The following is a 142,267-nucleotide window of genomic DNA, read 5'->3' as shown; positions in this document are numbered from 1 at the left end:
ACCATCATGCCTTTAAACTGTAAAATAAATCAACAGCAATCAACAAAGAACAATGTCTGATTTCGGGCTCCATTAGCAATTCGTAATTAATTATGCATTTTTATCTAACTTGTATAAAAGACCGTATTATTATTTATTCAAACTTCACATCTATGATAAAAAATAGGGTGAAGGGTCCTTATTTGCTTCGAGGCCGAAAGCTAAATGGTTACTGCGCCTACGGCGGTCCCTAGGTTCCCCCCGTGTGGCCTCCTGCATCAGCGCCTCTGCCACCTAGCGCGTCCTAGTTGGTCAGGGCTGCAGACCGGGCATCTGACATGGCTCAATTTTTCTAAATTGCATTTTGACCCTCCGATTTTCGATTTTTCTTTCGAAAATACTCCAGAACTCAAATTTTCACTACTTTTTTCCAAAATTATTTTTAATTAAATGCTTAACTAATTTTTCACATTTATTATTATTATTATTATTATTTTCATTAAATCAAATTAAAATAAATTCAATTAAATTCAATTCAATTAGTTAATAATTATATTTATAAAAAAATAGTTAACAATAAAAAAAATAAATATTGGGTGTTACAACTCTCCTCCCCTCAAAAGAAATTTGGTGCATTAAATTTGTCTCCTATTCTCAATCGAACAGCTAGGGATATTGGGTTCTAAAGTCTGATTCTACCTCTTAGGTAGCTTCTCTTGGTCTGTGGTTCTGCGATATGACCTTTACAAAGGATATTTCCCAATTGCGGAGTAACTTGATCTTTTGATCCGCAATGTCGACTGGTACTTCCTCGTAGGATAAGTCCTCTTAGAGTGGAAGAGGTTCGTGGGCCAAGATATAAGAGGGATCCGGGTTGTACTTGCGTAGCATGGACACATGAAACACATTGTGGACCTTAAAAAGTTTCGAAGCCAGTGCTAGTCTGTAGGCGGCGGTGCCAATCCTGTCCAAAACTTCAAATGGTCCAATAAATAGGGGGTTTAGTTTCCCTCTCCTGCCGAACCTACTGATTCCCTTGAATGGAGTGACCTTGAGGAACACCCGGTCGCCTTCCTCAAATTATAAATCTCTCCTCCGGATGTCCGCATAACTCTTCTACCTGCTCTGAGTCGTCTGAATGTTGTTCTTGATCTTAACTATTTTAGATGTAGTCTCCTCTACCAACTCTGGACCGAACAGTTTTATATCGTCCAGTTCTTCCTAACAAATCGGCGATCTGCATGGGCGCCCATATAACGCCTCATACGGAGCCATGCCAATACTCGCTTGGTAGCTGTTGTTGTAGGCAAACTCTATCAGAGGTAGATAGTTGTCCAAATGGCCCTCAGAGTCAAGGACACAAGCTCGGAGTATATCTTCAAGTGCATGAATTGTCCTTTCTGACTGTCCATCAGTCTGAGGGTGGAATGCAGTACTGAGGGATAGCTTCGTTCCCATGACTTGTTAAAAGCTACTCCAAAACGGAGAAGTGAACTTAGGGTCCCTATTGGACATCACTATCACTGGGACTCCATGCAAACTGACTATTTTTTGGATATACATTCTTGCTAACTTGTCCAAGGGATCGGTCATCCTGATGGCCAAGAAGTGGGAAGACTTGGTAAGCCGGTCAACAATTACCCAGATGGCATCATGTCCTGAGGGTGCCTTAAGCAATCCTGTCGCGAAGTCCACGGTGATATGTTCGCACTTCCATTATGGGATCAGTAATGGCTAAAGTAACTTCCTTAGGATGCTAGAGTCACATTTGCAAGGAATGAGGATGAGACATTAAGGTTATGTATTGATTACAGGGGACTGAACAAGGTTACGATCAAGAACAAGTACCCCTCCGCAAGATCAATGACTTTTTTGATCAGTTACAGGGCGCCTAAATCTTCTCCAAAATAGACTTGCATTTAGGTTACCATCAGGTAAAAATTAAGGTAGAAAACATTCCTAAAACAGCCTTTCGAACCAGGTACGAACACTATGAGTTCTTAGTAATGTCATTTGGACTAACCAACCACCAATCATCTTTATAGATTTGTTGAACAAGATTTTTAGACAATTTTTGAATCAGTTCATTGTTGTATTTATCGATGATATCCTGCTATATTCAAAAAGCAGAGAACAACACGCTCACCATCTGACTCAGGTTTTACAGGTTCTTCGAGCAAAGAAGTTGTATGTAAAGTTAAGTAAGTGTGGATTCTGCCTCGAGCAAACTACCTTCCTATGGCACATCATATCAAGGGATTGAGTAACAGTAAACCCCAAAAAAAATTGAGGCAATTCTTGGTTGGAACAAATTGACATCGGTCAAGGAGATTCGTAGTTTTATGGGAATAACAGGTTATTACTGCAGGTTTGTAGAATGATTTTCTAGCCTAACTGCTCCTTTGACACGCCTCACAAAAAAGTACGTCAAGTTTGAGTAGAATGAGGGTTGTGAAAGGAGTATTTCAGAACTAAAGAAACAGTTGACCACTACACCTGTGTTGGCCTTGCCGAGTAGAATAAGTGGATACATAGTTTATAGTGATGCCTCCTACCTGGGGTTGGATTGTATTCTGATGCAGCATGATAATGTCATAGTCTATGGGTCCAGACAGTTGAAGAGTCATGAGAAAAACTAGTCCACCCACGATTTAGAATTTATTGTGATTATCCACGCCTTGAAGACTTGGCGCCATTACTTGTGTGGGTAGACTCTTCAGATCTATATCGACCATAAGAGCTTGAAATACATATTCACTCAAAAAGATCTCAACATGCATTAGAGACGATGGATAGAACTGCTCAAGGACTACGATTGCAATATATTGTATCACCCAGACAAGAGTAATGTGGTAGCCGACGCACTCAGCAAAAAAAAGTACAGGTATATTAGCTAACATAATGGTTTCAAAAGAGAGTTACATGTTTGGCCCCTCTAACTGTTCAACCTGAGTTGATTTAGAGAATAAAGGAAGTCCAATATGCCGATTCCACCCTAGCAGCCCTCAGGAAAGATACAGAACAATGAGTGAATTCAGAATTTCGAGTCTTTGCCGATGGGTTGCTCAGATTTCAGGACATGGTTTGTGTTCCATGTAACAGCAAGCTGAAAAGAGATATCATGACATAGGTTCATAACTCAAAGTTTGTCATACATTCTAGAAGTACTAAGATGTATCAAAGTATGTGACCCCAATTTTAGTGGAATAGGATGAAAAGAGAGGTGGTCGACTTTATTTCCAAGTTTTTAGTGTGTCAACAAGTCAAGGCAAAATATCAACACCTAAGCAGGTTACTTCAGTCATTATCGATTTTGGAGTGGAAATGGAAACATATCACAATCAATTTCGTGACAGACTTTCCTAGAGCACACACAAAACATGATGTCATTTAGGTAATTATTGACTAACTCACCAAGTCTTCTTACTTCTTGGCCATCAAGATGACCGACCCATTAGACAAGTTAGCAATAATGTATATCCGGCCGATAATCATGTTACATGGAGTGCTAGTGACAGTAGTTTTCAACAGGGACCCTAAGTTTACTTCTCAATTCTGGTCTAGTTTTTCGTAAGCCATGGGAATGAAACTATCTCTTAGTACCGCATTCCACCCTCAGACTGATGGTTAATTAGAAAGGACGATCTGCACACTAGAGGATATGCCCCGAACTTGTGCTTTTGACTTCGGGAACCATTAAGACTATCATTTACCCTTAATATAGTTCACTTATAATAATAGCTACTAAGAAAGTATTGGCATGGCTCTGTACAAAGCATTATATGGCCGTTAATGCAGATTGCCGATCTGTTCCAAAGAGGTGGGTGATAGGAAATTATTCAGCTCAGATCTTATGGAGGAGACTACAACCAAAATAGTTAAGATCAGGAAAAACATCCATATAGCTCAGAGCAGGCAGAAGAGTTATAGGGACACTCGGATAAGGAATTTAAAATTTGAGAAAGATGATCGAGTGTTCCTTAATGTCACTCCTTTCAAGAGAATCAGCAGGTTTGGTAAAAAGGAAAAACTAAATTCCCGGTTTATTAAGGCATTTGAAATCTTAGACAAAATTAGTACCGTCGCCTATAGACTGGCGCTACCTCCAGAACTAACCAGAGTTCATAATGTGTTTCGTGTGTCCATGTTACGCAAGTATAATTCAGACCCCTCTTACATCTTGGGCCACGAGCCTATTTCAGTTTAGGAGGATCTGTCATATTAGAAGGTATCGGTGGGCATTGTGGACCAAAAGAGTAGAGTAATCCGCAACTAGAAAATTTTCTTCATTAACGTCCTATGACAAAATCACACATAGAGAGAGGCCACATAGGAGCTAGAATCAGACTTTAGAGTCCAGTATCCCCAACTATTTGGTTGAGTGAGAGGGAGAAAAATTGAAGGGACTAAATTTCTTTTAAGATGGAGGAAGTTGTAATAACCGGGCTTGAAATTTAGTACGTGATTAATTTTAAAATTAAAAAATATATAAAAATCTAATTTTAAAATTAATAAAATTTAATTTAATGTGGAATCATGAAAAAAATAGGTTGAGCATGAAAATAAAATAATTTCGGGAAAAAGAGGTAAAAATTTAGGGTTGGATGGTATTTTTAAAAGAAAAATCGAAAATTTGGGATCAGAACATAATTAAAAAAGATTACGCTACGTAGTACCGCCCAGTTAGCAGTCTCAAAAAACTGGAGCGCGCCGCGTGGTAAGGCATGTTGACTCAGTGCCACGCAGGAGGCCACGCTGGCGATCCGCATACCTCGCAATCAGACGGCCCGGAAGCGTTCCTGCGCGCGTGGATAGTCTAGATCCATTCTCCCATCATGAGCGATCGGATGGTCGCGATTAAACTCAATGAACGGTCTAGATTTGTTCTTTTTTTAAATGCGATCGAACGATCGAGATAAAATTACGATGAACAGTCTAGATTCATTTTTTCTTTAAACATGATTGGACGGTCGAGATAAAACACGATGAACGGTCCAGATTTACGAGAGATGGGTATAAATATTTCGCATCATACCGAAGTCAAACCTTAGCCACAACCTCTCGCCAGAGAAGAGGAACCAGTCGTTGAAGGAGGGAGCCGACTGTCACCCGCTGCCGCACCGGAGTCACCTCCGACCGTCAAAAAAGGTAAAAATTCTCTTATTTGCTTGAAATTTGATTCCGAGCACCTCAGTGGTCAAATCAGAGTAAAAGGAACGGTGGGTGAGTTGGAAACCGTGGGTAAAGCCCAGCACTGAGAAATTCCATATCGAACGGATTTTGAGAGATATAGTTCACCCTCATACTGGACGGGGTATCGAAGCGATGGTGTTTTTGACACCCATTAGTGGATGGGGCGTGGGAATGACTGAGTTAATTGTCGAATCTTGATACTAGGCCTACGAGTAGAGAGATATCCCTGTAGACCATAAGGAGTCCTAACAAATAGGTTAAAAAGAAACGATTGATGATCCTATGCATGAAATTGAAATGTCATTTGATTATCTATGTTCATAGACTGATTTTAGAAAAAAAAAAACCATAGTGATAAATATCGAATAAAAAGTTTTAAAGTTAAATGTATTTACTTAAAGTAAAGGCTCCATTAGTTGTTTTCTGATTTTTACCAACCTTCGGTTTTCCGTATCAGTAATCAGTGTGATATTCTTATTGAGCTAGTGTAATTCATTGTTTTATTAACTATTTTATATTAAAAAGATTAAGATCGAGATCACGATCAATAAGAGGGTTGTGAGTAGTTTACTTCCTGCACTTCCTTCAAGTGCTAGTGGATATTAACCCTTAAAATATCTATTTATTTTTTTAATTATCGTTTATCTTTTTATGAACCAATATAAAAAGGGCATTCTTGTACCCCTATTGAGAATTCCAATTTACTGTGAAAGAAATATAAACTCTAACTTTATTGTTCGCTTTCGCATTTAGAAAAATAAACTTATTTTCTTTAAGGTTTCAAGCCTTTATAGTTGGTATCAGAGTCGCGTTCCTTGGAATCATTATTTACAATAAGACTTAATAACACCAAATACAAATTATCGTTCAACCATTTCTTGTGAAATATAGGTACAAAGAACTGATGAGAGGAAGGCCCCACTAAACCGATCAGCCTAGGATGGTTCGTTTTGAGATAATGTTGACCGACTTTTTGAGATGCTGGAAAGACTCATCTCTACCCTACAGGCCCGGAAGGAAATGAGAGAGTTACTTGACCCTCCCTCGCTGCCACAGTTTGAGCCACCTTTGCAGCGAAAAGATCTGGAGCTACCCGGTACAACTATGTTCCTATACTGTTTCATCCAGCATTGCCACTGTAAAATCTTATCTTCCACCATGTCATCCAACAACGACACAGGGCCACCCTGTCCCTCCCTAGCATAATTCAGTCCCTTTTCCATAGGATCCAGTTTCTCCCATGATGAACCTAACTACATTAAAAGGTATAAAAAACTAAACTAATCTAAATTTGTAGATACATTCTCTTTTGAAGAGACCGAGTATTGATTGGCTGAGAAAGAGAAGACCTTCGCAACTCTTAGGGTGGTTCTTAAACAGAATGTCGTACTTGTCAACTACATGTTTGTGGGGGAAATAGGTCGTGGGTGGTAGCTTAAATAGGCCACTCTGCCTGTTCTAGTCACTTAGAAATAGTTCCTGATGACCTTCAATGTAGAGTACCTTCCATAGCGCCTCTAACATTTGAAAGAAATAGAGTTTGCACACCTAATCTAAAGTGGGATGACTATGTTGGAGTATACCCGAAGGTTCCTAGAGTTGGGTCAGTATTTCCTTGAGAGTATAATGGATGAAGGCAGAAAGGTAAGAAAGTTCAAGTGAGGCCTCCATCTTGAGATCAGACAGCATCTGTACGTATTTGAGCTCAACACCTACTAAGCCATTGTGACCAAGGCACAACTAGTGGAAAGGAACCTTCGTATCTCTCCTCTAGTAGTGGGGAATCTCAAACCTCCGGTTTTACACCACAAATCAACACTCATTGCACCAGTTCAGCAGAACAAGAGGCCTAGGCCAATGACTTAGGCTCCTCCTCAGACTCTAGTAACATGACGTGTTAGAATTTGCCAACATTGTGGTAAGGATCATGAGGATAGACCCTACTATCTTCTCAATAATATTTGTTGTATATGTGGGAGTGCCTAATACTACGCGAGAGATTGTTCACAAAATCAGAATCAAACTAGATCTCCTATCTAGGGCAAAGCTTACAACCTCACTCAGCAGGATGTTGAAGCTAACGCGGATGTGATATAGGATACGTACACTATCTGTAATCACTTTATACATGTTTTGATTGATATTTATGTTTCACATTCGTTTGTCTCACATAATTTTGCACAAAATTTGAATGTATTACCTGAGAGACTTGATTTTATGCTGTTTGTGTCCACTCCTGAAAGTAGAACATTACTAAGAAAGATTATATGCAAAGCTTATATCATAGACATAGCATATAGGAGACTGAGTGTGAACATGATAGAGATCGACACAGGGGACTTTGATGTAATTATGGGAATAAACTAGTTAACAGTATATCACGCCACCATAGATTGTTTTTATAAGAAACTTGCATTTAATCCTCCTAACAAAGAGTCATTTACAAGTTAATAAAAGTTTTAAATATTATTCCCTCATAGCAATTTTCTTATTACATAGTATTTTAACTCGGTTGTCTTCTCTACATTAGACAAACCTAAGAAAGAAGTTTATATTTAAGAGATTCTGATAGTCCGAGAATTCCCGGATGTATTTCCTGATGAACTACCTAGACTGCCAATAGACAGAGAAGTTGAGTTCACCACAGATCTTTAACCTAACACCTACCTTATCTCGATTGCCCCTTACCGCATGAGTCGTGTTGAGATGAAAGAGCTGAGAAAATATATCAATGAATTACAAGATAGTGGGTTCATCCAACATAGTGTGTCTCCTTGAGGTGCTAGAGTCATAGTTGTAAAGAAAGGGGATGAAACATTAAGATTATGTATTGACTAGAGGGGATTGAATAGAGCCACGATCAAGAACAAGTACCCCATCTCCAGGATTGATGACTTTTTTGACCAGTTGCAGGGTGCCCATGTCTTCTCAAAAATAGACTTGCGTTTGAGTTACCATCAGGTAAAGATCAGAAAAAATGACATTCTCAATACAACCTTCAGAACCAGGTACGGACACTATGAGTTTTTAGTCATGTCATTGGGACTAACCAATGCATCAACCATTTTTATGGACTTGAAGAACAGAATTTTCAGACAATTCTTGGATCAGTTCGACATTGTGTTTATCGATGATATCATGTTCTATTCAAAAAGTAGAGATGAATATGTTCACCACTTGACTCAGGTTTTACAGGTTCTGAGGGAGAAGAAACTGTATGCAAAATTGAGCAAGTATGAGTTTTAACTCGAGCAGATTACCTTCCTATGACACATCATATCAAGAAATGGAGTATCAATGAACCCCAAAAAAGTTTAGTAAGCACTTAGTTGGAAAAAATTAATCTTGATTAAGGAGATTCGTAGTTTTCTAGGAATGACATATTATTACTGCAGGTTTGTTGAAGGATTTTATAATTTAGTCATTCAATTGACCCAACTTACAAAGAAGAACGTTAAGTTTAAGTGGAACGAGAATTGCAAAAGGAGCTTTATAGAACTCAAGAAGTGGTTGACTATTGCACCCGTGTTTTCTCTACCGAGTGGGACAAGTAGATACACAGTGTATAGTGATGCCTCATACCTGGGCTTGGGTTATGTTCTGATGCAGCATGGGAATGTTATAGCCTATGAGTCTAAACAGTTGAAGAGTCGTGAGAAGAATTACCCCACCCACGACTTATAATTTGCCGCCATTATCCATGCCTTAAAGACCTAACACCACTACTTGTATGGAGAGACTTTTGAGATTTATACTGACCATAAGAGCTTGAAGCATATATTCATTCAGAAAGATCTCAACATACATCAAAGGCATTAGATAAAGCTCATCAACAAGTACGATTATAATATTTTGTATCACTCGGGTAAGGGTAATGTAGTAATCGATGCGTTCAACAGAAAAAGTACAGATATGTTAGCTCACTTAATAATTTCTGAATGCAGGATAATAGGAGTTGTACAACAGATATGGTTTTAGGACTTGAAAAGGTTTACATGTTTGACTCACTTGACTGTCCAACCGAATTGATCTAGAGAATAAAGGAAGCTCAAGTAATCGATTCAACAATAGCAGCTCTCAAGAAGGATGCAGAACAGGGAGTAAATCTAGAATTTTGAGTCTCTACCAATTGGTTGCTCAAATTTCAGGACAAGGTGTGTGTTCCAGATGACAGTGAACTGAAAATGGACATTATGACAGAGCCTCATAACTCAAAGTTCCTCATACATCTTAGAAGTACTAAAATGTATCAAAGTATGCAACCCCAATTTTAGTGGAGCGAGATGAAAAGTTTGATAGCTGATTTTATCTCTAAGTGTCTGGTATGTCAACAGGTTAAGACAGTGCATCACGGCCCAGGCAGGCTACTTCAGTCATTATCGATCCTAAAGTGGAAGTAGAAATATATCACAACGGATTTCGTGAGAAGGTTGCCTAAGTACGCTCAAGACATGATGTCATCTAGATAATTATCGACTGGTTCACCAAGTTCTCTCACTTCTTGGCTATCAAGATGACCGACCCCTTGACTAAGTTAGTAAGAATATATATCCAGAAGATAGTTAGGTTATATGGGGTTCCGTTGACAGTGTTATCCGACAGAGACTCCATATTTACTTCTCAATTTTAGTCTAGTTTTCAATAAGCTATGAGAACGAAACTATCTCTCAGCACCGCATTCCACTCTCAAACAGATGGGCAATTAGAGAGAACGATTCGCACACTAGAGGATATGCTCTGAGCTTGTGTTCTAGACTTCGAAGGCCATTGGGATGATCTCCTACTTTTGATAGAGTTCACCTACAATAATAGTTACCAAACAAGTATCGATATGACCCCGTACAAGGCATTGTATGGGCACCCTTGTAGGTCACCGGTCTATTAGAAAGAGGTGGGTGATAAAAAATTATTTGGCCCAGATATTGTATAAGAGACTATAGCTAAGATAGTTAAAATCAGGAAGAACATCTAAACAGCTCAAAGTAGGCAAAAGAATTATGCGGACACCCGGAGGAGAGATTTAAAATTTGAGAAAGGTGATCGGGTGTTTCTTAAAGTCACTCATTTCAAGAGAATTAGCAGGTTTGGTAAGAGAGAGAAATTAAATCTCCAGTTCATTGGACCGTTTGAAATCTTGGATATGATTAGTACGTCCGCCTATAAACTAGCACTACTTCCAATGCTATTCAGAGTCCATAATGTGTTTCATGTGTTTATGCTATGCAAGTACAACTCATACCCCTCGCATATTCTGTCTCAAGAGTCCTTCTCATTCTAAGAGCATCTATCCTATAAGGAGGTACTAGTAGACATTGTAGACCAGAGAGCAAACTACTCCACAAGAGAGAAATTTTCTTCGTCAAGCTCATATGACAGAATTACACACAAAAAGAGGTCACATAGGAGGTAGAATTGGAGTTCAGAGCTCAACACCCGCAACTGTTTGGCTAAGTAAGAGGGTGACAAATTTGAGAGACTAAATTTTTTCTTAAGAGGGAGAGAGTTGTAATACCCGAGCCCGTGATAAATTTTCTTATTTATAAAATATATATATAAATAATTTAAAATATTATTTTAATTTAGTTTTATTGAATTTTTTAAGAAAAATAAGTTATGGATGAAAGTGAAAGCAATTTTGGGAAAAAATGGTAAAATTTTGAGTTCGGGGGGTATTTTGAAAGAAAAATTAGAAACATGGGATTAAAATACAAAAAGAAGAAATTTGGCTATGTAGGACGACCCAGTCAGCAGCCACGATGAATCAGAGTATGTTGCGTGGCAAAACACGCTGACATCGGTGCCACGTTGGCGATCCACATGCCCAACGATCTGACAGTCTAGGTTTAATCGTACACGTGTGAACAACTCAGATGTATTCCCTCTTTAAGTGGGATCAGACAGACGAGAATAATCGCGATGAACGATCCAGATTCACCCACGTAATCGAGCTAAACAGGCAACGATCGAACATCTCTCTTCACTCTACGTTGATGCAAACGAACAATTCAGGTCAATGCGAGATAGGTATTTAAATATCGTGTCTCAAGGAACCCTAACCCTAGCCGCACCTGCTCTCGCCGGAGAAGAAGAACTAGTCGTTGGAGAAGGAGACCGACCTCTCAGCCGCTGCTGCACCAGAGCCACTGCCAACAACTAAAAAAGATTAGACGTAGGAGAAATCTCAACCGCGAAGGAGAACCAGTAGAACTGCCGCAACTAAATACCCCCCCTCTACCAGTAGGTTCGGTTTCTTTTGATTTTCTTGCCAACCAAGGCCACCTAATGTGTTTTTCTGCAAAGATACGTGTAAAATCGGCCAAATCGATCAAAATTGGTCAAAACTAGCTAGGTCGAGGCAAACCGTAGCCATGGGTGGCAAAGTTGGCACCGAAGAGGCACGACACCGCGGTGCTGGAACCCTAAAATTGGCCGAAAAAGACTTTCAACACCGATTTTAGGTTTTTTGGAATATTTTTAGGTACGTGATGAGTATTTTGATTCCCGCAGAAAAAATTCAAGAAACCCATGACCCGTAGGAGGCATGGTAGATGATACGGCGTTTTAAAATATCAATTCGGGTACGCATCCCTCATTCTACTCTTTGTTACGGTAATTTGAGAATTAATAATCGATAATTGTGAGTTTTGTAAAAAATTAGAAAAATCCTAAAAATATTACAGGTCACTAGTAGAGCTGGAGCCGGTTAGTTCACATTTGTGTTGATTCCCTGTTTATTTTTCTGTATTACCTAAATTTTCTTACTATTATATTGTGCATGTTTAAATTGATTGTCTCTATAGTCTTCTTGATTATCTGGTTTATTTGGTTCCTCTTGTATTGTTTATTTGGTTATTTAGTTACTCAATTATTAATTATGATAAACTATATCACTTGCTTAAATGCCGTTTAAATTTATCAGTAAATATGAAATGAGACGTTAGTATGCTTTAGTAGTTGTTTGGATGATGAGAATCTAAATAAACGAAAGCTTACTACGTATCTTGAGAAAGGGTGGACGAACAGGGTACATAAGGAACCCTACTGTAGACAGTACCTCAGTTGGACGGGGCTTAGAAATTCCATACTGGAAGAATTTTAGGAGATATGGTTTACCCTCATACAGCACAAAGTATTGAAGCGATGGTGTTTTTGGCACCCATTATCGGACGGGATGTGGGGATGATTGGGTTAATTGTCGAATCTTGATACTGGATCTACGAGTAGAGAGATATCCCTATGGACCCCCAGAAGTCCCAGTAAGTAGGTTAAAAAGGAATGATTGCTGATCCTATACATGAAATTGAAATGTCATTTGGCTATTTGTCTTTATATGTTGATTTTGAAAAAAAACCGTAACGGTAAGTATAGAATAAAAAATTTTAAAGTTAAATGTATTTACTTAAAATAAAAATTCTATTAGTTTTTTTTTTTTATTAATCTTCGATTTTCTGTATTAGTAATTACTGTGATATTCTTACTAGACTAGTGTAGATTACCATTTTATTAATTATTTCATATCAAGAAGATTAAGACCCAAATCTCGATCAATAAGAGAGTTGTGAGTAGTTCATCTCCCTAACTATCTTCAAGTGTTAGTGGAGGTTAACCCTTAAAATATCTATTTATTTATTTTTTGATTATTATTTGTCTTTTTATGAACCAATATAGAAGAGACATTCACATATCTTTATTGAGCATCCCAATTTACTGTGTAAGGAATATAAACTCTAACTTTATTGTTCACTTCCGCATTTAAAAATGTAAATTTATTTCCTTTAAGGTTTCGGGTCTTTACAAAATTGTTATGAAAAATCACGAATTTTATCCAATAATTTATATTTTATTGGTCGAAATGAATATCGAATAATTTTGTATGTGGACATGATTGAAATTTTAAATACATTTATGCTAGTCGTAATAATAACTCTCTTAATTTTAAAAAAGTGAAGATAGGATATCTTAGTGATGTTATAAAAAAAAGGGGATAATGAAAAGCAAATACTCCTTAAAATTTAGTTTGGATTGAATAAAACGAAAATATAAATCTCCTTAAAAGTGTAACAATACATATTATATTAAAAAACAAAAGTACTTTCTCATTTCAAAATAGTTAAAGTTAATGCCAGTACAATATATTATGATATACGAATTATCCATATTTTAAAAGGATACATATCTTATATTACCTAGATTAATAAATATCTTTATAGATAATGTATTGTTATTTTATAAATATAGAAGAAATCCATTGAGTTTTAAAAATATTTGACTAAATAAATATCATATTAAAACGTGAAATGAAGAAAATACATAATAGGTTTGCTTCACAAATATTATAGCTTGTAAAAAAGTACGTATTTGAAAATTTGCCGATGAATTTTGCACACTTGCAGTAATTGAATATTTATGCAGTTCAAATAAATGTAGTAGTTAACCAGAAGTTTACTAATTCAAATTTTTTTAAAGAGAACTTTCTGATTCGATAATGATACCTAAACTTTTTGATCTAATCCCCACCGTAAATCGATTATGTCAACACCCTTTTAAATTCGTTGAATATAACACATTAACTTTGTCCGAATTATCTTGTATTCTTCAATTTTTGATAACTTATGTTATTATTATTATTATTATAAAAAAAATAAAAACTATAATGAAGGAAAAAAAGCCCGAAATCCAATTTTTTTGTGCAATTTTCACACATTTAGAAAGCCATTTTCTCCCAACTCTAAATCAAACCTTAAATTAAATTAAATTAAGCCCAAAAAATAAAAAATTTAACCCAAATAAAAGCCCAAGCCGTGCACATTGCGTCTGCCCCCCCGCAACCAAAACGCCACCGTTTCCTTTTTCTTTTTTCTTTTTTTTTTTTGTTTTTAATTTTTATTCTGCTGAACAACAATTGACGGGAGGCAGCTCTGTACACGTAAAGAGGGGAGGCAACGTACGTAGAGGCTAGCGTGACGGTGGCTGGTGAGAACCAGATCCGTAAGTGGAGCAGAGGAGACCAAGAGCAGGGAGAAACAGAGCTTGCGGTGAAAGAGAACAATCGAGGACGATGCTTGACTGGTATGTGGCAGAAGCTCTTGGGCGACATAGAAACAAGGGAGAGATGGAACACATATATATTGGGCTCTAAAATATATTGTAGGTAAGAATTTGAACTCGGCTTAGAGTTAATTGAATATTTAGAATGGATAAAGTTTATGTATTTGATTCATGTGATTGATGGTTGAAGTATGATGAGTTCGCAAATTTGTCATGAGAATGAATGAATGACGAACGGAACCACAGTGTGTGTCATGCTTCTGTTACATGTGGATTGTAGGATAATAAATTGTCCAATTGAGTATTAAGTAGAAGATATACTTCGTTAAATTTTAAATGAGTTAGATCTTTTATACTATCTTTTGTCATTTTTTTAATGTTTATTCTACTTTGGTATGGGATAAAAATCAATGTTCGGGTTGAGTACGTATACAATTTGTTTGTTGAATTATCGGAGTTTGGTTCCCTTGGGTTATTTTGGGTTCTTTGCAGGTTATCTCTTTTCATTTAGTTTTCTTTTTGTATGTTGTTTATCACCTACCATTTCCTTTCCTTTTATGGCATTTTGGCACTTCGTGGAACTACTTGGCTGTTCTGGTTTAACTGTCTGAAATTAATTTAGATGCTTGCATTAAAGCTTTAGCCTCACTTTTATCTTCCCTGCATTGCCTTAAGACTGTACTATATTTGAAATTGCTGGGAGGTACAAATGGGTTAAACGTGTATTATCTACTGATGTTTGTGCTTCATTTTCCCTACGAAGAGTATACTTACTTTGGATGCCTATTTTGATGATTCATGAGATAAAAAACAGCATGTGTCTCAATTAGAGGGTTAATTGTGGTGTGTGCATGTACCAAGTCTTCTGATCATTAATGATATTTTAAAGGTTATTGTCTCTTTGACCATCTTTTCAGTTCACTAAAATTAAAATAGAATTTTTTTAACCAAAACTAATAAGTTTTTGCCGCCGGGTGGTGCCTCACACCTTTCGATCATTTTTGAACCCATTTTCTTCGGACTTGGCCAGTGTGTATTATGGTGTCTAATTCCACCTTAAATGGATTAATGGTGAATTCTTTGGAACTTATTGATTATATATTTGTGGAGTCTTTTGGATCTAATGTCACCCGGGTTGTAACATTGAGAATTCTCATTTTCCTGCAGAGTATTGTCCCGTATCACAGTTGTGACAAGTTCATAACTTTAATTTGCGACATCTGCTGCGGGTTTATATTCCAATAGGCTTTTGGAAATTTTGCTTTTAGTTGTTTGCTCAGAAACCGCCTGAGGAGAAATTTCTCTAAACCAAATTATTTATGGTATTAACCATTTGGTGGTTGAGCTTCCATTTATTTTTCATGCACACCTTTTTTTTTCTTCTTTCTGTTTTTTAATCCATGAGGTTTTTGGCTTTTAGTTGTTTGCTCAGAAACTGCCTGAGGAGAAATTTCTCTAAACCAAATTATTTATGGTATTAACCATTTGGTGATTGTGCTTCCATTTATTTTCCATGCACGCCTTCTTTTTTTCTTCTTTCTGTTTTTTAATCCATGAGGCTTTTTGCTTTTAGTTGTTTGCTCAGAAACTGCCTGAGGAGAAATTTCTCTAAACCAAATTATTTATGGTATTAACCATTTGGTGGTTGAGCTTCCATTTATTTTCCGTGCACACCTTCTTTTTTTATTCTTTCTGTTTTTAATCCATGAGGTTTTTTGCTTTTAGTTGTTTGCTCAGAAACCACCTGAGGAGAAATTTCTCTAAACCAAATTATTTATGGTATTAACCATTTGGTGGTTGAGCTTCCATTTATTTTCCGTGCACACCTTCTTTTTTTTATTCTTTCTGTTTTTAATCCATAAGGTTTTTTGCTTTTAGTTGTTTGCTCAGAAACCACCTGAGGAGAAATTTCTCTAAACCAAATTATTTATGGTATTAACCATATGGTGGTTGAGCTTCCATTCATTTTCCATGCACACCTTTTTTTTCTTCTTTCTGTTTTTTAATCCATGAGGTTTCTTATTTTGTATAAAGTCGGCTCTTATTATTATTATTTTTCTAATAACGGTTTAGTTTCATGTCAAGAAATTTGTTGAAAAATGTTTTGAACTTGTGTTAATTTATTTCAGAACCATAACAAAATGTTCAATTTCAAGTTTATTTCCACGTAATTTCCATTTGAACTTTGAAAAGAAACTGAAAGTAGGAATTGAAGTCCATTGTTGCTTCTTGTTGTGATTGCAGAATCCCGGAAGGAAAATCTTATGGAAGAAGCAGGGTGGTGGTAAGTGGAAGTTGATAAATCTGATATAGCGGGGTCACATAGATGAAGGTTCTCAAAAAACCTTCTATCTCTCTTTGCCCCTCTGGAAAATCTCTGCCTCTCCATATACTCTTCTCATTGTTCTCCTCAAAACCAAACCCTGAACAACAATCGCACAACTTGATCGCTAAAATCAATGATTTGTTGTCTACTTCTCAATGGCAGAAGGACCCATCACTCCTTTGGTTGGCCCCCAAGCTCCAGCCGCACCATGTCTCTCAGATTATCAATACCCATAAGAACACTGAGCCCCTGCTGCGGTTCTTCTACTGGCTCTCTAAGCGGCCTTTCTACAAGCATGATATGGGCTGCTTCATTTCGATGTTGAACAGGCTGATTAGAGATCGTAACTTTGCTCCCGCAGATAATGTTAGGATCCTGATGATCAAATCTTGTAGAAATGAAGAGGAGATTAAAAGGGTAATTGATTTCTTGAATGAGATTAGTGGAAGCAATTTTGGCTTTAGTTTGTACAGTTTTAATTCACTTTTGATTCAATTGGGAAAGTTTGATATGGTTGATTTGGCTCAAACTGTGTATGTCCAGATGTTGAATAGTGGGGTTAAACCTAGTCTATTGACATTTAATACGATGATCAATATTTTTTGTAAGAAAGGGAAAGTTCGCGAAGCTGAACTGATAATGTGTAAGATGTTTCAGTATGATATGTCGCCTGATGTCTTTACCTATACATCTTTGATTCTTGGGCATTGTAGAAATGGAAAATTGGATTCAGCATTTGAGGTTTTCGATAGGATGGTTCAAGAGGGTTGTGATCCGAATTCTGTTACGTATTCAAATTTGATTAATGGGTTATGCAATGCTGGGAGGTTGGACGAGGCCCTTGACATGCTTCAGGAAATGATAGATAAAGGAATTGAACCAACAGTTTATACTTATACTGTTCCAATTACTTCCTTGTGTGAGGATGGACGTGTAAATGAGGCAATTCAGCTTGTCTCTCGCATGAGAAAGAGGGGCTGTACCCCAAATGTCCAGACATTTACGGCGCTAATCACTGGGTTATCTCGTGCTAGGAAGTTTGAAGTAGCAATTGGGTTGTACCACAAAATGGTGAAGGATGGTCTGGTTCCAAACACTATTACATATAACACTCTAATAAATGAATTGTGTGCAGGAGGAAGATATGGAACTGCTTTGAAGATCTTTTATTGGATGGAGGGCCACAACGCCTCTCCAAATGTACGAACGTACAATGAAATTATAAAGGTCCTATGTTCAATGCATAACATTGAAAAAGCAATGATTCTCCTGAATAAAATGCTTAAGGATGGTCCCTCTCCAACCAAGATAACTTATAACACTCTAATTGGTGGATATGTTGAGACGGGCAATCTATGCAATGCTATGAGATTATTAGATATGATGAAAGAGGGTAGATGCATGCCAGATGAATGGACTTATTCTAAACTTATTTCAGGATTTTGCAAGTGGGGCAACCTGGACGCTGCATCTAATCTTTTCTCTGAAATGATAGAACATAATCTAAGCCCGAATGAGGTGACCTATACTGCTATTATTGATGGTTACTGTAAAGATGGTAAAATTGATATTGCCTTGTCATTTTTTGAGAGAATGGAGCAACATGGTTGTTGCCCAAATGTTGAGACTTATAATGCAATTATACATGGTTTGGCCAAAGACAATCGATTTTCTGAAGCAGAGAAAATGTGTAGTGAAATGGCAGAGAAGCAATTGTTGCCTAATGTTATTACTTACACATCTTTGATTGATGGGCTCTGCAGGAACGGTGGAACTGATATTGCTTTCAGGGTTTTCCATGAGATGGAGAAGAGAAAGTGCATGCCGAACATATATACATATAGTTCACTCATTTTTGGCTTGTGTCAAGAGGGCAAGGTTGGTGATGCTGAGAGGTTACTTGAGGAAATGGAGAAGAAGGGATTGGCTCCTGATGAGGTTACATTTACGTCACTTATTGACGGTTTTGTTTTGCTTGGAAGGTTAGATAACGCATTCTTCCTTCTTCGGCGGATGAGTGATGCAGGTTGCAAACCAAACTACAGAACTTACTGTGTATTGTTAAAAGGGTTGCAAAAAAGTTCCCAATTGTTGGTAGAGAAGGTTGCTATTCAAAACGAATCTGTCTACAGTTGTAATTTGGATGAGAGAATTACCAATTTTGAAACTCTGGCTAGTCTCTTATCTAGATTATCAGACATTGGATGTGAACCCACGGTTGACACTTTCAGTATATTAGTTAGTGGCCTGTGTAAAGAAGGAAAGTCTTATGAAGCAGGTCAGTTGGTAGAAAACATGAAAGAGAAAGGATTATGGCCTAATAATGGCATCTATTCCTCTCTCCTATTTGCTTATTGTAAGAACTTAGAAGTTGACCTTGCTCTGGAAGTTTTCAATCTGATGGAGAATGAAGGCATCACTTGTTCCTTATCAGTTTTTAGGGTGCTTATTTCTGCACTTTGTAAGGCAGGTCAGGTAGAGGAAGCTCAGATTTTGTTTCAGAAGATGCTTAAGGAACAATGGAATTATGATGAGATTGTTTGGACGATTTTGATTGATGGGTTACTGAAGGAAGGAAAATCAGATCTATGCATGAGATTTCTTCACATCATGGAATCTAGAAACTGCTCTCCCAGTCTTCATACTTATGTCATTTTGGACAGAGAATTGTCCGAAATAGACAAATCAATAGAAGCAGATAAAATTCATAACAAGCTGACAGTTTTGAGGAATGAACTGACTACAACTCTGCTCTAGGACATAAAGATGGAGGAAAATGCAGCATTGGCCCCATAAAGATGCCTAAATTTGTTTGACGGGCCATGGAGACAGATTTTGGCATAAAGATAACGATAACATTTTGGCGTCTTGGCAATAATAGTAAGTAGATAATCCTTCTCAGACTTTTACTATTTGTTATCTCTTTCTGCTTTCTTCCCCTAGCCCCTTTCCCACACCTTGGCTTAGTCACATATTAAAATTACTTTCAGTTGGCTGAGAGTCTGATGGATTTTTTATTCTGACACTCCGCCAGAGAAAAAGGATCTTACCAACTCTAGTACCAGAATGAGGCAATAATTATCACGTGAGGGAGAAGCTTTGGCTGCTTCTGGAGTTGTATCAGGAACATGTCCCGCCAGTTTCAACTTTACTCACATTTCACTCAGCTTGGAATATACTTCTTTTGTTTGGGAGTTGATCTATCACCCATAATAAAATCGTGAATGACACCTCTATGTTCAATTGAACTGCATCCCTGGTCCTTTTGAACTCCTCTTTTCTTCATCATTTCTCTCACTTCCGAAATTTTGTTCCACTTACCTGTTGCAGCATACATGTTTGAGAGAACAACATAACTTCCAATAGCTCCTTTTTTTTTTTTTGGAAATAACGTCCAATAGCTCATGATGCTGATATAACCCACAGAATGCTGAAAAAATTATCTTGTCATGCTTAGGTGCAATGGATGTTAGTTTATGCAAAGAAACCCAGTTGTCCACAGTTTTCTCATGGTTATATATGATGGGGAATAGTTAAATTTTAAGATTTGCAGTTATTGGAAATATTATTATATATTTTAAATGTGGAAACCATTTGATTGTAGAAAGATTTGTGCTAAAATAAAATGAATTTCCCATTTGATTGTACAAAAATTTGGACTATAATAAAATGAATTTCATAATGGAAAGCAGGCCATACACAGAGATGACTTTTATTGAGTCTCTTTTCTGTCTTGTTAAACTTATGTATCTGGTCCACAGTAATGCAAGCGATGCCTTGGAGAAAGTGTTACAGATCCTGCACTATGAAGGATGCTGTTAATCTTGATATCCAAATCCAAGTTGATAAAGATAATGGGATTGTTTTTATCATGTAAGTTCAATAAGTTGAAATTTTTGTGTGCAAATTACTAAATCAGTCTCTGACGTTTGTCACTTGTGATAATTTAATTTTTAATTTTTTCTCGTTACAGTTTGGTTCCTGAAGTTTTCTGTTTGTTTTAAACATACAGTTTCCTTCCATTTTGTAATGGAAAAAGTTAAAATAGTTAGACTATGTTTGGATGTTTTAAGAAATAACTGAAGAAAATGATTTTAACTAATTAATTAAATTAATGATTAATGAATTAGTAATAATATTAGGCATATTTATCATTGTTATTAATTATTAATTTAATTAATTAGTTAATTTTTTTTGAGAGCATTGAAACATGACATAATTATTTTAGTTTTTTCATTAGAAAATGGAAGGAAACTAGATACTTGAAACAAATAAAACTTGTCAGAGAATAAATTGTAATAAAAAAAATATTAAAGACCAAAATAATAAGTGCCAAACATCCGGGACTAATTTAATAATTTCTCCAAAAATATTTTGGTTTCTTAGTGTCCAACTTTGGTAGTTTAATTCCCTTTGCTTTTTCCAGTGACATGGCAATGGAATGACTCGGCAAGATCTGGTTGACTGTCTTGGAACTATTGCACAAAGTGGCGCTGCTAAGTTTTTGAAGGCAATAAAGGTAAAAGACTTTTCAAGCTGTATTTCAGTCATGGGTTTATTCGTATTCAGATGATGAACTAAATAACTCATTAGTCCACAGGAAAGCAAGGGTGCTGGTGCTGACAGTAATTTAATTGGTCAGTTTGGTGTGGGCTTTCCTTTTTTCTGATAGGTTATTTCCTAGAAACCAAGGTCTAATAAAGTATGTATGGGAAGGAGAAGCTAATGCTTGCTCTTACACTATTTTTTGAGAGGAAACAGACCCAGAGAAGCTCATTCCTATAGGAACGCACCTTACCGTGTATCTTAAGGTGTGCTAGATAATGTTCTTCAAATATCTTAATTTCTATCTGAAAAACTTCTGAGCTCACGCAGGTCTTCTTTGTCTTTAGAAAATGATCTCCTCCTACTTTCAGTGTGATGACAAGGGCTTGGCACATCCAGAGCGGATTTCGAAGCTAGTGAAAATTCGCAGTTTATCTCCTTCCCAATATACAGTGAGCAAGGAAAGGGATATACTAAAGAGGTATGGCCACTAGAGCCAGTTAAATACTGGATTTGAAGTGTCTTTGTAAATTGCTTTTACATTGGCCATGATGCATAATCTTTGCGCACATTGAGATTGATGAGGATCCACCTGAAGCCAAAAAGGATGGTGAAGAGGAGAAAACTGAGGTGACTCATATTTCATTTATTCTGAACCAGACATTAAGCATGTCTTATGTATGAATTGCATGGAATTTTAAGCATAGACAGAGAAAATTTTATTTGGTTGTTTTGTTGATGTTATAACAGAATAAGAAGAAAAAAAAACTGTTGTCAAGAGATACTGGGACTGAGAACTCACTAACGAGACCCAGCCCATTTGGGTAAGTTTGAGGATTCTTGTATTTTTTAGTATTTATTTTACGTAGAAAAAGGTTATTGTGAAAGAATTATTACATGGTTATCTTGTTGTTGCAGCTTCTCAGCCCCAAGGACGTGACAACAGAGGAGTATAATGAATTTTACAAGAAAACCTTCAATGAATATTTGGATCCATTGCTTCACAACAGAGGTACAAAAGCTTCTATACCTTTTCTTACCAGGCAATTATAAAAAAACACAGCCTTATGCTTGTTTCTGTGCAAGCTTTGATAGATATTGATTCTTAAATACAATATACAACTTCTAGGTTCTACACAAGAGCTACTCTTGAGTCCCAATATTTATCTGCTTGTAGATAATGGTGTCTGTTTTTGTTTGGCTTTTTTGGTTAATGTTATTGCAAGGTTAGGTGGAGTTTAGGTGTGTACTTTATGTGCCAGCTATAACTCCTATGCGGAAGGATGATATAATCAATCTGAAGACAAAAAAATATAAGGCTTTATGTGGAAAGGGTTTTCATTTCAGATGATTTCTGATGATCTTGTGTTCGAGCCGCAGTTGTTGCAAACAGTTTCCTCGGTATCTAAGCTTCATACTCGAATGATCTTCCACTCAGTGTTTCATGGAGATTCTTAAGGAAACCCGCATCGTATGTGGAGCCATTTCTTTTTAATGTGAACTTTTGTTTATAATATCTGAGTTCTGTTGATGAATATAATTGCAAATTCCTTTTGTGATGTTTTAGAAGGTTTGTAGTATGAGGAAACGTTTGGTTCGAAAGGCTTTTGACATGATTCCCAGAATGTCCCTAGTGACAACCTTGCTTTCTACATTACTCAAGTGGGTAACGTCTGCCTATAAAACCAAGTTTCGCATGAAATTAATATCTTCATATTTGGTGCCACGCATAAATAGAATTTAGATTTTACTTGTTTCTTCTTGTTTTGTTAACTTAATCTTTACATGTTATAGGATTATGAGAAATTCTTGGAGAACTATGGCAAATATTTGAAATTGGGATGCATTGAAGGTCGTGAGAATCACAAGCATATTGCACCATTGCTTTGATTTTTCCCCTCCAAAATGAAAATATGATAAGCTTGGATGAGTATGTTGAGAACATGAAACCTGAGCAGAAGAATACCTATTACATTGCTGCTGATGGCATTACCAGCACTAGGGACACCCCTTTCTTGGAGAGATTTCTTGAGAAAGTTCTAGAAGTATGTGTTTTTTCTTTTCCTCAAGAAAACTGAGACCTCAATTGAATCGTGTTTTTGGTGTGTTATTCTTGTAGATAGTTTTTATTGTTGCTACTGTTCTTTTCGGTGCTCTATTTGGTTGATCACATTGATGAGGTTACCATCCGGATTTGAAATCTCACAAGGAGAAGAATTTTACCAACATTAGCAAGGAAGATTTAGACTTGTTTTTTTTTCTTAAAACCTTAAAAGTATTGTATAATTTGTAAATCCTGCTCTGGAGGATATTAGTTTTCTCTCTGTTTCATGTTTCTATAATATTGTAAGGAACAACTATCAAGTTTTCATTTAGTGGTTTTTCAGGAATATTGAAGTATCAATTATTGGTTTTCTAGGAATGATGGCATGGACTATTCATCTTCTTGATTGGAATGTTAAAATTTTTTTCAGATGTTGTATTCATTCTTTCTTGTTGATATTTGGTTGTTTGCAAGATATCATTATATGATCCAGTAACCGCAGGTGATAAGAATGAGGAAAAAGAGAAGATGATGAAGCAAGAGTGTGGAAAAACATGTAATTGGATTAAAAGGCATTTGGGTGACAAACTTGCCGGCATCAAACTGTTTGAGCTCATCACCCTGTTTTCTGGTATCCGGAAAGTTTGGTTGGTCTGCCAATGTGCAGAGGTAAAGTGCAGTCTTTCACTTTCTAACCACTTAATCTCTATGTCTCCCCACCAAAATCAAGTGGTGAGGTTAGTAGGGGTATCTGTCCTATCACTTATCTGGCCAAAAGAAATGCACACTTCTTCCTCTGCACATTTTATTGTTAAAGGACTTTCTTATTCTTCTGCCTGGCTTATGTCAAAATTCATTTCTTCCAGGCTAATGACGTCACAAACAATTGGTGATACATCTAGCCTTGAGTTCATGAGAGGAAGAAGGATTCTTGAGATCAATCCTGAAAATCAAATTTTGACTAACGAGAGCTTTTCTATTTATTGTCATTTGATTCTCAAGTCAATTTATTGAACTTTCTCTCCTGATTGCAGGCTGCATGGTGGAACAGCCAAAGATGATAAAGATGCTCTGAGGGCTAGTGATCTTCTATATGATACAGCTTTAGCTTCTAGAGGCTATCCTGTGAGTATTCAGCACATATCTACTTAGTCTTTTAATATCATTAATGGGTTGGGGTAGGGGTAAATTAGCACAAGTATTTGTCAAACCAGGAATTATCATGAATCCAGATTTTTTTAATGTCCAAAATGCAAGAACCTCCTTGTGATTTATCTTTTGGCTTTTGATATTCATTTCAAATTGAGTCACTTTAATCTATGATTATATAATAAGATGTGGTCCTCTTCATTGTTTAACCCTCTGATCTCAGGTGATTATCCCATACTGAGGGAGGCTGCCTTTGCGTTCTCTGCCTTGCTCAGTAGAGAACTAATCAGAATTCTTAATTGAACTTGGACCTTCCAAGGATTATACAGGAGACCGACAACTAAAAGTAGCCATGGATTGTTGGTCATGTTTGAATCTTATGCATTACCCTTTTTATTAGTATTCCTTGTTTTCTATCTCTGTTACAGGCATATATATGATGTCTATACATGATGGTAGTCCTCCAACATACTTGTGTTCTTGCAGCCCGAGAATCCAGCACAACTTGGTGGGAACATCTAAGGAGATAATGGGCATGGCTCTTGCAGGCAAATGGTCTGACTCCTGAAATCCAGCAGCCAGCAGCCCAACCACACAACATGGAGACCATAGAAGCTGAAGTGGTCGAACCAGTTGAAGCTGGCAATCAAAAATAAGTAGCTAGATTACTTCTTTTGCCATTTCATGTGTTATAGGCATAAATTAGTCACCAGAGATCGTAGGAGGCTGTAGTTCATGAATGAATGTAAATTTTGAGTGTAATCTTGAACTGAATCAATATTTGGCTGGCTCTTTCAACCTTGGATTGCGTTGCAGTCAGTAATTTCTAGTATTCAGGACTTCATTGTCTACACATCAGAGCATTGTTTAACAAATTAATGATTTTTTTTCTTTTTAAATATGTACGGTCATTTAAAGGAACAGCAATTGGTAAACAAAATGTTTGTTACCTCATTAATGGATTTCCATAAAAGCACTAAATTTTTGAAACCTCTTAATTAGTCTCTAAAAATGTTTTTCTTCACTTTAGATTATTCAATGTATTCACTTACGAAAGCTTTCGGTTATTATTTTTTTGTTCATAAATATCAATCCTGCACGAGAAAAACTTGACCAAAAGGCCACTAATCGTGTTTTTATTATAATCATTGGGATCTTTTTATATCTTGTCCTATTTTGTTATCCATTTTGTCATCTTTTTCGTCTTTACCAATCTTACAACATACTTCCATAGGTGAGTAAAGTCAAATGATAAGATAAACTACTTGTTTACTCAATGAGACCACAAATTGCTTAACAAAACCAAGCATCGAAATTAGAAGCCGATCTAATTTCACAACCTCAAGATCTACTTTAAAGTATTGATACAGTAAATGATCTCAATGTGCTCATTATTATAAGACATAAGATCCTGTATTCAATATCTATATTTAAAATATATGTTATATTGCTACTTATATAACAAGAATAAAACATTTGTATTTCAACTTGATAGTATAAGAATTCATACTACCGTATTTGATATCTTGAAAGATTCAATTTGAAAATTGATTTAATTTTACAATTACAGAATTCGCCTTAAAGTATTAGTATAATAAATGATCTTGATATGCTCATTGCTATTATAAAAAAGGCGTAAAGTCCTATATTCAACATCTATACTCAAAATAGTTATTATATTGTTCTTTATCTAACAAATATAAAATATATGTTTCTCAATTCAATAGTATGAGAATTCCTACTAATGTATATGATACTTTCAAAGATCTGAGATGGAAAGCTACTAGCAAAAACTAATGGTTTGTAAATCGATGTTCCTTATCAAAGATTCAAGACAAAAAGATTCAATATGGAAGTCTTAAAAGATAATTGACACATAAAAAAGAGACTCGAAGTAAAAAAACTAGTATATCGTAAATGGATCTTCATATCAAAGTTCGTTCAGATGGTAAAATAGAGAGATACAAAGTGTCATCCCAAAAAAAAAAAAAAAAAAAAATCTATCTGAACAAGAAAGTCCAGCCTTAACCCGACCCTTTAACATTCTGTTTGGATAAATTTTAGTGATAATTAATTAATGTATGGTAATAACAATAATTGGATGACAATGATATAGGACGAGAATGATAAATTTTTTTTTATATTTAAATTATTATATGTTAATGACATATTTTTATTTACATGATAGAATAATATAATTATATTTTCAATGAAATTATTAATTTATCTCTATTTATTATATGTAATAATAAATAGTATATAATAATAAAAATAAATTATTTATTAATATAATTATATTTATATTTAATAAAATAAATAATAAATTATGAAAATAAAAATAAAATTAAATATATTATATATAATTATAAAGGAACATAACAGTCACATACACCCCCATTTAGTAGTTTTAAAATTCATTCCAAATTTATCAGATAATACTATTCGGTACTATTAAAAATTAAAATAAATATAATTTTTTCTTACCTATAAAATATTATTCATTAAAATTTTGTGGTTTAACAAGATACTAATAGAGTAGCAGCAAAAGGTCGCCGTTTGAATTGAGCTTCTTTTGCCTGTTTTTACTCTCAGCCGCAGCAGTCGAGAGGAAGAAGGGACTCAAGTTTTGGCTTGCATGAAAACCGAAGAGAAGAGGGTGAGTATCGAAGCCGAAGTCTTCACCGTATCAGCCTTTCCATTTTGATGATGTTGGAATTGAAGCAGAGACAGAGAAGTGGGAAGAGACTGAAGCTGAAAAGGAAGGGGCTTTAATCGAGAATAAATAGGAAGGGGGAAGACGAAAAAAAAAAGGAGAACAGGAAGAAAGAAGGGAAAAAACAGAGGAATTTCCAGTATCCTGGCCGGTCAAGCTTCTGTCTTGGCTTTAGGGGGTAATTTCCAGTAAACCTTAGAGCTCGAGCATATGAGGAATTTATCTCTTTTATGAATGATTTTGAATGGGTTAATTGAAAGGTTTGATTTTGCTGGGGTTTACTTGCGTCTATTGGATATTTGTGATAGTATGGAACTAGTAGGATATGTGTTTGCTCCATGTTCATGTTCTGGTTTAGCATTATTCTGATTATATAGACTGCACCCTTTGAATTGTAATGAAACTAATTCTGTTAACTTACAATTCGTGGCTATAAACTGCATTTAGCTCTTTTTGGAGGTTTGCATATGGATAATTGAATATGACTGGCTGATGACTCTGACCTGACCTTTCCCAGCTTTGTTTGCCTTCGTGTATGCTTTGCTATCTCAGACTGCAAAATCCTATCTGTAAAGACTGTATTAAAATCTAGATCTCTCTTTTTGCTATGCTGTTAATGTGTTGGGATCTTACATAGCTAAGGGTACTTAAATATACGCTGGACGCTCTGAAGAAAGGCTACTAGGCATTTACATTAATTTTTCTGGTTTAAAAGTTTAATCATTATTTGGGTCTCAAATCATCTTATTCACTTGACCCATTTTATTTATCTTGTTTAACTTAGTAGGTAAATAATTCTATTTCTATTTGGGATGATCAGCAGTTCAGTGGTAAGGGTGGGGAAGAGTGATCCTCTTCTTGGGAGATATGCAATCTTTTTTAGATTAGTGGTGGAATTACAGGATTTCTGACAGTCTCTTCAGCATTTTTGATCTGTAACTCCCTCTGCTTTCTCATTTTCATGCTTCTCTCTTTGATTCAAGTAGTAGGCATGATTGTTTTAACATGGCTATGGTTACACAGAAATTCTGTGATTGTCCTGTTATGTTTAGATGCTGCTGAGGATTGGTTCACCCCCCACATGAAAATTCTGAAACATCAATGTACTGAGAAAAGAAAATGTTATCAGTGTTTCTCTCTCTTTTGTTGATTGCATTTTCTGTTTCATATATTTTCTTCATCAAGAGAGGAAATCGTTGATTGACTTGTTCATTTTCCAATTCTAATATCAGTTGGTGTGTGAATCTTTTTAATGTTTTTTTTCAACTTTATCCTTGAGATGATACTTTTTATTTGATTTGATTTGAAACTTATTACTACCGGGTCTTGCAGTCTTTCAAGAATTTGATCCCTCAAGCAATTTCTTCTTTATTTTTTATCTTGGATTCTGGAGAAAACATTCTTGTATGGTTCATTGAGTTGGTTAATTTTGTTCAGTGCAATCTTGATGACTGGCGTGCTCCTGTTGGCAGTCTGACGATACAGTGGTTCATGGTTTGGTTGAAACCCTAAACCAACCTTACTTTCTTTTCTCCCAAAAACCTATGAGGAAGTAAAATGCAGACTCTCAAAAAATACTTAATTTCCAACAAGCTTCACTTGAACTCCGAAAGCTCATTTGGCTTTCTCTCTTCCCCTGCACTGTTATCAAATTCAAGCACAGATTATCTCAAGATCAACTATTTAATCAGATCTTGGAGTTTCTCAACATCGAAGGTAAACTACTCTTCTAATCAGTATTCTTGCAAAAAATCCGCTGAAAATTCAAAATCTGTGATTCAGTTCCTTCAGAAGCTTGGGTTCTCTAATACACAGATGCAATCCGCAGTCCGTGTTGCACCAAGAATCTTACTCTCAGATATTGATAGGACACTTAAGCCAAAGATCCAGTTCTTTCAAGAAGAAGGATTTGTAGGTTCTGATCTTGCTGAGTTCATTTCCAAGAATTCTTCTGTCTTGAGTTTTAGTTTAAATAGGAGACTGGCTCCTTGTGTTGAGATTCTCAAGAAAGTTTTACTTAATGATAAAAGTAATAAAGGCTTGATTCCGGTTTTGAAGAGATGCAGTTGGCTTGTTTGTGCACATCCTGAATTGGTTTTGTCGCGCAACATTGCCTTTTTAAATAGTTGTGGTATTGTTGGATCACAGCTGGCTTGGCTGTTGAGGAGGCAGCCCAGGCTCTTTGTTAGGCCAGATTCTGTTGTTAGGGATAATGTTTCTCGTGCTTTGGATATGGGGTTTTCAGTTAACTCAAGGATGCTCGTCTATGCAGTATATACTATTAGTTGCTTGAGTGAAAAAAGTTTGAAGAAAAAATTTGAGTTGATTAGAAGTTATGGTTTTTCAGAGAATGAAAGCATGATGATGTTTAGAAAGGCTCCTCTTCTCCTCATGGCCTCCGAGGATAAATTGAAGTTGGGAATTGAATTCTTCTTGAACATAATGGGGTTTAAGAAGGAACTGTTAATTGGGAGACCTGCCTGCTTGATGCACAGTTTGGAAGATAGAATCTTTCCTCGTTACAGGGTTTTGCAGGTTCTGAGGTCGAAAGAGTTTTTGAAAAGGAACATGAGTTTTTTGGAGTTGGTGGCTTTGACAGAAGAGAAGTTCATAGAGAAGTTTATATCGAGGTTCAAAGATGATGTGGAGGAATTGTTGGTAGCTTACAAGTCTCATCTTTTAGATTCATCTTCTTCTTCTGACGAGGAAGGCCCTTGTAAGGGTGAGTTTACAAATAGTAGTTGATCTTACTCAGTATGCTCCTGAACGCAATCTGCATTCTTATTCTGCTGAAATGTCCCCTCCGAAACAAATTTAAAGTTGAGTGGTTCGTATCAGTTGTATGCTTGTTAATTTTATGATTTGTTATTAAGGGTGATTAAGCTGGTATATATTGTTTATATGCAACAATGCTGTAGGTAATTTTTTTTGGTTGTTCCTGGGAGATTTAACTGTCTTTTTTTCTTTTTGAAATAAAGAGAGATTAACTGTCTTGTACATGATAGGATATATAATCTCAATCATGCTGTTTCTTCACTCCCTTCGTCTTTCAAACATCAAAATAAATCAAGTTGAAAGACTTAATATAAAATTGAGCTAGAAGAGAAAGCACATAAGTTAACCAACATAATTATTATTGTATATTCTGTAAACTGCACATGCTTGGTATAAAATGAAAGAATCATATAGGGTATCAAAAGTATGAAAAGTGTGTTTTAGGTATTTTGTTGTTCTCAGAAAATTCTCCTTTCCTCATTATAAAAAGAAAAAAGAAGCTGAAGATTGTTCTTGGTAAATAATGTAAGTGCTTCTTTCTCCCTTATAATTGGAATGTCGACGTACTTGGTTTGTGTCAAATAAATAAGCTGATTGGCAATTATTTCTACCTGTAGAAAAGCATGTAGATTGGTGCTTACTGGTATTGAACCTAAATAAGTCAACTTTTTAGATTAAATAGATCAAATTAAAAGACTCTAAATTTACTATTATTAAGAAAAAAGATGAAAAATTTTGTTACCTGTGATTCATTATAATGTTCATTTATCTTTTGTTATTGTTAATTTGTAACTTATTGAGATGTGTATTTCATTATTTTTTATAACAATTTCATATAAGTAATTGTTAGAATTTAGAGAGAAATATTGGAGGTATAAGTTTAATGTTTTGATAGATTTGCCTATGCAAGAAGGTTTTAAGGCCTCTTAAAGTTTGTTAGATGTGTTTTTCTCTTCGAAAATCATTGTATGATAAAGGTCAAGCCTCGTATATAATACTTTTGTAAAGAAATGGATGTATTTACAACATAATGTGATTGTGACCTAGTTTGTAAATATGTTGTAAATCTTGTTTCCATACATTATTCTAATGGTTTGGTTTTGCCTTTTGTTATATCTTTGTTTTGCTTGGTTTGGACAAAATTTTATAGTTTATTTATTTAGTTGCACTATAGATCTAGGGTGTGACAGAAAGAACATAAGAGAAAGAAGTAATGAAAGAATAGGAGAAAAAAAAGAAGGAATGCAAGAAGATAAAGAGGAAGAAGAATAAGAAGAGGTAACAGAGAAGAAGAAGAAGAATAAGAATAAGAAACAGAAGTAAAAGAAAAAAAAATAAGTGTCTAACGCGCGCGCACAAATGATTAAATCCTAGGACAAATCTAGCAACCATGACATCGCAAAGGAAGTCATTTGGCTTTAGGTCATCGATGAGGAGGTCTCAGCCAACGACACCGATGGAGGGGAGAGAAGAAAGGGGGAGGGGGGAAAGAGAAAAAGGAAGGAAAAGGGGAGGAGGAGAGCTTGATGAGGAATGTGGCGAAGGATTAAAAAGGAGGAGAGTTGAAGAGGGTGGTGGGGAAGGAGGATTCAACGAAGTAGAAGAGGCGGGTGAGGTAGTCAGAACACAGCCCATCTAGTGGATTAGCTTATGAATGAAAGAAGTATCAATAACCATTACAACCATATATCTAATTGCGGTATTTGGCAATATGAATCTACTATAGAGGTTGTAACATGGAAGGTAGTAAAACGATGATGATTGCTAGATTTTGTATAAACAAAAAAGAAACAGCATATGCATAATTAATAAATTTATTTAAAGATAATTTTGAAAAACCATGTGTATATTTTTCTGAAACTATAAGCATTCTTTGAAAAGTATAGGAAACTTCTTTTATGTTTACATATGTTAAACTAGAATTTCCTTGCTAGCAAAGTTGTCTGGTGAAAGAATATGGGTATTGCAGAAATATGTGGTATACGTATATATATATATACAGTTTGCACAGTTTGTTATTGATTGATTTACTAACTATCTAATAAAACAAATTGACTGACGAGATGAGTCATCATGCATAAACAGACTTTTTGAATCATCTAATTTGTTGGGCTATGTAGAGGATACATTCTCAAGATATATGCATATATATATATATATATATATATATAAGGCCATTCTTCTTCTTCTTCTAAATTCTGGATAAAATGAAAGAGACACTCACTGTTCCACTATTATGAATTTCTTCTTCTTCTTCTTCTTCTTCTTCTTCTCTTAGCCACATCTTTCAATATACAAAACTCAAAAAGTAGATATACTTATTAATGTAAAAATTATAATTTATATATATATAAAAAAACTATCTTTAAATTTAAAATTATAAATTTCATTAGAGAGATAAACAAATGAACACCATGTGATTTTTCCTTTCTTAACATTTCACTACCTTGTGCTAGAAGTCATTTACCAAAATGGGTAACCCCATTAAATTTATATCACATTTAAAATTTAAATTAAACCCAACTTTACAATTCTAGAAAGAAAGACAAGCAGCCATTATCTAAATCTAATGACCTACAAAACCAATCTATCTTAATTTTTTTTATAAAAAAAAATTTGAATCGACATCTCAATTAAATTTGAGTTGACTTGAACAGAATTAAAATCGGGTTTGAAAATCGATTATAAATAATACATAATAATATAATATATTTCGGATCAATTCAAGTTTAATTTAATAAAAAATTCAATTGAGCCAAAAATCACAAAAAAAAATTAAACCCAATTGTGTGAATAATGAGGACATTATTTTAAAATCACCAATTGTAAGATGAAGTTGTGGGTTGGTTCACCACCCAAAACTTTGAACATCTTAAACAATTTTGGCAAAAAGAAAATGACCAATTACAAAAAAAGTTAATGTTACATAAAATATTTGAGCAACCACCATATAAAGAAGTGGTGGTTGACATGTGAATTCCACATAAAAACTTTCTTCTTCTTTTTCTTTTTCTTTTTCTTTTTCTTTTCTCCTCTCCCCTCTTGGTTTCCTACACATTAATCAAATCCTATGTGTGTGTATAGATTTGGTGTATTTAAAAGATGATATTTATATGGTAAATAGTTACTTTATATTTATTTTAATTAAAAAATTATAAAAATATTATTTGAAATTTTGTACAGAATAAAAATAATAAATCTCTCAAACGATAAAAATTGAACTTGTAGAATTTTGATACATAATTATTACCAAGTGAAGAAAAATGATTGTTCTCAATCAAATACAACAAGTATTTCTAATTAATAATTAATTAAAAGAAAATACAATAACTAATTAATTAATTTATACCTAACTTCAAAATTCTCTCTCGTGATGGAATAAATATATTTTTGACTATCATCTTATAATAATAAATGAAATATATTACGATAAGATAAAATTTTATTGAAGATATCGACAAGTTAGTATTGAGATATTTTATGGTATATAAAGGAAATCTCGATGGACGTAGACATTCTATGATAGTACAAATATGACGAGAGTGTACGAGATCAAATATAAATATGATGGTTTCATCCGGTGTCCCTTTAAAACTAAGCTAGTAACAGTTTGGTTGCAAAAGGAGATAACTGTATTTTATGGTATATAAAATATTTTTTTTAAAATCAAATATGAATTTATTGTGATATCTTTAAGTAAAACTTATTGAAAGAACAATATAATTTAGTAACATAATATGTTACTGAATTCTTAAATATGTTTTAAAGAACTAAATATATTTATATTAAAGTCAAAATAGAATAATAATATCTGAACATATATAAATAAATATTTTATTTTTTAATTACCATCAAATATATTAAAAATATTTCTAAAAAAATTTATAAAATAATAAATTTTACCAAATAATATATTATTTGGAAGTCCTGGTTGGCCCACCTTAATAGGCTTTATCTTTCTTCGTTGCATGCCACGTGTCTAATTTGGCGTCGATTCTCAACTTTCTCTACCTCTTTCCACGTAATCTTTACCAATCATCACCACCCACAAACTAAATTACAAAAAAAAAAAAAAAAAACATTTAGTGCCAACCCAAACTATGACTTATATAATAATAATTATATAATTGCACCTCCTAATATTTAATTTTGTATGTACTTGACTGGAATTATATACATGAGAAACTATAGATACTAACATGTCAAGATATTGCCTCTTTTCTCGTTCTCTACCTCAACTCTGTTTCTTCTTCTCCATTTTTTTTTTTCACTTTCTTCAGCTAGAAAAACCAGAAAGAAAACGATGCCAGGATCAATGACAGAAATTTGGGCAAAAATGGGTTCGACCACAGTGAGCTTGATGTTCTTATGGGCTGTGATAAGACAGTATTGCCCCTATGAGCTACGTCGATGTTTCGAAAAGTATACACACAGAATCACGAGCTTCTTCTACCCTTACATCAAGATCTCCATACATGAATTCACTGGAGAGAGACTCAAGAGAACTGAAGCTTATGCAGCTGTTGAGGCATACCTGAGTGTTAACTCATCAAAGACTGCGAAAAGACTCAAGGCAGAGATGGGTAAAGATAGCACCAATTTGGTGCTAAGCATGGATGAGTATGAGAGAGTGAGTGATGAGTTTGAGGGTGTCAAAGTTTGGTGGGTTTCAAGCAAAGTGATGTCCCCAGCAAGGTCTGTATCTTATTATCCTGAACAAGAGAAGAGATACTACAGACTTACATTTCACAAGAAGTACAGGGAGATAATTACAGGTGCTTACCTAGAGCATGTGGTGAAAGAAGGGAAGGAGATAAGAGTGAGGAATAGGCAGAGAAAACTGTATACTAATAGTCCTGGATACAAATGGTCTAGCTACAAGCAAACCATGTGGAGTCATATTGTGTTTGAGCATCCAGCTACTTTCGATACAATGGCTCTGGAGCCACAGAAAAAGCAAGAGATTATTGAAGATCTTGTGACTTTCAGCAAGAGCAAAGAGTTCTATTCTAGGATTGGAAAAGCATGGAAGAGAGGTTACCTTCTTTATGGGCCTCCTGGGACAGGGAAATCCACCATGATAGCTGCAATGGCTAATTTGCTGAATTATGATGTTTATGATCTTGAGCTCACTGCAGTGAAAGACAACACAGAGCTGAGGAAGCTTCTCATAGAGACAACCAGTAAATCCATCATTGTCATTGAAGATATTGACTGCTCTCTTCATCTTACAGGCCAGAGGAAGAAGACAGAGGAGAATGACAGAGACAAGTTGGATAAAGAGACTGCAAGGAAAGAAGGAAAGGACGAAAGCAGTAGCAGGGTGACCTTGTCAGGATTGCTGAATTTCATAGACGGACTCTGGTCTGCTTGTGGAGGGGAGAGGCTGATTGTTTTCACCACCAACTACGTGGAGAAGCTTGATCCAGCCTTGATACGAAGAGGCAGGATGGACAAGCACATCGAGCTTTCCTACTGCAGTTTCGAGGGATTCAAAGTACTGGCCAAGAACTACCTCAAATTGGGAGCTCATCCCATTTTTGAGACTATCCAAGTCTTGATGAAGGAGACCAAGATCACACCTGTTGATGTTGCAGAGAACCTGATGCCCAAGTCACCATCTGATAATGCAGAGAAATGTCTTACAAATTTGATTCAGGCTCTCAAGGAAGCAAAGGAAGAAGAGGCTAAGAAGAAAGCAGAGAATGAAGATGCTGCCACCAAGGAAACAGAGAATGAGGAAGCAGCCTCCAAGAATACAGATGACCCTGCCAAGGAAGACCTGAAGCTTCCGGATAACCTGGAAAGTGAGATGTCTATGTGAACCGCTGGTGCAATGGGACTACTTCGATATTATTCTGGAAAATTTTCTGGTGCCAGACTGAGGGGATTATTGTCATGTAGAAATGAAAGAGAAGTTTGTACACATTTAAGTGCCATTTAGCACAGCAGAAATAGGAAACTACCTGTTATCTAGACAAGTTCAGGGAATCACGAATATAAAACTAGTGCTACAAGTTCCAACATAATTTAAGTGCAGAGAATCAGATTCAGTATGAAGAATTTCAGTCGAGGGAATGAAAACATCAGTTGCCTTTTGAGGGAGGATGGCTCTGTTACAATAATAAAGATAGTTTCTAATTTTAACAATCTAATAAAAGACCCAACCAACCCAAATGCTAGGCAGCTCATTTAAGATTATACTACAGGGCTTGAGCATCTAAAGGCAAACTTTCAGGTTACAATATCAGTTGAAGGTTATTGTACATTAATTGGATAAGCTAAACAACTCCAATGAATTCCCATCCACCGACCATAGGTTTCTTTTGAATGTAGACATACTAAAAAATCACTAACCTAATCTATATAACTCTCTGCATCTTGTTGCTCCCCGGCTACAATTCCTAAATGAATTGCATCAAGGTTGATATTCCAATAAACCCATGGGGGAACCCTGTCCGTGGCTTCCTCCAGAGGCTTGCCACAAAATTTATAAATTTTACTATCGGTACACTTAGCTTTCCCAAGAGAAAACTGGCAGTTGCTTTCCAGTAAAAAGGAAAGCTACAAATCATCTGTATCGTCATTTTTCATTATAGGGTTAGGGCCATCATCAAAACCAGACACCGGAGCAAGCTCGTTTAGGTCAAGAAAACGTCTTTTTCTCATGCCATCAACTTCATCTTGGCCAGCACTATTTGATTGCTCAGGAGGCCGGCTTTGCTCTTTTTCTATAATTTCGGTGTAATCTTTGACAGGCTGATCAACCTTTGTTTCCTGGTGACCATCATTGTCATCACCATCAGACTCCTGATTTCCTGTTGAATACTCTGCATTCTCAGTTTCATCCGAGTCTTCAACTGATGGACTATGCTTTTCGGGTTTCATAGACTCTGTTTCTGATTCTGACATATCATATTGTCTGTAATTAATTCGATTTCTGGTGGCCCTTTTACTGCGTCTTAGACCTGATTGAAGCTCATCAACAGACCTCAATTTGGTTTCCCTCCGAGTACGACCGGGCAGTTTCTTGAATTTTTGGGGCTCATCACTGTCCTCACTGATACTTAATGAATCTTCCTCCTCTTCTTCTTCTTCCTCCTCTTCAGCATTATCTTCATCCCATCGATACTCTTCGTCTCCCTCAGAGCTGCTGGAGAACTTTCTCTGCTGTTTACGTTTCCTCAGATATTCTTCATCATATATTGCTTCTCCAACTATATCATCATCACTATCAAAATCTGCTTCATTATCTGAAACAGCTTCCACAAATTCCTTAGCCGAATACCGTTGAGGCCTTTGTCTTCGCCGGTTGCTACAAGTCATTATAGAAAATTTTTGTTCATTATCATAATAACCAGTTTCCAGCTAAAAAATAGAATGTCAAAGTAGATAAATATAATCATACCTACGCTCCAAGGATAGAGATTTCGGCTCACCATCATCATCATCATAATCAGGTGATTTAGGAGAGAGGACATTAATGTTAACATGCGGTGAGGCATGTGAAGGACCACTCCATCTACCATTCGTAGAAGCTTCAGGTTTGGCAAAATCTCTTCTGTGAATAGGCTCTGGGGATGGTGGCTTCTTCCTGAAAAAATAGCAAACCACGATATAGTAAAGTGGCAAATAATAAGTTCAAATAGACAACAGAGAATGGTATAAGTATTTTAAATGGCTAAAATCTCTTACTTGGTTATCTTGATAGCCTCATTAATTGATCGATCATAATCATCTGCAATATCAGTTGAGATAAAGGTCAGATTTTTCCATACCTCCACCAAGACAAGGTTCCAGTTTAGTAATTTTGTCCGAGAATCTAAACAATTAGATGCTGAACACTATAGTTGTATGCTAATTCAACATTTAAAACTTGATTGTTTTGTGCTAGAAATAAGCAAGTACATGAGATGTCTACATATATTTGTGTACCGAGGGCACTGTACCCTTATCTCTATCAACAATTGAACCCACTGATACTCTAACTGGATGCAGTGGTTAATAAACTGGCATACAATTTACCATTTTAGTTAAAAAGGGTATTCTACATTGAACCAGCCTATGAATATTGTTGCCCTTACCAAAAGTATAAGTGACTGGTTTTCTGTCACGAAGAGAACGCCCAGGAGCAAGCCCATCCACACTCAAGAAGTTATCAAGAAGAAGAGCTTGTCTGTGTTGCTTCTTCAACAACCTTTCTTTCCTCTGAGCAAACAAACATAAAGTGATAATATATCTCAAAATAGTAGCACATTTGCCAAGAAAACAATAATTCAGGTTCTTTTGGTAAAGCAAATAGGTTACTTGATAATTGAAGGAAATATCAAAAAGAAAATTTATCAAACGACATTATTTCTTGATAAAAATGATTACATTGCAGCTAGTACCTTGTGTTCCTTTTCAATCTCTGGAAGCATGTCAATCTTTAACTTTTTTCCTAGAGAAGCCTCTGTTCTATTTTTACTCGAAAAAAGCTTTTCCTGGAGCAGTGGATGCAAAGATCTTCCAAATTAGAAGTTTCACATGACAGGCTAAAAACTTGTAATACATTAGTCGATGAGCATATAACTCATACAAGGCTCAACAAGCACGAATAGAATATTAACTGGAGCATATCCAATTTTTTTTGTTCATAAGCAGAAGACAAGAACACCAAATAGCAATTTGTTTACTACATGAGTGCCAGCAAATTAAGAATCCATATAGTAATCCTTCATTTACAGAAGCGTTTGACCCTCTAATTCTAAAGCAAATTGCTAAACCTTTTCTTCAAATGTAGAAATGAAACAACTTATTTCAAATATTCATTGAAGGTACTCCAAATGGGTTCTCCCTGTATATGTCATACTACAGTGTTACTAAACAAATTACATCTCTGAATATCTATTAAGGTCTAACGTTGATCCTTTTATCTATAGGTTGCAAACATTTGACCAGAAGGCAGGAGCTAAAGCTTCACAGAAACATCTCCATGATCCCAATGCAATATGCAATTGGTAGCATTCCTCCCGTGCATGTCTAGAGCACCTCAAAGGCTCTCAACTTCCTCCTTTCTCAACTCACTAGAAATGGAAAGGAGAGGGGAGAAGGTGGGGTGGGGGACGCATTCCCAGAAACTTTTCCAAACAAAACCAACCACCACCCTTTTTAGCCCGACAAAAGACATCGCCACATACCAAATCTGTGAGTTCATTGAGTCAGTATGTGGCAATTATTACTGTAAGTCCCAAGCCACCTCCAATAAGAAGAATGCAATTTTTTTTTCTTGGTTGGGAGGAGGGGGGGAAGGGGGAGAGGATTTGGACTTTGCTCTTCCATATAGTCTTTGAAAGAAAGTGCAGCAAACCTATCACATTCAAGCCATTAACTAGGGATCCCTAGAGATATTTGACATCAAAGGTTCCACTTCCCTGAAGATTCCAACATATCCCATCCACCTCACCCATCCCAACTCTTTCTTTGAAAAGCAAGTCAGACTTCATTTACTTTTATTTTCTGCCAGTCAACAGTGTTCTGTGTTCATTGAGTGCCCCATACTGCCTGCCCATTGGGCATAAAAGAAAGCACAAACCCAACTAAGTTTTTCCATCTGCATTACTGAAAAGCATAGAAATGTGATATTTAGAGGGAGGACTCCCCACCAACTATCATGTGAAAAGGCCAGAAAGTCCCCTCCAAATCCTGAAAACTTTCAACAAGGAACAAAATCAGCCCATCCTTTTCTAATTAGATGTGACAATTCCACCCACATAAAGTTTCCATAACTCCTTGAAGACTGAAACCAACTCTTAGTAGACTAAGGTAAATGCATGATCACTCACAAAAAGGGCATACCTAGCTCTTTGGGTTTAAAGCAAATATAACTAATTATAAAGGAAAAGAATACATAAAACATCTATTCAATATTTACTCAGAGATGTTTTTCCAGATTCCTTTTTACTTATAGAAATAACAACTCCGTGATAAAAGAATTTCAGAGGCTTTATTCTTGTCTTTCTTTTCCATCTCCTTTCCTCGAAAATAGAAAAAGAATTTCCGAACCACTCTTTGTAGGCATTTGGTAAAACAAAAGAACTAAATAGGACAGATTTAAACAGGACAACATAGAACAAGACAAGCTAAAATAATGTTTGATATTTATGGAATTGGGAAAAGCAGATTTCTTCTTTTTATGTGTGGTAATTAGTGGAAACACAAAACGTGGCATACAATTATTAGTTATTTAAAAAACAAATGGCATACAATTATTAGACAATTATTACAGTATCCTTTCATTATCTCGTATTTCGATTTTTGGACCAAATAAAATGATATTATTCATAAAAAATATTATCCATAATTAAGTATTGAATTAGAATGATCTTGCCGCTCAATAATAATAAAAACATTTTTAACTAGCTTTTTATTTAGTCAATTTTTTGACAAAATATCAAACTATTATATATAGACAAGTTGCTCACAAAATAGAAGTAAATTTAATTCATATGTTCTCAAGACTTGAAGAAAGGAGGTGAGGATAAAAATAAAAACGAGTTAGGAGATTGTTTTACATATAGTTATTCTATGAAGAAATATACGAGTATTTCAAAAAAATGAAGAAATATATGAGGGTAACTTTGAAAACTTGAGAAATTGAGTTCCTAACAACTTGGCAACAGTTTTGTCAACCAAAATGAACAATTTGTCCTTAAATCATGAATTTTTGCTGCTCCAATAAACTTTTTCTACCCTCAAACTTAGGACTGGACAGTTTGGTTATGTCCGGTACCATGATTTTAGTCAAACCGAAGACTACCACTTTCTGTAGTTACAGACCACTTTTTGAAAGTTAAACTGAATCTCAAGTAAGAGACTAAATGCAGAAGCAATGAAACCCATTTACCATTTCATGTGAAAGAAGTAAACAAAGATCGATGTAGTAACTTACAGAAACATCCTGAAATTCTTCCAAATTAGTTGCAACTGTTTCCCACAAGTATGTTGTACTAGGAAGGATCTGGGAACCCTTTGTCTTGACCTTCTTCACCTCAACTTTTCTTATTTCCCGATACAACCGATGACCAATAACTGGATCATCTTCATACCTATGCCAAGAAAGAAAATGATATCTTGTTAAATATGGTACTACTTAACAACTCTAAAAATAGAAACACTAAATACAAACATATATGAATTCTCAACACCCTTACCAGTAATTAATCCCTTGTGAATCACCTCCAACACGATCTTTGCGAAATGCCGAAAGTTGAACACCATGCTTGAGTGAGTTGTCAATGTAGTTTCGAATGTCCTCTTGCTGCAAAAGATCACCCAGATTCAGTTTCCATTTAAAGAAATGAACGATCTCTTAACTAGCTCTACCAAACAATTTCTGGAAAATGAAAATATTTTTTTTGAAATAAAAAAAAAAAAAAAATTTATTTTCCACCTGTTAAATGTTTGAAGTGTCTGACCTCCACGACAGGCTTTCAAGGTTTAACTTTTTTTTAAGTAGTTCAAGATTTCTTATTGCACAGGGATAAAAACAAAAACATTGAAGCATCGCATTTGTATCGAATTCAACCATGCACTTTTAATTGTATCAATATGTAACATGAACCATCAACACATCTCAAAGAAAATATGCAATATGCACAATGGCTTTCTGCCAATTAACCGTCTACAAAAGATTTTGTCTATTCAAACAGAATCTCAAATGTGTTACACGTGTGAGCTGACATGTGAAAAACATATGCACGTGCCTGAGGGGCATTTTAGTCAATTCACTGAAAATATCCCATCCTTATTTCTCCTTCCCTTGTTATGTTTGCCAGTATCTCTCTCTTCTTCAACTTTTTCGTCAAAAGCCAAAAGCTGAAACCCTAAATCATAGCCAAACAAATTGTTCAACTCCCTCATTCTTCAAAATCTTTCCTCGAAAACAACCCAAAAACTCTCTATATCTCTCTTCAAGCTCCTTATTCTTCTTCTTCTTCAACTACCATGACTGTCACACATGCAAACTCTCTCTGTTCAAACTCTACAGATAAGGAATGACATGGATAAACAATTTGGTTCCTTGTTTGCTATAATTGGTCAGGAAAAGAAGCTGCCAATCAAAAAAAAAGTGAAAAGGAAGTTTGAGTGATGGAGACTTTGATGCTTACAAAAATAGTTCTAGTGATTGATTCAGAACAACAAAGAGATAAAGATGGGATGAGAACCTTTGATACATATCTGGAGGAGAAATCGGGAAAGAGAAAGGCAGATATAGGATTTTAATATTTCTTTTTTATTTTTAAAAGTTTTTTATCATGCTGAGTAACTGCTTCCACCATCGGCTTTTTAGATGATTCAGTTTCAGCATGACAATTATTTTCCAGGTCAACTGAAGTTTGAGTTCGGAATTTTTGTACTGAGACTTTGATGTTTGAGTGTCTTGCTGCGGATTATTGTCTATGTTTGGCTTAAGTTCTTCACTTAGTTGCTGCTTCTTTACTGGATTAGGTTTTGACTGATGTCATTGTTTCCATTTTTTTCAGATGGTTGCTGGACTTTCTGTTTCTGTTTTAACCTACTGCTACATTTTTGTTTTTTGATATCTTTGTTGGGTGAGATCGGGGGGCTAGTTTGGTGTGTCTAGGCATTAGCCTTCATGATTTTATTAATAATAGTAAGGGGTAATAATAGTGAGAACAGCTCTGTCATTGTTTACATTTTCTTCAGATGGTTGCTGGACTTTCTGTTTCTGTTTTAACCTCCTGCTACATTTTTGTTTTTTGATATCTTTGTTGGGTGAGATCAGGGGACTATTTGGTGTGTCTAGGCATTAGGCTTCATGATTTTATTAATAATAGTAAGGGGTAATAATAGTGATGAACAGCTCTGTCATTGTTTGCATTTTCTTCAGATGGTTGCAGGACTTTCTGTTTCTGTTTTAACCTACTGCTACATTTTTGTTTTTTGATATCTTTGTTGGTTGAGATCGGGGGACTATTTGGTGTGTCTAGGCATTAGGCTTCATGATTTTATTAACAATAGTAAGAGGTAATAATAGTGATGAACAGCTCTGTCATTGTTTGCATTTTCTTCAGATGGTTGCAGGACTTTCTGTTTCTGTTTTAACCTACTGCTACATTTTTGTTTTTGATATCTTTGTTGGGTGAGATCGGGGGCCTAGTATGGTGTGTCTAGGCATTAGCCTTTATGATTTTATAATAATAGTAAGGGGTAATACTAAAATTACCTTTCATATAATCAAGAAGAAGAAAATGAACAAGAAGATGAGAGTTAAAGAGCAAAACTGTTGGAACTTGAAGCAGGAATCAAGAAGGGAAAGGATCTCTAGAGTTTTCATGCATTTCTGAATTTTATTATTATTTTTTAACAATTTATCAATAATTTTTAGAGACAAATAACCTTGTAGACGTGTCAAATTTTATATTTGCCCAAAGTGCCATGGGTTCAAAAAGGTTAAAAGTAACAGAATTCTTAAACAGAAGGGCTACTTTGCTATGAGGTCACAGTGCGTGGTGCAAATTAATACAATTAGAACTGCAGGGTGAAAATTAATACAAATGGATAATGCAAGGTACTTTTTAATATGATCCCTCAAAAAGATAATCCGCTTAAATAAAGAATCTATTATGCTTGATTCATTAATGAATTTGATATTGCACTTTGAGTTTAACAAAATGGATGGATGGAGGTTTGGATAAAAAGTGAACAGCATCAAAAGTAAGAAAAAAGTTCTTTTTCTACCAAAATAAAGAGAATATCATTCATGGATCAAGCCAATGACTCGAAACAATTATCTAGACAAGATTGTTGATTGATGATGATATTACCTCAACACGAATATCGCATAGTGCTTTCAGAATCACCACACGGACTCCAGGATCAAGCGATTTATATACGTCAATCTCCACTCTAAAAAAGTAACATGAATAAGTCATTAGAAACACCAAAAGCATCAGCTACTGAACTATTCAAGAGATGCATAGCCACCTACCCATGTGAAGCAACAATGGGAAGGTCTCCCTCCGCGACCTGTCAAATACCAACATCAAGTAAGCATTGCAAAATTAATTGTCTATGATTCAAGATTTCAAACATCAGTTAAAAGTTGTATAGAAATCAAGTTACCCAATGCCACCAGTCTCTTAATTTTCTGCACAAGACGGTAATCCAGGTATCCCGTGTAAGAGCCATACGGGTGATGGGAGGGATTGCCTGCAAAAGGAAAAAGTAAACATTAAATGCTCAGCACCAGCTGTTGCAGCAAGCATAAACTGTCAATTTATGCTGGATCTTCAACCAACATGATCATTAATAGCTTCCTGATGCATTTAACTCAAAAGTAGACAGTGTTCTAGCTGTTTGATCCATTTGAGGTATCCTTGAAGGAGATTGAATATTACCAACACAAACAAGAAGATTAAAGAGGGAGTTACGGGTTTTGAAAGCAAGGGAAACGTTAGAGGAAGACAATCCAAAAACAGAACCGTCCAACCTTTTAACATTTGTAACAAAGAGCATTGTTATAGTTCCACACTTATACAAGCACAAATCAAGCATTCATATCTGGGGAATAAACTTTGCCATTCTGTAGTCTATAGGAAAAGTTTTCACATATTAGACACTAGAATAGCAGCTATTGCATTGAACAGCAGCAATAGGGTAGCAGGGTTTGTAAAAAAAAAATGAAGTATCCCAAAGATACAGTACCACGACTTGGATTTGTTGGACAATCTATCATGATGCTGTAGGATTGATATAAGCTGTATAACTAATAAAACGCAAATGGAACATGCATGTCTGTCATATTCCAAGAGAATTATTTGTTGCATGCCCTTGCTAATTTCTTCCAAATTATTTTAAGTTAATTGCATCATTCTATTCATGGTATAGTAAAACGAGAATTTGTTTAAATGCCCAGAGTCAGATAATGCATAATTTCAAAACCAAGAAACAACCAGCAAGCCAAGCCCCTCATCAAGTGGCATCATGCGAAACCATTCAAATTTCACCTCAATCCTATCTGCAATTAATCTCTCAAAATGCTAAAGCATCCTCCATGAACCGTAAGAGCTTCTAAACACCTCATGATAGCAGCAGGTAATTATTACTCAAGCGAGCCATTGCCTAAATATATTGACTGCTACATGACAGCAGAACAAAAGTAGGTAGCAATTGCTAACCAAACTAATAAACTTTGCACACATATTGGAAAAGAAAAAACAATGGAGAAGCAGGAACGAAGGGACACAATTTCCACTAAATGGAGCTTCTCACAAGCATACATTACCATCATTCTAATAAAGAAATAACACACGTTCAAATACAGAAGAAATGGAAACAAAGATACAGGTATTTGCACCTGGAAGAAAAACACAAACCTTTAACAAAGGCATATGTATATCACTTAAAGTATCATTGGGCGTAAGCAAAGCTGTTTCGAACTCCTCTGCAGAGAACTCTACCGAGATGTTCAACTGAGACCTAAAAATCTACAATATCAAAGCACCCAAACAGAAAAGCAAAAGCACAAAGCACTATTAATACTTAAAGAAAACAACAAATTCTTTAAACATCAGAAGGAAATGAAGAGAAGTTTAGACAAGAAAGTAAGAGGCTCACATGCAAGAAATTAAGTATTGAAGCTAATTCCCACATGGAGCGGAGGCTCCACCTAGGCAGCTGTGAGGGCTCGGGAGGGCCAACAAGCGGCGTAATGATCTTGCTGCTGCCGCTGCATTGCTGCTGGTGCAACGGTGACTCACCATTCCCTTCCTGCTGCTGTTGGTGCTGCTCCTTCTTAGCCGGCTTCTGCTTCCGCTCAGCCGCTTGCTGCGCGTAAAGTCGCTGCGCAGCACGGAGAGTGCACGCACGAGAAGGCCGATTACTCCTGGTGAGCGGCGGTTGTTTCGCAGTTGCTGCAGCTTCGTTGTCGTTCTGGTGCGCAGGGGAGTGGTGGTTCTGGGAGATAGCCGGGTCAGGGGAGGATCGGTCGGGGACGATCTGAGGGGAGGAATCTAAGGACATGATTAAGGAGATCGAGAGGGTTTAGGGCAGCTTAAGGTAGGATTACATGTAAGAGGTCTTAGGGGTTTGCATTGAAGAGAAACAGAGAAGAATCAAAGTAAAGGGATTATTGGCTTCAGAGAGAGAAGCAAGAAAAGGTACAGTAAGAAAGAAGGAAGGAAGCAGCCAAAGAAGAAAACCAAAGGTCCAAACCATCATTGATTTCACATATATGATGTGTTATTCTGTATATATATATATGTATATCTATGCTGTGTATGTTGTTAGGGTCTGTGTTGAGTGGAAACAGGGAACAATGAGAGAGAAAGAGGGGGAAAGCGGAACAAGGGCAAAGGAGGGAGAAAGAGAGCAGGAGAATGAAGAAGAAAAGTTGGGGATTTTTTTTTTTTTTCTTTTCTTTTTTCCTTCTGTTATTTGCTTAATTTTTTATGTTGTTAATTTTAATTTATATATATATATATAAATACATTTATTATATATATATATACACACACACACACACACACAAAAAGAAGAACTTGGAGTTCATATAAAAAAAAAAATTTAAGGAATAATAAAAAGAAAAGAAAATAGTAAAATTAATATATTGGTGCTTTTTTTTTTTTATATTTAGAATTGTTTAATTGGTGCTTAATTGTTAAATCAATTAATTATGCATAATGTGATCAAATGTTATATATATATGTATATATATACATATATTTCAAATACCAACATTGAGTATATTTATTTTTGTATTTCATTTCTTATTCTTATCTCCAACTTTCTTATTATTATTACTTTTGATTTCACAATTTTAACTTTTATTTTTACCATTAATTATTTAAGTTGAAAAAATATAATTTTTTTGTCAAAATATTGAATACCATAATTATAGAAGTTGAGGTGCAATATAATTGATTTTATTTGTTATTATTATTATTATTATTTTATATATATATATATATTTTTTTTTTTGGTGTAATTCTAATATGTTATGTTTTTTATTAAAATATATTGTTTACTAAATTATTAATAAATAGTAATTCATTAATTATAAACTAATTACTATATTGTATTGGCTTTATCTAAATTTGTATTCATTAAATGCCTCATTTTCCTTATAGAAAGGGTGAGAGCACATAGTTGGGCATGAGATAATTTCCTCACACCTTAACTAAGTTATAGAGAATATGTATTATTACAATACTCATCTCACAAAAATGAGTAGTTACTATTTCATTATGAACTAAAAAAGAAAGCACATATATCTTAATAGATTATTTGTAAGTTACTATAAGTTGCTAAATATTTTTATAATTATGAAAAAAAAATAAATTATATAAGATTTACCCAGTGTGAGATACAACATTATTTGAGAAAAAAACCCTAAATGCTCTCAGAGTAAAAAAAAAATCTTCAGTAAAAATATTTTAATGCGTTATAGATTCTTATCCAAAATTTGTATCATTTAATAATGACATACGAACCTATTACGGGTAGAAGAATAGAGATCGAAACAAATAACTCTTACGGTCCAGAATAAAAAAAAAATAAAAATTTTATTTTATAGATTATTATTTTAATATTATATATATATATATAACTTTTATCATCAATTCTATTTTAATATAGATATAGAAAAAGACTCGAAAGAAATATATTAAATAAAAATATAAAAAAAAAGACATAAATATTTCTTCTATTTGAGCAAGAGCTAAAGTAGCTCCTAATAATACTGTTATTATTATACATTATGTAAGGTATGCTTATGAAAAAGAAAAAGAAGTCGAGCTACTAATGAATCATTTCTTTGAATAAGAGAAGATTACGTAAATATTTACTCGAAATCTCACTTATCATATTCTATAATGGAATACGTAATTTTTTTTCTGAAAAATTCATCATGATATATATGATTCATGCGTAATATCATAAAAAATGAATATAAATTTTTTACTACTATTTAGTATCGACAATAGATTTAAAAATATATATATAAAAATATTAAATCTAAATATTCGCATCACGTCGTTACTGTTTCAATTTTAAATCAAAGACTTTAGAATTCTAAAAAAGGGAAAAGAAAAAAAAAAAAAGAAATGAGAAGAAGAAGAATAGGTTTGCAATAAAAAAGGTAACTTTTGTAAAACATAAATTAGGATTTCATTGCATGATATTTAAATGTAGAAGTTAAAAAGAAAAGCTTGAGTATATGTTAAAAAAAGAAATAATTATTTATGATTTATATATTTTAAACTTTCTAAAAATATAAAGTGAATTTTTGAATTAGAATCTAAGAAGATGTAATTTTTTTATAAAAAAATTGAGTACAATATTAATGTCTCGATCATATTTTTTAGTTTTTCTGATCAATTTATAGCCATCAAACTATTTTATTTATAATCTATATTTCATAACTTTTCTTACCTTAAAATTACGTAATTTTGATAAAAATTGAAGATGTTACAAATTTTTAAAGATCTAATGATTGCATAAAACTATAAACTGCGTAACAGTAAAATTTTAAATCATTTTATGATTTTGTTGGTCAAATTTGGACACTAAAACTATAATTATAAATTATATATTATAAATTTTTTGTTGGTATGAAAATTATAGAACTTAGATAAAAATTAATGAATTTTTAACTATTTAGAATTATTGAAAAAAAATTCGAATTATTATAGCGGTTTTAAACTTCCGAATCTCTATTTTTCGATAACGTGTTTTAATATAATTCTATATGTATAGGTTATGAGCATATTAGATTAATTGCCTAATTATACATTCATAAGATATATCGAAGTTAACTTTGTTCATCGTTAACAATTCTTTATTAATACCGATTAATCTAATAAGAAAACTAGATCAAAATAAGAACTTCTATATGATGCTACCTACTCAAGATTATATTACCATAAAAACAGAAAATTATCTTAATAGTAATTTTGGACAAGATAGATTTTTCTACATGTAATGCAAAATGAGATGGCAAACACTGAGAGAAGTATTATAACAATTACATAAATGGATAATAGAAATCCCAAGTGGAGACAGTAACAATACTTTCTCTGAAACATTTTTCACTCGATGTTTTGAGTTTGACTCATGATCATAGCTAAAATAATCTCTTGCTCGCTCGTATTCAGGCTCTAAATTGATAAGATCCTGTTGATTAGCCAGAATTGTTCTGGGTCCGTGCAGGTGTAAAAATTGTGACATGTTCCTTGCTGGAAGAGCTGCGTAAATACTGGAAGAAATTCAATTCTATAAGCAAATAAATACAAAGATGTTGAAAAACTAGTGTTTGTCATAAGAGTTACAGTTCTTTTTCCAATAATACAAGGGAAGTTTCTCATTCATGGAAACACTCCTAGAGAAAACAATCACATTCTAAAGAAAACCAAACATAAGCAATGGCAGAGAAAACAACAGGATTGTCACAATTTTATATGGGCTATTCATCAATCGGCTCGCATGTGAAGGAGGTGAAGCTGCAGGACTTGGAGTTGAAATAGCCGTGGCATTTTCCTTTGAGCATGTGAAGTTGCATCGACTTGGACGAACAACTCTATAAACTCCACTGCTAGCTAGTATAAAAATATCCTTCCTGTTGTCTTCACCAAATGAGAAAATATATCCCAGAGCTGGAAGAGCACTTCCCGGAACAGAGCTGCAGCTAATAGGAGAGTCATCTGCACAACTAAAAGCAATTCTATGGGAGGAAAAGTTGCCACTGTTTTCTGGGTTCTCAATGCCTGTCCACATAGCACCAGCATACAGATCTGCATACAAGTACCTGCCAAAACAAAGGGGGCAACTTAGCTAGATGTGACTGCATTGAAGAGTTTGCGATGGTCATTCCTAGAACAACTGCTCTATTTTGTACAATTTTTTTTACTCTTCTCTTTCTTTTTAATGTGTATATATTTCCTCATTGCTCCATGTAATCATACTCAGATGATCTACCTGCAAGATAATTTCATTACTCCGAAAAGACTCAGCCTCTTCTACTTATAGGCATCCATCTGTTTCCTTGTCACTTTTGTGCAACAGGTACCATGGCTATGCTCATTATAGGAACAGAACAAACAAATTTCACTTACATTCCATATGTACATGGATCTGTCATTGACCGGTAGAAATAGCCTCCGGTGATTGAAGCAGATCCTTCCTTTTTGTTTACTTCAGAATGGTTGTATCCCATGACTGGAAAAATTGGGTTAATGGAGTTTGCAGATGTGTTTCCTCCAGGTGATGATTGAGGAAGGAACTCGGAAGGACCCTCGTAAACACGCCAGCCATAATTTCCACCCTTGGTTATGATATCCACTTCTTCATATAGGTCCTGTTATATCATGATGATAAAAAGTGCTTATCATGTTCAAAATCCACAAACTGATAAAATCGTTCTTTACCATATTGAAACCCAGAAATTTATTATGCTTACAAAATGCATCTAAATTGAAAAATCAAGCTACTAACTGAACACAGACAGAACAATAAGCGAGAACCAAAGTAGTTTTTGTTTAGCTGGTATAATACAAGTTACCTTAGTACTAGCCACTATTATGTTGTAGTTTTAAAACTTAGTATTCAACAGATTATATGCTGTACCAGAAAAAACTTGCACTTCCTAAAGCTTAAGACAAACTTTGGTAACCTAAATAGTGCATATTATTAGTACTGTTTTTTGTGCACCGAACAAAGTACAGAACAGTACCTTTTTTACTGTGTCAATGTTATACTAATTGCTACCAAGAAAGTCTATCAAATAATACCTACAAAGCCTACCAAAAAATACCTATATTGGTGCAAAGCAGAGGACAAAAATCCTCGAGTTCTAGCCACATGAGAAAATTTTAATTCTCACGTGCTGCATCGTTAGATCTTAAATTGGAAAATTTTTCTATTTAAGATAGTAGTAGTTGTGGTAATTAAGGTTGTAATTTATGCGTACTTGAAAGCTACTAACCTAGAGAACTGCAAATAATGTTGAACTGAGAATTTTCGCAAGGGTTTTATTCTGCGTTTTATCTCTTCTTTGTTCTTTCCTGTGATTCATGTTTTTTCTACCTATCTATGTAGTATATTGCTCTCAATAATATTACCTTAATCCCCTTATTTCTAAGTCTCAGTTATTCCTCTATTTCTCACATAATTTTCTCTGATTCTCTATTTTTGTCCCTAACTTCTAATAAGTTGGTTTTTCAAATTATACTTGTCTTACATCAAGTACTATCAGAGTCTAATTTTGATAAGAGATGTAAGGGTGGTCATGGGCCTTTCACATAAGGAAAGAGTACTGTGTTAGAGTAATCATCCACTGGAGAAAGTAAGCAGCCAGGTTAGTCACAACCTTTTAACAGATACAATTTTGAGTGCACCAATGGTCATACAAAAGATAAGTATTTAAAGCTTCACGGAAGGCCACAAATCCCAAATAAAAATGGAACAAATAAAAATGGAACACGGAGGAGCGGACAAGGAAGAGGACAGGTTCAAGCTCATATGGTCAGAGTGCAGTCAACCAAAGATAACAACAACTCAGATATACCACTTGAATTCAACAGAAATGAGATTGAGAGATTGAAGAACTTCTTGGGGTCACTAGAAAAGCATTCATCTTCAGCAAGTACTTGTAATCTAGCTTTTTCAGGTATATCATATCCTTCTTACACGATCTTTTCCTCCATAAAATTTATCTCGTACACACCCTGTCATAGTAATAAGAAGATCGTCTAAAGCTGATGGTTCTGTCACTATTGTTGCCGGTCAAGGAGATATTTTTATTAGTAATCCACTTACACTGGAAAATGTCATCCATGGCCCGAAATTGGTCATGGTCCTTGTGTCTATCCAAAAAGTGATCATACATGCTAATTGCAGTGGGATATTTTTTATCCCTCTCATTTTGTATTGCTGGAATAGGGTATAAGGAAGATGATTGTACGTGCTAGAAGAGAGATGGCCTCTACTATTTGAAGAACCAAGTGAACAATGCAGAGTTGGGGACCAGTTCACTTTGTTATTCCTTACCGAGTCATTTAAATCCAATAAAGATAAGATCTGGCTTCATTATCTTAGTCTTCATAATCTGTCATTTAATTTTCTAAAAATTTTGTTTCCTTCATTGGTCATTATAGTAACGTGTGTGAACTCACTAAGCTCAAACTTTCTGTTTTTCCAATAAGCAATAAAAGAACATTTATTCTATTTACTCTTATTTATAGAAACATTTGGGAGTATTCTACTGTACCTAAATTTCTGGGACTCATTGGTTTATTGAGAATTGCACTCATATGATGTGGATTTTTCTTTTAAAAAATAAATCGGATGTGAGTCTTGTGTTTGAAAAGTATTTCAATATGATCACGATATAATTTGGAGTGGGATTTAGATGTTTCCGATTTGACAATGTCAAGGATCATTTCAGTCAAACCCTCTGTCCATTCTTTGAAGAACACGATATCATTCAGGAGTTATCTTATATTAGCACTTCTTGATAAAATGGAATAGTAGAACGAAAAAATATCCATGTTTTTTGCAAGTTATCCAAGCCTTTCTTTTCCAAAAACAAGTTCCAAAAAAAATTGGGGAGAAGCCATGTTAACTGCAGTTCACGTCATAAATAGACTTCCCATGGGGATGCTTGGTTTTCAGAGTTGCACACAAGTTTTTGTGAAGTTCTACCCCAATTTCAATGTTCCTAAAAATCTTGTTCCAAAAATATTTCTTTTTGTTGCATTTGTTCATGTCCATTCTCTACATAGGGGTAAGCTTGATCCAAAAGCTTTCAAATGTGTACTTGTTGATTACTTATCTATTCAAAAGAGTTATAAGTGCTATCATCCTCTCACATGAAAATTCATGTCGGCCACTATCACTTTCATTGAGGACAACCAATATTTTCACAATCCTTATCTTGAGGAGAAGATGCCATTCATGAAAGATATGGATACAAAATCTTGTCCTTCTTGGGTTAACTGTGCCTAAGCCATCCTCATCCATTCCTGTCCAGTCCAAGTCTGTCCCATCCGTAAATTTGGTCCAGTCCAATTATGTAATCCCTACAGTTTCAGCAGAAAGTGATCTATCTTCCACCCCCATAGCCAGAAAGTAAACCACACTCATCTCGAGTATTTTGCTAAGGTTCATTCAAGAAAGAAATGACCATTCTCTCAACTGGTGTGGCCAAAACCTTTTACTGTTGAGCTAAGTACTCCAACCACTTCTCCCAATTCTAATATTCCATATATCCGAAAAGAAAATGATCATGAAATCCCCGTAGCCTTTAGAAAAGGAACTAGGACTTTCACCTAACACCCCTTTTACCTTTTCATGTCCTATAAGAAGCTATCCTATAATCATAGGGCCTTTCTTACCAGCCTTAATAGCACTGCTACTCCTAAAACACTATCCAAGACACTAAGAGATGAGAATTTGAGGAATGCCATGAGAAGTGGAGGGGGGGAAGGAGGATGAAGGCTCAATAACAAACAAGCCATAGGATTTGGTGAAATTGCCGTAAGGAAAAAAAAGAATAGTTGAGTGTAGATGTATAAGGCGAAATTGGTTACCAAAAGTTATACACAGACTCATGACCTAGATTATCTTAAGACATTTGCTCTAGTTGTAAATAACATGGTAAGGGTGTTATTGTCATTAGTAGCCAAATTTGGATGGAGATTGCAGCAATTTGATGTCAAAAATGACTTCTTACATGACAATCTTGAAGAAAAATCTATATGAAAGTTCCTCCAGGATTCGGTGCTATAAATGAAGAAGGAGTAGCATCCAAGTTGAAAAAGACATTATATGGACTCAAACAATCTTCGTGAGCTTGGTTTGGAAGGTTCACCAAAGTCAAGCTAAGTCTTGGATTCAGACAGAGTCAAGGCGATCATACCTTGTACACGAGACATTCAGCTTCAGGGGAAGTTACAACATTATTTGCTTTATATGGATGACATAATAGTAACTGAAGATGATATGAAAGGAATTGAAAAGTCAAAGAGATGTTTGGAGAAAAATTGAGATCAAAGATCTTGGTAAATTGAAGTACTTTTTTGGCATAGAAGTGGCACACTCTCAGTAAAGGATTTCTATATCTCAACAGAAGTGTGTGATTGTTCTCCTAAAGGATATAGGTAAACTAGGATGTAAGCCAGTTGACACGCCCATAGAGTTCAACCATAAGCTGAGTGATCTGCCACAAGATGTTGCAGTTGATAGAGGTAATTATCAACGACTTGTTCAAAAAAAAAAAAGAGTTCTTTATCATCTTTTCTACATGGGTGACACCCCCTTGGTACCTACTCTAATATATTTTTCTACTTTCTATCTCAGAAAAAAAAAAAAGTTTTTTATCACACGTAAATGGCCCTAATTCTAATACCATAGAATGGACTAAATTTGTCAGTAAACAAGATAAGTTGAATATTTATAATATGTTAACTGAAAAAAGAGAAACTGATTTTAAACCTGTCCAACATCTGCACACATGAAGTAGGAGGGTCTTTCTAAATCAAAGCTGCATCGCCAAGGATTTCTTAATCCTAGTGCCCAAATTTCAGGTAGCAATTCAGCATCTTCATTAAATGGATTGTCTTTCGGAATAGAGTAGTTTCCCCATAAACCAAGTCTGTCAATTTCCGTGGCACCTATCAATACATGGCTACCAGTCAGTGGAAAGACACAGCAACTGTCACAACAAAGCAGGTGAATGACACTCATGAGCAGGAAAATATGCACTTGGTAGCACATTATGTTCATAAAATATATGGAAAAAATATGCTGATAACTGCAGAAACCAACAACCACATGCTGGTACTCACTTGGTATATTGTCGATATCTAGCCGCATGATCTTTCCAAGTAATGATTTCTTGTTTTGGGAAAAATTGAGTGGATCGCCACCTCTACCGCCACCATCTCCCATCATGAAGTACAAATATCCATCTGAAGGACCAAAAAGTATCTGTCCAGCATGATGAGATGTAAATGGAAGCCCCATAGTAAAAATTCTTCTCACTTCTGATGGTTTGGCACTTTTTGCCTGCAAGAGATACTGATTTAGACCATTGAACTAGAATAGCAACAAGAAGTTTTGTGTGTATGGATGTGTACCAAGGAAGGCTCGGATGCGGTACCATTGGCTGTATATTCTGCAATTACACTTTGAAATTGGCATGGCTGAGCACCATTTTCTGAACCTAATTTTGAAGGGTCACAATCTACATCTGAATTACATGAACACCTTCCAGTACACCCTGGCCACTGAACCTTATCACAGTTGAATGAAGCAAAGAATCGACCATTTTGTGTGAAGTTTGGATGAAATGCCATACCCATCATCCCAAATAGAGTATCAAAATGCACTTCATCTGTTAGATCTACAAATGGGTTGGATTCATCCAGGCCCATCACTTCACCTGATCCCTGTTCTGGTATAGTTGCCAACCAAATGTTACCCTGTTGGTTAGAGAAGAATGCACGGTTGGAACCATCAGGGTGAGCAACCATATTGAGATAAGATCCATTTCCAATTTTCTCAAGGCACAAGCCATGTGGGGGACTAGGTGGCTGAGTGCCATTTAGTTTGACAGGCTCACCATCAAAGCATAAGGATTCATTAGTAGATCCGCCACCAAATGCATGGCAAAAGTCAGTTTTGGACTGCCAGAAGTCAGTCAGTTTGGTCATGGTGGAATTGACTGGAACTCCAGCCTGACCTTGTAACAAGGGTGCAAATGGGGAATTGAAGATTGACACATTTTGACATGTATCCCATACCACAGAGCAGAAATCTGTGGGCTCAGATAATTCTCTTGAGATGGTGGAGTTGCAGAGTAATGGAACCATCTGGGAACCAGAATCAACTCTAAATAGCTCTGCTGAAAATGGATCACATCTCTGTAACCGCAATAACAAATAAATAAGCACAATCCTAGGACTATTTTCATAATTTTTCTTTTAAAGACAAGGACTTTTTCCATAATAATAAAAGAAAAAAAAATAACACAAACCACCAAAAAGGAAGCTCCCCATGCGATCATTTTATGTGCTTAATGCAGGGGGGAAAAGATGAAGATTTCTGCCTTGAAAGTAAAATCTAAAGTTCTTTAATGAAAATGAAACATCTGAGAAAGGATATTAAATACAAAGAAATGGCATCACCTAATTTTATCAACATTTGGAATAAAAAGGCCAAGAGACATCATTTGGCACATTTCATATGTTGAGGTTGGTGAATATGGTAGTTTTTTTAATAAAAATGGTAAATATAGTAGTTGGTTTACAGGAATAGAAATTTATATAATCTGTTCATATATTTTTAACGCATAGTAAGCTGGCTATCAACTGCAGTTTGATTCCCACTCTGAGAGAATAGACTACAAATCAAGCTTTAAACATATACCCTCAAGGTGTGCTTCAGTTGATATCATTTCCCTTTTCCTATCAAACTGAAAATTTGAACTTCATTTGATACTTACTCACCAGATAATATTGCTCTATTTATTCCACTAAAATGTTTCCTAGCTTTCATTTTCTAAATTCATATATGCTTATATATAAAACAAGTAAGGAGGTACTCTATTATAAATAAGAACTGGTTTCTTTAGTGCACTGTAAGAGCTTTCCAATCGTTCCAAATTCAGGACATTTTCAAAATCATTTTCCATTATTGTCCTTATTTTCAACCACCACTTTTTCGTATAAACATATACGATTTTGAAAGACAAAATTTAGAAAATATTTGAATTTATGAAATGAAGCCTAAATATTTAGTTATTACTATATAATCTAAACTTCTTTTATAGCCAACCATCTCCTAAAACCTGAGTGAACATAGACATTGCTTATTTGGAAGTAACTTAAAATTTGTTTGATCGCAAGGAAAAAAAAAAGAAAACTATCAATCTCTAAATTGTTTCTTATCACCCCCAATACATGCTGATAGGATTGAAGAAAACAAAAAAGTAGATTCAAGATTTTTTGTTGTGAGACACGTAAGTAATCAAACCAAGTAAACAGTAGCACAGGCAAACAACCCAGCTGAACAAATGAGTTATTTTGGAAATGTTCTTGAACCTTGGATTTATTGGATGATGTTAACAAACAATTTATGATCAAGTATCACAATAGAAAAGGGTGAATTTTTCTTAAAGGCAACAAGGAAACAACACTACTACGAACAGCTTATCCAGCTAACCTGGGAATCTAATATACAAAGATTAAACCACCAGAATTAAAAGCATAACCAACAAATAAACCATATCTATCCAATACGTATACAAGAATATAACTATGCATGCCTTGCGTTGTAAGAAAAATAATGGAATACAGAATTTAAATTAGTTTACAACAGCCAGATGTTGTTCAAAATGCCAGTGAGGTCAATCAGTTAAGATACAGTGGTTTCTATGCCCACTTCTCACATGCTTAGATAAACAGGCGTTAATGCTTAAAAACCAAGGCAGGATTTGGATTTTGAAATAGGAATAAACATATGTTTCATAAACTATGGGAGAGGTGAAAATATCTTACAGCACAAAGGAGTGATTTCACAAGAGAAGCACAGGCACGATCAGAGATGTTCATTGCTTGAAATTGATTTTCCAATTGCACATCTTCTGTAGAGTTGCAGCATGTCTTCCCATCGTAAGGGCAAAACTCCAGAGTTGTATTCAGGGAAAAGGGTGCCCCTGCAACCAATCAAATCAGAAACAGAAACAAAGGTAACTGATAAATGGAGTTATTATTATTAACAGTAAACCAATATAGCCAGAATTGAACTCACTTGAATCAGTACATAAAGGATGTGAGAAGGAAGGAACAGGAAGAAGAAGCAAATTAGAAACCAGGAAGACAATGGCTAGGATACTCCTCATCATACCAACTAGGCGGTGGAAAACAGATTGCCACAAAATGTCAAGAAGATCTTCCTTATATCTATCCCAAGAGCATAACTATGTAGTTGACCCGGGGATAAAAATAAGATCATTAACAAATAATTGGCTTCCCATTACTAAGTGCTCTTTCTTCGACTCTTTCTCTCTCTATAACTCAGCTTAGGAAAAAAAAAATCATATTCAAACCTTTCTCTTTCCTGGTAGAATTTTTTAATCTTTTTACATCAATTTCAACCCCCTCAGCCCCTCCCTTTTTTTCTCAGTATCAACTTTCTAACTTGGCTTCTAGACGTATCATCCTTTCAGCTCTCTCTCTCTCTCTCTCTCTCTCTCTCTCTCTCTCTCTCTCTCTCTCACGAGCTTTTGACATTTCCTCTATCAAGCTCCATGATTGAACATCACCGCAGGACCTTTATATCAAAGACTGGGGTCAGTAACTGGACAGGCTACGCAGTTGACTTTACCTGTTTTCTTAATCTAAAATGAGGTGGGTGAGAAGAAAAGAAAAACATCCGCTCGTTTGTCAAAAGACCCAAGTTGGACAAATCTTGGTTGATTTGATGTGTACTGTCCTCACATTGATTGCTCTGCAGATTGACCATTTAATTTAACGCTTAAAGACAAAGGCCAGAAAGCATTATGATAGACAAATAAATAACCTAAACATGAACAGAACCCAACTAAAAAAAAGAACTTCTTAAAAGGAGGAAAGAGGAGGAGTACGCCACTGATGACATCAAAAACCAAAAGAAGAAGACGAAGATATGATGATGGTAGATGAGAACTGGAATTAAAAAATATATAAAAACTGTTAAGAGATGAAACAAAAAGGTTTCCCCCACATGGCCGTCATCAATGATAGAAAATGTTATCTCGTGCAATGGATAAAATATATAATAACAGGTGGGGAAAGTCATGCTTATATTTATTTGAAGTGGTGGAAATGGAGCTGCCCTGAGTTGAATTTGGAGATGGAAAATGAAGAAAAAGCTTCTTCGGCTTTTCCTTTTTTTGTTTCTACAGAACAATTTCTTGAAAGTAAAAAAGCTCTTGGCTTTGTTTTTGCATTCAACTTGTGAAGAAGACAAGGTGAGGAGTAGAAATCTATGTATATATATATGTTATATTAACGTCAAACAAATAAATTGAAAGTTTATATATTTAAATTTTTATGGCATCCCTTTTTTATTATTAATGATTAAATGTATTATATGTGAAATTTTCTAGTAAATACAAGATTTTAAGTCACATATTTATTTCTGACATTATGGTATTCTCTTTTTTTTTTTCTCATTCATTAATTATTATTTATTAGTATATGGTGTAAAATATATATTAAAATATTTTCATTTATTTAAAAACTTTTAAAATTTTGTAAATTATAGCATTAGAATACTAAAACTTTTTCCCTATTACCCTCTTATATTGCAAACTCGTCATTGTAAAAAAAAATATATCTAACGGACTAACAAAAACTTCACTTATAGAAAATATACGATCATTATCAATAAAGAAAAGTAAAGTTCAAATTAGAATTGTGTGATTACTATGAAAATATATGAAGCTCTTAAAAATAGTAATATAGTATACTCTCATTGTTATCATAAAGTATACTAATGTGTGGTATATGACTTGAGAAATATTTAAAAATATTAAGACGCACTAAGAATAGGATATAGTTGGTGTGATTTAAGTAATTGACATGATCTCATCTGATACTGAATGCTCTCAAGAAATGAACAGAGTCCTGTGTCATGTGTGCATGATAATAAGACCATTTCAGAATAACTCAAAACATATATCAGATATGCCAGCGCAGTACCTGTTAACACAACTAGGCAGAGGTCCAATCCTGTCTGCATTTCTCCAGACAAAAGTAGAAATCAAGTTCATTAAGCTCAATAACAAATAATTCAAATAAAATTATACCATTAATAACTCGAATTTGATTTTTATTCCCCGCTTCAGGGATTTCTAATGCCCAATAATCATACATCTGGCTCCGATCAACGGTGAAAAGTATTATCATGGATTAACGAAGCTAACAGCTTTTTCCAACTTCATTGGCTATGAACGTGAAAAACATGAAAGAAAGAGTATCAGAGGTTCTTCTTTCTTGACAGAAATTAGTACCCAAAACCACTTCAAACAGCATTATCAGAAAGGGAGTCGGCTTCGTCTTCCTACCACAAAATTAATCTGATGCGAAAGCGACTGTCCCCTCACTGAACACTAAATACAAGTTTGACACGAAACAGGGCACAGTTATCTGCTTCTGCAAGTTTCAAAAGCAAATGATGTTTTTTTCTCTGAACATCAATGATAGTACAACTTTTAATGTTTAACCTAGAAAAGTGACCTCCAGTTATGCCGATCTCAAGAAGGTTCAATACTTTACAACTTCTGCAATGGAGAAAGGAAAAAAGGACTTGGGGCAGCACCGGAGGAAGAGATAGAAGGCTAGTGCCAAACTATAAAATCTTCCGCTCAAACCGTGATAGTGTGTTAAGCAGCTGATCCCTGATTTTATGATGCCTCATCCTTCTGTTTCCCAATCACCTTTCGTAATGTCAGCAATCAGCTGTCAAGCGCACCAAGTGCTTTCATGTCCTCCAGGAAGGCTGAATATGAATCATCAATGCTTTGTGTCTTTGGCCCTGATGATGAGTTTGCCAATTCTGGCTTCACAGCAGCTGGAGCTGCAGGCTTAGGAGTTGGTATCACGGTTGAGAGAGAGGGCTTTGGTTTTGGTTTCAAAGCAGCAGTCTCTCTCCTCACTCGGACAGATGCTGGAACCTGAATTGTTAACACAAAAGACTTTCAGAAAGTATAAAATATTGATGCCAATTATGCATAAAATCCTCATAGAAGAAAATTCAGGTAAACTGTACTCTGATACAGCACCTAAAGTACCAAATTTCAAACTCCTCCATGAATAACCCATTCATACTATTTGTGACAAGGACTTTCAATACACGTCAAAAAAAAAATATACCCAGAGAATATGTTCATAAAGCTTTTTTTTTTTATTTTAAAAAAAAAAAGGTTCATAAAGCTTCATAATACATCCTAATCAGTTAGCGCACATTATATAGATTTTATTAAAGAGAAAAGCCACACATTTGCCTAGGATAATTGTTTTAGCCACTGTTTTACTCTTAATGTTTCTCTATTACATATACAAACTCAAACCTTATTCAATAATGAGTATGTAAGGTGTTTTTGTTACATTTATTTTATGTTGGTAGGCTTTAGACCGATGCATCTAATTTATTTTCCCTGGGGCAGCACAACTCTACTAAAGTTTAAAGTACAACTTTTTTTAGTTTAGCATAAGAGTATACTCAGACTCAGCTTTGTGTATTGAGACTAATTCTTCTTCCGTCCAGTCAAAGGCGACTTATGCACGCTAGAATTAGGGCAAGCAATCTCAACCCAAAGGAATCATCCTTAGATCTGGTCTTACAAGTCAACACTTGTTAACTGGCGGGTTGATCCCTCGGCTGTATAACTGATTTCTTGAACATGTATATGTACATTGCTTGAATCTAAGAAACAATATAAAACCTTCTACCTGTTTTAAATGCTTCATATGCAAAAGCACATTTCTGTTTCCAATATCCCCAGACATTTTGGTTGAAGAACTCTGTAGATGAGCAAACTCCTTGTTTTGCTCAAATATGTTCGCTGATTCAACTCAATTACAGGGGAAAGAGACCAGTGACCAGTCACCTGCCCTTGTGCCAAAGCATTATCAGATGAAACATTTCCTAGGTCACTTATGTATCACTGTTTCAGGTAATTATCAGAAGGAAAAAAAATATATACCTATATTTCAGTTAATTAAAGCAGACAACCAAGATAGAAAACAACCAATGAACCAAACACTTGCTCAGGAGTTTATGTAGTAAAAAAGCCAAGCAACATATAACTAGAATAAGAGAATAAACTCACCATAGCTGTAAGCTCAGGTGTATGCTGGGCAAGTGGCCTCTTCACAACAGTAGATGCAGCAGACTTTACATAAGATGGCTTCTGAGCTATAGGTGGTCTATTCGCAGCAAGAATATCTTCCTGCAACTTCGGGGGAGGACCAGGCGGAAGTGGTGGCCTCATCATAGGAGGGGCTCCAGGGGGAAGACCATATGGTGGCCTTGGAATCAGAGGGACCATCATTCCTGGAGATGCTGCTTGGCCAGGAAGTCCAGGAGTAGATAATGGCCCTCGCATGTCCGGAGGAGGTGGAGGTGGAGGTGGCGGAAAACGTGATATTCCTGGGGGTAATACATCTGGCTGTAAAGTAGGCATCAAGGCAGGCCCAGGAACTGGAGGCCTCGGAGGTGGTGGCGGTGGAACCATTTTAGAGAAATCCTTAGTAATAGGAGGATTATTGGCATCTGAATCTGATGGAGTAACCTCAGTTTCATTATTTATGGGCTTTGGGGGCATCCCGGGAGGGGGAGGAGGTGGAGGGAGCATAGGAGACACCTATTCAGGAAAGAAAGATAATACATCAGGGCATCTTGACATTCATAACAAAATAATCAATCTCTTTAGTATTTGAGATCTGAACCAAACAAGCATGCACCGTTATGGTTCTTAATAATGGATGTATTTTTAAATCATGAAGTAATCCTCGTGACCTTGATTCATTTATTTGCATTTTTATATCATGAAGTAATCAATCAACGTCAATGAGAGAACTTACCTGAGCAGTTTCCTTCGATGTTGAATCTTCTGGCAAAACAGACAGATTTCTCTCTTTTTCACCTTCACTAGTGCCAGGTGGAGGTGGTCGTGCAGCTTGGGGGAGGGGTGGAGGAGGAGGAAGTGGTGGTCGCATCGTAACTTGTTCTTTAGGTGGAGGGCCTGGAGGAGGAGGCGGTAAAGGTGGTGGAGGCAATGATGCACCCACATTTTCTTCAGCAGGCTTTGGGGGCATTGGAGGTGGAGGTGGTAAAGGCAAAGATGCAGGTACAACAGAGACATCTCCGGTACCATCAACAGGCAGAGGAGGGGGTGGAGGCGGAGGTGGTACAGCTAACGCAACATCCTCTGACTCTGATTTTGAAGACGACGTAGCAGTACCCGAAGAACCAGCTGATAGGGGAATTCTAGGTCCTGCAGGGCAAAGTCAAAGCATTTGAGACAGAATAAAAGCAACTGCTCTTGTGAGTCAATAATGCTATGAAAAAAAAAATTTACCTATTGATGATTTATACATGGGTGGCTTCCCAGGAGGTGGGGCACCAGAGGGATTCAGTGTCGGATGATAGTAAACAGAGTCCTGCAGGTGAAACAACTAACTAGCTAAAAGTTCATAAATAAACAGAAAGGAAATTGAAAGACATTCTATAAATCAAACAGTACTTCAGGTTTTGGGTGCTTCACTCTCTCTTCTTCTTCTGCAGTTGTCCTTCTCCGAGGGGGGCCCAGATGACTGCAGCAGAAGACAAACTACAGTTTGTAAATGAGAAAAAAAAAGAGTTGTTAAGTCTAAAAAGATGATTCAAAGAAAAAAAAAATAGATCATAAAGGAATATTGTTTTTCACCTAAACATGACTGGCGTCTCACCCTTCTCCTTCATTTTCTCTTCATACTCCTGCCCAAGCAAGTAAAGCAGACTGATCATTATGTATAAATAAAACGAGAGTAAATAAAACTTTCAGCTCCAGAGACTGTCATTGGATACAAATCGCAGCACAATGTCATGAGGGGAGAAGGAAAATGCACCTAATGACAATTACCTTCCTCTTTTTTAGGACAAGGTTAAGTGTGTCTTCTAGCTGTCTCTTCTTGTGTTTTCTTGCTTTGTCCAAAGCACCTTCTGCCTCTGTTCCAATGCGTACAAATATCGGTTAAATAAATAATTCACAAGCTGAATTTGAGAACTAAACTAGTAAAGAATAAAGAAAGAGCTTAGACAGACATACCAAATGAAAAGTAAGATGAACTAAAGTTGCAAAACACAGTGACTTAAACTAAAGAAAACACATCTTATAACTCGTTAGACTCTTTCCCTTCAGTTTTCTGTACTTCTAGATTAAGACTCATTACAGGTAAAAAGCAAGTAAAACACTGTTTATTCAGACAATGAGACTCCTTTCCAAGCAAAGGTGTAGAAGCTAATGAGCAATTCAAAAAGTTAGGATGCGGCAGACCAACAAAGTTCTTGTCTTAAAATATTAAAAAAGCAAATGTTTAATACTGTAGCAATATTTTCATTTACTTTTTGAATGGCCAGATAATGGTATCAGAACCATGAATCAATCAATTCACAAGGTCATGTCAAAAAATAATTCAGGACACTGTTTCACATATTTTCAAATGAAATGATTTGCTTACTGATGGCAATGGTAGGACTTAGGAGTCATGAAGTATATATATATATCTATCTATATATATATATATATTTCATGGAACAAGATTAAATTGGTCTTATACATATGTTGGCTCTGAAAAACTCTGACTACATATCTCTTCTAGCAAACATTAAGCAGAGATAGCATCTGTTTAGAAATCTAATCCAAGATAGATTCCATACATAGTAAAACTATGCAAAGCACACACAGGAACAAGAATAAAGATAGTATAAAAGTATCCTACAAAAAAGGGAAAGTAAAATCATGCCAGGGAACAATTAACATGGCTTAAAAAGCTTCATTAAGTAAGCTATAAAAGAAACAACAAGAAGGACAGTATACAAGTATCCTGTAACAAAAAATAGAAATGGAAGAGAAGGGACAAGTAAACCATGCCAAGTAACAATGAATATAGCTTAAAAGGCTCATATTAAGTAAGCCCTATCCCAGGGAAAGAAAAAGACAAATACTCAGTTGATCATTATTTTTCTTTTCATGCATTTCATCATTTAGAGGGCTCTATATTTCCCAGGCTTCTGAACTTATTAGGGGATTATTAGATTTTTTAGAACAAAAAGCCTGCATGTAGTCAGAAGTTCACAGAAAATAGAGACTTACTCATCATTTCTAACTTCTCAATCTGCTCCCTGATGGCTTCAGGATCTTTCTTCAAAATCCCCACCTCCCTCACCTTCTTTCTCTCTTTCTTGTTCTGTTACACATTGAATGAAACATAAAAGAGGTTAAAAGAGTCTGTTTGAATATAAATCAAAAACACCAATCTCAAGCAATTTAATAGATATTGTACCATACGGGTTAATAGAGCTAAAGTCTACCAATATTTTCTTATAGACGAAAGGCCCAGCCAAAATTGGTCAAACAAGCCAAAACCAGCCAGAATTTGCACACTGGACAATGCAGAGTCTGTTCTTTTTAAGTCAGAATGTCATTTTTTATCTTTCATTACCAATTTTTTTAAAAGCAAAAACCTAACGAAAGAAATAAATAAAACTTAAACTAACAATTCCTGAAATCCCTAATCCCCATTTTTCAAAACCTAAAAACTCTCTCACTATTTGTTTGCTTTACTTTGCATTTTGTTTAAAGAAAATTGTTACCATGTATGATTGTTGTTAGAAATTAAAACTTCTATATATATGAACATTAGTACTTTATAGATATTAAATCTACAAGCAGAAAATTCCATATTTGTATATCTTTTCCAAAATCTACATAAATATGATTTTATTTACAAGGAACATATAACTATTCCCAAATAGGAAAGGGAAGAAAGTGTAATTCCATTGATTCTTTAACTACAGTTTTGGTTTTTATGTCAAAATTTAGTAGGCTTGTAAATTAAGGATTTAGATATAGTATATTGTTTTAATTAATTTTTTAATAAACAATCTTTTTTAGGAAAAATATCTTTTTTATGTTTAACATACCCTATTGAATTAAAAGTTTTAGCATTTTCTATAAGGAGTTTAGAATTACTGAAAGAAATGTGCTTAAAGCAGTTATGCTTTTGGATAAAGTGCCAAATGCTAAATATAGATAGTTATTTGAAAAAAAATGAAAATTTACATATTTTATTATTATGTTTTAAAATAAAAAGTGTGAAATATATTAACATGGTACCAAACAATCGGGGGTACCACCTCTATACAAAAGCTTTACAATGTTGTTAACAATAAATGAAATATATTAACGTTACCCTCAAAAGCTCTAGAATTTCTCTCCTTCCAAAGAATCCAAAACAAAGATAAAAGAATTAGATTTTTCAACTTCCTCTCAACATACATCCCATTCCAAACCCACAGTTCCTCCCTAATAGATCCAGCCATCACCCAGTTAACACCAATCATACTAAAAATAGTATTTCACAATCCAGAGGCCACAGGACACCGCAACAGAACATGCACACAGCTTTCCTCATTAGCCATACACAAATAGCACCCATTTGAAATGACCAACCCCCAAGTTTTAAGTCTATCAATTGTCAAGATGCATTCTCTACTTACTTCCCATGCAAAAAAAGCAACTCTATGGGGAACTTTCGCCTTCCAGATCTGTCTAGAGCGAAAATCAAAACTTATCACATTGTTTTGTCAGTTAAGTGCTTGTAATAAGATTTGACTGAAAAGACACCATTTTATCCAACTTCCACAGCACCCTGTCCTCCCCAGCAGACACCTGTTGAGCAGCCACTAACATAAACAAATTTTCAAACTCGCAGAGTTCCCAATCCTGCAGATTTCTCAAGACATTGATCAGCCATTCAGCACAACCATTATTAATCTTGTGAGCATCCTGAATCAGCATATTTTTTGTCTGAGAAATGGAAAAGATTCTAGGAAACCTCCTCATCAAACACATTATCTATCCAAATATCTTTCCAAAATCTGATTTTATTGCCCTCGCCAGCCTTCCACAACAGATTCTCCAAAAAACTAGGCCACTGCATCAAGATTTTCCTCCATAACCTCGTACCATGGCTCTTCTAAGCCTTGTGACCCCACTGTTGTCCCAAACAAGGTCACCCCAACAGATCCAAACAATTTGTCTCCATAATCTGTCTTCCTCAAATAAATAACGCCATAACAATTTCCCTTGCAAAGCCACATTTAAATCAACAATAGACCTGATTCCGAAGCCCCCACACTTAATCGGTTTTTTTATTTCCTCCCATTTAACTAGATGAAATTTATGATTCTCGTCTTCATCACCCCAAAGAAATCTGCATTGTCTATTTTCCAGTTTTTTAGCAATATGCACCGGAACCAAAATTGTAGACAAATAATAGATTGGTAAGTTAGCCATGGTGTTTTTTATTAACCAAAGTCTCCCCCTCTTGGAAAGAAATTTCCTCTTCTAACCAACCAATCTATTCTCACACATTTCCAAAACAGGGTCCCACGGCTTAGCTCCCAATGGCAAGCCAAGATATTTAATTGGTAACGTGACTTCTCTACAGTCCAAAACACCTACAAATACTCTCCCATCCCCATCATTGCCCAAGTTAATCAATTCAGACTTCTGAAGATTGATTTTCAAACCCGACACCCCTTGAAAACATAGTAAAATACACCTCAAATGAAGGAGGTTTCTCAAATCAGGATGACAAAAGATTAAAGTGTCATCTGCAAATAAGAGATGGGACACATCAAGGGTGCTGCTGCCACGCCCAACACAGACACCTTTAAACAGTTGTTGTTCCCGAGCCTTATTCAACAACTCACCCAACGCTTCCATAACCAAGATAAAAAGCAAAGGAGAAAGCGGATCCCCTTGCCTTAACCTCTAGAAGCCGTGAAGAAATCGGATGGACCCCCATTAATAAGAACAGCAAAGGATGTTGTTGTCATGCAAGTACGCATCCAAAGTCTCCATTTCGGCCCAAAACCAAACCTTTCAAGCATGTAATCAACAAAACTCCAACTAACATGGTCATATGCCTTCTCCATATCAAGCTTACAAATGATTCTTTCTTTTCTATTAGTCACAATATCATCAACAATCTCATTAGCAGCCATAACAGCATCAAAGATTTGCCTTCCCTCCACAAATGCATTTTGGTTGTCACTAATAATTTCCCCAAGCACCTTAAAATGTCTTCTAGCAAAACTTTTGCAATAATTTTTTGAATACAGCCTACCAAACTTATGGGCCTTAAATCACCAAACTCCTTAACCTCCTTCTTTTTGGGAATAAGAGCAATGAAGCTAGAATTAAGAGCCCTAACAAATTTACCAGTTTTGTGCAGCTCCCTAAATATCTCAATAACATCATCTTTGATCACATACCAGAATTTCTGCATAAATTTCATACTGAAACCATCCGGACTCGGAGCTTTGTCCCCATTACACAGATCCAAGCTCTCCTTAATCTCCTCCTCAGAAAATTCTATTTCCAGCATTGTTTTATTGGTCTCAGATAATCTCTTAAAATTAATTCCATCCATGGTAGGCCTTCTCAAATGTTCTTCTTGATACAACTTGGCAAAATAATCTTTGGCAGTCTTTCTAATCTCTGTATTTCCAGTGACTTTGCCACCATCAACCCAGATTTCAGGTATAAACTTGCTTCTTCTCCTATTGCTGGCCATTATATGAAAGTACTTCGTGTTACGGTCTCCTTCTTTAACCCACCTTTCTCTAGATTTTTGTTTCCAAGTAATCTCCTCGGCTTTGCACAGGTTTGCAAGGTCAAACTTCAGACTATTTCTCTTCTCAGTCATATACTCTCATCCAGCACACCTTCCCCCTCCATCAGATCAATCTCATTTATTTCCTGCACTATATTATTGAATGCCTCCCCCTCCTTTAAATTTTCTTCCTTGGTCCACACCTTGATCACATTCCTAACCTCCTTCAATTTTCAAACCAATCTAAAACTTGCATTACCACGAATAACAGTTTTCTTCCAAACTTCTTCAACAAACAAAATAAATTTTATGTCCGATAACCATCTATTGTCAAAACGGAAAGGAATAGGCCCCCATTGGATCCCATCCGTATGAAGGCAGATAGGATAATGATCAGACGTGGGCCTTTGAAGTGTCTTCTAAAAAACTCCTGGTAATTGTGCCAAAAAAGCGGGGGTAACCAAGAATCTATCAATTCTGGAACATACAGGTTGGACCCTCAAATTTGTCCAAGTCCATTTTCCTCCAGAAAGAGGGAGGTCAACTAATTCCAGTTTATCCACCAACTCTCTAAACTGGACAGCATCAGCCATCCTCATATTATTGTTGTTTTCGTCCTCTCCACATAGTGTCATGTTGAAATCCCCCCCAACAATCCAGAAGTCACCCCATTTCCTCCTATTAGCTTCAAGTTCCTTCCTCAACTTCTCCCTCTCCTCAATGTTGCCCCGACAGTACACACCAGTGAAAGCCCACTCACAATTTGAATTGTTACTCTTGAATAAACATGATATAGTAGTTTCCCCTTTAATCACCTCTAAACATTTCACATTTTCTTCATTCCACATAAGGATAATACAACCAGCCGTACCTACCGCTGGGATACAGTGCCAAACAACCTCTTTCAACCTCCACATGCTGTGAACAGTCTCACCCAAACACTGTTCTCCTGCAGGCAAACAATATCTGGCTTCCATTTTGCCAAACAACCTCTAATGATCAGTCTCTTGCCTCAACTATTAACACCCCTCTCATTCCAAAAAATTATTTTACCAATCATAAAATCAATAGGTTTTTTCCCCTCTCAGACTCTTCACCCCCTTCCTCTTTCCCTCATAGTTTACTGTTGATTCAAGTCTTTTTAATTCTCTTGAAGTAGCCTCAACAGTTCTTTTCTTTCCTTTCGGCAGTATAAGGCTCATTTTCTTTTTTTCATTTCTCCTCTTTTCTATCTCAGAAAAAAATAGAAAAGCTTGAGCTTTCATACCTTCCATAGAGATCCCCATAGCTTTACTGAACTTATGAATATTTTGAGACGCCCACTGCGAACACCCCGTCGCAAGCCAATTCTCGATTTCAATTCCATCTAAGCTCAGCAAGAATTTCTTCCACTTCAGGATCCACCAATGGGACAAGCTCCCTGATTTGCTCTTCATCTTCATACAAAACCATTGCCTGACCTTGACCTTCGACCTCCTCTTCTCTGTCAGGCTCCTCCACATGGGATAGCACATCGTCGAACTTCTCTTCTTCATCTTCACTCAATTTTGCATCGCACTGCCCTGATGTTACCACCTTCTCATCCTCCGTATCTACCACCAACAAAGGATCTAGGGTTTCAATCTCCGAAACCACATTTTTCTTCACTTCCGTTTTCAACAAACCGGGTCCCTCACCTTTTAACCCCAAAGGCTCGCCCCGGGTTGGGTTAAAATTAATTCTGCCTTTTGACCCGTCATCCCGCCCGTTTACATCCATCAACCCTGGCCCAGCTGACCATTTTTCTTTTTCCATCCATGTGAATCTTTTCTTTTCATATGGCCCACCTTTCATGTGCGAGGTGCGGCCCAAAGGACCTGAAATTTGCATATTGGGCCCTTGTCTTTTCGGGTCGCTTTTTACCAAACCAGGTCCCCATGCTTGTCGCACTCCTCTGCCTTACCCGATTCCCTTTTGCAATCTTCCTTTGCACCACCGCCACGTAAGTTTGTGCAACACCAAGTGTCTCGATGAAATGAATAGATCCAGCATAGTGAGGGCATTTAACAATCGCATTCCATGGAGTGGTGTGATGAGATGTGTCCACCAACTCCACCCCACCATTTGCCTGAGCCATTAGTGCACGCACCCTTCTGTTAGTGAGTTCAAAGGCCGCAACCATCAGTTTCCACCACCCTTTTCCTTGATCTCCCCCAAGAAAAAATATTTTTTCGCCTTTTCCTTCCATTGAACAGACAAAACAACATACTCCCCTCTTTTATTGCTTCCGTAGGATATATCCATAAGTCATAGTTGCTTCGCACCAAATGTCTAGCCCACTTTCCACCCTACTGGCTCCAACAAAAGTCCTCTAAAGATTCCAATAACCATTCGAACTCCTCCTTATTCAGGAAGATCGACCTCCTAAACCCCGCACCATTTTCACTGATTCTTAGACCATCCATGTTTCTCCCAATACAAACCAAATCATATGACTTATTTTCGATGGCCAGAAATCTTCGGCCATCAGACATGACTCAATCTTCAGCCTAGGTCGGCCACTTATGGCCGGCAGTAGGCTGACAAGTAGGACTGTAGCGCCCTTGGTTCTTGAAGAGAGAATTTTAGAGAGAGAGATAATTTCTCTGTTCATGGGAAGACATTTATAGCAAAAGGAAAAATATTAGACTCATTACATATTTTATTATAAATATTTTTATTACTTACATTGCTTTACGTATATATTGCTAACTTCAAGAGGATATCCAAAGAGTAACTAAGTAATTTTGTTAGATAAAAAAATAAGAACCCAAAAAGTTAGTACTATAGAATTACAGAGTTAATTTTCTACCTTTTTAAAGTCACTTTTTAAAATTTAATAAACACTGACCTTTTTCTTACAAAAAGCAAATACTAGAACAAGAGTGCTTAGAATCGCTTATAAGCATCAAATAAGCAATTTCAAACACAATCAAAAGAACATAACCTTGACATGTTAAAGTACGTTTATATATATATATATAATATGTGCATACGCTTGCATAAGTTTGAGAAGAGATTTGGATACGGGTTATGGGTAATGATTGGATGAGTTAGTGAAGAGATTTGGGCATGGAAAGGCATTCGAAGGGATAAGGGATCCAAAAAGGATTTAGTCCTCATCCCTTTGGCCACATTATGTGTTATTCGGAAGGAGACAATTTGGAGGATTTTTCAGTGCATAGAATTGTCTTTGATAGAATTAAGGATGCTTGATTCCATAATCAATAGTTTTTATTAAAGCTCATCATCTTTATTCTCTTGAGGATTTAGGTATTTTATTGATATTTTAATAATTTTTAAAGCTTTGCATACAGGTTGCACCCTCTTAGCATTTTGTACATAGTTTCTATAACTTTTCTTTCAAAAAGGTTATTAATAGACACATACATAAGTTTGTAATAAGTCTGAAATGTTAGATTAAATTCATGGATATTTATATATAGCACACCAGAGTTAAAACTGAGATGCTTGCTGATACAGTATTTATACTATGACCTTAGGTCCACACTAGATACAGTAATACTGCATAACATGGAGACCTGAAGTCATCCTCTTTATTCTTGTCAGGATCTTGGAGACCTTTTAGATATTTTGGTTGACATGTAAATTTCTCTTTCTTCTTGTAAGGATCTTGGGGACCTTATAGATATTTTGCTTGACATGTAATGTTGTATATAGCTTACACTCCCTTGGCACAAATGATTTTTTTTGGAAAAAAGAAACAGGTACCATGGAAAAAAACACCAAGAGAAACATTTAACAAGTTAAAGACACTGCAAAATGCCAATTTACCGAGGAATACTAACTTTCCCACTTTTTGTTATCAATTAAACTCACACTACCAGTACCATCAAAACTATGCACTTGTGTCTCAATATTTTGCGTATTCTCTTTCTTGTTCACTTTAAAGATCAAGTCCTAGCCCTAGCTCGGAGAATAATACTTCCAGAGAGAAAGAGACATCTTTTTCGTAAATCAGTTTACATCTTGAATCTATCCCTAATTAGGCAAGGTGTTGTAGTTAGTTCCCAACGTACCCTAATATTATCTGCTTTTCCCTAATTGTGAGCTGCGTTTTGCCGATTTATACCTAATAAAACCTCCTAATCCACAAAAGAAAGACAATTTTTCTTCATAAAAGCCCAATTACCCTCAATTACAGAAACTGCAAACATTTTCCCTCCTACATAAAAACAATGCCGATTATCTTGCATTGTACATGAGGGCAACCAATGAAGAACTAGAGCTAACAAAAAGCCAAACTACGCTATACAGCAGTCTAATATACTCAGATAGAAGCTACCATTAGAAATGGAGTATAGAGATGCATTATTTTGGAAGGGGAGAAAAACACACCCGCTTCAATTCTTTTTTGCGAAGCTCCTTACGGTACGCGTCGGTAGGGTTCATCACCTTACCTCCCTTTGTCGTTTTCATCTTTGCGAATCTTCCTCTTCCTCTCTCGGTCTAAAATATGTATCAATTAACTTTCCTAATTTCTTGGTGCTTCAACTCGAAATCGCAGGCGAACAGAAAACCCAGGCTCAGCGATTCAGCGGCGAAAAAACGAGGCGGAAATCCTCCTTAAAGAGAAGATGTTATTAATCTGTTAGTATTTATAGGTTTGGAATGCAATTACTGTTATGCCCCCCAGACTTCCACTTATTATCGGCCTAGACCTGAGCCTGGGCCTGGGCCTGGGCCTGGACCTGGGCCTGGACCTGGGCATGGGCTGGTTTGAGTCAACAAATTGTGTACGCATTTTACTTTAGAATTCCAATAATGAAGCACCAAACAAGTGGATACATAGGAATCCAAATCTAATCAATAACTCATGATATGATTTTCTACATTCTCTGTCTTCCCTTGCTTATGTTCTTCATGTAGCATTTATACCGAATGATTTTACGAAATTACGTCGATACTTCTACGTATTATGAATAATATAAAATTTTTTTTCCTCTTTCTGTATAAGAACATGTAAATTATAATTTTACGGTCTGTAACTTAGTGTATAAGTAACATGATATTTAAATAGTTAAAATATTATTATTTTAATTGAATATCATGAGTTCGATTTTTTTTTTCTCTTTCTCTTTGAGATTACGTAGTATGTTTAGAAGAACAAAAAAATGAAAATATAAAATATCTAAGTATAGTGTTTTTTAATATAAGTAGGTGATTTTATTTTTTGGTTCAAGATTAAAAATATTTTAAAAAATCTAATTTGGAGCCTTTAATTTTATTTTTGAGAATCTCTATACGAAAAATTATTTCAATACAATTTTATAATTCTCTGAAAATTGGATAAGTTTTTAAATGAATTTTTTTAAAAATTGATTTATATTATAAAATGGAATATAAATATATATATATAATAATTTTCTTATGAATATTATGTAAAAGAATATTTTTAAAAATTTTAAAGAGATAAAAGTAAAAAGAATTTGGATTAAAAATTATTTCAAATTAACTAGTGCCGTCATAAAAAAATTTCGCCGTAAAATTTTAAATTTTAAAATGAAAAACTTTTTACTTTCTTTTAAACTCAAAACTTTGGATCTTATTGTGCTTCATCTTGCTATCTATATTTAAATGAGAGATTCTTGAGGTACCATTTAAAATTTCTTTGAGCTTTTAGGTAATTCATATGTTCATTTTCTTGACAAGCTTTTGGGAGATCTTACAATTAAAACTTGACTGAATTATTTGTAAGATATACTTTCATCCGTTAAACTTTACTTTGAAGTTTTTCTTTTTGTAAGAGTTTGTCTTAAATATTATTCTTTTATACAATTAAAATTTGGAAAGACATTTATTTTGAAAGAATTTTTGTAAATAAAACTCTTGAAAACTAAACCTTTCTTTCAATCAAATTTTTAATTTTTTTTATACCTAATTAAGTTTTATTTTGTACATTTTGTCCTTGTAACGAGAAAATTTAAATTTGTTATGTAACGGCCCCGGAAATTTAAAATGAAATGTGTATTAAAAATATCAAATGCGGAAGCGAAGTCAAAAAATTCGATTAACATCCCTTACACTAAAACCAAAAACGTGCTCACAAAATATAAAAGATCAAACTAACTAAAGGAGAAACTCGAAAGTAAAAGCTACGGATATAACTATGGAGTCTTTAGGCGTCCCCTTCGTCGTCCTCATGCGGAACGGGCTCGGGAACAATGTCTTCCTGATCTGAAATGATTAAATAAGGAATGAGCTACACTAACCCAGTAAAGACATCACGATATCTCACCGTCACGGAGGTAAAGGTGGGTAGAAAACACAAAAAGACCAATGGAGTATAATTTACAACAAATTCTTTTATCAATAATAAATCCTTCACCATCCACTTACCTCGGTGAAATTCATAAAACAGTATACGAAAGCAATGACATTATCATCATCATGAAATCATATATAAACTGTATAACATAATACTTATCACGCCTTTTGTAATTCAATCATTACACAACATATTTTCCTCATTTACCAGCCCACTAGTATCCATGGGGATCCATAGGGGTCCCGCTACCCGTTAACCCTTAACACTTGAAATCAGATTCCAGGGCCGTCCCCATACCCCGTCCGGTATGAGGGTGAAACGGGCCGTCCCCATACCCCGTCCGGTATGGGCGCCAAATCACATAAGGTCTTCATACCTCGTCCGATATGAGAGACCACAATCCCGGTAGGGTTCCCTACGGACCCGGTCCGTCCACCATCTCCCAGGATATCTAGTCAAGCTGACCACATTATACAATTACCAATTTACATAATCTTTCATTCTCCTTTCCCTCAGTCAGCATCATCAATTCACATACAAACAAGCAAAACAGTAATTTATGCCAAACAGGCAACATACAGCATCAGTATCTTAGTCATTCAATCCATAATCAATCAAACAGTAAAATATGCACACGAAACTATAAAATGAAAACATCAAACCTCATACTGCATTTAAAACTGTAAAGTAGGCCAAATAACAGTTAACCGACAAACACACTAGACTCGGGCTCCATTAGCGACCTTAAACAATTTCACACATTCATTGATTCAAGAAATACCGTTTTATCATTTTTGAACTTTAACACCGTGATAGAAAATAGGGTGAGGGGTCCTTACTCGTTTCGGGGTCCGAACACGGCTTCACAGTGCGCCTACAGGCTGTCCCTAATTTTTTCTGAATTTTTCCCGGGTAACTGAAACGCACTACCGGTACCTGCACGTGTTCCAAAAAATCCCAAATTAGGCCCAGGGCCCCTTTTTGGCCAATATTGCAATTCCGGCACGGCGGCTCCGCCGTGCTCCGGCGACGGCGCCGCCGCAAGTGGCGCCGATTCGCCTCGGTTTGGCCGTTTTCGGCCGAATTCGGCCACACTTGTATCGGTCCTTGCGATAAAACAACCCTAGGGCCCTCGGGGGGCCAAAAAATTACGGAAAACCGAAGCTTACCGGCGGCGATGCTCTCGGGTGCGGCGACTCTCCGGTGAGGTTCGTGTTTTGGTGATTCGGCTCCGATCAACCTGTAGAGGAAAGAATGGTGATCACGGTGATATAAAAATTACATCAAACGGAGGCCGGGAAGGGCCTCATCGGAGGCAAAAACCGAGGAGGGGCACGGCGGCGCCGCTGGGTTTCGGCCGTTTGGCCGAAATTTTGGCTCCGATTTGGCCACAGGGGAAATCAGCGTGGAAAAACGAGTCGGAGGTATGAAATTTACCTCGATCGGCGGTCGGAAATCTCCCCGGTGCGGCGGCCGGCTTTTTCCGGCGTCTGGTTTGTCTTCTCCGGCGAGGGCATGCGGCTAGGGTTTTTGTGGTTAGGTGTGGGGGTTCTATTTATACCATTTTGCCTTTTGATCTCAGCCGTCCATTTTGATTTAATCTGGGCCGTCCGTTTTTGATTGAATCTGGGCCGTTCGTGCGATTGCATCTAGGCCGTCCGTGCGCCCGCTTGATCTGGGCCGTCCGATCGCACGTACATGGATCGCCAACGTGGCCCGTCCCCGGTCGACGTGGTTTTGCCACGTGGTAGGTCCTGGTTGGCCAGGACTGCTGACTGGGTCTGATGACGTGGCGTTCTTTTTTTTTTAAAAAAAAAAACATAATAAAATAATTAATAATAAAATAATAAATTTTTTTTTTTTTCAAATTTCCGGGCGTTACATGTTATTTTATATTCTTTAAATATTATAAGAAGAGGTGTGAGATATCTAAAAAATAATTCAACAAAATGACTTTAATTAATTAAATTATTACTAATAATGTTAAACTTATTTATTATTATTATTAATTTATTAATTAATATTACATAGTATTTTTACGATACTATATAATAAAAATATAAATTTACTAATAAAATTCTTATAATCATTTAATTTGAAATGTCGGCATGCCAAGTTCTTATTAACTATTAGATAATAAAAATTAAGTTATGAAATTGTTATCACATTTATCTATCTTATCAAGCCAACAACATATAGTAACAGTCCAAAAGGATTTAAAAGAGTCAACTGGGCACAAAAAAAAATTATTCAATTCGGTAAATTATTTGTAAAAACAAAGGGGTGGGGGAAGGGGGCCGGGAGAAAAGTGTTTATAGTTAAAAGCTACTAGATTATATGGATTCCAACTGAACTTCAACTTCTATTCAGTTAATTAATTTAAGGCAGTGCTGGAACATAAGTAAGGATGACCTCTATTTTTATATGGTAATTGAAGTTAAACATAAGCAAACTAGGTGCAATTCAAATCTTCACTGGCAATCATTCCCAAAAAAACAAAACCTCACTAGACCAAGGACCATTGCTATGGGGATTATATTGTATAAGATAATGACTAAAGTAAGTAGCAATAGATTAAAAGACATGCTGATTCTTTAAAAAATTTACAATCATAATATCGTTTGAATAAGAAGAAATATTTATAATTATCCCAAAAAGGCTAAACTATTAAAATCGTAAATAAAGTGCACTAGCTATCATCATTAAACTCGTCAAACCAATATATCATAATGTTAATTATATTTTTCTATATGTTTAAAGAAAATAAACTTTGCAGAATAGTGTACAAAAAATTATTTCTATAAAATATGGATAACATGATCAATGAAATAATAAGTGGTATTTATAAAAAAAATTAATAAAGATATAAAATAAAACTGTCATATCTTTCTATAGCTTTATTATTGGCTGATTATAAATAACAATGCAATAATAATAAAGCCAAATAGAATGACTTTTCGAGATCTCAAAATTATATTTCATTTATTTATTTTTTTAGATCAAGGCATGTAAGAAGTAGATGCATAGTTAAATTATTATCAGATGAGCTAGTTATCATCATTAAACTCACCAAACTAATATATCTTAATGATAATTATATTTTTTTATATACTTAAAGAAAATAGAATTTATAAATTAAAATAAAAAAATTTATTTATATAAAATATAGATAGCATGATACATGAAATAATAAGTGGTATTTATAAAAAAAACGAATATAAATATATCATAAAACTGTTATATCTCTCCATATCTTTATTATAAATAATAATATAAAGATAGAATGCCTTTTCGAAACCTCAAAATTAGATTTTATTTTTTATTTCTTTCCCCGGGTCAGGGCATGTGAGAAGTAGATTCATAATACTATACTATATTATACTTAATTATATTGAAATAATTTTTTTAAAAAAACATAATATTCATAAAATATTATTTAATGACAAGTGGAGCTGATGACTGAAATGTGATCTGTGTTTATTCCATAATGTTCTAAAGAAATTGTACAAAGGGCCCAGATCACCAGATCAATAAACCAGAGACGTGGGTCCCGGTGGGTCCAACTGGTCTACGTGGACCATCCAGATTCACGAAGTAACGAAACGGCGAGGAGCGTGAAGGCACGAGGAAGGCACGCGCGGAACACAAGATGGACACGCGCGCGAGTGGCGACATGAGATAACGACCCAGGCCTTTTCAACGGTGACTTCGGCTCAAGTCAAGACAAAATACATAGAGCATGACCAACGCCGTTTCTCGTCGTTACACCAACCCGTATCACGTTAAGCAAACCCAATTATTTAACGTCGACAAAAGGGCGCGAAAATTAAATAACCTGTCAGACAGTGACGTTCGTCCATGCGCCTTTTAGGCGCGTGTCACCAAATACGTTCGTTTTCCTAATCCCGGGTCTGGGTCCGATGGAATCTCTCTGAAATTTACGGGTCGGTTCAACCCAGTTTCGAGCCCGATTGGCAAATCACGCGCTTGAGTTCCTTTATGTTGAACAACAGGAAGGAGATGAAGCATCATCTCACATGGCTTCTGGTTCGGTACAACGTCTCCATCGAAACCTTCGTGGCAAACCCTTTCATCCAAATAAAATAAAATCCAAGAGGAAAAAAATAATGCCCCGCGCTCTTCCAAACCAGAACCAGTAGACCAGAGAGAGAAATACCAGAGGAGAACTTCACAGTCGAGGTAACCTTAAAAACCAACTTCCCTTCCAATGCAACACCTTCCTCTCCCTGTTCGTCTCTGCCTACCGGTTCATGGTGTCTGTTGGCGCTGCTTCTTCAACGGATGGCCGGTGGCAATTTTCCACGAGTTCCACCGGACAAGGACCGGAAACGGCCGCCGGCTGTCCTGATAGTTGATGCGGCGGTCGTTGAGTCACCGGAGACTCTTTTCGGTGCTCGGTTGGTCGATGCTCCAATACTATTCTTAGTTTATTTCCACAAGGCTCTGCGAGCGGAAATCGCGGAGCTCCGACACGAGGCGGTGAAGGCGGCTGAGAGCCGGTCCCATTGCCGCGACTCTGTCGAGGAGCTTTTGCGACGATTTGAGTTCCTGAAACTAGTGTACAAGTATCACTGCGCTGCCGAGGATGAGGTTCGTACTCTCCCCTAGTATCTTATATCTCTGTTTCGTTGCTGACAAATGGAAAGAAAGGAGAAAGTCTGAACGAAGAAGAAGAATATGGAAATAATTTTGAATAATAGAAGCTTTATACAACTCAAATGTGTCCATCTTTGTGTGGTTTTAGTGCAATTACTGGTTCTGTTTATAGATGTATATAAAGAAGAGAAGAGGAGAATTCTTGTGATTTTCACCAAAGTTATTCACGTTCTCTGTATCTTTTTTCTTTAAATATCTTCATTTGATTTGGTTCTATTTTTTTTTTTTTGCAAAGCGAAAAAAAAATGAAAGAGAGATCATTAGAATCTTAGCTATAGCTGTGTAATAAACATTTTTCGGTTGTGGTTAAAGTCAGGAATGAATCTAAGACTTCCTCTTCCTTTCGGTCTTTTTTTTTTTTTTTTTTTCTCTTTTGTTTAATTATAATCTCCTTCTGCGAAAGTCATTCTCTGCAACCGAACAGAACAAGTTTGGTTGTCAACACAATTAACCAAAGGGTTGTAAAGAACTCTAGTTACAAGTATATTAGATATCAAATTTTAGTTCTTAGAAATTCAATTAACACAAACAGATGCCAAAAAGATTACATAACAATATAAATCATCAACAAGTAAACCAGCTTCCCAATGAACTGATTGTGGAGAGCGCAAGAGATTAATAACACGTTGTGAGTCATCGGCTGAAAAAGAGTTAAATAATAAGAGTGGTAAATAAGGAATATAAATAACATTTCATCATATTTTTAGTCATGAAAATGCAAGAGACTGACGTATGTGTATGGCTTGATTCACGCTATGTCCCTAACAACTCTAATAGTTGACTTCTTCTCAGGAAAACTAATTGAAAATAATGAAAAAAAAAGTAACAAGGCTTGGTGAATTTGTATCACAATTCACACAGGTAGTCTAGACTAGTGGGCCTAAGGCAGTTCATATTTAGTAGCACTAATTCAGTTGTTTGTTGCCATTTCTTATTCAAATATCTGCACTTGTTGTTTTTTATGCAAGAGCTTAAGATGTTATTGACAATTGTTTCCCTGCTATTCATATGTTGAATTAAGTACTATCTAGCAATATAGTCATAAGGTATGAAGATTCCTAAGGCTTAAAGCAATACAAGCAAACACAAAGTTTTGTGATATATAATAGTCTATCCTTTTATTCTTCAATCGAGTCCAGAAGCACACATAAACTAGGTTGTAGAAGATGATTTCTCGTCCTCTCAGGTCCTTTGATATTTTTTTACGGCGAAACTAATAACATAAAACACAAGCAGAAATTATTCTCATTCTCAGGTCCTGATATTTCTCCCTTCTTTCGAAAGAACCTTGTCCTCAAGGCTTAGCTGCACAAACTTCCTTTTATGGCTCACTTTGTCACTTTGAAGAGGGTCACCATGAGGAAAAAAAATAGAACCTCCATCCATAGAGGCATGTGCAGTTGTCAACTATAATTGGGGATTTTCCTTTCTTGACACGTTTTTGCAGGTTGACTGGGACTCTTATCATTTTCACCTGCAAGAGATTCTCATTTTCTTCCATAAGGATCACTTTATAATCACTAGGGATCGATGTTGAGCTATCCAAGAGCCCATTAATTATCCGCCAAGTATTGCAACTTTTCTTGCTTGTCTTGGCATATGACCAAGATCAGTAATTCCAGGACTTCTCGAGGTTTCATGTTGAGTACAGTAGATGTAGACCAAGCCTTAAGGGGTGTCAAAGCATATAATTTCTCCAAAAGCTTCAGCTTCCTCTCATAGGCCAGCCCCGAAAAGTTTTAAACCAATTAAATGACATCCTCCATTCACACTTTTACCACCAACAGTAAGGAATTAATTTCTCAATGAAACTCCTAACTTCTTCACTTCTCTGTTCAACAGTCTCCAGCCCTCCCATTTGCACATAATTGACGATTCACTTGAGCTAAAGTCAAACATTATTTGTTTATAAATATAATAATTAGCATGCATTCGGTGTCAATTATTAAGGGAGTGCCGTTTGTCGTTTGCCGTTTCTGTGAAAGAGGTAGAAAGAGTCTGGAGACTTTAGGCCCATAAAGAAAGTCAGAAAGAGAGAGAAGAAGAGAGGCATCAACTGCTGTTTAGATTTCATTATGTATATATATTATAGATATTTATTTTTTACGGCCCGGATCTGTATGTACCAGAACTTTCAATCACAACATACTGGAACCTAGGACTGGACCATACCTAGTTAAATCGACTCCTCTCCAGAGTGGACAAACTTATCCAGTCCAATCTGGACCGAACACACTGGTCTTCTCCAGTTTTACAATTTGGAGAAAACAAACAGGTCTGGTTTGGTTTTCTGGTCCGAGCTTGATTTTGCACACTCCTATCTGTAACTTGTTCCAATTTAATCGTATTTGATTACTGTTTGAACCATTTTCAAACCGATCGACTAATCTAATAGGTCCCTTGAGTTTTTATCTTACCCGTTAAGATCCCCCTGTTAGAAGCACCGTCGTGCTCAAGGGTGAGGATGTGGGATATTTGGTTTTGAAAATCATGGAGATGATGAAAGTTGGCAATTGCTGGCTACACGCTTGACCATTGGATAAGCAAATGCTTAGCAGCCACACCATTGTGTTTCACCATTTGTTGATATGATAGAAGGTTGTTGTGACCATTGGATAAGCAAATGCTTAGCAGCCACACCATTGTGTTTCACCATTTGTTGATATGATAGAAGGTTGTTGTGAGGTTTAAGTAGCGTGTCATTAGTAAGAAGGTGTAAAGGAAGGGGTTATTAGGTTTAAGGTTGGGTTTGAGCTATGATGCATTACAGCATGATGAACATGCTGGGTAGAGGAAAGTCCAATTGATAGGCAGCTTAGACTATTTTAGTCATAATGAGATAGGGTCCATAAAGAGAGAGAGGATAATTTGTGTTTGGTATATGGTTGGGAGAGGTTTGGCAATAGAGCAGGCCTAACATAGATAGTGTTCCCTAGGAGGCAGTGTTTATTAGCTTGTTTCATGCCGTATTGGGCCTTTTGGAGGTGTTGCTTGAGGATAGCAAGTGTAAGTTCCATCTCAGGTAAAAACCGGTCAATTGCTTCAATAGGGGAATAACTTGGAAAATAAGGATCTCGAAGGGTATAGTTTGGGTAGTCACATGGAATATGGTGTTATACTACTATTCAATTAGTGAAGACACGTGAACCACTTTTGGGAATTGACTTGTCATGCAACGAATGTAAGTCTTCAGACAATGGTTGCCAACCTCATTGTGGCTATTTGAGTGAAGCAGCTCAACCCTTTGAAGTAGGAATCAATCTTGCAAATAATTGCCAAGGAAAATAAGAATCACAAGCATTAACAATGCTTGTGGGAAGGTTATGCAGTTCGAAACATTGTCTAAGTAGGCTTGAGCAACTATTAGTTAATATAAATAAATAATCATAAAAATAGAAAATAATATTAAAAATAGAATAAGAAATAGATAATAGAATAGATTTCGAATTTTTATTTAATATTTTTGAATTTATAATATTCTAATACATATTATAATTAAATGACTAATACATATTATAATTAAATGAGAATTCTATTTAGTTTAGAGTTCCCACTGTATTTTTTTGACATGAAATGGATATTAGATTCTAGAGAATGTTTTGTACCTAATCCTTTCATGGGTACAGCCGCTAAAGAGGTTCTCACACACGCCAAGCATGTCTGGTTACAATTCAATTTCCTTTTTTTATTCATGAGAAGAAAACTATCTATTATTAAGAGCAATAAAAGTGAGTGTATTTATCCAGGGTAGAGATAGGTTGGAGAAGACCAGGAGAGAAAATTTTTTATGGTTTGTTTTGCTAACAGACATGACACTGTCAGATATAAATTTCAAGTATCCTTATTGATGCCTTTCCAAAACATTAGTGCCTGTAACTCTTCTTTTGTTGCTTGTACTCTTGAATGACCTCCCAGTGCTTTTGCATGATATAAGTCCAACAATTTGGTTCTAGATCTGGATCATTATCTAGATTGGCCATTTCAGTAGCTGGATGCCAAGAATGCATTTCTTAACGGGAACTTAGAAGAAAAGAAGTACATGACAATGTCACCTGGGTTTGGTACAAGAAGAGATCAGGTCTATAAACTAAAAAAATCTCTAAACGGGCTCAAATAATTGCCAAGATCATAACATGATAGGTTTTTTAAAGTAATAAAAGGACATGGAAACCAACAAGGGCAATCTGATCACACTATTTTCTTTCGTTATTCTAAGAGCGGGAGGAAAATAGTTCTGGTTTATGCATGTGATATAATTCTGACAGGTGACAATATAGAAGAAAGTGAGAGATTAAAGAAAAGTTTGGCCACTGAATTTAAAATGAAGGACCTGGCGCAAATGCGATATTTCTTAACAATGGAGGTTGCCAAGAGGAATAAAAGTTTCTCAGTGAAAATATGTATGTGACATCTTGACTAAAACAAGTATGACGGGATGCAAACTGAGCAATATATTGATGGAGGCAGAGAAGATGGAAAAAGGAGGAAACCAGTTGAAATAGGAAGGCACCTATGAGTAGCTGGCAAGCTTATCTAGTTGTCACATACTCGACTAGATATTACCTTCACAATCAGTTTTGGTCAGTCAACACATGCACTCTCCAACTAGAACTCACTTAGATGCATTCTACAAGGTTCTCAAGTATCTCAAAGACTTTCTAGGACATGGTTTATTCTTTAAGAAGACTGAAACCAGGGGAATATATGTGTTTATATATGCAGATTGGGCAGGTTTAATAAAAGATAGAAGGTCTGCTAACCCGGGTATTGCATGTTTGCCTAGGAAACTTAGTCACATGGAGGAATAAAAAACAAAATGTTTGGTGAGAAGTAGTGTTGAAACAGAATTTAGAGCAGTAGTACAGGGAATTTGTGAAGGATTATGGTTAAAAATTAGAGGAGTTGCAAATAGAAGTAGAGTTATCTCGATAAAGCTCTACTGTGACAACGAAACGGCCATCAGTATCATACTCGACCTTGCACAACATGGTAGGACCAAAAGGATAAACGGCAGACATTCTCACCAAAGATCTTCTTTGGCAGAGTTTTGATATTTTTTTCGCATATTGGATATGATCGATATCTACAGTCCAACTTGAGGAGAAGTGTGGAAGTCTCATATCTTAAGAGGTTATGATTAATATTTAAAGGTAGAAAATCATTGTGGAGATTCTGGATATTGCAGGATTGTGATTGACATTAATTGGTGGAGAATCAGTGATTAGTTTCACCGATTTATTAGGTATATGTTTTCTGATTAATTAAGTCTAGTCAATTGCTTGATTTGTTTGCTTTTATAATAAATCCTTGTACTATAGAATATGTGAAAGCTGTAAAAGCTGTACAATTTGCAATTACACTAAAATAGAAATTTTAATCTGTTTTCCATATACAAACTAGGGAGGTCAAGAAAGTATTGGTTTAGTTCTTATGACTATTCTTAGGATGGTTTGATTTTGGAAGGAAAGAAAAATTGAAGGGTTTGATGGAGTAACCTTTGCTTTCTTAGTAGTGGATGGGCAACTCAAAACTAAATTTTTAATTGAATGACAATTCTTTCCAAATAAAAGCTATGTTGCTTGGTCCCTTCAATTTAGTGCCATACTCATATTGGACACGACACAAGCTTGGTGTGAGTATTGTATTTGTGTCTTGCACTTGCTTTGCATGTCAAACACTTGATGATAAAGAGTCTGAGGATATGATACATGATAACATGAAGACAATTATGAGCACTCTTAGAATAGAAAAAACACATAAAATAGAGATTTGTTTTCTTGAATGTCTAAAATTTGAATCTTCTTTATAGATTATTAATAGGTAATTCTTTTTTGTCATTCTCCATAGATATGAGTTTGCTGCTTTTTTGTTCTAAAGTTGTATTTTGTTATGTAACCGACATTGTTGTAGTTTCCTAAAAGCTTAAATTATTTTCATTATTTTTTATGTCAAATGAATCTAATTACAGGTATCCTATTTGTGGATTTTTATTGACCAAGTCCCTGTATCTTTGACTATAGAAAGTATGAGCAAAACACTTATATTAATACCTATGCTGGAAACCTGTAACCAAGCTCAAGTAACATAGAACAAAAGAAAGCTTACACACAATTAAGTCAATTTTATTTGGTAAACAGCCTATTGTCATGCGAAGGCATCACCCTTTGTGCTTTAGCAGATAAAGTTTTCCTTATTAAGAAAAAGTTAAGTGGTAGTTTAAGTTATCTATTGAACCTTTTTACCTTGTTCTATATATGTATTCAATGCGCATTATTAAATTTCCATTAAAAAAACTTAAATTTGTTGGCAGGTTGTCTTTCTAGCGCTGGACATTCATGTTAAAAATGTGGCTTGTTCATATTCACTTGAGCACGAAAGCATAGATGATCTTTTCAGCTCTATTTTGCATTTGTTGAATGTTTTAGTGGGGAAAGATGAAAACATTTCCAAGCCATTTCAAGAACTTATTTTTTCTATTGGTACAATCCAGTCTTCCATTTGCCAGCATATGCAAAAGGAAGAACAACAGGTAAACTTTTCCTTCTGTCAACTATGTTGAATAGCAGTTGCCTTTTACTCCTTTTGCAACTCTGTTGTTGCTCAGTTGGATTAGTTTTTCACATTGAACTCTGTTAAAAAATCACTCTAGGAATGCACACAGATAAAGTAAAAACAATAAAGAAAGAAAGAACAGAAAGAATTTTAACATGGTTGAGTGATGTGGAGCCACCTGCAAAATTTTTCACTAAATAAAGAACTACTTTTTACAACTCGAGTTTTTTCTATTTCGAGGGAAGTAGAAAATCCAATTCTACAAGTACATCCCCTATAATAAAAAGTTGCCATAGGTCCATAAATACAGTATCAGACTGTGGCTGCGAAGTGCCCCATACCCCATGAACCTCCACATTTAATTAACTCTCAGTTATTAAGTTTCTGCAATCAGTGTTGGTCATTTACAAGCTGGTTGTAATTATACATGCTTCACTGAGCTTGCATAAATATTTCGCTAATGGCATGACAAATTTATTTTGCATGACAAATTTATTTGCATATGAATCTCTTCTCTCATTTATCTTTAAAGTAGTATGTGGATTTTTTTTTCTTTCTGGTAGAAAAAGAAATATAATATGTAGAGGAAGAAGATACACAACTTAAAAGGAGCATAAGTTATTCTCCAACTAATAAAAAAAGAAACACATTAAAAATCAATATGAAAACTAAGAAACAAAACACAATCAATCCAAAACAGTAACCAGTTCCTTTTAATAGTAGAAGAGGGATATCCCAAAAGAAACCCTATGCTTTAGCCCTACGGGAAGCCAAGCACACTATCTTACTGCAAAAAATTGATAACAAAATAAAAGATTGCTTGCAAAATCTGCAAAAATAGACACAGACCCTCTGAAAGTGAATAGTATCATTTACTTCAACCATAGGCATGCAGAGAAGAAGGGAAACAAAAAATTCCAAATTAGGTGGACAGACTCAGTAAATTCTGAGCGAATTGGCCACCCTTGGTAAATTCTTAGTCAAGAGGTTATCTCATTGTTTTCGAATTCAGTATTTCCAACCGTATATTTGATAAATTCTTATCCTTCTTTTCTTTAAATGGATTAATATGTTTTGTTATGCTAAAAGCCAAGTATTTGGATCTTATGCTTTTCATGCAGGTTTTCCCTTTGTTGCTGCAGCAGTTCTCTTCCAAAGAACAGGCTTCACTTGTGTGGCAATTTATTTGTAGTGTTCCTGTGATCTTGCTGGAAGATTTTTTCCCATGGATGATCTCTTTTCTTTCTCCAGATGAGCATGTGAGTGTTGTGCATTGTATCGAACAAGTCGTGCCCAAGGAAAAATATCTGCAGGAGGTATATACTATGCTAAATTCTTGCCCAAATTTGAATAATTTCAGAGTTCTGATGGGTAGAATTATATACAAATTTGAATAATTTGAATTATATTTTTGAAGGTGGTTGTCTCCTGGCTTGGCAAAAATAGTCAATCCTTATTCAGGCCTTTCACTAAAATTGACAAAGGAGTCCAATGTCCTGATAAGTCAGCAAATATGAAAAATAAATCCCAGTTGTATCCTTTGAAGAGGCATTCTGAACAATATTGGCATTTAAAGGAGGATTACTTCCTACATACAGATGTCAGAGAATATCCACTTGGTGGTCTTCATCTTTGGCATGGTGCAATTTTGAAAGATCTGAGAAAAATTCTGGAAGAGATATCCCAAATGAAATGCTCGAGCAATTTTTCAGATTTGGACCTGGTCGTTGTCCGGCTGAAATTCCTTTTTGATGTTCTTATCTTCTACAGGTAGGTAGTTATTACGCTTCCTGAAGTGCTTTGTTCTACTAGACAATTCCATCTTTTATTAATGTGTCAAATATTCTCTCGATGTTTTTATAGGGGTGCTTGGGAAACAACTGTGCTTAAATTTTTCTGTTATTATTTCTGTTTCTTTTTTTTATTCACAGCCATGCATTAGAGAAGTTCTTTTACCCTATGTTAATCGAAATCAATGGTCACCAGTTTTCCTTCCCTAGACGATTCCCCATAGAAAATCATATTCGGAATTTACAACAGTTGCTTCATCATGATGTTCAAAATGGTCTACCAACAAGCAAGCTTGTGGAGAAGCTTTGCTGGGAACTACAGGCATTTGAGGTGGATATTAGCATATGCTTTGCTGTACAAGAAACAGAGGTAGGCTCCTTTTTATTTCGTTATCATTTGAAATATTTAACGGTTGCAGTTAAAAGGAGACTTTCATTGAACTACTCTTTGCATAGATGATTAGTTAGACTAAAAAGTTTTAGATGTCTTCCAAATTCTCTTTGAATATGTTACTTCTAAATGCTTGCGACATTTCCTTGACATTTTGTCCAGTTTTTATCAGGTATTCCCCATCATTAGCAAGCACTACAGCCATGAAATGCAGCAGCAGCTTCTTTATACGAGTCTTCATGTGCTGCCACTTGGGTTACTAAAGTGCGTGATTACTTGGTTTTCATCTCATTTATCCGAGGATGAATCCCAGTCCATTCTTTGTACAAGTGATGGAAATTGTTCAATCAATAAATATTTTGCATCCCTTCTATTGGAGTGGTTTCGCATTGGTTATTTAGGTAAAAATTCGATTGAGAACTTTGGGAAGAACCTGCAGAAGATATTCAAGAGCAGATCCTCGTTCTTTTCTGAGCAAATCAAGGAGGCTGCCGGATCTTTATGCTTAAATTCCGTTATGCAACTTTGTGGAGGATCTAACCCTAGGCTGTTGGAACATGCCACTACTGAGAAGGCCAAAAAATGTTTCTCTTATACTTCATGTGCAGGCTCTGCTACTAACAACTGTGAGACACACTACTATAGTGGGGTAAATCTGCATATATTTTTCCCAGAAACAATTAGGTTATCACAGTCATTTCCTTCTTTTTGTTGTGAAAAGAGTCCTACTGATCCTCTTCTTACGAGACCAGTACCAGTAGATCTCATTTTCTTCTTCCACAAGGCTCTAAAAAAAGATTTGGACTACCTAGTCTCTGGTTCAGTTCGGTTAGCTGAAGATATTGGCTTCCTCAGGGAATTCTGTCAGCGATTCCATCTTGTTCAATTCCTATACCAGATCCATAGTGATGCAGAGGATGAGATAGCTTTTCCTGCTTTAGAGGCAAAGGGAAAACTCCAAAACATGACACAGGTTTACGCCATTGACCACAAACTGAAAATTGAACACTTAAGTAAAATATCCCTCATTTTAGATGAGATGTCTGATTCGAACAAATCGGTTCCTAGTGTTGCTTTGGACATGGCAGAGCAGGGAAATATGAGAAACCATCAACTATGCATGAATCTCCAGGACCTGTGCAAATCACTCCATAAATTATTGTCTGACCATATCTATCATGAAGAACTTGAGCTTTGGTCCTTGCTCAAAGAATGCTTCTCCATTGAGGAGCAAGAAAAGATCGTTGGGTGTATGCTCGGAAGGATGGGAGCAGAAATATTAAGAGATATGATTCCATGGTTATTGGCATCTTTAACACCAGAAGAACAGCATTCTGTCATGTCCTTATGGTGTCAGACAACAAGGAGAACTATGTTTGATGAATGGTTATCAGAATGGTGGGAGGGAAATACTATAAAAAAGTTGGTGGATGCCTCCGATATCCCCCGTTCTTGTTGTGAGGACCCCTTGGAGATCATCTCAACATATCTTTCTAACAAAGATGATGAACCAAGAGGCAATTTTTGTGACAAGGACATCAATTTTCCACAGACCTCTGCCAGTATTGAACCTTCAGAAAAGTCTGGTGTTGATGATAAGTTGGAAGGTTATAGTGGAGAACAGAAGTATAACAAGTGTTCAGAATATACAAGCCTATCTACCGAGAATGACAAGAAGAAATCCAAGTGTTCAGAATATACAAGCCTATCTACCGAGAATGACAAGAAGAAATCCTGTGAAGTAGCTGATATCACACAGATCAGCAGCGAAAATCAGAATTTTAAAGTAATTCAAAAGTCCAGTCAATATGAGGGTCTTCTAACAATAAGTCAAGAGGATCTGGAAGCTGCAATAAGAAGAGTATCCCGTGACTCATCCTTGGATCCTCAGAAGAAGTCTTGTATAATGCAGAACCTACTAATGAGGTTGGTATTTCTCCTCTATCATTCCTATGAATTTTATGGCCATCTTTCTACAGTTTTATCAAAGAATTCGAGATGGTCCACTGTTACCCCAAGAAACAAACCCCTTCTGTACACGTAAAATCTTGCAGCACCTCACATTTGCATAACAGCCATTTGGTACATTTTAGGCTCATAGACAAAAAACACCACAAACCCTTAGTAACCTTTCTTTCTTCTCTTGAGCAAGATGATGGCATCTCCGCGAAACTCAATGAGCATTTTAACAGCACTATTTTGTTGGCAAACATGTTTCCACCAAGAAAATTTATACTTACTTTCTTTCTGTGATTCTTGACACTAGCATCCACACTGTTTCAGCCGTTGGATTATTAGGGAACGGAGTGAAGAAAATGTCTCAAGCAATGGGGAAGACATTTTAGGTCGGCATGCATCTTATCGGGACTCTGTCAAATTAACATTTGGTTGCAAACATTACAAGAGGAATTGTAAGCTTTTCACTCCCTGTTGCAACCAACTTTTTACATGCATTCGTTGCCATGATGAAGCAGCTGATCACTTGGTGGATAGGTACCTCTGAAGCTTCAGCTTCTGCACTTTTTAGCTTTCACTTTCCATTGTGCTCTTCACAGGTTTTGTCATTATGCAGGAAATCAATTACCAAGATGATGTGTATGAATTGTCTAACAATCCAGCCAATTGGCCCTACATGCTCTAACTTTTCCTGTGATAGCTTCTCCATGGGAAAATACTACTGTAATATCTGCAAATTATTTGATGATGGAAGGTACACTAGCCCCAATCATCTCTCTTTCCTTAGACCTTTTCGTGACAGCCTTGACGTAGCCTAATTCACATATGTATTATCTTACAGCAATTCTCATATGACTGCTCTTTATGTTTTTCCCAAGCAAGTGCTTGACTATTCATTGCATTCACATATTGACAATGTCCAATGTAGATTCATTGCATATGGTTTCTACAATACACATTCATTATGCTTTCAGTGTTGCTATATGCTGAACTTACTTGTTGGAATCCAGTCAAAGAAATAATGCCAAAATTAGCCTTAAGGTCAAAGTTGTTTCCATACCGAAATTTGTGTCAACTGAAATTTTAATGCTTAGATCGGTATGGAAGAAAACATGACCTATTGACTTTGTTTTGGCAATTTAACTTTTTAGCTTATTTTTTGAGGTCAACTAGACAATTGACGTTTTCTTTTCAATCAAGATTTTAGTCATTAAATGTCTTTCACCACCTCAGGTTAAGAGGGGATTCTGTAACTTTTAAGGAGCATTGTGATTATTATGTTTCACTTTCATGAAGCAGCTAAGGATCTTTAAGTGCACCAGCTGTGCCATAGGATGTATATTAGATTTAAACATCTCATATTCATAGAACACTGCACGTCATCATTTTATGTTTTGATATGATATAAGCGAAACCCTTGTTCATCATGATCATTAATTTGTTCAATTATGCGGTACTTCCATTATACAGTGTATGAAAAAAAACTAGGTGAACACTACGACAAACTTCATACTGAAGACTCTACAGAGGCACACATTAGGAAAGCCTAAAATTGGGAAATCATATGCCCTTATTATAGTCCTTAAATCATTCATATGATTTCTGTATATTAGTTTCTTCTTTTACTATTATGGCTACATTAGCTAGTCTTATTACCTCTTCTTTCACTGCAGTACAAGATTTTTTAACTATATCAGGCATTTTTTGAAACCAATTCTTACTTTGTGAAGTCGTGGACAAGTAAATGTTCAACAGGGAAATTTATCATTGCCCATATTGTAACCTCTGCCGAGTTGGGAAAGGATTGGGCATTGATTACTTTCATTGCATGAAATGCAATGCATGCATGTCCCGATCTCTTTATGTGCACATATGCGTAGAGAAATCTTTGGAGGATAATTGCCCAATCTGCCATGAATACATCTTCACATCCAGCTCTCCAGTAAAGGCACTTCCATGTGGTCATTTGATGCACTCAACTTGTTTTAAGGTACTAGATTCGGACAAATAGTGCCTCTTTACTCACAAAAAAACTCTAATTTATGTTCAGATAACTTACTGATCCTTTTGGTTTTGGTCCTGTTTCTAGATCTACACCTGTACTCACTATACATGCCCTATTTGTAGCAAGTCGCTTGGCGACATGCAGGTTAGTTACATTATATTTCAACTGTCTTTAGGAGACAGTTAATTTTCACTTTTTGGTCAAAAAATTATTAAGCCATATTACTCTATATGGGAAAACATTGTTACAATTTAATTTTTAAAATAAAATTGCATCCAAACCAGTGAACTATATTGGCAGCAATGCCTAAAGTTTCTCAGGAGAGTACTGCAATGGTTATCTGCCTCAGTTACTTTCTCTGGATTAGGACCAGATTGTTTGATGTTTACAACACAGGAAGATTGTTTATGTTACAGTCCTTCTGATTGTGTTCCTGGGTAGAGAAGTATGTTTAATAACCTGTCTGCAATATACCTTCTACTCGAAATTTACCTGGACCATGAACTAGAAAGAGAGTATAAGATCATGTTCTCTGATCTATTATATATATGAAATATTGCCTATATATATTAATATACTGAACGGCCCTTGTGTATTTTGGGTATCAGCATAGATTATAGAAATATACCCTTTTTAGCTGCCAAGCATGAAATGGAATCGTAGGTGATTCTTATGTCTCAGATTCATCATGTGGATTTTGAATTTGAGTTATTCTGGTATTTCTCTAATGGGATGGGTACTACCAACACTATTAAGTCTATAAATTTAAATTTTCTTTCAGGTATACTTTAGGATGTTGGACGCATTGTTGGCTGATGAGAAAATTCCAGATGAATATGCTGGCCAAACTCAGGTTTAACATAAATTTTCCATGTTTTAATACGCTTTTCATGGTTTTGACTGATGTGTCACTTCTGAAAACAATTGCAGGTTATACTATGTAACGATTGCGAGAAGAAAGGAGAAGCTCCATTTCATTGGCTTTATCACAAATGCTCATACTGTGGCTCCTACAACACCAGAATTCTTTAAACCTATTCCTCCCGTCCCTTTGTATGATTCCTTCTCTTTGATTCTGAATCCTTACATTGAATAAAATACACGATCTCATGACACTTGAAGTGAATGAGAAAAATGTCTCTACCCCCTGGGTTTTCATTGAGAACACATTTCTGCTAAAGCTGTAAATAATTTAGTTGTAATACATGAGCATATGTACTACTACACTTCATTCTCCTCGCATCAATAAGTATCTGCTTGGATATCTGCCATGCGTTTGTCACTACAGCCACCTAAATTAGTTACCAAGGAATTTGTATTAGCTTGTCATGATTCTCAATATCCTTATGTACCTCTGAGGTTAAAATTTGTGGTTATTTTTGTGAAATTCATTTAGAAATTTATGCATAATTCGATTAGTAGAGGACGAAAATAGACATCCAATAGAATTTCAGGTGGAACTGAAATAGATATATATATTTTTTATTCATGACATTTTATTCATTTCCTATTTTGATATGAGCTTTGAAAGTTTATAATGTAGGACTAAACTTTCTATAAATTTCTTGATTTCATTCATTTAGTTAACTGTTAAAATTCCACATTATCATATTTTATATAAGGGGACATATATGTAGTTTAGTTGGTCCTAACAGAGCAAACTGGTAGAATAACTAAATTAATATGGTTATGCTAGATTAAGCCTTCAATTGCGTCATTTGAAAGGTTAAGAACCAAAATAGGAAATTGATAAAGTTTACGCCAATTCTTGAATGTATTATTTTAGTTGAATTTAAAATTTTCATAAAAATTAAATTTTTTTTTTTAAATTTCAGATATTTTTCTTCTAAGTGAAATTCTAAACTACAAGTTTACCTTTATATCACTCGATATTACTAGATAAATCTTTTTTGCTCGTAGACTCATTTGCATCCAATGATTAACTTAACATCCCATTGCTTGTTTTTTTGCCATACATTTCATCTCTTCCTTGATGCTAGTACTCTGTAATGTAGAATTTTCACCACTTATATAGAAATGTGTTTAGATGTCACAGTCAAATATACAAAATGATGACTAGAAATTACTAATCATCGTTTATCCAACATAATGTGCTTAGATCATCCTTTATTCCAATATCTTTTACACCAGTATCTTGAGTAGTGAATAATGGAATGGGTTAAAGGATAAGTTAGTTGCTCATGAGGTGGTTCTTATTGAATTAAATGCTACACAATGAATTTCGAATTTCTTAAAATTCCACAACCATTCCATTATTCTCAAGAATATTATCTAACAAAAATTAAATAACGTTGCAATGGAATTATTATCACACTATGATGTGTTATATAGTAACTAGGTAGAGCTGGGGATAAATAGAACTTCGACATATAATATTTATTGTGTTTTTAGTGTTCTGTCTATACAATAAACTTGATTATGTTATTGGAGTCAGACTACATTACCAAAAAGATAACCATTTTGTGTTATGGTCACTTTTTAACGTTTGGGTTGTAAGAACTGTACAAATCCCAAATGTATACATATACCGAACTTGGTATTCATCTGTTCCATATTTTAGATTAAATCCTGTTAAAGATATATACATACAAGTTTTTTTAAACCTTCACTCCACAAAGATACAAATGGAAACTTCAGCTGCTAATCATGTACATAAAGCATCCAATGCCTTCTTCTCACCATCCCATTTTATTGAGGTGTAAGAAAGTTAGCAAATGGCCCTCGTACTCTGCCACTTAATTTTTTGTACCAAATGTTACCGGCATATATCGAACTTTATAATCTTTGTTTCCTTTTTCCTGACTTCAAATTCATCAAATAAAAGATAGAAAGATATATAGGTATTAACATACATAATTCGCTAACAAAAATATAAATTCTTCCTCGACCTAATACCCAAAACAGGAAGAAAGTGTCAAGGTGCATCTTTGTAACGTGCGAAAATAAGCCTCAAGAATCATGAGAAACCGTGAATTCACCCCCCCAACTCAAGAGTTCTTTTTATTTGGGTCAACCTGGGATTGTTCCAAAAAACCCAATCTGAAACTAATCGTGAGAAATCCCGAATTCGCTCCAAGGCAATATCTTCGTTTTTGTTTGTGTCAACCAAAGATTTCCAAAAAAAAAAAAAACTCAAACACAAAACTAAGTCCAGAATCATGAAAAACTCTGTATTCACTCCAAAACGGGGGGTTTTCTTTTATTTGAGTCTGCTCGGAATTTCTTCCCCAAAAACCCAACATAAACTGCAGAGGATACAGATTCGAGCTCCAGGCCGAGACGAAGTTGCTGCGGCCTGTGGCTGGAGCTGCTGCTGCTGCAGGAGGCTAGAGCTACAGCTAGAAATGGTCGACGATTGGCGGAAGAGGAAGAAAGAATGGTGAGTCCGGGAGTAACAATTTGGTGGGCCTATAGTAATCACTGTTTATATTTTTATAATTATAAATTTTAAAAATATATCATATGTATAACTTTCCTTAAAAAAAAATTAACTTCACTGGAATTTTTTTAATCTAACTATTAGTAAGTGCTAATATACTTAAAATCTTTCTCCAGTATACATTTATATCAAGGTGTATGTATATTCAGCCAGGTATATGAATTTTAAAGTGCGTATAAATATATTTATATATGATTTACCATATGTATGTATCTTTTTTTCCTTTCCTATATAAATATTTTTATATTTTAAACACAATATAATAAGAAAAAATTAAATTGCTATCTATACTTTTTCCTTCTTATATAATCCTAATTGATGTATGTATATATACATACATCAATTAGGATTTTGGTCACTTGGAAGGTTCACCCATGTCCATGTTGACTTTTAATAAGGATAGTTTGACATCAATCTGAAACACTTATTGGATATGTTATACATATATGGGTATATATATATGTTATACTGTATCTAAATGTGTATGATAACTGCAGTTAATGGCTTATTGGTTCTATCTTTAATTAAATTGTGAATAAGAGAGGTAAGTGAGGGATTTATTAACATTCCACTTCACTTTGCACTAAAGAGAATTCATGCATGCTGTGTATACATTCAGCTCACCATAATTTGATTTCAGCAATGGTAGATGACTTACAATTTCAATATTGGACAATATCTTTCTCCCTCTTTTGCTGCTGCTGCTGCCGCTGCACCATCAGATTCTTACTCATAATCAAAACTCAAAAGTAACAGATCTAAGGGAAACCTTTCAGAGTTAATTTCCATGGAAACTGAGAAAACCTGCAAGAATTTAGAAATCACTCTTGATAAAAACCCTTTACATATCCTTGTTTCTTTTTTCTTTTACCAGATGGTCAAGGAGAGCTTACAGGCCAAGTTAATATGAGTAGTCAGGAACATGTCTACTAATACTCTTTTCTTTCTCATTTTCCTTTCTCTCACTTTTTCTCGGAAGCCAAACACATTTTACTTTAGGCCAGTGAACTAATTAACCCCAAATTTGAAGTATAAATCAGACATGAAGATAAAACTAAGAGCCTCTTACACAGTTACTTAAACACTTAATTCTTCCAGTAGTCCCATGGGGTTTCCAGCATTAAATTTCAATACTTCAAGTACTGCATGACTATAATAAATGGAAAATTAAGATTCTTGGTAGAAAGGAAAATCTTTAGAAGCTTCAGAGGCATCCGTCCAGCAAGACTGCAAATTAATCTTGAGGACGAGACATCCAGTGAACTCATATTTATCAGAAAGAAAGAAGGTATTATTTGATTAATTTGCAAGAACTGAATTACTGACCGTAGAAGAAACTGTAAAAGTACCTAACTTCACCAAGGTCAAAACTGTGAAATCTATCCTGTAAAAAGTGAAAGAAATTTATGAAAAGTAAAAAAAAAAAAAACATAATAAATAAAGAATTTGAATCAAACTGTTTTTGTTTTTTGTTCTTTTTTTTTTTCTCTTTTTGGGTTCTGGCTATTTCTGATCTGATCAGTTCACACTTGTAAGACTGAAACATGCAGCTGCACTCTTCAAATCATTCTCTGCAAGGTGCTCCACAGATTGTGTTGTGTCTTTCAATGATTCTTCAGAGCTGCACAGCATATTAAACTTTTGCCTTTAAATTTCAGATTTTACGCAAAAACAAAAACTTAAAACTTGTCCCTTCTTCCTTCAGTACTGTTTTACATGATTAAAGACTTCATATGGGTTCTTCTCATGCGTACGCAATTATACATATATAAAGATGTAATATCAGCATTCTTACACACACACACACATATATATGTGTATTACATGTAATATACCTTGACTCGTAAGCCTTTTTCGAATCCATGTAAGACTGCCGGTCATCGATGGTATCGAAAAATGGATGAATTTCGTCATAATCTTGAATAACATCTGGCTGAGCAGCAAGTGGCTGCGAGAAATGTCCAAGCATTTGGGATTGAATAGCCATAGAATTATGATTATTGTTATTAAGACTCGAAAATTGATGTTGAGCCCACAAGGGATTCGATAGATTATCCTTAGAATCCACGTAAACCGAGTTATAACCAACATTACTACTGTTATTTGAATAAGAATGCTGGTGAGAAACCGCCATGGAAGCCGCACTATAACCATGGTTGGAGGTATGATTAAACAGAGAAAGTCCATTAGTAGGAGGCGCCATTCCCAAATCTAACTGCGAAGGAACAACATCATGATGATGATTATGATGATGATGCTCGGGTAAAGAATTAGAAATCTGATGATGCTGTTGTTGTTGTTGTTGTCTGTAAATCTCAAGTTGAGCATGAACAGCACGGAGTTCCTCCTCAGCCAACCAAATATGATACTGTAACTGTTGGGTAACTCCTAGACATCCATGAACAGGAGATTTGTCACGTATATCAGACTGGTAAATAATGGATCGCATAGCTTCGGCTTTCTGGTTGGAATCAAGAGTTTTGAGTATTTTCAAAATGTTACTTACGCCGAACAGTTTGTGTGCATTCTGAAACATTTTGGGTTGATCAGGAGGGAAATAAGGAGCGAGAGGACACTCAGAAGAACACCTTCTTCGTTGATACTTACACGCAGCGCATGCCTGGCTGGTGCCGCCCTTTAGGGTCATGTTGTTTGTAGAAGCATGGAAAGGGGGGAGGAAGAAGGGAGAAGAAAGTGATAATGGTGATCTGAACTGGTCTGATAATATTAGCCGGATTTTGCTGGGTGTGAAAGAGACGACTCAGTAAAACTTCAGATTGAAGAGAGAACCGATTCTGCTGGCTGTGACCGTTAGGGACAAATGTATATACTCTCCTCATTTTGTGGGCCCACCCTCCTTACGTGGCACCTTCATTTTTATTTCATCATTTTAAAATAATTATTTAAATTCAAATTACACATAAAATTTTAGTTTTCCAAATTTAATCCAAACAAATATTTTAGCCTTAAATTATTGGATAATTTACATTTTTCACAAATATGAATATTGAAATGTTTTTTTTTTAAAAAGAAAAAATCAAATTCACACGTGCTATATTATTCACCAATGAGAAGATGACACGTAGATTGAGTATAATTATCCACACAAAAAAAAAAAAAAAAAAATTGAAAACCCTAAAAAAAATCGTCATCCCCATTCCTTCTTCCTCCTTTTAGAATTTGTCCTTCCTGATTCGTGGCAACCATGTCGCACTGAAACCTCTCTTCACGTGGCTTCCATGTCAGATAGAGAGCGAATTTGTGAATTGAAAGCTAGAAGCTAGCAGAAGAATCAACACCCAAAAGTCAACACCACTTCACTTCGTTGCTACTCGAGGCGATCTTGAGGTGGTGATGGTGTTGCTGCTGGCAGCTGGTCCTGAAACTTTCATGGTGCGCGACTGGGATGGGAGGATGCTGTATTAATCGTAAACAGACAAAGTTACCCTGCTAATGAGACTCTTGGCTTCTGCAGGAACATGATGGGAAACTTAGGTCAACTTTCATGATTCTGTACACCATACATTAATGATTATAAGCTGTGGTCCACTTCATTAGTTAGTGTAACTTACAGACTCTTACCTTATGAATGTATCGCTTTGGCTCTCGGTCTCAGATGGAGGAGAACCGTAGAGAAACTATTAATAAAGTATACCCAGAATCCAGTTATCAACTGGGTAATCATGAGCTTTGTTTTCAACCATTTCTGGTGCTAAATAATCCGAAGTACCAAATATTGTATGCCTCTTGCTTCTTGACTATACAGACCATCCAAGATTATATATGATTGTGATTAAAGACAGATCCATGAATCAGTTGTTTTTATCTTGAGGAAGTAAGTAATAAATCCATGTTATTTGCAAAAATCCCATGTTGGATTAAAAGAAACTTAAAATATGCAGTAAGTTACCATCAACTAAGCTCTCAAGAACAACTTCAAAGATAGTTTGACCATTTCTGCCCAATTCCAAGTTTGTAAAAGAAAAAAGCTTGAAGAACAGGGTCTCACATTATACCTCATGATCAAGCAACAAATTTTCTGGCTTTATATCTTTGTGAATTACGTGCTTTTCATGGCAATATGCCAATGCCCAGTGTAAGAATACCAATGTACTGATATTCACAAGTAACAAATGGATGAACCTCCATAAAAGATAGATACGAATGAAAATCTAGCATTCATAAAAAAAAAAATCTCATAAATTTCAGAAGATAAACAGGGATTTAGGCTGGCATTAACAAAGTTTTGAGATCCTATTGTATTTTAAGTACATAGCTCCAGACTAAAACATGAAAACAATTTTCTTCAGAGATGCAAATAATTGAAAACGAGAAAATAGCTGCTTTTCTTTTCTTTCCAACAGTAACGCAAAACTAAAAAATCAGCGCACATTATCAGAGAGGCTCGGATTGGGAGAGAAAGTCACAGCGGCGGCTTGCCTTCCGCTGAGATGCCCCTTTTTCTTTAGATGTCCATAAAGCTCGCTGCGGTGAGCGTACTCGAGAATCTAGAAAATGTGTTCATTTTCGTGAAACCAACCGATAGAGACGCAGTATATTTGGGTGAGAAGACTTGTCTGTATCTCCATCTCTCTCCTTAGCTGATGATGAAATCTGTACTTGTCTACTTGCTCCTTGACTATCACTTTAAATGCCACTATATATTTGCTCTATGAATAAGGGGAAAATCAGTAATCACTGCCCAAAAAGAAAAAAAAAAAAAAAAAAGCACACAGAAACCGTAATCTGAACAGCAAAATTAGACTTCATGGCAATTCATTGTTTTCTCTATAAATAAGGAAAAAGAAAAAATCAGGAATCACAAACAAAGAGAAAACTCATCAAAACCATATTTGCACTGCAAAATCAGATTTCCTAACAATTTATCAAAGAGCTTCACGTAATTTAACGGAAAATTCAAGAATTGAAAAATCTATTTTTTGCGTGAGAAAAGTGGAAATGGAAACGAAATATATCATGGAGTTCTCTGGCGAGGTAAACTGGCTGAATTTGTCCCTACCAAGGTGTTTTCCGATTTCGAAATCTCTGATGGATAATTGGCTGTGAGGATCAGTGTGTTGAGAAATTTTGAATTCGTTTAAACGAAGCGTTTTGGGGGGGAGTGGTGGGGGGAATTGGGTCCGATTATTAACCTTTGAAATTATGTTTAACTCAATGTTATTAATTGTTTGAGAACTAATCTAAGATGATCCCATTTATTGTCATTGCACTCTTTGTTCTGGTTCATTTGCTCTTTCATTTGTGGTTTACATTTTAAAATACAATCATGAAATTGCAATTAGTAATACAAAATAAACAAACAAAAGTATGACTAATTTCTATTCAAAAAATAATTGAAGAAGACAACAAATAAAAAGATGAGAAATTTCTATCTTGTACAGTTCTTTTGCTAATATAGGATGCTTGGGCACACTAAGTTAATTTTATATGAACCAGGAAAATTGTCACTTAAGACCGTTGCCTCGAGACGCCTGATGAGTTTCTTCTTCTTGTTAATACCTCCAATAATACCAAAGCTCACAGGACCGAAAAGGCACAACATTGTAAATTGCTTTCGTCAAATGTGCTATAACGATACCATAGAAATCTGATCTAAACAACACTAGTGATGCTCAGAAGCAAAACTAATAATAAGTAAAAAGTAGAGAAGATGATTTTTAACTCATCAGCGTTAAAACCAATTTACTATAAAATTTCAGAGCTTACGAGTTGAAAAACCCAGAGGGTCATGGATGTGATCTATACAGAACCTCTCTAAATCAGGGGAAATATTTCCTGAGAAATACAACATCTAACAGAGTTTGTTGAATCTAACAAATCAGAAATTTCCCCCACTAACCTTTGTACGCTCCCTGCAATTGCCAAAAACTGCACATCGATGCTCCTTTATATGCAGTCATGACCAGGCAACCTGGTAGTTTTTTGGTCCTTTTGTCTCAACCAAGCTGCCTTATTGGCACAACCCAAAAAAGTATGGAGGAAGAGCCCAACTGTACCCATTAGCCTTCCAAGTGCCAACATTAATTACTCCATTCTGGCTCCTCCAAAAGGTCCTGTACTTTGTACGAAAATGAAAAGTATCCTTTCCAATACAGCAAGCTTCCCTGAAAGACAGATCCTCCTACAAAATCTCTGTTTTACATCACAAAACTCATGTTTCTCAGTATCCCAACTTCAATTTTTTTTTTTATTTTTCAAGACAAAACTTCTTCACTTCCTTTGCAAGTGACAATGCAAGTTCTACCATCTAAACTGCACTTGTATAAGCAGCCACCATCACTATAGGCACTACCCCAGAGGCAACCAAATATCAAGCCATTTTAAATTTCAGGCCCCCCAATGCAGCAAAAAACGGGGAAAGGTTCCACAAATAATCTAATTTACAGCTTCGTAGAAAAGAACTTGTGGCTGCAAGTGCCCTCTTTCACACATGGAAAGAACATCAGCCCAACCACCAATTACCTATGCAAAAAATGCAAAATATCAGAGGAGAAGCAATAGAAGCTCGTAGAGAAGGTGGCATGTAAGAGTAGATGATAAATTTACCTTCACAGTTTTGTCGTCATACATAACCCATTGTTCATGGTCATGACTATATGCAAAACAGTGATAATGTTGTCCATAGTAGCAAACCTAAGAATAACAGAAATAACATAAAGGACATTGGTGTACTAGCAGTAGAGAATCATAAACAAATGCAAACTTCAGATAATATAGATACAGTAAAAGAAAAGGACCCAGTAAAATTTCCAGAAACGATGCAGAAACCATGTATATTCAGACAACATCTAGAGGGTAGCAAAAAATTCTCATGCAGTGTCACATTTTGTTTCAAAATTGAAAGCTACCTCCAATTCTATGTTTCAAGATTAAAAAAAATGTCATGTTTTAATTTCTTCTATTTTTCAAAAGAAACCACAGGATTTTTGCCAATTTTGAAAATTTATAGAATAATTTTACAGTAGAACTGTTTTTATTTTAATTGAATGAACTTCTATTTGTTTTCAGAAAATAGTTTGGAAAAAAAAAAGTTTACTACAACTAAACAACCCCTCGGGTCTGTTCCCTAAGAATTCAAGCATGCGGGTGATTAGAATTATTGAACAAAATGTGCTTAAAGCAGAGAACTATTTCCTAAAAATTTAAGTAAGAGGGTGTTTGGGTTGAAAGAATTGTGCTTAAAACAGCAAGGTGTTCTAAATTACTTAAAGCATATAAATTCTTATTTACAAAATAAGTCATTACAGTTTTGGATGGAGTGATTGTTGCAAAAAATAGTAATTTTTTTGTAATAAATTAATAAAAAAATATTTTTTCATTATCAATATTTTATAATTGATATTATTATATATTAATTGTTAATTTTCAGTGGACATCAAGATAGTAATTAAGTAAATTTATTAGATAAAAAAAGAACCTAAAACGTAAGGTGTTTACTTCTTATTTTCTTAAAGTTGTTTTTAAGAACCTAATAAGCACTTCTTTAAAATACTTTTAAAATACTAAATGCAACTATTAGAGCAGGGTCCTTAAGACTAGTAAGCAGGAATAAACCATCCCAAAAACTTTCTAAATAATTCTATTATGATACTTCATAAGAGTGGCTGCTTGTAGAATTCCTTGACATTAAAATTTATATAGACCTAGTATTCGCCTTTACTTTTAACCTTTGGAGAAATAAAGCCTGTTTCTCTTGAGGAATAATAAAAGAAACAAGAAATCGTTCTGAACTTATGTTCCATGAGATAATTTCATCGTCAAACTACAAGCACATATCAGGTGCATCAAGAATATTTACCACTGAAACCAGGATGTGCTTGTTCTTTGGATCTAGACCACGATAAAGAACACTGACATCTATCTCAGTACTTAATGCTGCCAAAGTTGCTGCTATGTCTTCAGCACTCTCACATGTATTCTGCCAACCCAGAACTGTAAGAAAAAATAGATCAAATGAGTTTCACATCTACACAAAATTAACTAGCAAAAGCTGGTGTTCTCTCTTTAATGGATCTCATGTTAACCTGTTGTAAAAACATGTGGTGGTGTTAAAAGAATGTGATGAATGTAGTTTAACTTCCCACAACCATTAGCTTCTGGATCACAAGCTAACTGATGATTCATCTCAACCAAATTCAAAAGCTCATCAAAGGAGCTTTCTGCACACATAACCTGAATGGCAAAGAAGATTTTAACAACAGGAAGGCAGGGATAATTCTATTAATAACTTCTAGAGCTATATTTTAAAAGAATAGATATAATTTTCAACCCTTGATAAATACCTTCATTGTTCGGAGGGCACTAGCATTTATGTTGTGAAAGAAAGAGGTGTACTTCAGATGTCTAGACTCCAGGCCGCAACTGTAGCAATTCATTCGTTCAAAAATGTCCATTCCAAAAAGGGAGTGCACTATGCATGAACTATTTGCACAGTCCCAGGAACTCATGCAATTATTTTCCAATGATTCGGTGTCAGAAACACTCGATCCAGGAGCAAATGATCGATGAAGACAGTCAAAGATTACCCCTAATACTTCAGAAGCATCATTCATCTGTGCCTGTGAATCACAATTCAAGACATAGCAATAATGAAATTCTATGGACTAGAAACCAATGGGAGGCATGGGGTACAAACACAGTTCTATCAACTTACCTCTTGGAAGAAATTACTATCTGGATACAGGTTGCTTAGAGCAATCCTCAGTGATGTTGGGGCCACTGCTTCTCTTCGTGTTTCAGAGGATGCAAGGGTTAGAGCAGTAAAAATATTATATAGTGCACAGACAACGCAAGGATCTCCAACATGGACATGCTCTGACGTAGACCTTCTCAAAAATTCATCTCGAAATCGTCTTAAATGCCATAAAGACTGATTTAGGACAAAGGAAAACAGGATCAAACATTATGTAAGCTAAATAAAATGAATAATAACTTATATTATGATAATTAATTCATCTTGCAAGACCCACCTGTATAATGACATTTAGAAAACAATTGTATTCACCAATTTCATTCTGTAAGCCTGTACCAACTGTGTCAACACCATTTGCATTATCCACCGCAACTTCAATAGTTTTAGCACCAAATTTATCAACTTCCAGGTTCGAGACTTCTGGTGTTCTCGAACTAGAAATCAATGGCATTTTCTGATGTGCTTGGTATGTATCTGAATATTTATAATTTAGGGGAAAAAAGAGTTAGAAATGCCTGAACAGTGAAACTAAGTGCTGAAGATGCTAGCAAATCCACCGATGCAGCCAACAAGAAAACAATTTGGCACAGAGAAGAAAGGTAAAACTAAGTGCTCAAGAATGGCAGGAAGCAAATAACATGGCAAGGATAATTGCAGCTTGGCAAGAATTTAGGTTGCATTAATCAGATTGATTATTAAAATTGTTATTACCTCCTAAGTGCACAATTGTGGAGATAAATATGGTTGTCACAAGGGTCTTGAGTTATGCAGAATAAATTAAACTTTGATTGCTAAATAGATTAGAAATTATCATTCTTTTCAATATAAAAGTATTGTACCAGTTGGTAGTCTACTATCATAATTTTAGTAACTTAAGAATTTTATTCCTTTTTAAGATTCAGATTTTCTATTCTTATTAGTATAATGTTTCTCAGTTAAATCCTATTTGAGAAAGGTTAATTGGTAAACATTACAAATGCATTTTTAATCTCATTTTTGAGACAGTTAAGTATCCAATAAAGAGTTCTTTGAGAATTTTTTCAATCTTTCCAGGTGGATAAACCAGAATGATTATAAAATGCTGTTGATATTTGAAGAGATAGTATTTGCTCATGTAATTTAAAAATTAAATAATGACAGACCAAAGGTTACACACATGTGCATGTGAGAATGTAGTCTAAAAATAATCTTAGGGGAGTAGAGGGATGTGAACCCAGGTACTTTGGCAAATCATGGCTCACTCAAATCCGTTGACTCAGCATGGATAGCATGCCACAAGAGTTAGCTTACCAGATTATGTGAATCAAAGATAAAGAAGATAACATCCAATATAGAGGCATGTCAAATCCAGATCAACTTTAATGAAAACATTTTAGGAGAAACCTACTGGTACCCTGGTTTCTGAACTAAAACATGAAGGTTCAAGAAACTGCAGCCTAAGTGGTAGTTTTGATTAAGATTGCAACTGGCAAAGACTTTCTACAAAGCCGTCGAAAAGATATCTATTAGAGTATATCAATGCTAGCCAACAAGAGATCAGAGTTCTTACACACTAACAATGAAAAAGTGATAAACCACATGGTTATACATCGTTAGATGATGTGAACTGATAAGAAATAACCTTGAAGAGATCAAACTGCAAATTTCCAAGAGTATTTCTCAGATCCATGGTGAAACCATGAGCTTTGAAACGATTAAAACCTGATAATTTTATAGGACAACCAGCAGCAAATCTATTCTCCAGTATTGACACAATTTTATTAAGACAAATCACATATTGTGTAACAAGAGGTTCTGCATGATTAAAGGATTATCAAAGTTACAAAATAAGTTCTATTAAAAAAAAAATGAAAACTTCCACGAGTATGTGCAAAGTAAGCAACAAAGTGCAGTGATCATAAAATGCCCACCAATGAAATTCATACACTGCCCAAAATTGGCATCAGATATAGCATGTCAATAGTCATATAAAAACTTGGCATTTAGAAAATCTCAGCAGCACAGATGACAAAGATGTTTTACCAAGGCTTTGACGTACTGCCATTTTAAGGTCAGCCTGGAACCTTTCCTCATCATCCTCCTCTGCTTGTAATTGCTTCAGCGTCTTTGCTCCACTGTCTGCCAGACAAGAATGAACTAGATTCATATAGCAAAACATACAACAACATAAGTTCCACATGCCAAAAAGGAATGACAATTTGGACTCTGCCACTTAAATTAACTTTAAAATATAGGGCTTCATTTAAAAGGTAGTCTTCAACCATTCTTACATTACATGAACAACAACAAGAAAAGGGGACCAAGTCATACCGAAAAGGGCAATCCATGTATTATATCATATTATGGTATAAGAGACTAAGTTTTTTGCATTTTATCAGGAGAACAACAAGGAATAACTTGTTTCTTTCCAGTCAAACAAGAAGTCGTGGAATAATAAAGTTGGATGACCTACTGTTCCTGAAAGATTTATGTCTATAAGGACTCAACTTATATTCTAAGTGTGATCCCTCACGTGCAAGCTCACAATGCTAAGGGCATAAATGAAAGTACAGTAGAAACCACTATATTTTAGTGGAAGATTTAATTTTAAATAGAAAAGAGACAGCCAACATTCAAATGCTAATATTACAATATGGTGATCGATTGTCCAAAAGCTTAAGCTTATAAAAGCCCAACAACTTATGTTCTAATAGCTTCCATATAAATAGAAACTGCTTTATGCCAGGTAGTATGATAGAATGGACACAGCACCAATGAATGAAGAAGTCATCTAATTTTGATGATTCCCAACACCAAACAAATTAAATAAAGAACCTAGATAACATACTAAGATTTGCCAGAGTCAGTGCAGAAGATCATAGTGCATATTGTCCCTGCTAGTAGTTCATCGAGAAGGAACTAATTATTCATCATCCACAAGCAACTGATTGTTGAGTGGTTACACAAAAGGATTTTAGTGTCTGCAGTATCTTCTGTCGAACATATCTTACGTACAAATATTTATCAACATTAGAAGATGGAAAAGTTAAAAAAAATGGTAACAGGAGAAGGAAATATATCCTCTGTAGAGATCCTTTTACTTTCTGTAACAAGAAATGAAATGAGACAACAACTATTATTAATATGGTCAATATTTGGGCAGCTAATCTTAAACGCAAAAGACTGATTCCAAAAAAATGATTCACAAAAGAACTTATAGAGAAAAAAAATAACCACTCAAGTTAATAAAGATTAAAAAAAATTATAATTAGAGCAAAAACCTAGTAGAACTGGAAAACTAACCAACATCGTTATTTGAACCGTCTTGGAATTTGCCTTGGTCATTTATACAGCCTTCAACATTTGAGTTTGCAGATTCAACATTTTCCTTTTCAGAGAGCAAGAGTTGATACTTCCCATCAAGACTTCTATTAGAAACTTTTTGCCGTCTACTTTTCCTTCCTGCCCGTTGATCAGAAGGCAGAATACTAGTCTCTGAGGCTCCTCCATTGGACAGAACTGCATATCAGAACAAATTATGGAATGTCTTCAAAATTTCAAATCAATCCTCATTTAAAAAACCACACTGAAAAAGCTAACCTTGTTCAACTTTTGCATGCTGCAAACCACTGGTTTTCTGGGTACCAGAGACAATGGAAGATTTAAGTGGCACTGCAGCACTATTAGTAGCATTCGCTGCTCTGCCCTCCGATTTTTTAGAGAACCCATTCTTCTGCACCCAATGTTCCTGAAGGAGAAGACAACAGAAAATTCATCTAGCAATATTTCCAGTGTTTCTACCAGAAAAATGAACACATCTCTTAAAGCCAAAGCAATCTTCACACAGTGGAACTAAACTATCACTAAAACAGACACATCTATCTCAGTAATAAGGACATGATCAAGAAAAACTGAAAAAGTGTACCTGAGTGGCAGACTTGAATTGCTCTTGCATATCTAGAGTGTCCGCACTGCCTTCAAAGTAAACATGGTGCACTCCATGTGTCTCCAGTGACACTAATTGATTAAATTTCTTATGCTGCTCAGCCAGGTGCTTCTGCTTTGCTTCATTCTCAATTCGTCTTTGATATTCTAAAGTTTCTTCAAGCTTTCTTTCCTCTGCTTCAAGCTCAATCTTACGTCTAAATTCCTCTTCTTGTTGTTTCAAGTCATTGGCATTCACAGAAACAACAACCTCGGAATCTGGATGGTCACCGTCAGACACAGCTTGAAAGGAACTGCATCAAGACACAGATGGAAGGCACGTTAACACTGGACTATATCCAGAACGTTAAGAAAATAGGGGGAAATGATTTATTTTGAGACACTATGTAAGACAGCAAAGTGACGGAAGCCAAAATAAGTACCTTTGCTCATCAGTCTCCTCATTGAGAAAGTGCTGCCCATTAGAACTAGCAGCCTGAAAAGTTTTTTAAGAAGTGTTAGACGTGGAGCAATGAAAATTACACAAAACAACTATCATCCAAATTTTTTTTTGAAAAAATAGACAACAAATTGAAACCTTTGAGTCCTTTGTTTTTCTGTAATCTTTATTTTTTTTCCTATCTTTGTGTTTGTCCTGTGTCTGTTTTGAACTATCAGATCCTCCTCGAACAGCCTTTTTAGAATCAAGTGCAAGTTCAGCTAAAAATGCTTCTCTTGCAGCATCGGACTTCTCTGTGGCATCTTTCTCAGCAAGATCCTCTAAATGAGCCTGGAAAGAAAAATCATATGCTTCAAAGTAGGAAAAGGTGAGGAACACCAAAAATACTTTCAACCACTCCAGTGGATACCCGCATGTATGATTTCACCAAAGGCAACAATATTGATCGATAGTCATGGGCAGCAACAGGCTCAAGTTTAAGTTCCAACTGCTGCATCCCAGTCACATTTCGCATAATTCGTGCATCAATTTTGCTAAGCTGCATGACCAGATACACGAGTTAAAGTCCTCAAAAATGGAAATAAATAAGATATAAGAGTTATAAAGACAAATATGTTATCGATATTTGCTCATCAAACGAACATCAAGATCCAACAACACACCTCCACAGATAATTGTTCTTTCTGTCTCTGAATTGCAACTTCTATGCAACTGTCCACCTGATGCATATAGTCTTTGGCCCTCCAATCATCATCTTCACCAGATTCCAAGTCACATAACTGAGAAGTCACACCACCATAAGTTTCCTCATATCCAAACTGATTGACATTCAGAGCTTCTGCTTCTTTTAAAACATTAGTTATAGCATCTAACTCAAACCTACTGCTGAGGAACATCACATCATTTTCACTTTTAATGAGCTCCTCTCTTCTCTTTCTAAGGACAGAGTCATAGCTTCGATGGACTAAATCTGTTAAAGTCTCCCTCTTCTTACCTTCTTCAAGACAGAGGTCTTCTACTGCCTGCAATGCTTCCTCATAGCTTAAATGCTCACATTTTCTCTCACATAGGCTCTGTAGATGATAAAACTCTTTCTCGAGCATCTGGAGAATTTCCATTCCTTGATGTGTTTTCTCTTCTTTTGTTCGCATCCAAGATGCCAAGTGTTCTCCGCTGGGTGGGCCCGAAAAGATCCAGGAAAGTAAGCCATCTGCACTAGGAGTACCATTTCTATTGCCAGAGGTTGCTCCAGGTGCATTTTCAGTGGCAGGGTCAGCAGATGCACCACGCATGCACTCAGCTGACAACAAATGCTCATCCAGAAGGAGACTGGAGGCATCTCCATTAAGAACAATCTTCTCCTTAACATGAATAACTTGGGGGCTTCCATTAGCGTCATCCACTGAACCACTTTTCTCAGAATATCTACCCAAGTTGCAGGCGTGAGAAAGTTCCTGCAAGAATTTGAGAATCTTCTTGAGTTGAGAAGCTCCCAGAAGGCAGATGCACATTGGTGACTGGTCCACACCATGGTTCAAAAGCTGAGTACCAGAGGCCAGATTCTGTAGCTCATCCATTGTAAACTGTATCACTTTGTTAAGATGACTTACAGCCAGATACTTGTGCCTAATAAGCAACTCAAATATCACATGAATTCTTTCAAGAAGCTTTGCACACTCAGGATTGTCAGATATTGGCCATCCATCAGAAAGTGGATAAGCAATGGAGCTCTGATTTCCATCGCATTCCTTGCATTCAATGCTAGAAATCTTCTCACAGCCATTACTCTCAGTAGTACTACAGTTGTCACCATCCTGTCGATTTTCCTTCTCAGGACAAGAATCCCATGCGTCTTTGAAGCAGTCCTCACAATCTTCTGTATGGTTCCCAGAGTAGAAATCATCAAGTTCAGAATGTTGCCTTTTTGATCGAGACTCAAGCATTTTAACAGCAGCTGAAATATCCAAAGGTTTCCATGAACAATTAAGCAGCATTTCTGCCCACTCATTGTCAATACCGTGAGGCAAAATTAACTGCATTTTGGGCATGAGGTTCCCCATGTGCTCCTGCACAACATGCTGCATATGAGACTCTGAATCTGCAAACTTCTCATTACACCGGCAGCAAGCCCAGAAATTCCATGTCTTATTAGCCTCAGCAAATGACAAAGCCTCTGTTAAAACTTCATTTGCCAAACCATCCTTAGACGAACCAAAATGAGCCTTGATGTCACTAACCTTAATCTTAAGCAAATCTCTTTTTGAATCAATGCTCATAGAGTTCCAATATGACCGAACACAATCCCTCCTCTCTGCTGTAGACCCATGTTTCCTCGCGTTCCCATATTTTCTCCTGTCTCCTCCTCTGCCCACACTCCCCACGGAAGAATCAAATCCTCTATCATTCTTCTCCCCCTCGTTCTGCAACTTGGGAGACTCGGACTTCTGCTGCAACAGCCTGGCAGCAGCCACCCTGACTTCAATCTCCTTCCTTCGTTCCTCAGGGGTCTTAGTGGCCTTCTTAATCTCGTTTGGCCTTCTAGCCTGAACTAACCTAACCTCCATTGGATCCTCGGTGACTCTCCTTATTGGTATCAGTCTAAACTTTTCCTCACCAGTTCCCAAGTTCTTCATCCAAGTAGATAGCGAGGCGATATTTGATTTCTGTATCAAAGACCTGAGTTCACTCTGCACGTGCCCAATTCTGGCCTTGGCGGTGGATATCTTCTGCTGGCTCTCTTCCTGCAAACTCTCTTTCGCTGGATCCACTGGATTCTCAATTGCCAGAGCACGCTCACACTCTTGTACCACTTCTTCGTATTCCTTCCCATCATTGGCCGCCTCGTATAGCAAGTTCGCGTAGAAATGCGCAAATTCTATCGAGTTTGGCGACAACTCCACGGCTCTTCTAGCAGACTCTATGGCGTTGCGCAAATGCCGCTGCTTGGCATTGAGGTCATCGATTATGGATGCCACCTTCACGCACACGGTGCCCTGGACTCGGTGAATTAGGGCGGAGTGAGCCGAGTTTTCGTGCCGCGAACAAGACTCTTTCATCAGCCGCAGCGCCTTGGTGTGGTTCCCCCGCCGCAAAGCGGTTAGGGCTCGCTCGCATTCTACCTTAATCGCCGAATAAGACGAAGCGTCCGATTCGCCACCGGCCGGTTCGATCTTGGCCCCGGCTTGAGTCTGCGAATCATCGGGAACCGCCTGTACCGTGGCGGAAGTAGTACTGGGATTCGCTCGTGAGTCCGGTTCACCTCCATCTCCCAGAGCCGCCCCTGCCCCCGCCGCCGCCGCCGCCGCAACAGTAGCAGCAGAAGCAGCAACCGGTGACTGTTTGGAACGAGGGGCAGAATTTTTCTTTCTATGTCCCATCAACAATTGAGTTTACAATAATCTGATTCGCATGCATATATTGATGAATCAGTGGTATCTATGTGTATCTATGTGTATATGCATATGTGCGGTAGGTATTGGTGTGGTTTACGTATATTGAGCGAGAGAAACACTTACTCGGGGAAATGCAGGAGGCTAAAGCGAAGATTTTACAGAGAGATTAGAGTTCGCGAGGAGGATCAGCGGTGAAATCGAAGCGAATAGTGGAAAAGTAGGAGTCGTTGTGTGTGACAGAGGGACAGGCACCTACCCGTTGATGGGGGGGGTGAGGTTCGACGGAAGGAAGAAGAGAGATTAAGAAGCAGATTACTTATATATCAACTACGATTAATCCTCGATTACTTTACTAATTAATTAAGCTTAGGGTACTAAACTTATTTGATTATCCTTCTCATTTTCTTTTTCTTTTTTTAAATTACAAAATGTGATTTTTTGTCTCCCTTATTTACGCATTTTTAAATTAAAAATAAAACATTGCACAAGACAATTAAGAGACAAAAGTTGCCCCTTGAACGACTTAGGGTTGGAATAAACTACTAATTCTGTTGGATTTAATTATTAATTATTAAATAATGATAATTACCTAATTATTATTATTTAAAATTTAAAAGTGATTAGTTATTATATTCATTATGAATTTTAAAAAAAATATATAGAAAATAAAAAAAAAAAATTGCTTTTTCTCTCTCTCAAGTTTTGTTCCTGTGAAATTATATTTGTTTATAGATTATATGTTAATTTAATAAATTTTTATCGTATTTTATTCTTGATATTTTATTTAAAAAATATTAAAAATAAAAATAAAATTACAATAAAAAAGAAACTAATTATTTTACCTTCAATTCACATAACAAATCAAATCCTAATTTAAGAATATTATTTATTTTAAATCTATTACATAAATTCAAATTTTTATTAATATAAATACGCTTGAAATTAAAATAAATAATATTTTTAACTCTTTTTTATTTGGTAACAAAATAAAAATCAATTGATTATATATCGTGTTTAAATTAGTTAAATTAATTAATAGTTATAAATTTATTTTAAATAGGTGAATTTAAATTTTTTTTTCTTATAAATTATGCATAGAGATAAAAATTAATAATTTATTTCATTCTTTTAATATTTGTTATTTAATTATAAGTAAAAAATTAATTAACGCATTTAAACTCCTAAGCATACATCAAAATCTTGATTAGTTAAATTAATTAATACCCATAAATTTAATTTTTACTATTTTCCTTTTAATAGATTATACATGAAGTTGGTGTAAACCATCTTTTTTCATTATTTCAATCTTTGTTGTTTTTGTATATATAAATTGCAGGAAACCAACAATTAATCTTAATTTAATTCATTATAATTAATTCAAAAATTATTAAAATTGCTAATTTTCCTATAAAAAAACAAGTAATCCTTTCTAGTAAAATCATATATTATATTATATGAAAATTTTAAAAGTAAGTTTTAAATTTAATAATTAAATTTATTCAAAAAATTAATAATATTACGTTATAAAATGGGCTGGGCTTGGTTTCCATCGAGAGCTGAGTTGTCGGTATCAATGTTGGGCTGGGCTTTGATAGAAAACTGAATTGGCTGGGCTGTGTTTAACTGATGAAGATAAAATGGGCCTGAAAATTTCGGTAAAAGAAAAAAAAAAAAAGACGATGACCGGATTCGGGTTGGGTTTGAAAAGAATTGGGCTGTAATTTTGATAGTACGACTTAAACTCGAGTCATCAACTCTCGTATAAGAGTGTAAAAGACGCGCACTTGATCGATTTAAGCTTCTAAAAGTTTTTAAATGGTTTCAAGATGGTCGATTGCTCAAATCTAAGAAACATACAAGCTTAATTTTACTGTAAATTATAGTAACTAAATATTCTATTCAACTTAAAATTTCCCAGATTAAAAATTTAATTAACTGTTATTATAATAAATATCGCAATTATATTAACTAAAAGTTCATAAACTGTCTAAACAAAACTTTGATTTATGAAGTCACAATTGCATTAACTGAAAATTCTACAGTAATTAAAACAATCTAATAGAAAAATATGATAAATTCCTAAGTCAAAATTTTAATTAAAAAGAAATTTTATTAATTAAACTAAAAGTTGTAGTAAATTGAAACTAATTAATTAAAAACTGGATTATCTAACAAATTAGAGATGTGTTATAATTAGAGTTATTGAAGCTTGCTATTTTTAGTTTCCCCACAGCTTAGATAACATCACAAGCTTCTACACTTTTGTTTGTTTGTTTACTTTTTTTCTCTCTAAAGAACAAACTAGTGAAAAATCTGTTGCATCAGAATTCTGTTTGTTCTCAAAATAAAATATTGTTATTCAATAAAGTCGGCCCTCCACTAAATACGAAAGTTAAAAATCGCAAAAAAAACTCTCGAACAATTATAGTAGTATTGAACATTGTTTAAGGTTCTACCATGTAGAACGGGAGTTACTTGAATACAATATTTAGAATAAATTATTACGAAAAATACTTTGCAGTTTATCGGTTTGTGCATAAAAATACTTTATAAAACTTAAAATTTTAAGCGAACTATTAAGTCAGACAGAATTTTAAAAACACTAAAATTTTTATGTACTCAATTAATTAATGAAGACAGTGAGTAAGATTATTTTAGTTTGAGTGGTATTGTAAAACCCAAATTATAATTAGGCAATCACTTAATATATCTCTTCAAATGGACCTGCACTAAAGTCATCACCTCAAAGTTCTCTTTCCACACAACTGCTATGAACAACCAGTATGAATGACTGAAAGTGAAACCTACCCAGACTCTGAAATACCGTGTTGATCTTTTTGACTCAGTCAACTCAAGCTCTGGTAATTACTGCTTATACCCATCACCTTCCAATCACATTTCTAGATACCCAACTTTCAAATTCACTTCTTCAACCTTTCAATTTCTTGTTTCTTCTACTTTTTAGGCAGTGGATTGAGCTGCATTAACTATAATTTTGATTACATTGATTATTTAGTCATAACAAACGTTTCAACTTTCCAGTGTCTTACTTTCATTTGCTATAAATTTTCTGTGATTGGTGTTTGACTTTGTGGTCCATTCTGACCCACTCAGAAGATTAAGTGGTGAAAAAGAAAGAGAAAAAAGAGAGTAGAAAAGTGAACCACTCAATTCTACCCCCAATCATAGAATTCTAAGCTCTTCATACTCCTTTATATAAACTTTAGTTCATTCCAAGAAAACCCAGAAAGAAAAACAAGCCAACCATGGAGAAGAATGACTCCATGGAGAAAGATGATACAAGTAAGATTACTTACAGAGGATGGAAAGCAATGCCCTTCATCATAGGTTAGCAGAATAAAAGAGTATTTGTATTTTTTTTTTTTATGATTCCGTTTGTTAGGGTTTTGATTGATTTTGAAGATTATAATTTCAGGAAATGAGACTTTTGAGAAGCTTGGAGCAATTGGGACTTTATCAAATCTCTTGATCTATCTCACTACTGTCTTCAACATGAAGAGTATTACAGCTGCCACTATAATTAATATCTTTAATGGTACCACAAATTTTGGTACCTTTATTGGAGCTTTCTTATGTGACACTTACTTTGGCCGCTACAACACATTGGGATTTGCTACTTGTGCATCTTTTCTGGTAATTCAACACTAATATATAAATTTTTATTAGTATAAAAATTTACCACCCAGAAGAAAATTCATGTAACCCAGAATTGTTTGTTTGTTTTTTTGGTTTGGTAAAAGGGGTTGCTTGTAATACAATTAACAGCAGCAATCTCTAAGCTTCATCCTCCCCACTGTGAAGCAGTAGAGAGTAACAATTGCAAAGGACCAACAGCAGGGCAAATGGCTTTTCTACTAACTGGATTTGGCCTACTAATAATCGGAGCAGGCGGTGTTCGTCCTTGTAACTTAGCATTTGGAGCAGACCAATTCAACCCCAATACAGAATCTGGGAAAAGAGGAATAGACAGCTTTTTCAATTGGTACTTCTTTACTTTCACTTTTGCACAAGTGATTTCACTAACCTTTGTTGTCTATGTTCAATCCAACGTCAGCTGGGCTATTGGTTTAGGAATCCCAGCAGCTCTGATGCTTATTGCTTGCTTAGTCTTCTTCTCGGGTTCGAGAATATACGTTAAAGTGAAAGCATCTGGGAGTCCATTAACCAGTGTAGCACAAGTCATAGTGGTTGCAATCAAGAAGAGAAAGTTAAATCATGTTCACCAACCTTGGCTCACCCTTTACAACTATATTCCTCCTAAGTTCATGAATTCCAAGCTCGCTTACACCGACCAATTCCGGTATATATCTAACTTCTTTGTACCTAAAACTGATTTATATCTAAGTTTGATTAACTGAGGAAACAAAAACATTTTCAGATTCCTTGACAAAGCAGCTATCATGACTCCTCAAGACCAGAAAAACCCAGATGGATCACCAGCTGATCCATGGATACTTTGCAGTATGCAACAAGTAGAAGAAGTTAAGTGCCTGCTGAGAGTAATTCCTATCTGGGCTTCAGCTGTTATTTACTATGTAGCCATTGTTCAACAACATACTTACGCAGTCTTCCAAGCACTTCAAACTGATAGGCATCTTGGAGGTAGTAAATTCCAAATCCCAGCTGCCTCCTACTATGTCTTCCTCATGCTGAGCTTGACCATTTTCATACCCATCTACGATCGAGTCATTGTCCCATTCCTTCGAAGAATAACAGGAAAAGAAAATGGCATAACCATCCTCCAAAGGATGGGAATTGGCATATTCATATCAGCAATCACCATGTTTGTTTCAGGCATTGTCGAGGAACGAAGAAGGACAATAGCTCTTACGAAGCCAACTTTAGGAGTTGTACCGAGGAGAGGCAAGATTTCGTCAATGTCAGGCTTATGGTTGATCCCTCAGCTCGCACTAGCCGGACTAGCAGAGGCTTTTGGTTCAATTGGCCAAGTTGAATTCTACTACAAACAATTCCCAGAAAACATGAGGAGCATAGCAGGGTCTCTTTTCTTTTGTGGAATGGCTGGTTCGAGTTACTTGAGTACCTTGTTGATATCGATAGTTCATAGAACAACAAAAGGAGCTAAAACCGGAAACTGGTTATCAGAAGATCTTAACAAGGGCAGATTGGATTACTATTATTACTTGATTGCTGGTTTGGGAATGTTGAATTTATGCTACTTCTTGGTATGTGCAAAGTGGTACAAATACAAAGGAGGTAACAATTGTACCTTTGAGGCCAATACAGAATCAACAAAGCAGTCTGATATATAATACAAAAATTCAGTATTGTAGCTCTATACTGGTTTTCATAAAGAACCCATTAGTATTTTCAGTCTTAGGATCTGTTTTCATGGTGTTCTACAGTTAAAAAAGAGGTATTTTCATGATGAGATTGGAACTTTAATGGTTAATTATCTTTTTCTCAAGCTCATTCTGCAATGCCTGCAAAACTATGGATTGATTTTATTGGTATATGTGATTAACAACCAAAACTTGAACAGATAAGTTTTAACAACCAAAAAAGTAGTGGGTCAAGTAGAATATATACAAGACAGAGTATATATATATATATATATATATATATATATATACAAGCTTAAAAGAGTCAAGAGAGAGAAAATTTAATTTTTCTTTAAAAATATTTTACTACAATTACCCACAAGCAATTTCTCTCCTTTTGCTCACCAATAAATTCCCACCTCTCAAACTTGAGTATTTTACTAAAATTACCCACAAGAATATTGACTAAGAAGAAGAAAAAAACAAAGAAAAACCATCTTGACTTTTGCTACATTGCCTTCAGTTTTGAGCAATGTAGATTAGATGCCATTGACAATTAACAATACAATATTTATATTCATCATGTTAGGTATATGTATATATATATATTTATGTATAATTCTTAGCTCATCTAGTAGGAGTAGAGGTGGGGAATATTTGATTTATATATATATATATATATATATTTTTTTTTTTTTCTGAGTTAATTCATTTTGATTAGTAAAAATATTTATTTGGTAGCTTGAATAAGCCTTTGAATGTGAAGGTTTGTCTTTGAAAAATAGAGATTGACCATCATACAAAGTCTAAAGGAGTAACATTTTCATTTTTCATAAATTTGCTTTAAATACTTATTGACTCTTATATATATATATATATATATACACATATACATACACATTTTTTAATTTGGAGTAATTAAAAACCCAAAAAAGCAACTCTATTGTCATGCATTTAATATATAGTTTGTCAAAATAATGGCCATTAAAGTCTCATACTCAAAAAGGTATTTATGGTTTATAAAATTAATTCTCAAGTAAAAAATTTAAAATATTTATTCAAAATTATTAATGTAATTTTGTTGGAAAATTAGTAAAATTCATTTGTCCTACCCTATAGGGTGTATATACATATACATATATATATAAATATACACTACTTTTAAAAGAATAATGCCATTAGCTCTCAAAAAAAGAAAAATTTTAATTGAAAGAAATTGATCTAAAAAGAGAAAATATTAAAATAAAAAGAAAATCAAAATATCTCAGAAAATTTAAATAAAATTTAATTATTCCTCAAACCTACACGTCTGTGCTTAATACTGCTCAAGCTAAACCGGCTATGGCGGCAAAGGCTCGTATTAAAAGCTAAATAGGCCCAGGTGGAGAACAAAAAAGTGTGTGCCAAGAGGTGAAACGTGCCAGCCCAGCGAACACCCCGAAGAAGAACCAGACATGAATATGTCACCTTCTTACCAACTCACTCATCGAGCAATCTTCCTCATTTTCGGTTCAGATTCTTAAACTTTTTTTAATTCTTGGTTTTTATGGTTTCAAGTAGAACCCGCAAAAATCTGCACTCGCAGACCAGTACAGAAATGGAGAGAGCAGCTATGGCAGTCGACAAGGACGAGCCCAAGATCAAGTACAGAGGTTGGAAAGCCATGCCCTTTATCATAGGTGACTTGATTGACTGACTGACTGACTACTCTTCTTCATTTCTTTCATTTATAGTTCTCTAAATTCATCTACCCAACAAACTTTTCACCACCCTGCAACTCTGTTTCCATCCAAGATCTGATTATAATTTCATTTTCCTTTTGCTACTTGTTATATTGAATGTTCAAATTGCTGTTCTAACCCAGATTTGGTTACCCATTGAAGAGTATTATAGCAGAGGTTTTTTTTTTTTTAATTCTATTATTTGGGTGATGAATCATTGATGCCAATCTCACTAGACTTTGGCTAAAATTTCCAGGGAATGAAACATTTGAGAAGCTTGGAATCATTGGGACTTTATCCAACCTCTTGATCTACCTCACCTCTATTTTCCATATGAAGAGCATTACAGCTGCAACTATCATCAATGTCTTTAGTGGAACCACCAACTTTGGTACCTTTGTTGCAGCTTTTCTTTGTGACAGTTACTTTGGCCGCTATAACACACTTGGGTTTTCTATAATCGCTTGTTTCCTGGTAATTAATGATCATTTTGCTTGCTTTCCTCTCTAAATTTTGCTAGTCAGTCAGAAAATAATTAATGGCAGTATTTATGAACTCAGCTTTTTTGCCATCTGTAGTAACTAATCAAGGAAGTAAGTTAACTGAGAGTAATTGTTTAGTAAATATTCATGTAACAAAAACCATTTTGTGCAATATATGGGTTTTAACTTATAATTCCTAGATTGAAAATCTAGAGTCTTTGATGCAAGTTGATTTGGAGATGTTTCTGATTTAATACTAAGAAAAGGATGTTTCTAATCAAATTCATTTACTCCCATTCTTTTCATTGAAGGGGTCGCTTGTGATACAGTTAACAGCAGCAATTCCGAAATTGCATCCTCCCCCCTGTGGCAAAGAAGGTAGCATATGCGAAGGGGCAAATGCAGGGCAACTGGCATTTCTAATGATGGGCTTGGTACTGCTTATAATAGGGGCAGGTGGTATTAGGCCGTGTAACTTGGCATTTGGAGCAGACCAATTCAACCCCAAATCAGAATCCGGAAAGAGAGGAATTGACAGCTTCTTCAATTGGTACTTCTTCACCTTCACCTTTGCTCAAATGGTTTCCTTAACCGTTGTTGTATACATTCAATCAAATGTAAGCTGGAGTGTTGGTTTAGCAATCCCAGCTGCACTCATGCTTCTTGGCACTATAGTGTTCTTTATGGGTTCGAAAATATATGTGAAAGTGAAGGCCACAGGGAGTCCAATGACCAGTGTGGTACAGGTCATAGCGGTTGCCATCAAGAAGAGGCGATTAAGGCCACTGAAGCAACCTTGGCTTTCTCTTCATAGCTTCATTCCCCAAAAGTTTGTCAACTCCAAACTTCCATACACAGATCAGTTCAGGTACCTAACTTTTGTTGCATTCGTTATTATTTTAATTGGTCTGAATGTTAGGCCTATCAGTTAGTGAAAGCAGTAGTTTTTGCAGGTTCCTTGACAAGGCCGCAATGGTGACTCCTCAAGACCAGATAAACCCAGATGGATCGTCAGCTAATCCCTGGAAGCTTTGCAGCATGCAGCAAGTGGAAGAAGTGAAATGCCTACTGAGGGTGATTCCTATTTGGGTCGCTGCTGGCATGTACTATACAGCCATCATCCAACAGATGACTTATGCAGTTTTCCAGGCCCTTCAAACTGATAGACGTATTGGAAGTAGTAACTTCGAGATCCCTGCTGCATCTTTTGTTGTCTTTTTGATGCTGAGCATGACCATGTTCATTCCCATCTATGACCGACTTCTTGTCCCATTCCTAAGAAGAATAACGGGAAAAGAAGGTGGCATCACACTCCTTCAAAGGATGGGCACCGGTATGTTTATCTCCATTCTCTGCATGCTAACATCCGCAATTGTTGAAGAGCGACGAAGGACAATAGCTTTCACCAAACCAACTATAGGAGTTGCAGATAGAAGAGGTGCCATTTCATCAATGCCTGGTTTATGGTTGGTTCCTCAACTTGCTCTTGCAGGACTTGCTGAGGCATTTACCGCCATTGGCCAAGTTGAGTTCTACTACAAACAATTCCCAGAGAACATGAGAAGCATTGCAGGGTCCCTCTACTATTGTGGCATTGGGTTTTCAAGTTATGTGAGTAGCTTATTGATATCAATTGTTCACCAAACCACGGGTGGTGCTTCAACGGGAAACTGGCTACCAGAAGATCTTAACAAGGGGAGACTGGATTACTTTTATTACATGATTGCTGCTTTGGCAGTCATAAATTTCGGCTACTTTTTATTATGTTCAAGCTGGTACCAATATAAAGTTGCAAAGAGTGACACCTCTGAAGTCAACGAAGAGAGCCGGTAGCAGCATTAAACAATTATCAGGCAGGACATATCCAACAGACATCTTTATCTCAGCTCCTTAAAAATGCATATTTAATATGAGCACACAAACCAATAGTGTCTATATACTGTGTTTATGCATGTCGAGCTGTGTGTCTTTATCATCATCCTTCAAGCTGACCACTGAACTGACTTCATATGATCTTCCGGCCTGTGGAGCTCAATCAACCTGCAACAAACCATGAGACGTCCCGAGAACAGTGGGTTGAGGTAAATTTTCATAACTCTGTTCGAGGCTAAAGACATTATCACTAGCACCTTATCACTAGCAAGAAAGGAACTGGGTCCTCATTGAATGTATTGTAGATTGTATCTGGATAATTAACCTGTAAATTCATATTGAATAGAAGCGGTGTTGACTGTATGGGTAGACAACATTCTACATAGTGGAAATGATGTAGTGATGATCTAATTTGTCTCAGTTTAATTGTTGAATAACCTCTCCGTAAGTAATTTGGGTAAAAAACAGAAAAACTTGGGGGTAAAAATCTACAATAATGGAGTAAATTGATTTCTTAGCTTGACCCAATTTAAATTACTAAGAACCATGAAATTGGTTTCACCATGTGGAACTGTATGAGGAGATTGTTAAAAATTTCTCAAGAAATTAATCTCTTGGAGAAAATGTTGCCACAAGACACCAAAGTGAGAGATTTCATTAAGTGCGTTCTTGTGCTTCGATATAATGTTCTTCGGGTATGGAACAGTAAGTGCTAGTTTCGATATTGAATACATTTAAAGTGTAACCAAATAATTTAAAGCTAGTTTTGGTGATGTTCATTGATGGATAGTAAGAAACATCCTCAAGCAAACAGAAAAAAGAAAAACAAAGTGTAGTTTTATACTTTTAAAAGGAAAATCATGTACGAAAATTGAGGGTTTCGTAAAACTCGAAGTTTGTTAGTCATATGCACTCGATAATTGAGGCCAAATTTATTGATTCAATGAAGTAGCTAAGAAAATTGTTTTGATCCGAAAAATTCATAATGAGACTTTGAGCAATATGAAGTATTATTGGTCTAACAACTTATATTGTGACAATAAAGCTAACCCATAACTAAGCAAAAGTACCAAGATTTTATGATTAAATTGAACATATACTCTAGCTTGATTTTTTTTTTTTTAAAAAAAAATTACAGCATATCCTAAAATGACGGTCGTAATTAATTTTTGTTAAAATTATATTGCACGTTTAAAGAGACAAAAAATATATCTATTGTAGCGTACTTAAAAAAAAAGTACGCGATAACCTGAGTATATACTATAATTCTAATATTGTAAATTAGAATTGAACTAAAAATTATTGAATTTCTTTGAATAATAATAAAAAATTTAAACTTCCATGCATCTAACTCTAGATATAATTTTGTTTTAATTGAAAGTTTGAGAAGTTCATTAAGGATGATATAGTAGACTTGTCATTGTGTATATATATAAAAATAAATTAATATATACTTAAACTTAAGAAGGAAATATGACATCAAATTCAATTAATGTATTAATAAGTAACTCAATGATCCAAATAAAAGTCAAAGAACTTTTCAAAATAATTGCATCATGATCTATACATACACACACATACATACATATATATATATATATATATATATATATAACACAAAGATTTCCCTCAAGATGGGGCACTTCTCTCCATCAATAGTGAAGAAGTTTGCTTTCATTTTCAGGAAAGTTGACTTTATCTTCTTCATCTTCATCATTATTATTATTATTATTATTATTATTATTATTATCATTAATTATTAATTATCCCCATAACCTTTCACTCAACAAGTTTTGTGCATGCGCCCACCACCACTTACAACTTAATTTAATTCCACGTACGGTCTAAAAGTAAGTAAATAAGTGGAGACTTTTTAAAACTATATTATTTTTTATAAATATAAAATAGTTTTTTCAATAAATTATATATATATATATATATAAATAAATAAAATTTAATTCATTTCAACTTACCCATATGCCAAAATTTATTACGAGTCAACGTAATAAATTTAATTATTTATTTATTTATTCTCACCTGCCATCTTATTTTATATATATATATATATATATATTATTTTCACCTGTCTCATTTTACACGTTTTTTCTTACACTAATCGGGATTACTTATATGTATATGTATGTATGTTATGGTGCTCAATTACGTGGGTTTAAATACTAATGTTCTAACTTTCTGCATAAGTACTTCGATTTATAGATCACGTGCCTTAATTATACGAAATGAAATTACGGGAGTTGGTGTGATTTTGTTCGTAAGGAAGACAAAAGAAAGATAGTGTTAGGCGTTGCTGAATAAGTCGTACTTAACGGCTTAATCTCGGGATTTTTAAATTAATTCAATATAATTTAATATAATTTTTAAATTAATTCATTATAATTTTTACTATTGAAAAATAGCAAAAAAAAAAAAACAAATCACATGTTTGATGTGCTTATTAATTTGCATTTTAAGCTGTGTACTTGTATAAATGCATTATTTATTTTTGTGACTTAGCTATAAATGTGTTATAATTGCTAACCAAACTAACAACTATATGCTATTGCAATTATTAACTTTGGCTAAAATGCCACAGTGTTTCCTATACTAGTAATAAATGTCCAAAAGAAATCTTCATGTCTTTTTAGGTTTAGAATTGTCCTTCTACTTTTGGGAGGTGTTCCAAATTCACCCCCCCCCCCCCCCCCCAATTCTTTAATTTCAGCACACGTGGCAGCTGAGTTTAGACTTTTTATTTTTTCAGTACAAGCGCGACGCGGACGTCCACGCGAACCAAAATGGCCTCTCCCCTTAGCTTCGAGTTTTAACAACTAACTTCTAATTTTGATACCTTGGGACATCACGATAAAGAATCACTATTCAACCTTTTTTAATGAGAATCCATCCTAGAAAAACTTAGAGCACATTTCAAGAGATTATATGGTGAAATCAAGTATCATCTTTTGGTCTTTACTAGGCAAGACATGTATTTAACTAAAACCTAATAAACATAGTCCGTGCGTTTTTTCTTTTTCTTTTTATTTTTTTTTATTTTAATCTACTACTAATTGGTAAAAAGAGCCTTAAACCAATTAAGAGAAAGATCTAAAAAAAACAAAGCTCATTTGTCATAACAAGAATGAAGCTTTGAATGGGTAGCAAAAACGAGAGTCATGGATGGAAGATATTTTAAAGAGAGAAGCAAATTTGTCTAGAGCTTCCACACTTATATAATTGGAGAGTGGTTCAATCCAGACTAAAGTCGTGATAGTTTGAAAATATCTTTGAGTTAATTTCTTATATTTGATATATTTAATTAGCTTTATATATGTTTGCAAATATTTAATAAGGTTAAGGAAATAATTTAGAGTTAAAAAAAAAAAAGATAGATAAGAATGGATAAAAAAAGATAAAAACCTTTTAAATGAAATGGTATAATGAAAAGTGGTAACTATTATATAAAATGACATAACAAAAAACGACAACTTTTAGATGAAGTGACATGTGACAAAAAGTAACTTTTAGATGAAGCAACATCACAGAAAGTAGCAACTTTTAGATAAAGTGGCATGTAAAAAGTGCTAACATTTTAGATGAAGTGACATGTGAAAAGACCTTTTAGATAAAACGATATGTAAAGAGTAGTAACCTTTTAAATAAAGTGATATGATGAAATGTGACAACATTTAGATAAAATAGTATGACGAAATAGTGGTAACCTTTCCCTCATAGCTCCACACTCCTATAAGTAGGAGATAAGAGAATGGAGGAAGAGACATTTCGAATGAGAGAAAAATAGTGAAAAACATATAGGTGAAGGAAGAAGGAGAAGTATGAAGTGTGTGATTTTTTAAAATTTTTTGAGATTTTAGATAAAAACCTTAGGAAAATTCTGCTAGATTTATGAGAGCAGAAAAAGAAGAAGAGAAGAGGAATAAGGCTCATGATCAAAAGCAGTAAACTTTTTCTTAAGTTTTAAAGTTAAGGACCTAAGGTAAGTGGATATTATGAATTCATAACCTATATAGTTTTGAAGTATTTCACGTATTTTCAATATAAAAATATGCACGTATTTTATTTGTCTTCCGTATTTGCTAAATAAGTATTTGTTAAAGTTTTAATTCAATATAATTATTATTTCGCTTTATATTTTCAAAATGTGATTTTGATATATGTGCATCACTCATTATGAAAAGAAGTTGTTCCAAAAGCACCTACATTATGCTAGACTTTAATATGGTCGTACACAACTGTTCCGTATTCTGGTGTATTAGCGAAGTGATAAGTGTGTATACTCTCATATAACCATTTTGTATTCGGGTGTATGAAAAAATAGTCTAATATGTATGCCATAACCGTTTCGTGTTCGGAAAGTAGTAATGTTTCAAGATACTCATATATGTCATTCTGTTTTCGGGTACATGGGGAACTAGTGATAAATATCTGTGCCTACGCATAATATATAGTAACTGATTGATTCTCCATAATAATGATGAAATATACAACACGAATATGTTTTCTGATTTGTGCTTTCGTCTTCTGATTCGTATCTGTTTTGAAAAGATTATATGATATTTGGTTTGTCGTGTGTAAAGATACTATATATTGCATGTACTATGCTGTGATTTCATAATATTGTTTATTGGAATATTTTATCTCATCTCCTATCACCCTCAAGATACTGAAGATACTGCTGCAGAGTGAGCAGTAATATAGAGAAAATTTCTGAAACTTAGACTCTAATATTAAGGTTACTATTTTATGTTTTATATTTAAGGGATGTAATGCTTCTGCAACTCTTCTATTACTAAAGAAATTAAGTTATTTTACTTAATTCGAGTCTATATAATTTAAGAAAGTATGCTCCGGTCATTAATCTATAAGATGGGGTGTGGTCTGTGACAAGTAGTATTAGAGCACAGTTCTAGGATATCCCTTGAATACAAGGCTTAGAGTTATATGAGACTAATATAAAGTTGTGAAACATAGGGAAATACCTCTAAATTTGAATTTTATGAATGTTGGAAATGACAAAGATACCGAAATAGCAGACACATCGGGTTCTAGACGACCGAATCGAGCAGAGTCTAGATAGACTCATGTGTATAGTCGACGACTTGGCTACGGTGATAAGTCAACACGTAGGCCATAACCAAAACACTACTTATGGTAATAATGCTAGTACCAATAACACCTAGCTGATGGAAGAAAATAATGAATAACTCATTGAAAGGTTTAAAAGGATGAACCCACCATCGTTTACTAGAACAACTGACTCGATATTAGCCGAATAGTGGATCATGGAGTAGAGAAGATATTCGATGTTCTCAACCATACTTTAGAGCAAAAGGTACAATTGGCCATATTCATGTTCAAGGGAGTTGCAGAATACTAGTGGCGCCTGAATAAGGGATCCCTGAGGGCACCAATCCTTTAGAAAATATTTGGAGCGGCATTCTACGAGAAGTATTTCGTTAACTTTGTTCGAGAACAAAAGCAAATGGGGTTCCTAAAGTTAAAGCAAGAGAATATGAGACTGACAGAATATACAAAAAAGTCTATAGAGCCGGCCCGATTCTCGTCCAACTTAGTAACAGATGGAAGTCTAAGAGCCAGAAAGTTTCAGAGAGCCCTACGTAAGGAGATCTAGGATAAAATCTCAATTATTAAGATTAATGACTACCAAGAAGCATTGGAACGAGCCCAGATTATGGAAGAGGTTATAAGTCCAGTCCTACAATAGATCCATCGTGTTCGACCATTCATACCAAATAATAAGAGGAAGGTCTATGAGCCACAACAACTTGATAAAAGGTAAAAAATAAATCTTTTAGTCCAGGCACAAGGACCAGAACAGATATGCCCCAATTGTAGAAAGAACCATGGTAGTAGACCTCACTATAAGTTGACAAATGGATGTTTCAGATGTGGTGGTACTCAACATCGTATTAAAGAGTGTCCTATCACTAAAGAGCAGACTAGACCACTAACTCAAGGAAGAGAGTATATGCCATTACAAAATGAGATGCTCAACCCTCTCAAGATATAATCCAATGTATGCTCACTATCTTTAGTACCTTGGCTAAAGTTTTAATACACTCAGGATCTACACATTTTTTTACATCACATGAGTTTACTCAACATCTAAATATTGAACAGTCACATTTAGAATATGTATTAGTAGTCTCTATCCCAACTAATAAGGACTGGACCACTAGTATAGTTTACCGAGTATGTATTGTAGATATTGCTAATAAGGATTTATCAGTAGATCTCATACTCCTAGACATGCATGATTTTGACGTCATACTAGGAATGGATTGGTTGGTAGTATACCATACTAATATAGATTATCATGGGAAGATGGTGACCTTTAATGTTCCTAATGATAAGGCTTTTAAATTCAAAGGGATTAAAGAGCCCCAACATCCATGTCTTGTATCTTGTATTCAAGCTCAACGATTACTTGAGAAGGGATGTACAAGGTATTTGGCTTACTTAGTGGAGAATAAAAGTAAAGAAGTTAGTCTACAACAGATACCAGTAGTGAAGGAATTTTTCGATGTTTTTCCAGAAGATCTTCCAAATTTACCTGCAGACCAGGAGATCGAGTTCTTCATTAATTTAATTCCTAATATGAGCCCTATGTCTAAGGCTCCGTATCGAATGAAGAAAGCCGAATTAGAGGAACTCAAGAAATGGTTGCAGGAATTATTAGATAAGGGTTTCATCAGATTAAGTGTATCACCATGGAAAACTCCAATAGTATTTGTGAAGAAAAAGGATGATACCATGCGACTCTGTATCGACTATAAACAACTAAACTAAGTTACCAAAAAGAATAAGTATTCGTTGCCTCGTATCGATGATCTATTCGACCAATTTTAAGGAGCTCAAATATTTCAAAGATTGACCTATGTTCTAGCTACTATCAACTAAAAATTAAGAAAGAGGATTTTTCTAAGGCTGCCTTCAGGACTAGATATGGTCATTACGAATTCTTAATCATACCTTTTTGTCTAACAAATGCTCCTGCAACATTTATAGATTTTATGAACAAAGTCTTCCAGCCATTTTTGGATAAGTTTGTTATCGTTTTCATTGATGATATATTAATTTATTCATAGAGTGAAGTGAAACATGCAGAGCATTCGACAATAGTGCTTAGAATACTTAGGAAAGAGAAGTTGTATACCAAGTTTAAAAAGTGTGAGTTTTAGTTAAAGGAAGTTGCCTTCCTTGGATATATAGTTTCAAAAGACGAAATATAAGTAGATTCAGTTAAAGTAGAAGTAGTAGTAAATTGAAAAAGGCCTACAATGGTAACTAAAGTCCGAAGTTTTCTCGGTCCAACTGGATACTACAGGAAGTTTATTAAAAAATTTTCAAAGATTACTACTCCACTAACTCAGCTCATTAGAAATGACACAAAGTTTAAGTGGAATTATAAGTATGAATAAAGTTTTTAATAACTAAAAAAATGGTTGAAAATAGCTCTAGTATTGACTATTCCTAATGGTACTAGTGGATTCTTTATCTATAGTGATGCTTCAAAGTAAGGTGCTGTGAGCATGGACATGGGTCAACTTTAGAGACCTATACATATGTTTATGTTTTTTATTTAAGATATGTAATGTTTTTGTAATTCTTTTATTATTAATAAAGTTAAATTATTTTATTTAACTCAAATCTATATAATTTAAGAAAGTATACTCCAGTTATGACTTTATAAGATGAGGTGTGGTCCGTGACAAAAATATCTCATTCTTGGCATTTCTTACGAGAAAAAAAGGCAAAAAATCTCTAATAAAAGGAAAAGATCATGAAAAAAAGGAATTAAAATACATGTAATCAAATAAAAAAAGGTTTTATAAATGATTAAGGAAGAAAAAAAAATCCCTTCATGTGAGTAAGCAAGTGATAAAAGTAAGATGGAAAGAATATAAAGAGAGGAGCGAGCCTATATTAAAAGCATATTATCATTAATAATCTTAAGAAGCTCAATGCCCAATATAGTTATTCTAGTACTGCCATTAGTGTACGTTGGATGAGGTCTTTGTAAATAACATGTACTTACACCTTGAGCACAACCACAACTATTAGAAAGTAGTCTTATGTCTTGGTTGATGGTCCAAGTCCTTAGAATCAATGGGAAGAGACAATAATATTAATGAACCAATTCCATAAGAAACCATCAAGATCATGGGCTTAAGTTAGGCCTAGCTACGTGAGCTACTCCCTTTTCCTCATCCCTAATAAGCAAAGACACCTAATGTGTGGGAAGACAATTTATAATTTTAGACATGTACTATAATTATAACTCGATGCTCTTGTATTAATGAAGGTAATACACTATATAAACACGTAGTCTCATACTCTATTTTCATTCATCATTGTTTGATTCTCGGAGCCACTATATCAACATCCCTCGTGGCCTGTGATTCTCACGTTTTCTTTGTTTTTCCAAGCCTTTAAGGAAAAAAAAAATCCTACTCCAAAGCAATAATCGGCTTAAAGAATTTTGCAATCTATTCTTGAATTTTATGCATTTTTTATAAAAAAAAAAATTAGAAAATTTATATCATAGGGAGAATAATTATGAATACGAGAATGCCAAGTATAGAGAAGTTAGCAAAGGCATAAATAATATATATATATATATATACATTTTTTTTTTTAAAAAAAAAGGAGAACAAGTGAGGAAAGTAACTTTGTCATATTCGTATTCGTAGGTATGCAAATCCTACATTCGTCATAAACCAATACGTCGTCAATATCTTTTGAGACATTAAAAATAATCAAGTAAAGTATGATATATAATAAACGTAAATAAGCACATGAACCATGCATGTGTATATATATATATAAGAATACATATTTCGTTAGGAAAAAGAGAAATAAAAAATGTAGGAAGAAATTAAAGATGTGGCGTTACCCGTATAAAAGATGCCACATACATAGATACCATTATGTTATTTCTTGAGTGGAATCGATTGCTTTAATTGCATGCGTTTTCCTATCACCACTCTTTTCACTGATCCCAACTCACAACCATACGTATTCATTTATATATATATATATATATATATATACACACACACATACTTTTCAGCTAAGCAATTAGGTCCATACCCTGTTACTAAAATTCAATTATATATATATATATACACACATAAAGGACAGGAATATGGCAGACCTGCAAGCATTCCTTTTACAACTAAGTTGGTTGCTTTCCCAACAAAATATATGTAGAGTGAATAAACCTACCAACCTCTTAATTTCTTGATCGATCAATTAATCCATATATTCGATATATCAATATATATATATATATATATGCATGCCCCTCCAGAACAAATGTTAGATGCCCACGAGGTTGCATGGAGAACAAATTTATATTTATTAGTCCAATTTTTAATTTTATTTTAAAAGATTTGTACCATTAAAAAATAAATTCAAAAAATAAAATTAGATTATTATATTTTTAGCCAAAAAAAAAAATATTAATTTTATGTTACAATATCATAATTTTCTAACAACATTAATTTTTTAAAATAAAATTAAAAATTTAGTATTAAAATAATAATAGAAAAATTATTTAAAACTCAAATATGGTATTAACTATAGTTCAAGGACTATCAATATGTAGATTCGAAGTGAAAAAAAAAAGGTTACGTTGTTCATTTTATTTCTATAATTATATAAATAAATCACGTGTTAAATATTTTTTGTATCATTCGATTTTATACTTCTTTTCTCACTCGCTCTGTATTAAGTAATGTTTATAAAAATAATTATTAAATTAATTTCAGCGTTCATTATTCTCTTACAGATTATAGAAGTAAAGGGTGTTGTATATGATGATTAATCATGATCATATATATATATATATATTTGCATGTAATTCTCATTTTCATTTTCTTTTGTTCTTGCAATACCACTAATTAGGTTTAATGCATCTAATTAATCCTTAAACTAAGTTCGATGCATGCTTGAACAGATGGGTTTAAGATTATAAGATAACATTAACAACTTAATTAATTGTAATTCACGTAATTACCAAACTTTTGAGAATTAAATATTAAGAAATTAGATCAATTTTTTTCTCTAATTTCCTCCAATTAGGATAATAACACATTAACTAATTGAGCTTTACTCGTGTTATGTTCTATTTCATATGTGCTAATTGATTAGTTTTATTTTATATGAGTAAATTCCTTTATATATATATATATATATATATATTAATTAGTAACATTCACTGTTTAGATATTAATTATTACAATTAAAATAAGTACTGAACTTTAATTATTATGCGACTAATTGTACTAACCTAATGGGAAAAAGAATTCAAGCTCTGTTAAATTTATTATATTTAGGCGATTTGATCAAATCTTAATTTCATGAAATAACAAAATAAATATAAATGTAAAGAATTCTATATCCAATTTAAATTAATTTGTTTTCTATACGATTCATTCATTAGTAAAAAAAGACTACAAAATCCATCATTTTATAACTAAAAATACGAGTAAAACTTTCATTTTTATTAGAATAAAGACATTTATCGAATGTATAAATTATAATTAACTTAGAGAAATTAATAAATGTGTAAATAACTTTCAAGAAAATAAATAAAATATCATTTTTTTCCCTTATTTTTTAAGTGAAACTGATTACAGTAGACAATCATTAGGAATGTTATTTCATATCGGGTAATGAAATAATTTTTAGTTAAAATCTAACTATTGTGAAATAGTAAAATTGAATGACTTATTATCTTGATATCATCGTTTTGTTGTTATTGTCGTTATTATGATAATGTATCATTATAACATATAGTTTCACGTATCCAATCAATTAAATCTTTTTATTATTATTATGATTATTGTTTATGTCATAAGTTACTTTCACGCGTTAACGCTAAAATTAAACTTTAAGTTTGAAATTTTACTTGTATGTGACGTTAGTGTAAGTAAAGTCTCTTATACACAAAATTCAAGTCATTTGCATTCTAGACAACTAATTACTACAAATTAAGCATGCATGGGATTAGTGGATTCTTTTTATATTTTATCACGTATAAACCCTAAGATTAATTTTAATATTATTAAATTATTAGCATGATAAATGTGATCATGCTTTTATTAGGACTAAATAAACATGCATCATAGCAACCATGCTCGAATTAAGGTATTGTTTATGTACCTTGTAGACGATTAAAAAATATTGTCCGAATTTCAATCAGGTGTTCATTAATTTCTTCTACAGTTGAATAGTATAGAAAACTTGAGGGAAATTTATTTGATTAACTATTTGGGTAGAAAAAACTTAAAGATCCTGAGTTATTAGGTTTTTTATACCTTGTGGTGAGTTAGAATTCTGTGTTTTTCTCTCATCTCTTCTCTTAGGTTTTCTAAGAGTTTCTTAAGAGATGAAACCCAAGAAATATTGATCTTCTTACTCAAATGATGGTTGTTGAACCTATTTATATAAATTGATTTAATTATTCAATCAATTAATTTTAAGGACCAAGGGATAATAGTATCAGAAAACAACCTGAAGTATTATTTGCAGAAACTTAAGATTGACTCTTCTAAAAACCTATTTTTTGGATGGTTCAAAATTAAGATTGACTAGTTTGATTCGAATACCATCATATAAATCAATTATAAACTTACTGATAATTCAAATTCGTATATTACTAATATCAAAGATTATATTAAATATAAATCTCAAATAAGAAAACAACCAAAATTTGTAGCTCAATCAATTTTGGGATTAATAAAGCAAAATCATAATCCATTAATAGCACATGAAGAGTTCGACAATGGGAAGGTTAGAAAATAAGTCATGATTTTCTTCAAGCTACTGATCACACATTAGATCCTGATAAGTTATTTACTAAAATTACCATTAACACATTATCAAGAACTGTTTATTTATGATCATCATGGCCATACCTCGAGATTAGCTTAGGTAGTAACGAATGCAAATAGTTCAGGTTAATCAAAGTGACAGGAGAGACTCAAGAGTATGACAGACATCTTGAACACACAAATGAAAGAACCAAAAGACATTCAACTAGCTCTAATAATAAGACAACAATTTATGAAAAGATTGCCCATGATAGCACCTATAGTTGCTCCCATTCGTCAGTTAACCATGAAAAATCATTTAAAAAATGCAAATTAAGATACCACTCAAGATCTTGAAGACCACAACCTAGAGGACTCGATCCATGTTAGTAATGCCACTAGCTCATTCAGACACAAATAACCCCGAATTTTAGAGAAAATTGAACCCTAAAAAATTCTCAAAAAACAGGTAGGCCACTGTGAAAGTATTCAACTAAATTTGCTGGCCTGTTTATCTTCGAGTCAACTCCCCCAGCCCTACAAGAGTCATCCCAGAGTAATTTTCCCAAGCTATCCTTAAAGAAAATAGAAAGATTAATAAAGAAAAAGGAACTTATTGTACTTACTTCTTTATATATAACCTCAGAAGATCTTAAAGAGGTAGTAGAGATAGCCCTTAAGCCTCTTTAGGTGCTATGAATCTCTTAGTATCAAATTACAAAGGACTTCATTGATCCTCAAATTCCTATTCAGCCTTACATTGACATTTTTATGGATTTTGTGTTAGGTTTGTCTAAAATTAAAAGAAGTAAAAATAACATATTTTTTGTAGTTGAAAAGTTTACTAAAATGACATATTTCATTGCATTTCACAAAATTGATGATGCAATAAACACTACCGATTTATTCTTTAGAGAAATAGTAAGGTTACATGGTGTACTTAAGACTATTATTTCTAATCGTGATATTAAATTCTTGAGTTATTTTTGGAAAACTTTGTGGAGTAAGTTAGGAACTAAACTTTTCTATTCTAATACTTGTCATCCACAAACTGATGGTCAAATTGAAGTTATCAATAGAACTTTAGGAACTTTGTTGCATGCTGTTATTGGTAAGAATTTAAAAACTTGGGAAGATTGTTTGTCATTCATTGAGTTTGCATATAATCGTACTATTCATTCTTCTATAGGTTTTTTCGTTTTAAAATTATGTATGGTTTTAATCCATTAACTATTTTGGATTTAATGTCATTACCTTTAAGTGAATTTTATAGTTTTGATGGTAAAAAGAAGGCTAAAATGGTTAAAGCTATCCATGAGAAGGCATACGAGCATGTTAAAACAAAGAACCAAGTTTATGTTCAAAAGACTAATAATGTAACAACCCGAAACTTAAAAGTAAATAAATTAAAAATTAAATGCGGAAGTGAAATAATAGAGTTAGAGCTTATATTCCTTATATAATAATTTAGAATACTTAATAGAGCTATGAGAATGATCATTCTAAAAGAACAAGTAAAAAATCAAGAAATAAATGAAATGTAAACAATTAGGTATCTTATGACGACCTTCACTAACATTTGAAGGGAGTCCAGGTGGTGAACTATTCACAACTCCCTTATTGATCGAGATCTAGATCTTGGTCCTCTTGATCTAAAATGATTAATGAAAGGGTGAGCTACGGTAGTCCAGTAAGAATATCACACTACTCACAGATACAACAATGAAGGTTGGTAATAAAAACAAGTAACAAAACTCTTAAATTAAGTAAATTCATTTATCATAAATAAAATCATTTATTGCATACTTACCGTAGCGAGATTTTCAAAACTGACTTATAGAAGTAATAACACAAATAACATCATAATCTCATATTTAATTAACCAGAATAATAATTTTTTTATTTTACTTGCTTACTGGTATCCCTGGGGGTCCATAGGAATGTCTCAATATACGTGAACCCATAACAAAACTTGTCAACTAATTGGTCGTTCCCATATCTTGTCTGATATGAATGCCAAAAGTACTATCCCTCAATACCTCGTCCGATATGAATGTGTATTGGGCTGTCCCCATACCCTGTCCGGTATGAGCGTCAAAAAAATACTATTCCTGGATACCTCATCTAATATGAGGTAACGTTCACGGTAGGGTCCCTTATATATGCGGTCCATTCACCATCTCCCAAGATATTCAGTAAAATAACCGTTTTATTATTCACTTGACAAAGCAAATTTTTCGTTTATATTTAATTTTCAGTTTCACAATTTAATTGTAAATCACGCAAAACAAACAATACATACATCAAAGAAATACAACCGAATCATCTTACCAATTTTTGTATATTATCATGTATTTGAACCTGTAAAATCAAACACTCAGTTAAAATATGACAACAATAATAAATAACCGATTTTGGCTCCATTAGTAACCTGTAATTAATTATCGAAGTTTTTTAAATTACGAAAAATATCGTATTATTTATAATTAAACTTCAATTTTATAACAAAAAGTAAGGTGAGAGATTCTTATCCGAATTGGTGTCCGAAATACTAAACTTTCAACTGCGCCTACTGGCGGTCTTCGGGTTCCTTGAATTTTCTTTTGGATATCAAAACACATTTCAAATACCAAGAAATATCCTAAAAAACTCAAAATCGGTGTTAAAAATCCTTTTTTGGCCAATTTTAGAATTTCGACACGGCGACATCGCTGTGTTCCGGCGACGGCATTGCCGTCCGCAGGGGTGATTTGCCTCGGACTAGCCGTTTTCAACAAATTTTGGCCAATTTTATATTTATCCATATGAGAAAACACGTTAAGGGGCTTTGGTTGGCTCACAAAAGTCAAAAAATAAAAACTCACTGGCGGTAGAATTTTCTGGTGCGGCGGCTCCGTCGGCTCACCTTCACGGTTGGACATTTTTCTTCGATCAACCTGTAAAAAATAGAATTGTGAATACAATTGTGAAAAAATCATACGAAACAAAAATCGGGAAGGAGCTCATCGGAGGTAATTTTTTATTTTTCCCGCGACGGCGTCGCCAAGTTTTATCCGCAGTTTTCAGCTCATCTGCTGGTCTTTTCTCTCCGATTAACCCATGAGGGTGTGCAAAATTAAATTTCGAGCGAACAAGAAAATTTTAAGCTTTTTTAGCGGTCAGAGGTGGCTCTAGTATGGCGAGGGGCGGGTGTCGGCTCCTTTTTCCAGCAACTGGTTCTTCTTCTTCGGCGGGGGGCTGGCGACTAGGGTTAAGATTCGGTGTGAAGTGAGATATTTATATCTGTCTTTCTTTAATCTGGGTCGTTCATTGCGTTTGATTTCGACCATCCGATTGTATTTAAAGAGAAAATGAATTTGGATCATTTATCATGATTTGATATGGACCGTACGATCACATTTATAGAGGAAACGAATCTGGACTGTTCTTTGCGTTTAATCACGACTGTTCGATTGCGCCTGATGAGGGAACGGATCCGGACTGTCCACACATGCGGGAATAAATCCAGACTGTCCGATCGCGGGCATGCGGATTGCCAGCGTGGCCTCTCGCGTGGCACCAGGTCAGCGTGCCTTGCCACGCGACGCGCTCTAGTTCGTCGGGGCTGTTGACTGAGCAGTTCTACGTAGCACATTTTTTTAAAATTATATTTTGACCTTCAATTTCTAATTTTTCTTTTAAAAATACCCCCGAACCCAAATTTTCATCCATTTTTCCCAAAGTTATTTTCAATTTCACAATTCACCTATTTTTTTCTAATTTTTATATTAAATAAAAATTTATAAATTTAAAAATTATATATATATATATTTTATTTTTTTATTTTTTAAATTAATTCTGGGCCAAATTTTAGGACCGGATGTTACAAATAATGGGTGAAAACAAGTTGTACTTGAACCTAAAGATTGGATTTGGGTATACATGCACAAAGAAAGGTTTCTAAAATAAAGGAAGTCAAAATTTGATCTGAAAAGGAATAAACCATTTCAAGTGTTAGAGAAAATCAATAATAATACTTATCCAATTGATATATCCGATGAGTATTATGAATCTACTACTTTTAACGTTTATGATCTTTCTCCTTTTGATATGGATGCATATTCAATGACGAATTCTTTTGAAGAAAGAGGGAATGATGCGGACATGAATTCAAAATGCATTAAAGAGAAGCATGAAGACGAGATTATAATGACAGCTGGTTCAACCACAAGATTTTAAGCCAAAAAGCTAAAACATACATTTGAAGACTTTGTACAAAGATGAATACAATAAGAACTTAGCACATGTGGACTGTTTGAAGAATTAAAAAAGCTAAAAAAAATAATTGATTTCGTCTAAGTGTGTGGTGATAATTTAGAATGAATGTCCAGTATCATTTTGGTCATTTCCCAGATAATTCAGTTATGTTCATGTTTTCCTATGTTATTTAATATCATATTTTTGTAGGTTATTTAATACCATGTTTCTCTATATAATTTAATATCATGTTTTTCTAAGTCATTTAATATTATATTTTTTTTAGGTCATTTACTAGATAATTAAATTCTGTTCATATTTTTCTAAGTCATCTAATTATGATTATTTGGTAGGATCTAGGTATTTTAGACTATAAATATCTCATTTTCAATTTAATATGGTAGACTTTGATTATTGAATGAATTTCATTACCTTTGGTAGAACTTTGACAAGTAAGAATTCTTATTCTTCTTGTTGCATGAAGAACTGAATTAATTTATCAAATTATCTTGTGGCGTTCATTCATTTTTTGCTTATTTTAACCCAATCACTCAAGTTCTTAATTATAAGTTAGTTGTGAGTTTGGCAGGGATAATTTGTTTAGGGTTCTGAGTTATCTATGATAAATGTATATGTGAAGTTATGGATGTAATATTCAATCCTCGGGTTCTGCATCACCTTCTTAGCCATTTGATTCAAGTCATTTTCATTCCAAGCAGCCACGTATTTAACAACTTATTACTTATTTTAAAACTCTTAATGTCCTCCACTAAAAAAAAAATTTGCAGGACTTCCAACTATCAAAAGTTATGTGTTTCTAAATATCATTTGTAACCTTTGTAAAAACTATATAATTCTCTTAAAAATACAACCTAAAAACCCTAGTCATTTGTTTTTTTTTTTATTTTTTTGACAAAAATTCATATATTAAAAAATTGCATACCACATATTGAAGTTGTTTTTCTTTTACACGTATTCATGAAACATGTTACAATCGTGACACTGAAGCCCTTTGAAAAAATATTTTCTTCAAACAAAAAGGAATTAGGAGCTCCCTTTGGGATTAGGTACTAAAAATGTTATTGGAGAACAATAAAAACTTCAGAGATCCTAAATAGTGTAGGACAGAAAAGTGTCAGATATGGACCCTATAGTCTAGAGTAGTTAGTGAAGACTTAAATTGTTTTCATTTAAATATCTAATATGTAAGTCATCTAAAAGAAATTTGTTTTTGTTTTATTTATATTTTTCTATTGTATGAGTTGTACTGACTGATACAAAAGATGAAAATTAATATAAACTGCTATTAATTTATAAACCCATAAATGAAAATAAAAACACTTGTAAAGATAGTATAAGCAAAATAATTACATAAAAAGGATGTAATAATAAAAAGAAAACTAAAACTAGTGAGCATAAAATGAAAATTAAAAAAGAAAAGAGTGTGAGAAACACTAGAATTAGGCACTCATTTGTTTCACCAAATTCGCCTAATCATTTTTTAAGAAGCATTCAGTAATCATAACGAATTTTATATGAAACAATAAAATGAAATGATTAACACTATACAAGGCTTTTTTCTTTTTAGAATCATTCTTTAAGAAGCATTTTAGCAATCATTATAAAATTTATGTAAAAGCTATTGAAATAAAATTATTTTGCAAAACAATAAAAAACTTTTTTTTTTTTAAAAAATGAATAACTCAAACAAGTGTCTTTAGTGCAGTCAAACGAATTCAATTTGTGTTATAATTGTCAAGATAAAATAAGTGAACATGGTGGTCTGGTTGAGTCTATGATACTCTGGTACGGCCTCTACAAATCAAAATAGCCGAATGACATGGTGATTAAGTCATACATTGTCTTCTATGCAAACATGGTTGACTCTAACTCTATGCAAGAGTCAACGTGTTAAATTATTAAATAATTACTTTATTTAAATATGACAAAAAATTTTACAAAACACACGAAAAAGTGATTAATCAAAAATATAATATTAACCAAATGCAAGATATTAAAGTAATTTAATTGGTTACTTCTATTTCTCTCTTCCAAAGAGGATAGATGTGTGTGTGTGTGTGTGTGTGTGTGTGTCATGTTGTTGACATTGTTACTAGCCCTTCTTACAAATTTATAAACCAAACAAAATACACTACTTTCCAAGCTTGTCTTCTACCAATCAAAATATGACATATCACTATATATATATTCATTGTCAACACTCAATTTTATTTTATTTAAAAAAAAAAAAGATTAATTGATTATTAATTTAGGATGTAAATGATTAGATTATAATTTTTTTTCTACCCATTTAAGCTTTCATATTACATAGTTTATTGAAATTAAATATTTTATAAGAATTAAATTCAGTGTATAAATTTGACTAATGTTTAATAAATATATACTAATTAAATTTCATAATGAGGCGTAGAGTGTACGTATCTAATATTCATATTTTCAGCCAAATAAATATTAGAATATAAAATAAAAATATATTGTTCACAAATATAAAATTTTGAAATAAGACATAAGTCAATTCAAATTAAATGAGAGGGAAAAAATATATATATATACAAAAAGATATAATGGACTATATCGATAGAGACAAAAATGCCTAACCTCTATCTAGGGACATTATGATTGTACCATTTTTACTCTTCAACAACATATATATATATATATATATATATATACTAATTTTATTGTTTATAAATTACTATATAATTGAAGTAAATTTTAAGCATTAATTTAAGACAATGGATAATTTTTAAATCAAACCCATAAATAATAACTTAAGCTAGTTAATAAATAAATAAATAAATATGAAAAATATACAATATATCAATATTCAACATAGTGCAACAAATACACAATTACAAAATTATACTATCTTATTATATAAAATTTTAATTATTACTTAAATTTTGATCAAATAAAATTTTAATATTATTTTATATATTTTTTTTAAAAAAATAGTTTACTTTTTAAATATTATTTTAAATTAATACTTAAAAGTTTTTAATAGTTATTTATTTATATATTTGGTAAAATTTTCAAAATAAGACATTAGATACATAAAGGTAAATAATAAATAAATAATTTTTTATCTTCTTCGAATGTATAAAGATTATAAATTTACATATTTATTAAATACATTAAATTAAAATTTATTAATTTTAATAAAACATGAGAATGAAAATAATATACGTGTGTCATGCTGATGTCGTATTTATATATATATTTTTAATATAATGTAACATTTATATATATATATATATATAAAGTAGAAAGTTAAATTTCTAACTTAAAATAGAACTTGCATATAATCATTCAATCAAAAATTGTTCGATTTTTCATGCCCATATTTACTGATATGTATAATGTGTGTGTGTATATATATATTATTAGAGGGTGAAATGAAATTGATGAATTGATGCCTGGGGTGACGTGGCAAGCCGAGAACGCTCAAAAGTGCGTTGGTATGAATTTTGAAGAAGAGGTTCATCCACGTTGGGTAACGGACGGTGCAGTTATCCTTTTCCCTTCTTATATAAGTTTCTGAATCAACTGGCACTGCCAATACATATATAATATATATATATACATAGATATATATTTTTGGACTGTTGATCTGTCAGAAGCAAAATCAACACCACCCATTTTTGATATTATATTAATATAATTATTATTTTAAGGTTAATGCTTTCCAATTTTTCATTCAATATTATATTGGAATTCTCTGTAGTTAATTAATGGGTTCTTAATTTCTTTAATTAGAAATAATATAATTAGATGAGCTAACTAATATATACATATATATATAGTTAAATTAATGGTGAAAATCACTAAACCAATACTTAATCTGATTTGTAATAATTAATGTTTAGGGTTTATTAATTAAAGTGTGGAGAAAGATTAACGAATCAAAGTAGATTAGTAGGAGGAATATTGATACTGGGGATGGTCTCAAATCTATACAAGAATTAAGTATAATAATAACCACATATATATATATATACATTGTAAACTAATCATATAATTAGTATTTTATTAATAAGTTTTCTTAATATCACCATATATATATATATATGTATATGGGTTATGTATAAGTTTATAAGTCTATTTGTTTATTTGCATAGTAATATCGATGACAAATAATTATTTTTCTGTAATATTATGTCAATGATAACTCCAATTCAAATTAAAATTTTTAATTTGGTAGCAAGCAATTGTTTTCTAATTACCAATAAAGATAGTTAGAGCATCAAGAATATGTAATCTATATACATATGTATATATGTATATAGATTACAGTGGAATACAAAAAAACCCATATGTAAAAATGTATATACATATGTTATATGTATATATGTATATATATATCTCTCCTAAAAGTTAACATGGGGTGATATTAAATTGATATTTTATCAGTGGGGGGTGGCAGTAGGTTTTGTGGGTACCCAATTCCAAGTTCTTCATGACCATCCATGTCGATGCATATATACGGCATGTGATACAACTACCACACGGTATTAACCATTTGTTTTAATACTATATATTCTCCAAAGATTGAAGATATTATTTTATATAATCATTTTTATATGTATATATATATATATATATATATCTCCACCTTGTACCCAATTCTAATAATTTAATCTTCATCAAATCATTAACTTCGGTGATCATCATCCGCCCCTAATTACTTTAATCAACGACCTCTACAGTGAAGTCAACAAAAACCAAATAGAATCAATTCAGCTTACACCAATACATATATATATATATATGTACGTATGTGTGTACGTATATATAGGTATACGTATACACATACACGTTGTGATTTCGCAACTCCATTATTATTGAGTGTAGAACTCTTTATGTTTTATTCACACTTGCTTGTCATTTGTTGGGTTGGTCAAATCTCTTACTATTATATTTAAACCATATCTTTCGAATTCAGACAATATTAAATTAATTTCAATTAA

The 142,267-nt window shown here is 34.6% G+C and overlaps 12 protein-coding genes across 36 annotated transcripts; 7 read left to right on the top strand and 5 right to left on the bottom strand.

Annotated features, from left to right (window-relative positions):
* The first annotated feature begins 14,062 nt into the window (after positions 1–14,062).
* LOC110819680 (uncharacterized) lies at positions 14,063–25,135 on the top strand. 14 transcript variants are annotated; one of them, XM_088210762.1, is made up of 14 exons: positions 14,063–14,323; positions 16,465–19,426; positions 20,308–20,419; positions 20,973–21,065; positions 21,147–21,357; positions 21,463–21,572; positions 21,842–21,915; positions 22,010–22,103; positions 22,323–22,562; positions 22,659–22,757; positions 22,886–23,136; positions 23,638–23,804; positions 24,002–24,260; positions 24,508–25,135. In XM_088210762.1, the coding sequence occupies exon 2, from the start codon at positions 16,547–16,549 to the stop codon at positions 19,301–19,303; it is 2,757 nt and encodes a 918-aa protein (XP_088066888.1). In that variant the 5' UTR covers positions 14,063–14,323; positions 16,465–16,546; the 3' UTR covers positions 19,304–19,426; positions 20,308–20,419; positions 20,973–21,065; positions 21,147–21,357; positions 21,463–21,572; positions 21,842–21,915; positions 22,010–22,103; positions 22,323–22,562; positions 22,659–22,757; positions 22,886–23,136; positions 23,638–23,804; positions 24,002–24,260; positions 24,508–25,135. The 14 variants fall into 14 exon arrangements, with proteins under 14 accessions (XP_088066888.1, XP_088066884.1, XP_088066885.1 ...); XM_088210758.1 differs by having other exon boundaries at positions 21,439–21,572; XM_088210759.1 differs by lacking the exons at positions 21,842–21,915; positions 22,010–22,103; positions 22,323–22,562; ... (3 more) ...; positions 24,002–24,260; positions 24,508–25,135 and having other exon boundaries at positions 21,147–21,183; positions 21,308–21,357; positions 21,463–21,721.
* LOC148240260 (heat shock protein 90-6, mitochondrial-like) lies at positions 23,005–24,940 on the top strand. Its single transcript, XM_088212113.1, has 5 exons — positions 23,005–23,136; positions 23,610–23,804; positions 24,002–24,024; positions 24,170–24,260; positions 24,833–24,940. Exons 1-5 carry the CDS (start codon positions 23,005–23,007, stop codon positions 24,938–24,940), a joined length of 549 nt encoding a protein of 182 aa, XP_088068239.1.
* Positions 25,136–26,797: 1,662 nt separating the features above from the next.
* Positions 26,798–29,994, top strand: LOC110819746 (transcription termination factor MTERF8, chloroplastic-like). 4 transcript variants are annotated; one of them, XM_022049058.2, is made up of 3 exons: positions 26,798–27,175; positions 28,435–28,713; positions 28,813–29,994. In XM_022049058.2, exons 2-3 carry the CDS (start codon positions 28,555–28,557, stop codon positions 29,740–29,742), a joined length of 1,089 nt encoding a protein of 362 aa, XP_021904750.1. In that variant the 5' UTR covers positions 26,798–27,175; positions 28,435–28,554; the 3' UTR covers positions 29,743–29,994. The 4 variants fall into 4 exon arrangements, with proteins under 4 accessions (XP_021904750.1, XP_021904749.1, XP_021904748.1 ...); XM_022049057.2 differs by having other exon boundaries at positions 28,780–29,994; XM_022049056.2 differs by having other exon boundaries at positions 28,435–29,994.
* A 3,978-nt stretch (positions 29,995–33,972) lies between these two features.
* LOC110819675 (AAA-ATPase At3g28580-like) lies at positions 33,973–35,729 on the top strand. Its single transcript, XM_022048950.2, has one exon. The coding sequence runs from the start codon at positions 34,076–34,078 to the stop codon at positions 35,594–35,596; it is 1,521 nt and encodes a 506-aa protein (XP_021904642.2). The 5' UTR covers positions 33,973–34,075; the 3' UTR covers positions 35,597–35,729.
* Positions 35,730–35,798: 69 nt separating this feature from the next.
* Positions 35,799–46,187, bottom strand: LOC110819673 (DDT domain superfamily). The gene is made up of 12 exons (XM_022048949.2): positions 45,394–46,187; positions 45,153–45,263; positions 43,900–43,986; positions 43,766–43,803; positions 43,602–43,683; positions 40,965–41,071; positions 40,703–40,859; positions 38,163–38,255; positions 37,857–37,980; positions 37,468–37,510; positions 37,181–37,366; positions 35,799–37,087 (listed from the first exon to the last, which is right to left on the bottom strand). The coding sequence occupies exons 1-12, from the start codon at positions 45,796–45,798 to the stop codon at positions 36,337–36,339; spliced, it is 2,184 nt and encodes a 727-aa protein (XP_021904641.1). The 5' UTR covers positions 45,799–46,187; the 3' UTR covers positions 35,799–36,336.
* A 2,841-nt stretch (positions 46,188–49,028) lies between these two features.
* On the bottom strand, positions 49,029–58,770 carry LOC110819682 (HIPL1 protein-like). Its single transcript, XM_022048957.2, has 7 exons — positions 57,583–58,770; positions 57,330–57,487; positions 54,909–55,694; positions 54,618–54,837; positions 54,265–54,443; positions 49,887–50,128; positions 49,029–49,579 (listed from the first exon to the last, which is right to left on the bottom strand). The coding sequence occupies exons 1-7, from the start codon at positions 57,674–57,676 to the stop codon at positions 49,174–49,176; spliced, it is 2,085 nt and encodes a 694-aa protein (XP_021904649.2). The 5' UTR covers positions 57,677–58,770; the 3' UTR covers positions 49,029–49,173.
* Positions 58,771–59,726: 956 nt separating this feature from the next.
* ELF5 (proline-rich family protein) lies at positions 59,727–72,826 on the bottom strand. 2 transcript variants are annotated; one of them, XM_022048928.2, is made up of 10 exons: positions 72,582–72,826; positions 64,676–64,769; positions 63,443–63,528; positions 63,248–63,297; positions 63,065–63,134; positions 62,900–62,981; positions 62,403–62,815; positions 61,649–62,182; positions 61,269–61,426; positions 60,353–60,490 (listed from the first exon to the last, which is right to left on the bottom strand). In XM_022048928.2, exons 1-9 carry the CDS (start codon positions 72,660–72,662, stop codon positions 61,283–61,285), a joined length of 1,554 nt encoding a protein of 517 aa, XP_021904620.1. In that variant the 5' UTR covers positions 72,663–72,826; the 3' UTR covers positions 60,353–60,490; positions 61,269–61,282. The 2 variants fall into 2 exon arrangements, with proteins under 2 accessions (XP_021904619.1, XP_021904620.1); XM_022048927.2 differs by lacking the exon at positions 61,269–61,426 and having other exon boundaries at positions 59,727–60,490; positions 72,582–72,825.
* Positions 72,827–78,548: 5,722 nt separating this feature from the next.
* Positions 78,549–93,148, top strand: LOC110819672 (zinc finger protein BRUTUS-like At1g74770). 5 transcript variants are annotated; one of them, XM_022048948.2, is made up of 12 exons: positions 78,551–79,122; positions 85,499–85,717; positions 86,862–87,056; positions 87,158–87,510; positions 87,672–87,900; positions 88,094–89,847; positions 90,205–90,414; positions 90,494–90,631; positions 91,633–91,867; positions 91,967–92,026; positions 92,664–92,735; positions 92,813–93,148. In XM_022048948.2, exons 1-12 carry the CDS (start codon positions 78,814–78,816, stop codon positions 92,912–92,914), a joined length of 3,876 nt encoding a protein of 1,291 aa, XP_021904640.2. In that variant the 5' UTR covers positions 78,551–78,813; the 3' UTR covers positions 92,915–93,148. The 5 variants fall into 5 exon arrangements, with proteins under 5 accessions (XP_088067417.1, XP_088067414.1, XP_088067416.1 ...); XM_088211288.1 differs by lacking the exons at positions 91,967–92,026; positions 92,664–92,735; positions 92,813–93,148 and having other exon boundaries at positions 78,550–79,122; positions 91,619–91,847; XM_088211290.1 differs by lacking the exons at positions 91,967–92,026; positions 92,664–92,735; positions 92,813–93,148 and having other exon boundaries at positions 78,550–79,122; positions 91,608–91,802.
* A 3,463-nt stretch (positions 93,149–96,611) lies between these two features.
* On the bottom strand, positions 96,612–98,119 carry LBD27 (LOB domain-containing protein 27). Its single transcript, XM_022049036.2, has 2 exons — positions 97,178–98,119; positions 96,612–96,963 (listed from the first exon to the last, which is right to left on the bottom strand). The coding sequence occupies exons 1-2, from the start codon at positions 97,987–97,989 to the stop codon at positions 96,861–96,863; spliced, it is 915 nt and encodes a 304-aa protein (XP_021904728.1). The 5' UTR covers positions 97,990–98,119; the 3' UTR covers positions 96,612–96,860.
* A 2,898-nt stretch (positions 98,120–101,017) lies between these two features.
* On the bottom strand, positions 101,018–112,111 carry LOC110819796 (uncharacterized). Of its 3 annotated transcripts, XM_088212159.1 has the most exons (16): positions 111,934–112,111; positions 109,081–111,817; positions 108,828–108,956; positions 108,557–108,748; positions 108,402–108,454; positions 107,960–108,272; positions 107,635–107,782; positions 107,338–107,553; positions 106,078–106,191; positions 104,333–104,529; positions 104,017–104,232; positions 103,646–103,921; positions 103,388–103,535; positions 103,162–103,295; positions 101,910–101,996; positions 101,018–101,825 (listed from the first exon to the last, which is right to left on the bottom strand). In XM_088212159.1, exons 2-16 carry the CDS (start codon positions 111,793–111,795, stop codon positions 101,739–101,741), a joined length of 5,025 nt encoding a protein of 1,674 aa, XP_088068285.1. In that variant the 5' UTR covers positions 111,796–111,817; positions 111,934–112,111; the 3' UTR covers positions 101,018–101,738. The 3 variants fall into 3 exon arrangements, with proteins under 3 accessions (XP_088068285.1, XP_088068284.1, XP_088068286.1); XM_088212158.1 differs by having other exon boundaries at positions 109,081–112,111; XM_088212160.1 differs by having other exon boundaries at positions 106,078–106,173; positions 109,081–112,111.
* A 2,888-nt stretch (positions 112,112–114,999) lies between these two features.
* Positions 115,000–117,259, top strand: LOC110819736 (protein NRT1/ PTR FAMILY 2.11-like). The gene is made up of 4 exons (XM_022049041.2): positions 115,000–115,158; positions 115,247–115,464; positions 115,572–116,131; positions 116,210–117,259. The coding sequence occupies exons 1-4, from the start codon at positions 115,077–115,079 to the stop codon at positions 117,102–117,104; spliced, it is 1,755 nt and encodes a 584-aa protein (XP_021904733.1). The 5' UTR covers positions 115,000–115,076; the 3' UTR covers positions 117,105–117,259.
* Positions 117,260–118,426: 1,167 nt separating this feature from the next.
* On the top strand, positions 118,427–121,599 carry LOC110819728 (protein NRT1/ PTR FAMILY 2.11-like). 2 transcript variants are annotated; one of them, XM_022049032.2, is made up of 4 exons: positions 118,427–118,765; positions 119,091–119,308; positions 119,628–120,184; positions 120,270–121,599. In XM_022049032.2, the coding sequence occupies exons 1-4, from the start codon at positions 118,660–118,662 to the stop codon at positions 121,147–121,149; spliced, it is 1,761 nt and encodes a 586-aa protein (XP_021904724.1). In that variant the 5' UTR covers positions 118,427–118,659; the 3' UTR covers positions 121,150–121,599. The 2 variants fall into 2 exon arrangements, with proteins under 2 accessions (XP_021904724.1, XP_021904723.1); XM_022049031.2 differs by having other exon boundaries at positions 118,428–118,792.
* Positions 121,600–142,267: the final 20,668 nt, after the last annotated feature.

This window comes from Carica papaya, chromosome 9, assembly GCF_054855325.1.
Source record: "Carica papaya isolate Zhongbai chromosome 9, ASM5485532v1, whole genome shotgun sequence".
Classification (NCBI taxonomy): domain Eukaryota; kingdom Viridiplantae; phylum Streptophyta; class Magnoliopsida; order Brassicales; family Caricaceae; genus Carica; species Carica papaya.
The sequence above is the reverse complement of the archived record's forward strand: the minus strand, read 5'-3'. Positions and strand labels throughout refer to the sequence as shown.

Excerpts from the sequence above, each read along its gene's own strand:
- LOC110819680 (XM_088210762.1), top strand. The coding sequence starts at position 16,547 with ATGAAGGTTCTCAAAAAACCTTCTATCTCTCTTTGCCCCTCTGGAAAA.
- LOC148240260 (XM_088212113.1), top strand. The coding sequence starts at position 23,005 with ATGATAAGCTTGGATGAGTATGTTGAGAACATGAAACCTGAGCAGAAG. Across the intron at positions 23,137-23,609 it reads TTCTTGAGAAAGTTCTAGAA|ATATCATTATATGATCCAGT; the intron begins GTATGTGTTTTT and ends GTTGTTTGCAAG. Across the intron at positions 24,025-24,169 it reads AATGACGTCACAAACAATTG|GCTGCATGGTGGAACAGCCA; the intron begins GTGATACATCTA and ends TCCTGATTGCAG.
- LOC110819746 (XM_022049056.2), top strand. The coding sequence starts at position 28,555 with ATGCAGACTCTCAAAAAATACTTAATTTCCAACAAGCTTCACTTGAAC.
- LOC110819675 (XM_022048950.2), top strand. The coding sequence starts at position 34,076 with ATGCCAGGATCAATGACAGAAATTTGGGCAAAAATGGGTTCGACCACA.
- LOC110819673 (XM_022048949.2), bottom strand. The coding sequence starts at position 45,798 with ATGTCCTTAGATTCCTCCCCTCAGATCGTCCCCGACCGATCCTCCCCT. Across the intron at positions 43,684-43,765 it reads CCCATTGTTGCTTCACATGG|AGTGGAGATTGACGTATATA; the intron begins GTAGGTGGCTAT and ends TTACTTTTTTAG. Across the intron at positions 37,511-37,856 it reads ACCAGTCACTTATACTTTTG|ATGATTATGATCGATCAATT; the intron begins GTAAGGGCAACA and ends CTGATATTGCAG.
- LOC110819682 (XM_022048957.2), bottom strand. The coding sequence starts at position 57,676 with ATGATGAGGAGTATCCTAGCCATTGTCTTCCTGGTTTCTAATTTGCTT. Across the intron at positions 57,488-57,582 it reads TCCTTTATGTACTGATTCAA|GGGCACCCTTTTCCCTGAAT; the intron begins GTGAGTTCAATT and ends GATTGGTTGCAG. Across the intron at positions 54,838-54,908 it reads CCGCATCCGAGCCTTCCTTG|GCAAAAAGTGCCAAACCATC; the intron begins GTACACATCCAT and ends TATCTCTTGCAG.
- ELF5 (XM_022048927.2), bottom strand. The coding sequence starts at position 72,662 with ATGAAAACGACAAAGGGAGGTAAGGTGATGAACCCTACCGACGCGTAC. Across the intron at positions 62,816-62,899 it reads CATGTATAAATCATCAATAG|GACCTAGAATTCCCCTATCA; the intron begins GTAAATTTTTTT and ends TTTGCCCTGCAG. Across the intron at positions 60,491-61,648 it reads CACCTGAGCTTACAGCTATG|GTTCCAGCATCTGTCCGAGT; the intron begins GTGAGTTTATTC and ends TTAACAATTCAG.
- LOC110819672 (XM_022048948.2), top strand. The coding sequence starts at position 78,814 with ATGGCCGGTGGCAATTTTCCACGAGTTCCACCGGACAAGGACCGGAAA. Across the intron at positions 87,057-87,157 it reads AGGAAAAATATCTGCAGGAG|GTGGTTGTCTCCTGGCTTGG; the intron begins GTATATACTATG and ends ATATTTTTGAAG. Across the intron at positions 92,736-92,812 it reads AATATGCTGGCCAAACTCAG|GTTATACTATGTAACGATTG; the intron begins GTTTAACATAAA and ends AAACAATTGCAG.
- LBD27 (XM_022049036.2), bottom strand. The coding sequence starts at position 97,989 with ATGACCCTAAAGGGCGGCACCAGCCAGGCATGCGCTGCGTGTAAGTAT. Across the intron at positions 96,964-97,177 it reads AAAAAGGCTTACGAGTCAAG|CTCTGAAGAATCATTGAAAG; the intron begins GTATATTACATG and ends TATGCTGTGCAG.
- LOC110819796 (XM_088212158.1), bottom strand. The coding sequence starts at position 111,795 with ATGGGACATAGAAAGAAAAATTCTGCCCCTCGTTCCAAACAGTCACCG. Across the intron at positions 106,192-107,337 it reads CGGTTCAAATAACGATGTTG|TTCATTCTTGTCTGGCAGAC; the intron begins GTTAGTTTTCCA and ends ATATGAATCTAG. Across the intron at positions 103,536-103,645 it reads GTGCCCTCCGAACAATGAAG|GTTATGTGTGCAGAAAGCTC; the intron begins GTATTTATCAAG and ends TTTGCCATTCAG.
- LOC110819736 (XM_022049041.2), top strand. The coding sequence starts at position 115,077 with ATGGAGAAGAATGACTCCATGGAGAAAGATGATACAAGTAAGATTACT. Across the intron at positions 115,465-115,571 it reads CTACTTGTGCATCTTTTCTG|GGGTTGCTTGTAATACAATT; the intron begins GTAATTCAACAC and ends GTTTGGTAAAAG. Across the intron at positions 116,132-116,209 it reads GCTTACACCGACCAATTCCG|ATTCCTTGACAAAGCAGCTA; the intron begins GTATATATCTAA and ends AAACATTTTCAG.
- LOC110819728 (XM_022049031.2), top strand. The coding sequence starts at position 118,660 with ATGGTTTCAAGTAGAACCCGCAAAAATCTGCACTCGCAGACCAGTACA. Across the intron at positions 118,793-119,090 it reads AGCCATGCCCTTTATCATAG|GGAATGAAACATTTGAGAAG; the intron begins GTGACTTGATTG and ends TAAAATTTCCAG. Across the intron at positions 120,185-120,269 it reads CCATACACAGATCAGTTCAG|GTTCCTTGACAAGGCCGCAA; the intron begins GTACCTAACTTT and ends TAGTTTTTGCAG.